General features: G+C 40.8%; 6 protein-coding genes across 14 annotated transcripts; 4 read left to right on the forward strand and 2 right to left on the reverse strand.

Annotated features, from left to right (window-relative positions):
• Positions 1–1,002: 1,002 nt before the first annotated feature.
• Positions 1,003–27,338, forward strand: IREB2 (iron responsive element binding protein 2). Of its 3 annotated transcripts, XR_010988018.1 has the most exons (23): positions 1,033–1,184; positions 2,485–2,574; positions 5,473–5,638; positions 6,800–6,937; positions 9,609–9,830; positions 11,382–11,451; positions 12,597–12,780; positions 13,264–13,403; positions 14,174–14,345; positions 15,493–15,593; positions 16,065–16,181; positions 17,311–17,470; positions 18,290–18,425; positions 19,126–19,210; positions 19,741–19,897; positions 20,183–20,307; positions 20,581–20,685; positions 20,956–21,098; positions 22,118–22,265; positions 22,354–22,476; positions 23,137–23,322; positions 23,918–24,269; positions 25,043–27,338. XR_010988018.1 is itself a non-coding variant. In XM_068144103.1 (22 exons), the coding sequence occupies exons 1-22, from the start codon at positions 1,166–1,168 to the stop codon at positions 24,026–24,028; spliced, it is 2,898 nt and encodes a 965-aa protein (XP_068000204.1). In that variant the 5' UTR covers positions 1,003–1,165; the 3' UTR covers positions 24,029–24,329. The 3 variants fall into 3 exon arrangements, 1 of the variants encoding a protein (XP_068000204.1); XM_068144103.1 differs by lacking the exon at positions 25,043–27,338 and having other exon boundaries at positions 1,003–1,184; positions 23,918–24,329; XR_010988019.1 differs by lacking the exons at positions 19,126–19,210; positions 19,741–19,897; positions 20,183–20,307; ... (5 more) ...; positions 23,918–24,269; positions 25,043–27,338 and adding an exon at positions 17,712–17,903 and having other exon boundaries at positions 1,003–1,184; positions 18,290–18,375.
• On the forward strand, positions 25,174–34,391 carry HYKK (hydroxylysine kinase). 4 transcript variants are annotated; one of them, XM_068144104.1, is made up of 6 exons: positions 25,174–25,257; positions 27,404–27,497; positions 29,479–29,827; positions 30,498–30,640; positions 33,047–33,230; positions 33,865–34,391. In XM_068144104.1, the coding sequence occupies exons 2-6, from the start codon at positions 27,495–27,497 to the stop codon at positions 34,326–34,328; spliced, it is 1,143 nt and encodes a 380-aa protein (XP_068000205.1). In that variant the 5' UTR covers positions 25,174–25,257; positions 27,404–27,494; the 3' UTR covers positions 34,329–34,391. The 4 variants fall into 4 exon arrangements, with proteins under 4 accessions (XP_068000205.1, XP_068000206.1, XP_068000207.1 ...); XM_068144105.1 differs by lacking the exons at positions 25,174–25,257; positions 27,404–27,497 and adding an exon at positions 28,828–28,993; XM_068144106.1 differs by lacking the exons at positions 25,174–25,257; positions 27,404–27,497 and adding an exon at positions 28,828–28,989.
• Positions 34,392–34,578: 187 nt separating this feature from the next.
• On the forward strand, positions 34,579–39,793 carry PSMA4 (proteasome 20S subunit alpha 4). 3 transcript variants are annotated; one of them, XM_068144109.1, is made up of 9 exons: positions 34,579–34,705; positions 34,935–34,968; positions 35,282–35,324; positions 36,076–36,238; positions 37,333–37,410; positions 37,624–37,712; positions 38,467–38,597; positions 38,804–38,927; positions 39,385–39,793. In XM_068144109.1, exons 2-9 carry the CDS (start codon positions 34,966–34,968, stop codon positions 39,537–39,539), a joined length of 786 nt encoding a protein of 261 aa, XP_068000210.1. In that variant the 5' UTR covers positions 34,579–34,705; positions 34,935–34,965; the 3' UTR covers positions 39,540–39,793. The 3 variants fall into 3 exon arrangements, with proteins under 3 accessions (XP_068000210.1, XP_068000212.1, XP_068000211.1); XM_068144111.1 differs by having other exon boundaries at positions 34,587–34,608; XM_068144110.1 differs by having other exon boundaries at positions 34,588–34,691.
• A 5,202-nt stretch (positions 39,794–44,995) lies between these two features.
• CHRNA5 (cholinergic receptor nicotinic alpha 5 subunit) lies at positions 44,996–59,814 on the forward strand. Of its 2 annotated transcripts, none has more exons than XM_068144113.1 (6): positions 44,996–45,177; positions 50,888–51,039; positions 51,871–51,915; positions 53,956–54,065; positions 55,016–55,847; positions 57,596–59,814. In XM_068144113.1, the coding sequence occupies exons 1-6, from the start codon at positions 45,057–45,059 to the stop codon at positions 57,755–57,757; spliced, it is 1,422 nt and encodes a 473-aa protein (XP_068000214.1). In that variant the 5' UTR covers positions 44,996–45,056; the 3' UTR covers positions 57,758–59,814. The 2 variants fall into 2 exon arrangements, with proteins under 2 accessions (XP_068000214.1, XP_068000215.1); XM_068144114.1 differs by lacking the exon at positions 44,996–45,177 and adding an exon at positions 49,649–50,280.
• A 1,033-nt stretch (positions 59,815–60,847) lies between these two features.
• Positions 60,848–68,590, reverse strand: CHRNA3 (cholinergic receptor nicotinic alpha 3 subunit). Its single transcript, XM_068144115.1, has 6 exons — positions 68,278–68,590; positions 66,168–66,307; positions 66,046–66,090; positions 64,629–64,738; positions 62,506–63,517; positions 60,848–60,976 (listed from the first exon to the last, which is right to left on the reverse strand). The coding sequence occupies exons 1-6, from the start codon at positions 68,330–68,332 to the stop codon at positions 60,848–60,850; spliced, it is 1,491 nt and encodes a 496-aa protein (XP_068000216.1). The 5' UTR covers positions 68,333–68,590.
• A 4,630-nt stretch (positions 68,591–73,220) lies between these two features.
• CHRNB4 (cholinergic receptor nicotinic beta 4 subunit) lies at positions 73,221–87,485 on the reverse strand. Its single transcript, XM_068144112.1, has 6 exons — positions 87,295–87,485; positions 81,708–81,853; positions 79,829–79,873; positions 79,593–79,702; positions 75,959–76,931; positions 73,221–73,955 (listed from the first exon to the last, which is right to left on the reverse strand). The coding sequence occupies exons 1-6, from the start codon at positions 87,347–87,349 to the stop codon at positions 73,815–73,817; spliced, it is 1,470 nt and encodes a 489-aa protein (XP_068000213.1). The 5' UTR covers positions 87,350–87,485; the 3' UTR covers positions 73,221–73,814.
• Between the last annotated feature and the right edge of the window lie 48,853 nt (positions 87,486–136,338).

The following is a 136,338-nucleotide window of genomic DNA, read 5'->3' on the forward strand; positions in this document are numbered from 1 at the left end:
TGAAAAATCAAGACAAAAATAAAATTCCATCACCCAGCTAAGAAAAATATCGTAATTTTAAAGCAATAAAATATTTAAATAGTGTTCCAAAGAAATCTAGCCTCAGAGACTAAGAGCAGAACAAGGGCAAGCCTAGCTATGTGACAAAAAGCCAGCTTTCCACCCTTTCCAGTGTGGGCTGTGGCACCATTAATGCTCTGCTTCAGGAATCAGTGCATGGGGGTGTTTAATGCTCTGTCACAGTAGAAGTTTGCTAATACTTATTTCTGTAAAGGCTGTTCTACACCTTCTTAGTGGAAGACAAAATCACGACACTGCCACAAGCATAATGTAAGTGGGTTCTGGAGTGCTGCTGCAGTGGCCCCAGGTGTCTGTAGACTCTGCTAATGCCGCTAATGGAAACACGCATCCTCAGTCCCATTTCGGCCTAACGGATAGGAACCTTTAAAGTGTTTTGCTTCCATCCACTGCAAGCCTTGAAAGCCTTCAGAAAGGCCCTTCAACCACAGCTACTGCCTGTTCCAAGCAGTATGGAACGGGTTTTGTGCCAGGGAACAGGACCCAGCCTGCAGAGCTTTGGCTGTTGGGAGATCCCTCGGCCACTGGTATGTGGTACCACAAGCCCCTGTGCCGCGCGGCTGAGCTCCGGAGTTGCGGACCCATGAAGCATCCCATCAGTACCAAGTCGGGCAGGATACAACGCAGCCGGCGGCTGGCAGACACCACCCACACCACGAGAAGGCTACCGAGCCCCGCCCCACCATGTGAACCACAGTCACGTCACGTGGGCCCGCACGTACTCGGGTCAGCGGCCAGTAGGTGGTGCCCGCGGCCACGCTCGCGTAGGGGCTGCAGACGGCCAAGGTAGGCAACACTTCCCTAGAGGGCAGCTCTGTGCCTGACGCTCCGTCCGCGGGCACACAAGTATCGCGAGAGCAAAAGGCCTCCCCGTTGGCTGCTTCCGCCCTTCTACAAAGCCTCGCGAGACCTTGTGCCCTTCTTCCGCGACTCCTCCGCGGGTCGAATTGGCCTCGGTTCTCGCGAGACTGAGCCCCGCCTCCCTGAGAGCTGGGCACGACATCGCGAGAGCTGGGACGGCCCCGCCCGGGCCAGCTCCCCCAGCCCCCCTGTTCCCCTTCCAGCAGAGCTAATATGGTCGCCAGCGATGGACCCTGTAAAGCCAGGTGAGTGGGAGTGGGTTTGTTGTCGCCCGCAGAGCTGTCCCCGGTGAGAGGCCCGTCGCTACCCCACCCGGCGGGACCTCCGCGGCTTGGGCTATCGTCTCGTTCTCTCCGCATCAGGCGGCAGAGAAGCGGGGCCCTCGGCGGTGCGCGTCTCCTGCCCCGCCGTTCCCTCTTTCCCAGCTCCGTTGCGTGGCTGCCCGAGGCCTTTTGTGCAAAAGCGTTGTCCTGGACGTGCGGCGGGCGGAAGCGGGTGTCACCCCTTTTCTCGGTTGCTTTGGAGCACCGGTCGCCCCCCGCCCGGACCCGTTATCACTCCCGGCGGAGGTTGCCCCCGCTGCCGGCGGAGCTTTGTTCTCGGCGGCTCTGGGGTCGGCTTCGAGGCCTGCTCGCTCTACGGCTGCTGTCCCCGGCTGAAGCCTGACCGGCTGAGGCTCCCGTTATTCTTTACGACCATTTTGCCCCTCTTTCCCTACTTACGCTGTAGCGGGCGGGGGATGTGATGCCCAGAAAAGTGTCTGCTCGAAGGCCTAAGGCCTAACTTCGCTTAATTACAGGGACATGGTAATGATCTCCATGTTCAAATGACGCAGTTTTCGTTAGCTGTTGATGATGTAGCATTTGTTTTGTAGAGAATGTGTAACTATAGTGTAGTAGGATCAAACCAAACAAAGGCCGAGTGTTTTGCTGCAGATCCAGCATCTGGGGTTTGTGCTCAGAGGAGCAGCTCGATGATGCCAGAACTAACACCGTTTCCCTTGCTTTCCTTATGAAGCTCTTTAGGCCTGAGGGAATGTATCATTGGTATTACCCTTTTAATTTGCTGCCACTGAGTTAAAACATTCTTTTTGTGAACCTCTGTTCTCCTTAAGCTGTTCATTCTCTCCACCTAATAACTGTTATGTGGCTTATAGTTCTTTTGTTTGCTTCTCATTAGCCTGGCACTTGGTGCTTTATGTTTTCTACTGTAATAAAACCTGTATCTCTTATCTGAGTTGGTGAGGTGCATTTATACTCCTTTGTAGATGGTAAACTGAGACAATAAAGGTCAAGTGTATTCAGGCGTGTGACTATGTGTAATTACTTGCATGACCTGTATGTACCTAACATTACAGACACTTCTAGAATTAATCGTAGTTGCACATCTACATCATTAGGTGTCTTAATCCATTTAGAAACCTTTCCATACTATGGTATCCTTACAGTCCTAGAAATAAAAAGCTGCCCCTGTGGGTCCCATATACATGCTCAAACCTTTCATTCTTCTATGTCTGTAACTTTTAATTTATTTTTTTTCCCTCAGGAAGCCCTTACCAGCCTGTAATTGAAACATTAGGAAACTATCCTCAAAAGAAGTTCTACAATGTCTCAAGACTTGGAGGCGCCAAGTATGGTAATGATGCTTTTGGATTGTTTGCCATTAGGATGGTGCCAGCCATAAACATGCATTGCTTACTGCTCTAAGATGTTAGGAGATGTAATCCTGAACAGGTGCATTTGAAAACTTGGGATTTCCTAGTGTGTTACTGCTTTAGGGAAGTTGGCGTCAGGGGCTAATATTTGATATAGCTTTTATTCAATAGAGAAGAAGGTATAGGTGTTACTGGAGTTTTCAGCAGTACTCTTAAATCAGAATAACTTATTTTCTGGGAAAAAAGGAGTGGATGCAAACTCCTATGTAGTACTTCAAAATAAATACAGTTTTTATTACAACTTTGTACTGCTTCTCGGGGTTCTAGTTTCCTCTTACCAGGAGCTTCAGGTGGTGAGTTCAGTGTATTTACCGGACCATCATTTCTATTGCAGTGGCTGCAGGAAGATGGGGCTTTGTGGTGTTCACAGTTACTTAATCTGGGCACATTGTTAGTGTGCAATACAGCACTAAGTGGTATGTGCCAGAAAGATTTTTTTTTTTTTTTTTGGCATCTCTGTGTTTGGCTGCCTTTACAAAGAAAAGCATATGGCCTTGTGATGGAGGAGGGAAATACATGCAGATGGACAGAGCCACAGATAAGTGTCAGGTGGAATAAGCTTTACTATGGCAAATAATCAAAACATACTTTCGTTATTCTTTCACTTTACTTTCTTGTTAAACTTGTAAAATGCTTACTTGAGGTGCATGTTAAAGGGGTAATTTTTCTTTTTATTTGCAAAGCCTGGATTACTTTCATGTATTCACAGAATTTGTGATATATTTCTGAACTTGAAAATTGAGAGTGGATATTTCACTTCAAACCCATATTTAACAGCAGTAATGACTCCACTCTTATTTGAAGGGAAGAGAGAGACGCTAGTGTACAGTGGCTGCTGAAACTCTTGTGCAACAGCTGTGTACTCTTGAACATTTCTGCTGTTTGTAATAAAGAAGTTAATCTTTCAGATAAGCACATAAGAAAGAGACAAAATGCTGCTGTTTGTGGCTTTGTCTAAGAAGTAGTAGTAGGATAGTAACAAATCCAGTCAGTTCTACAGCGGTTTTTTGAAACACTTGATGTCAGGGATACAAATGCAAAGAGAAGATGCTACCTCCTTCTGAGGTGTGCCACAAAGCTGGGAGCAGCAGATATTCCTGAAGGTGTTTGTAGGAGTCTTAATAGACTAGGTAAGATTGAGTGTCTTTGTCTTCTAATAGAAACTTCAGTGCAGAAGTTGGACGCCTCACACTAACTCCATTTTAGCAAGATACTAAAGAAAATGTAGGCATGGTATGGGACAGCACTGATAGCAAAGCCAGCACCTGGAATTGCGTATTGCATTTCCTGCTACAATATTAATTTTGGCTTTTGCTTGTCTACTCTCTGCCTTGGGACTTCTGACTGATCTGACACTAGGTGGCTGTTTAAATCGATCAGATGACTACTGTAAATTCAGTTCGTTTATTTAATTTTCTAGGGAGAATTGATTTTCTAGTGTTTAAAATGGTATTCAGTTATGGGGAAAATGGTAGCTAGAAGGAGCTCGGAATGGTTTGGGGTAGAAGGAGCATCCTGAGATTTAGGCTCATCAAGTAAATTCTAATTTGAGCAAGAGTCTGGACTTCCTTCATTGAGCTATGCAAGTGGTGACTACCTCTCTTGACGGTGTGGTTAACTACCCTCCCTGTGAACTTCTTTTTCCCTGTATCCAGTCACAGTGTCCCTTCCTGCACCTTGCAACTTTTTTTTGTCTTTTCGCTGTGCGTCTCTTGAAATCAGGCCTCACTTTTTCTGCAGTTCCTCTTAGGTTGTGTAGGACTACAGTTAGCTCATGTAGCTTTTCTTCTCTGGATGAGCAAACTTGGGTTTCCCAACTGCTCCTGTGTGTCAAGTACATCAGCCTCATAATCACCTTAGAAGGCTGTTGCTGGGTGCTCAATGTATAATATCTGAGACAATGAGAACAGTCAGCAGGTCATACACATGTGTGGACAAGGCTGAGAATGCCAAATGAACTTATGGTTCACTACTTCTTCCAACTAACACTTTTCTATGTCTTACTCTTCTCAATCATTTGCTTCCTTGCATGTGACGGAAATAAAGAGATTTGGGAAGAAATGTGACTGCATCTTGATTTTCATTTTTTTTGGGGGGTGTGTGTTTTGCTTTTGTTTGCAAAGTGACATCTGCTTTTTCCTTCTCCCACTTTTTTTCCATTCTCATTTCCTGTCCCCTATTTCTCTTGTGCCAGAAAGCTGCTTCTAGTCAATACTGTAATCTGGAGCAGCAACAAACTTAACTAAAGTTGTATTTAGTGAAATGTCATTCTTATTTGTATTTTATGAAATGTGTTTCATTTCAGGGCACATGGCAGAACAGTTTCTGGTTTTCATATGGCTGCTTATTAAAAACAAGATGATAATCTAGCATTGGATGCTTTTGGCTTGTTAAGTAATGAAAGGGTGAATTTATGTTTAAAAATATTTTTGAATATTTTAATTGTTGCAGCTTTTCATCCAGCCCTAGATTCCTTGCATCTCTCCTGCCAGCACAGCATATGTTCTTAAATGTCACTGTCTTAACACTGTGCAGTCAAAGCATTGGTATCTTTCATTCCAGTCCCATATGTTAACTCTTTTTTTGCAATATAGACATTATGCAACTCCCTGTTCCGTATTGTCATGAAGACAAACACCAAAGGCAACTGGAAAAGCAGGCTTCTGTAGCTCTTGTCCTTCCAGTCCCTAGCAAAGTGGAGTTCTTTAGGAATAGGAGATTGTAATTTGTAAGAAGTTTGTAAAAACAAAAAAACCCCAACAAAACCAACTCTGCTAGGTGAAGATGTTGCACTAAGTGTTAACTTTGCTCTGCCCTAGATACTCTGCCTTATTCCATACGAGTGCTGTTTGAATCCAGTGTCCGTAACTGCGATGGCTTCTTAGTGAAAGAAACAGATGCTATGAACATCTTAGACTGGAAAACAAAACAGAATAATGTTGAAGTGCCCTTCTGTCCTGCCAGAGTTGTTCTTCAAGACTTCACGTAAGTTTGTGTATGCCAAAACCACTGCAATAACGTGTGCATAACACTGAAATAACTGCACGGAGCTGTATGTACAATTTTTTGTCTCTGAAATAACACCCAACCTTTTGATACTGAGCTAGAAACCTGTGCACTGCTGCTGCTATCCAGTTAGATTTCTCGTGATGCAGGGATAGGAGTTGTTCTGTAGGGGTACCCTGGTTTTAATGGAGGCTGGCAAGGTTGAAGCTGTTGGCCTACACAAACACTTCACAGGGTAAGAGCCAAAACACAAATGGAAGTGATGAGATTTTGGCTGTAGCCAGAGACTGATGGTTCATTGAAATATATAGAATTCTTGCTTGAAATAATTGAAGGTTAACTATTGCTTACTCCTTACTTACTGCTTATGAATATGTATAATCCCATTGAATCTGTGAAGAGGACCTGTGTTTAAAAAGAAGTCTCTTAGGATATTGCAATTTGAGTGTGGCAGAGCTAAAAGGGCAGGCCCTCAGCAATTGCAAGTATTCAATTTTAGCTGTTTTGCTGACTCATTAGCTATATATTTATTGAGAAGTGAGATAATTAAAGGAATTGTGAAGCTAATAATAATAATGAGGCAACTTCTGCTTGGCAAGCAAAGTGAGGAAGGTTTATATAATACTGTGTTATGTAAACATTATCTTCCTCTCAATTCTGTGCTTCAGGTGTACTTCTGTGTGTGATAGCAATAAGAATACTTTTGTGAAATGATGTGAGCTTCAGAAATGTCTGGCTCTGCAAGAAGAGTAATAAGACATGGTAGGGTGTTCTAATGGATAGTGTGAGCCTTGCTCCCATAGCTAAATTCTGTAATAAAGGTAATAAGTATCTGAAAGTTAGTTTTGTAGTGAATTAGTGGCACATTTCAGAAGACAAGAGAGGAATGTAATTCTCTTCTTAGAGATGCTCCTATGTTTGGTATGTTATCCTGAAACTTGCTATTGCTCATTGTGAATGATTACCAACTCCATGAATGTGTAAAAATGTTTCATGTTCTACTGCAGTTCAGAGATCAGAATGCTAAGGTTTTATTTTCTGAGGTAGAACTTAAGCAGATCTAGACTTCAGTTAAAAAGCTGGTACGTTTTGTAACTTACTGTCTTGTGTTATTTACTACTTTGTTTTTCTGTATGTTAGTGGAATTCCAGCAATGGTGGATTTTGCTGCTATGAGGGAAGCTGTGAGAAATGCTGGAGGAGATCCTATGAAAGTCAATCCTGCCTGCCCAACTGATCTCATTGTTGACCATTCTCTGCAGATTGATTACATCAAATGGTAATGCATCTTGGTTTTTGATGACAGTTTTTGTCTGATACTGAAATATGAATTCACTCCGGTCTTCATTCTGTCCCATCAAATCATTTGTCGTGTGTGAGTCCCTGAAATAGTATCTGATACTGTCCAAAAGTCAGCTGGATACAAATGGATAGAACAGCACCCCTGAAAGACAGCAAGGGTGAATGTGAGGGGTTTTGGGTGAAGCTGACTGGCAACCAAATGCTGGGCAAGAGATTGCTCAAATAACTTGATCTGTCATGATTTGCAGAAGAGAATGGAGCAGAAGGAATTGTTACTGTTAAAACTTCTGGAGACTTGACTGCTTTGTCACAGCTCCAGAGAAACAGCTTGCGTATATTTGCAGAGAGAGAAGTGTATTTGTAGGAGCCTGGAAGAGCACTGAATCTGGAAACTTAACAGCATAGCTTTCTTTTTCTAGCTGGCAGTAATGCTTTGAAAACACCTTGCTAGAAACAATCCTGCAGAAGAGGAAAAACTCACATTTTTTTCAGTGTTTGTGAACACTAAGTAAATAACGCTTAAATAAAACACTTTAAAAGAATAAGTAAATCTCCTTCACTTTTTTTCCCTCTACCATTGAGCCTTTCAGACACATGCAGAATTGTCAACTGTTCAAGCTCTTTGTGAATTTTAAAAGTTGATAGGGAAAAAGCCTATGGCCAAATGGGCATGAGTGGATGAGTCATCTTTGTAGACCTTCTGCACACATACAGTATTTCAGTTCTGTTAGTATTGAAAGAGCTAAGAGTTAGAAGCTCAAACCAATTGTTGCATGTGTGTTATTTCAGTTGTATAGTGTGTCCCCTCTGGAGGCACAGCTGATTTGGTTGCAGTTAGGCTAGCCGCCTAAAATTATCAGAACAACCAAGTGTTAGTAATAGGTCTCAACATGCTGCTTTGTGATGATAAATCCAGTTTCTATCACTTTTGGAAAGCTGACAGGGTCTCAGCAGCTGCTGGCCTATGATAAGAAAGCCTTTGCTACAGGATGAGTTGTGCTGCTCTTACAGAGCTTCCATCTCCTGCTGATCAGAGGCTAGTGGGCTAAGTTGGGATTTAAGCAAGGTATCATCTGAGGCCATGCAATGTCCTGCGATTCAACAACCAAGTATCTTTTTGTATTACTAAAGCAGAAGAAAGAAGTGGTTTTAGTTAGGGATCCATTATTTGGTAAATACTAAGCAGCCAAAAGTTATTCATTTTGCACAGCAAGCTGTCTTTGCTCTCATGCAAAGACTGTACAAATGGAGGGTGTGTGCTGTAATGGACTTTAAAAAAAACACACTGACTTTTGTCTTCTGAATCATTGTGTGTAACACTGAGCTTTTGAGACTTTATATGAAAAGTCTCATGTAGAAAAGCTGCATTTCTGTTCTTGAGAAAGAATAGACAAAGTTTTCACTTCTCAGGAAACTAAGGAGAGGGGTTAGCAGAATGGCTGCCTTGGACTTCTGTAGGGCACATTCTGGCCTGTTCAGGAGATTGACTGACAATCTCTTGGGAAGTCATCCTGCAAGGCACAGAATTTGAGGAGGAGTGGGAACTTGAAATCTTGAAGGCACAAGAACAGGCCATACCCACATCCATGAAGATGGGCTAGTGAGGAGGGTGATCTGCATCACTGGAGCTCAGGAACAAGAGTGCATCGCCTTTGAAAGAGGGGACAGGCCATTCATGTGGACTATAAAATGTGGTCAGGAACTACAGGGAGAAAATTAGAAGGGCCAAATCCCAGCTTGAACTTAAATCTGTGAAAGGGAATAAAAAAATGTATCTGTAAATACATGAACAGTAGAAGAGCAAAGGAGAACCTCCAGCCTAATGGCCACGAGAGGGAACATAGTTACAAAGGCTGAGGAAAAGGCTGAGGCCTTCTTTGAGTCAGTCTTTAGTAGCAAGTGTAGTTGTTCCTGGGCACTCAGCCCCCTCAACTGGTAGGCAGGGAAGACAGGGCTCCAGTGCTCCAAAAAGAAATGGTTTGCAGCCTGCTATTCCACACAAGGCTATGAGACACCATCCCTGGAAGTATTTGAAGATGTGTGGATGTGGTGCAAGAGCTGTGGTGTAGTGGTTGCTTTAGCAGTAACGGTGGGATTGCAAACTCTGAGCCCTTGGACTTGATCTTAAAAGTCTCTTCCAACCTTGACAGTTACTGTGCGATTCTATGGCTTCATCTGTAATCATTCCTCTGTGGATGTACTCAGTGGAACACATACAGCAGTGTCTTTAAACAAGAAACATGTTCAGTAAATCCACTATGTGGATGAGGCTCTGCCCACACCTTTGAAGTTTAATACCCTGAGTTTGGCCTTTTTGCAGTATGGTTTGTAGAGATTCCTGGACTATTGTGAGCAAATTCAAGGAGTTCATCTGGTGTTAATTTTTCAGACACTGCAGTTCTGTTCACATATCACCACACTACATTATGGCACTAAGCTCATTCACTGGTAGTTTACGTAGTAACAGCTGTTGTAAAGTGACTTTTTTCAGGTAGTATTTTATAATCTGTTGGACATACTGCAAAACCTCCCACAACAGCCAAAAACCAATGTCAAATAACCCCAACAGCCACAAAAAAGTAGAAACAACAAATCCCCAAAAACTAGAGCAAACTTCCTGATGTGTAAATTATTGTTTGCTGTTGCAGTGCAATACAGAATGCTCCAAATCCTGGAGGTGGTGATTCCCAGAAGCCGACGGCAAAGCTGTCTCCACTGAGGGCACAGCCTCGGAAGCTGCCTTGCAGGGGCCAGACGGGCTGCAAGGGGCCATGTGGCACGGGAGATGCAAGTCGCGGCACAGGGCAGTTTCCAGCGCAGATCGAGAACACGCCCATCCTCTGTCCCTTTCACCTGCAGCCCCTGCCTGAGTATGAGAACTTCCTTTTCTGTAAAGGCTGTGACAGTTGATAGAGATGTGATTTTACTTCCCTGCTCCCCAAAACACCCTTCTGTACTGTATATCACGTGTGCCATGAACAGGTTTCAGCATCTGTAAGGTCTGGTGTAGCAGATGTGAATTAGTCTACAATGAATGAATATAGTTAGTTATATATTTACAAGAAGGGTTTTACTAAACAGTGCAGATGGCCAACTGTGTGACTTACAGCTTTGATTTTTAAATTAAATTTTGAGACTTCCTTTGGTTCTTTACAAGGCACCAAAGCATGGGAGCAATCTTCAGTCTATTATAAACTAAAGCTCAATAACTAAATCAGTGAAGCATTAATTTGTTTCTAAAAGGAAATCTTGGGGTTTCTATGAGAACTTTTCAAAAATTCTCTGGCTCTTAGGAGCTAAGAACTAACCTATTCATCATCCCCCAGCTTCTGTGGAATGAATCTTACAGTCCATCTGTCACTGAGTTGAAATTCATTGAATATCCTGCCTGTAGTAAAGGCCATGGGGAACCTCATTTCTCTGCCTTTTCTAGATTTTCAGTGTTACTAGCAGGTCACTGTGGACCATTTCACTTATAGCAGTTACATGTCACCATCCTCTTTCAGCCGCCATGGCTTTTGGAGGATAGACTTCAGATCCCTATCTTCCTGTACTGGACAGATGTAGGGTTTAAAAGCTGACCAAACCTCTATCCCATGGTGATGTGATGCTAATTGTTTCAGACATTTTATAGCTACAGAAATATTCCTGCTCAGTACAGGAGTCAGAATGCAGAATTAGGGATGTTTTCAGCTATGCTGGTGTTCCTGGCAGCAAAATAGCAGCAGTATTTATTAAGCTGATGAGTATCTTTGGGGGCCTTGAAGAGCAGAACAGCCACCAACCTTTTGATACTGCAGAGAAGGGTCAGGGTGTCAAATACACCTCTAGAAAAGTGAGGACTCCTTCCTTCCTTATCTGCCTTACCAGACCTGAGACTATATTTCTTAAATTGTGGATTATTCCTTTATAATGAGTATTAGTATCTTGATAAATACTAAGAAAAGATGGTTCGTTATGTAATACTGTACTGATGAGTCCTTGTGAACAAAGAACTGTGGCATAGAGGCAAAAAATACAGAAATGGGAGATAGTTACAATTGCCTTGATGTTCCACTCGGTACCTAGAGAGTTCTTTATTTAATGGAAAGGTGTGCAACTGGTAATACTACTTATGAAAGTGGAAAAGTCTGTGTGTTGTATTATGTTTTTGGAATACATTTCTTAAAATAACTGTTTGCTGAAAGCATTTATCTCAAAAATACCTAAAATGAATGTACTCAAGCACAGCACAGATCAAATCAGGGTTTTTTCCACTGTTAACAGAAAGCTTGCTGCAAGGAAAGAATTACCTTGGTTCTAATAAACCCCTTCAGATTGTGCTGCAGGCTGAAATGTGTCTTTCATCAAACAAAAATAATTTGTTCTTCTCTAATTGGAAACAAATTATGACAGTGCTTTTAAACTTGCTGTCTTCCTAGGCCTGAGACAGTACTGAAAAATCAAGAGATGGAATTTGGCAGAAATAGAGAGAGGCTTCAGTTTTTTAAGGTATGCGTGTACACCTGTGGGCTGTGTGTATTTGGCTATCTTAAGAGCTTGTACTATTTGTGTACCAGGGTTCAGGTTAGGCTGATAAATGTAGTAATTCAGAAATGACTCTCAATCTGAATTGATTATGGGAACAGAAAATTTGCTGATAACATGGTTTGTGACTTCAAAACTAAAAACTGTTAGGTGGCAGAGGTTCGAGTCTGAGCTGTCACTAAAAGGGAAGTTATTTTTTTTTGTAATGCTAACTTGAAAATGTTTGCACTGATGTGGTTCACCAGTTTGAAGATAGTGGCCAAAGTAAGTATTTATAAAGCATTAGTCTTTGTAATGAGCTCGGTGCCTGAGGTCACAGTGAGTTTCTGGATAACAGGTTCATTTATCCGTAATTCTGTTACAAACCTTACTGAAGTTAGATGTGTTGGAAAGATGTCAGAGTGGAGAAATTGCAGCTCCCAAACTAGCAGCAATACTAGTAAACTTGTTTTTAACGGAAGCCTTGTGTTGTCACTAGCCAGGGATCCCCACCATAGATACTCGATTCTCATCTGATTTAGTGTGGTTTAGGAATCTGGTGCAGCGAGCTAAAAATCTTCTCTCATAGGTAGATGAGGAGATTTCTTTCTGAAAGTTGCAAATTAGCTTTTACATTATTAAGGAGGGAAACTGCTGGGCTGAGTCTTGTTACAAGTTTCCACGTCAGCTTTTCCAGTTCTGTCATCCTGAGTTCACAAGTAGTAAGATACTTTTCTACATTGCATCTTCAGTCTCATCCAGGAGTGTAAAACCTAAACTTCATTTTGCTATAAATAGTAGTGCTTAGGTTCTGTGGTCTAAATGCTAGTCTTAGCTGTGCTTGGAATCAGTTGTGCAAACTGAAAGGTAGATCCATGTAGCCCTGCTTCTGAAAGGTAAATGTGAATTATTGACTGGGCCTTCAGCAGGAATGGAATGGTTTTGTTGACTGAGAATGTACAAAATCCTAGGGGATCACCTGCCTCTGAAATAAGCAAAAGCCACTTTTATAAATAGCAGGCACTGGTTTATTGCATATTAGTTTTGCCTTTTTAGTTATGTTCTAAGAAAGGATTACACTTTGAAAAAAATGCATCTCTCTTTTTTTTCTCGTTCTGGAAAAATGACAGTGGAGTTCAAAGGTTTTCAAGAATATATCCATAATTCCACCAGAGACTGGAATGGCACACCAAGTTAACTTGGAATATTTGTCAAGAGTTGTTTTTGAAGTTAAAGATTTCCTATATCCAGATAGTGTGGTTGGCACAGATTCTCATACAACCATGGTAAATGGCTTGGGTATCTTGGGCTGGGGTAAGTATGCCGAGAATAACTCGCTAACACTTTGCTCAAGCCCTACTGAGAAGTCTCTTCTTCCCACTGGGCAGTTCTGTCTCAAGCATAATAAACCCTATCACAAATTATCCTTCAGAATGATTTTTGTCTAAGAGTAATCTCAACTAACACTTACTGCCTTGAGAAACTGAAAAGAAAATAGCCAAAAATCAATTGATATTCGAATAAGTCCTTTTTGTACATGCAGTGTAAAATATGTAAAAATGTTTCTTTTCTGTTGGAAAGCTAATTTTAGATAGAAAATTATTTTCTGGTTGACTGAAGTCAATAACTTCAGCAGCATTCTTGCTTGATTTTATTTTTCTTGTGCAACTGTTTAAGAGAACTTCTGCATTTCTTATGGCAGCCTTTAACAGGAAGTGTTTCATTAGATTTTAGGACATCAGAATATTTATTGTAGATGACCTAAGCTGATAACAGGCAACCTCATTCTCCTTCCAGGTGTTGGGGGGATTGAAACGGAAGCAGTGATGCTAGGGATGCCAGTTACTCTCACTTTGCCTGAGGTTGTTGGGTGTGAACTGACAGGCACAGCCAGCTCCCTTGCTACATCCATAGATGTTGTTCTAAGCATCACAAAGGTAAGAGTTTGATGCCTCTGCAAAGGAAAGCACAGGAATGCTACATGTGGGGTTTAAACTCTGGGAGCATTATTGGTATTCCTTTAATTATGGCAGGGCAGAAAAGTACAAGTAATCCCTAACTATTGTTTTTTAATAGTCCTCCAAAGTAGTGTGGTGGTTTTTCTTTTCCCAATAGAGTGGTTTATTTACAGGCCCTCTGTCACTGAAAAATGGAGTTCAGGGCAGAAGAAGGCTTTTTTCTTGTCTTTATCCTGCTGACACCATGTAGTCTACATCTCTACCTCAGGAACTTTTTCTAGATACCCTCTTTAAGTCTTTGCCTCTCTTTTAAGACACAAGGACTGTCAAGGGCTGTAAGATGGTAGCACTCAGAAATGTATTTTCTGCAGACAGGGTTTTGCCAGGGTGGTACAAGCTGTCGCTGCTGCAGTAGGTGAAGTGACCATCAAAGCACTGAAGGGCTGTGATTGCTTTGAAAATAACTTACTGTTTCTGGTGTGTGCCTTAAGAAGCATCTCTGTGTTCTTGATTAGGAAAGCCAAAGAACTCAGCTCCACCTCAGGTGGAGGTATGGTTTACTCTGTCAACTTGCAGTGCAGATTTTTAGAATGCAGTTGTTGATGGAGCTTGGGGGTTTTGCAGATGTCAGCATTAGGGGTTCAGCTTTTCATTTCAAGTGTTCATGGCTTGCTTATTGTGCATTGTGGAAACAAACATTGCTTGTGCTCTACTTCTTCACGTTACAAATGTCGTCTTCTTTTTAACAGCAACTTAGGCAAGCTGATGTCGTTGGAAAATTTGTGGAGTTTTTTGGGAGTGGAGTTTCCCAGCTGTCTGTAGCAGACCGAACCACAATAGCAAATATGTGTCCTGAATATGGTGCTATTCTGAGCTTTTTCCCTGTTGATAATGTGACACTGAAGCACTTAAGGCATACAGGTAAGGATGATATTAAAATAGTGATTCATTGTCATAGTGGTTTAGGTACATGTGGGCTTCCTGCTTAAAACTTTGTCATTCTTAAACAATGACTTCCTGCAGAGTTCTGATAATGCATTTAATGTCTACAATTCTGCTGTACCCCTACCACAAAAATTGTATCATGCAGATTTACTGCTGCCTGTTTTCAGGGGGCATGTGGCATGTAGCATATGGGTACAGGTTGCTTGCCTGCTCTATTGACATGAGTTTCCTTGTGGCCTATTTGTCTCCATGTGTCCTGTGTACCAAGTGGGGCTGTAGTTGTCTGCCCGATACTGATGTGTGGATAGCTGACTTACATGTGAGGTTTGTGTGCAGTTTGGCTGGTTTGTCTAATACTGGATATACTAATAACTTGTTGTTTTTCAACATTTGGAGTCCTTGTTTTTGAAAGCATATGTCAAGTGTTAAAGAAAAATACTAAGAAATTCTTGCTTTTGGAAAATGTAAGGAATTACGTCTTCTCCATTTCTTAACGTCTGCAGATTCCCCACAAAATCAAATTTTAAAAGGATTACTAGAAATAAGTGATACTGCAAACCAAATCACAACACATTTGTGATATATTTTCTTTCTTTTCCACAGAGAGGGTTTTTTTATTTTGAAGAAAGCCACAGGGGAAATAGGAAACCCAAAACCAACCAACCAAAAACCACAAAACCATGAGCATAGTAAGCCTTTGTGCAGTTGAAATCTGTCACTTAAATACAAGTTAAAAGTGTTGAAGGGAATAGCAAACAAATTTTGTTTGGTCAGTGCATAGCAAATGGAACATTTTGTCACAGTAGGCAGCAATGCTGCCTATTATCAACCAATTATATGATCTGTGTTAAACAAGTAAGTCTTCATAGAGAAAAGCTCTATGAACAAATATGGGAATGCAATGAGAGTTGCAGCTGCTAGGGTTTTAAGAGCTTGTTCTGTTCCTTGACACAAGAAGGAAAGTGAATAAAAAAAATTCAAGTATTTTAATTCTGCATTACTTCTGAATAGCTCCTGGATGTTGTGTATGGAAGTGGTGTGCCTCCAAAAAAAAAAGAGAATTATGTGTTTTCGCCTTAATTTTTAATGTGACTTTTCTTGTCTTTGAAATGATCTTCCTAAGGTTTTGACAAGGCCAAGCTTGAGGTCATGGAAGCATATCTTAAAGCTGTGAAGTTATTTAGAAATTATGAGAGTTCTTCCAGAGATCCTGAGTATTCCCAGGTATGTTTTAAATGATGTGTTCTTGTCTGACTGATTCTTGTAAAAAAAATAACCACTGCTGAGTTAACAACTGTCTCCTGTTTCAATTTTTATTGCTTTAATAAGCCTTGCATTTATTAACTCACACTTTTGAGAAGCAGAATGTGTTTCCAGAATACTGAGTGGAAGGGAGAAAGAGAGGAAGTACAATAATATTTGTCAGCTTATAGATACTGAATTCCTGCCACTCCTGAGAGAGTGGGGAAGTCTTAGGGAAGATAGAAAGTCAGGGATGGCGTTAAAGCGCGTTGAATTAGATGATCAGCCTTATAGAGTGGGCAGTCTTGAAAGTGGGAGCCCACAGCTTTAATGTCTCAGAATGTTGATGCTTTAAACAAAAGAGGTCATGTCTGTCGTGAATGTATTTGACGTAATGTTGGGCTGGGATTGAGAAGCCTTGCTTTTCCTCTGGTTTTGTTTGTTCATTTTTAGGTAGTACAAATTAATTTAAGTTCCATAATTCCATACGTCAGTGGCCCCAAGAGGTCCCAAGATAGAGTGGCTGTTACTAACATGAAGAGTGACTTCCAAGCCTGCTTAAATGAAAAGGTTTGTACAACTGACCTACTCTTCAAAAGGTACTTACTAAAATCTAGATGAAAAAAATGGTTACGATTCCTCCTTATTCCTATGTAAACAGCTTATTCAAGGACACTGTTTTGCTGGACAGGTGTCCTGAGAACAGCAGCTGGTCAGTCATAGGTGTGTTGTCAGGAGCGTGAACTTCCAAAAATCATTGATTTCCCAGTTTAGGTTGCAGGGAGGACAAGCTTAATAGCGTAAGTTTGGGGAATGTTTTCTCATTTACAGGGGTTATTGACTGTATTTTCCTTCATTTCCAGACCAGAATTACCATAAGAAAAGAAAACTCACCTCTTAATGGAGATACTGAGGGACTTCCAAGATTTATATATAACCGATGTTCTGAGTTCTTAACTTAGTATTATTTTTGCTTGCAGCTTAATTTGACTTCACAGAAGAAATGTTTTTACTCTAAAGGTGACAGTTTTGGTTAGAAAGTGCATAAGTATCTAAGAATGTAAGAACACATCTTCATCTTTAGTATCTGTCCTGAAAGTTGGAGACTGGGAGCTGTATTATGACCACATACACTAGGAGACTCTGTAAAAATAATTTCTGTTGGTTTTAGCATTTCTGGCTTGTAATGAGGTGACCTATACAGAATGATCAGTTGTGCTGGAGGGAGAAGTCATAACTCATCTCTATCACAGAGTACCTGAGGTTGAAAGGCAGCTTTAGGGGATGACCAAGTACTTCAGAGCTGGAGAGTGTGAAATGTCAAGTGACCCAGTCTGGTTTTAGCTGCCATCCTCTTCTTGTTAAAGTCTTGGAAATGTTTGTAATTCAGAAACAATTATTGTGTAGAAAAGTAGATGTGTACTGTGAAGATGTGTACTTTCATGTATAGCAGGAAATGAGAGTGGGATCAACTGTACTTTGACTGGCAATTGTTCACCATTGTTGCTAAGTTAAAACAATTAGGACCAAAGAAGGATGAGACCACTGTATATGTGAAGAGAGAGCTGCTCTTAAAATCTGTTTCAGGTTTCCTAATGGGACAGCTGAGTATTTTAGAGTGAGGGTTCACTTGGTCTTGCTGTAATGTCATACCTTCTATACTAAAGTAACTGTTAATGTGTGTTTTTGTTATGTACAGTTTGGAGTTAAAGGGTTTCAGATTGCAGCTGAGAAACAGAATGACTTTGTACCTGTTCAGTATGAAGGAAATGAATACAAGCTGTCTCATGGGTGTGTTGTCATTGCTGCAGTAATCAGCTGCACAAACAATTGTAACCCGTCCGTCATGCTTGCTGCAGGTATGGTCTGACTTGTGACACCCGAGTCTTGATAGTGCTCCCATATTTACACACCCTTTACTTTCAATTTGTAGCTCTCTCTAGTAACTTGACCTAGGCTTTGAAACTGTAAATTTTTAGCCCAGAACTTGAATATTATGGAGGTTATATAATTAAAGTGATTTTTCAGTAATCCAATCTCAGAATTTGTGTTCTAAAGCAATACTAATGATAATAATTACCAATTATTTACATTTGCTAGTATTTCAACAGGTAACCTGTTCAGGGCTCTGTTCAGATGGATGCACATAGTGATGCAGGGGGTGTGCTTTAGCTTTCCCTCCATCCTGCATGGTGGTCACTTGAGCTATAGTTAGCTGCAGTCTGGAAGGAAAATCTATACTGCTGACCAAGTGTTCTGTGCTTTAGTTCCTGTGTGCCCTACCTTCACAAGGTGCGTGCAACTTAGAGGAGCTAATCCTCTGTCAGACGTTGCTTTCTTCTTTTGAGGTCATCTGTGGCCAAGTTTATCTTTGAAATGGCATGGCCTTTATTAGGAGAGAGTAAATGTATTTACACTGTCAGCTAGAACATGAGAAAGATACTGTTCTTATAGAAAAGAATAATGGCCATCTGTGTTATAGGAAGGGGAGCAAAAAACCTGAATGGTACTGTTACGAGTTAAACTTCACAAAAGCTACTTGCTTGAATAATAATTTGAGAAACTAAAGGTCTATTTATGCTCTGGGGTTTTTATGCTTAATTAAGGTATCATCATATAGATGTTCTCTTAAGGACATGCAAAACATAAGTTGTCTCTTGGTTTCTTTTTTTTTATAGGACTTCTCGCCAAAAAAGCTGTTGAAGCTGGCCTAGTGGTTAAGTCCTATATAAGAACAAGTTTATCACCAGGCAGTGGAATGGTTACACATTACCTCAGTTCCAGTGGAGTATTGCCATACCTCAGCAAGCTTGGGTGAGTTGTGGTGACCTCTTCATTCCTCATCTTAGGAAAATAGTACACAAGGCTTTAATGCAGGTTGGTAAATAGGGTTGCAGTTCATTTTGCTTGGCTGATTCTTAACTTACTAGATTGTAAGGTGGGAATTAAACAGAGTAAACTAACTTTAAGTCAACAAGTAGTTAAAATGACAATTTCCAGTGTGTAGAACTCTACCTCATCTGAGCTCAGTTTTTTTCAGTAACAGTGCACTTAACTTGTTTCTTAAAGAAAAAGATATTTGTTTATACATTTTAAAAGAGGAAACTGAATGTGAATTACTGAGGAGCGTCTCTATTAGTTTTGTCTTAACATTGCTGCTGTTGTGCGGCTTGTTTGAGATGGTTTTGGTTACTCTGTAGCAATAACTATTAGATTGTCTGTTATTTTGTGAATGCCCAGCTGTGCTCTCTGAGAAATGTTAGTATCTTTGCTTTGTCATTATCTATGGTAAAATCCTGAGGTATTTTGATTTTATTTTAATCAGTTACAAACATACTACCTTGTATCTTCCTGGTTGCGTCAGCAAAATGTACTATGTGCTTCCTAAAAAATCTGGTTCTCAAAGGAGAGGAAAAAATATTTTCAGTGATGGCTAATAAAAGAAGTTTGTTTGCTAAAAAATTGCATGTAATCACTTAGTGTGTTCCTTGGTGGGCTTTTTCCCCCAATGTAGGTTTGGAGTTGTTGGCTATGGGTGTTCAACCTGTGTTGGAAACACTGCCCCCTTGCCAGAAGCCATCAGGAATGCAATAAAGCAGGTAAAGCTCTAAGGCTTGTTGAACACAGAAATACAGTTCTCACTTCATTGTTGGTTTGGACTTTGTGTGATATTTTTGCACGTGGAAGACTGTGGTCAGGCCAGGCTATGGTCATTCATTGCTGTGTGAAATCAGTGTAATGGTATTCGTAGCATAGAGATACAAATAGCAAGATGAATGTGTAGAATTAAATCTTTCTGGAGGATGCAATGTATAGATTTTGTGTTTTAAACTTGAGAGGAGGGTTTTAAAGAACTGTGTGCTTGAGTGAAGTACCAATGTTGCAACAGCTGCAGAACAAAAATACAAGAAACAAGAGGCAGGAGTCAACTGAAGTGCCTAGAGAACATGTCACAGGGTCAGAAGTGAGAAAGGAGGAAGGGGAGTGGGGAGAGAGCAAAATGCATTTAAATTGAAGCATTAGGATAAATATTTGAAGTAGAATGCATCTGATTCAGTCAACAAAAAATAGCACAAGCTGATGAAGTAGCACAAAGCGCTAGTAAAATACGTATGGGTCTGCCTTTCAGGGTGATATAATTGCCTGCGGAGTGTTGTCTGGAACAAAGAACTTTGAAGGACGCCTCTGTGACTGTGTCCGCGCCAACTACCTTGCTTCTCCACCACTAGTGGTGGCTTATGCCATTGCTGGCACTGTTAGAATAGACTTTGAAACAGAGCCTTTGGGTAAGTGCTTCCTTACATCTTCTATTTCTGCCTCTAATGCACATGTAGAAGTGGTTTGTTCACATACATTTCAGCATCCAGAAACAGTGTATTTGTAGAGAAAGTTCAGCTATATTGGGAGTTGCTCACAGTTAAAGCAAAGCAGCCCTTTAACTGATTCAATTCTTTGCCTATTGATACCATCTCTGGAGATCTGAACATGCAAATATTCATCTTCTAACACAAGTACATGAAGTGTAATATTTCATTCTTCAAAATAACTATTCTCTTTAAAACCTTACTCAGGCACTGGCTTTAATGGCAAAAGTATTTACCTGCGAGATATTTGGCCCACCCGAAGTGAGCTCCATGAAGTGGAGGAAGGGTGTGTGATATCATCTATGTTTAAGGAATTGAAGGAAAAAATGGAGGTAAGAATAAACTTTTGCTCTACATAATTTCAAGATCACATTTTATTGTAGCTTTATAATATCTTCTAGTTGGATATATAATAGGTTTGTCAGTTACTTCCATTACTGTATAGGAGGACTTAGCCTGTATTAAACTGACTTTTAAGCAATAGCCAGCAAGATAATTTGTAGTACATAATAGAAAATAAAAGGAAAATCACCATTAAGTCTTAGAATTTGGTTTACAATCTTTCTACATTCTAAAATCATTCTGGTTTATTTTCTTTTGTGTAGAAAGGAAACAAACGATGGAATTTACTGGAAGCACCTGAGTCAACTTTATTTCCCTGGGATTTAAAATCTACTTATATCAGATGTCCTTCCTTTTTTGATAAACTTGTAAGTATGTGGGTCCATCCACTGGATGATATGCATTACCTTTAAGTAAAGGAATGGCTAATCCAATAGAGCTTTGATGTTCAAATAACACATTTGATCAGGAAAAATACTTCTCAGTCTTTCAAATACTGTTAGTTGCCTGTGGAATGAGTGGAGCCTGTACATCAACATGTCTTCACATACTGCAGATATGTTTTATGTTTCTAAGAATGTAGGAACAAAGATACATTTCTTTTTGTTGTTGTTCCCTGCCTTTCCCTTCCCTTATAGGCCAAAGAAGCAGTTGCACCACAGCAGATTCAAAATGCCCATGTCCTGCTCTATTTGGGCGATTCTGTAACTACAGATCACATATCCCCTGCTGGGAGCATTGCAAGGAGTAGTGCTGCTGCTAAGTATCTGACCAGCAAAGGGTAAGGACTTCTCATGGTTGACAGCTGTAATTGTATCAGAGTGCTGCTTCACCTGCCAAATCATTGATCAGTGCTGACGCTTTCTTTATAAATGCCTGTCTGCATGAAGTGGAGATGATAAGTGTTAGGTAGTAACTGCTGCTAGGGTTTATAAGTAAGCACTTGTCTTGCAGTCCCAGTAATCTATGTTCTTGCAGTCTCTAAGGTTACAACAAACAGCTGATACAGTCTTAAATACCTCATGTCTGATCTGTTCAGTTGAGGTTAGTCACTGTACTGTCACAGGCCTCAGGTTCAGGCAGGTGCACTGAATAGCTTGGGAGCTCTGGAAACAAACAGCTTAAAAAATGAGGGCCAGTGTTACAAATGGATGTGCTAGGTGCTGTAACATACCTTTGCAACAGTGAGCATCCTGCAGCAGTTGTGAGGGCCTAAATTTAACTTCTGACATTCTGAACAGTCACAGAACACAACACAGTGCTGGGCTGTTCAATGCCACATCTCATGTAGGTGTTTTGGAAATGACGTTGTGCTGTATTACTATTGTTACCGTATCAGCAAGGCATGGCAGAAGAATAGCCTCTGCTGTGACCTCATTTTCATAACAATTGACTTCAGTTTGAATGAGTATTGTTAAGAGGAAAAAAGAATTCATGGTCCTTTAATCCCAGGATGATAATTTGTTTTATGAGCAAAGGTGTTATTTTGATAGAAAGCCTAATAAATATGCTGATAGAGGCAAAAGGATTAGTAGACAGGCTTGTTTCCTACAAAAGTCTCCCTGTAATTTTTTAAGTACCATACTGCTTGCAGCACTTGATAGTGAGGTCACAGGAAGTTTTTCTTCATGAATAATCTAGCAGTGATTTAGACATTTTGGTCACGATGGATAATGGTTATTTTTGTTGGATAAGTAGTTCTTTACACTTTGCACTGAAAACTTAAAAGCTGTTGTCATTATAAAAATAATTTTATAGTTTTAAACCAGGTATCCCTTTAAAATGTTTCTTTTATTCTAGACTCACACCTCGTGAATTCAACTCTTACGGAGCTCGAAGAGGTAATGATGCTGTGATGACAAGGGGTACCTTTGCAAATATCAAGCTTCTGAATAAATTCATAGGAAAACCAGCTCCTAAAACAATTCACTTTCCATCAGGACAAACGGTAAAAATATATTTGCTTGCATAGCTACACTGAAATGTTGCTGTAGATTTAAACCTCACTCAGACTGTTTCACTTCATTATTCCACAGCTAGATGTGTTTGAAGCAGCAGAGTTGTACCAGAAAGAAGGCATCCCTGTCATTATTTTAGCAGGAAAGAAGTATGGACTGGGTGGCTCAAGAGACTGGACTGCAAAAGGGCCTTATTTACTGGTATTGCTGGTTTGCTTGTTTTTGGGGTGTGCCCAATTAAAGTTTTCTGGAGGTACCTAAAATCACATTGTTTAGTTTTGGGCATGAATGTGTTTAGGAATTTTCTTCTGTCTTGAACATGGTACCATGTTTTGTTTCTAAAGACTTCTCAGTAATTTTTTTGCTGGAATCTTCCTAGAACAGAATTGTTAGTCAGTATAAATATGAATTCCCTAATTATGTAATTTACCATCTTAGACTCTGGACTTTGAGATAAATTTGACATTTATTTAGTGCTGATCTCTTTCTGGTCTCTGAGGGACATTGAGTATCTAGCCATTGAAAACTAGTTTGCACTTAGTCAGAATGTATGGGTCAATCATTCACTCATGAGGAGTAATGGAAGCAACTGTGTCTGGTTTGAGCATTTCTACCTGCTAACTACACCATGATCACTGGTATAAAGCTCAATTTAATGCTTTATGGGCCTGCTCAGGCTTACTTGCTTTCATCTAGCTATAAAGCTCAAAGATGTTACCTGTTTACAAGACTCATACAAAGTACTGCCTTTACTCTTTAGTTTGATTTCCAAGATTTTGGACATAACCTCTATTTGAAGCTGCTTTCTGCATTTCACTCTGACCTCTATACTGAAATACAGCATCACTTGTATTTTTGCAGGGTGTTAAAGCTGTCCTAGCAGAAAGCTATGAAAAGGTTCATAAAAGTCAATTGGTTGGAATTGGCATAGCTCCACTTCAGTTTCTTCCTGGGGAAAATCCAAGTACTTTGGGCCTCACTGGCAGAGAGCAGTTTTCTATATCGTTCCCTCCAGACCTGACGCCAGGAACGACTTTGGATATTAAGGTATCTTTGCAATATTTTTTTCATTTCTCTGTTGAATGTACTGACAATGGAAAGCAAAGAAATAGTGGTTGCTCTTGCTGATGGGAAGCAGGAAAAAAGCAGACCTTAATTTTGTAGTGTGTCATGGCTGTTGAAGTTTCTCCAAGTACATACAAATGTGTTCTTTCTACACAACTTTTTATGCAATCTGAAATTCTTTATTTTCTTTTTGATATCGTTTTCCCCCTTATGTGCACTGTTAGAGTCAACTTGAGTTTTCTCTTATTCAGGCACTTTTAAAGTCAGTGTCACTCTTGGATAGCTGAAGTCTCTCTCAAATTAGTATATGCTCGTAATAACACTTCTTGTGCTGTCTCAGGGAAATTACTTTTACTTTATCCCTGGGTATGTAGCATGCTCCCAGCTGCATCTAAACTGTGCAGTAAAATAAGCCCTCATTCTACTCCCAGGAGTGCCTCAGATCTGCAGTGGCAGATAAGTGAGTTGAATTTGATCATCTTCAACACAGTTTGGAATTAGAGCGTTAACTGAGAATGATCAAGGGGGAGTGAAAGCAGAAGTCTTAATTTTTCTCTTTTTTGCTTTTGTTTTGAAGACAAGCACTGGAAAAGTATTCAGCGTGATTGCCTTGTTTGAAAACGATGTGGAGATAACATTATTCAAACATGGTGGAAGTCTAAACTTTGTGGCTCGAAGATTCTTATAGTAGCTACTGACTCTATGGGTACCCTGCATTAACTGGTAACGCTGAAAATGCCTTGTGTGAACCCAGGAATCTGTACTGTGGAACTGCAAACAGTCCTAGTGTGCTCCAAGTTACTTCGTCCATGGATGTAAAAGATTGTGAATTATTGTAACTGCAACAAGATCCTTCCTGATTTTAAATAATACTCTAATGGTGCTATTAAACATTGCTAAAACCAACACGTGTATTGTGGCAGAGAGCTGTAAGTATGGAGGGGATGTTTATCAGACCATTTTGTAAATAAACTATGCGAAATCTGAAACTGATTGTGCTGAAGGTTATTATGTAAGAAGATTTTCTGCAGTTGTTTTCACTCAGTTTTTGCACCTGTCAGTCTGTGTACTACTGTTTGTTGGTTTAAGGGTAGCAGATGGTATGGAATTTTAAAGGCCAAGCTATTTTTTTTTTTCTGTCTTTTTATATGCATCCAGATCTTAAAACAGATACTCATTACAAGTGTCTTGCTCTTTAGATTATGGGCAGGAGAAAAAGCAGTCTACATGAGGCCCATGGCATCCTGTATCGCAGATCACGACTTTCTTACCGTTATTATGGGATAATAGCTCATCTGGATCCAGATTTAAAACCACTCACCCTATGAAATAGTGTGCTTAGAAGCGTGGGAAACATGTCTGCGTTTCAAAGCGACGCTCACCCTTATCGTTCATGCACTTTAAGGGTAGCACCTCAGCTTTTTGGCAAGCTGCAGTGTCCTTCAGTTGAAGTTTGTCATACCTGCTTCCAAGGAAGCAGTATGTCACAACATCAGTTTTTACTGTCTGCAATATCATTAGACCAAGTACCTCTCCTTAGTATTGTAACATTTAAAAATCTGTAAAAATATTTATATGCTAGGATTGTTTGAATTTCTTTGCTTTAAATGTGACCTATGGCTAATAAGTTATACCCACTTGTCAGATGTTAAGTATCTGAGGTGGCCTTATTGCCTTTTAATGCTGTCTGCTGCACTGTTAGTTCACAGCTCTTCCAAACAAGCATCACCCTCCCCTGCTGAAGATCTATGGGTACTGAATAAACCTGGCTCTGAGAACATTGCAGCTTCTGTACATATGTCAGTGCATTGATGGTAACAGCCCTGGTCTGTATTGAACGTTGACAGAAGAGGCAATTTCTGCAGAAGTGTTGGTTTTACCACTTAACTACTCAGTGACAGCTGCTAACCTCTGCAAGTGAGTCTTGGAGATGCTGTTTCTGTGCTCCTCTATCTTGAAAAGCTTGATAAAGCCACTTAAGGTTTATGTGGAGATGGATTTCTTTTGGAGAAATAAATGGCCAGGGTTTTGCATGAAGATTTTTTTCAACTCTTTTTTTCCATTGATAACCATTATCTTAAACATCAAAATTTCCCAGAGGACTATACTAGCTTTTATAGATGTGCTTTCAGTTTATAACCAGGCACTAAGCTGGCTGACTTGCAAACGAAAAGATACTACTGCTCTACTCTTTAAATAGTGTTTCTGACATTCCTTTAAAAAAAACAAGCTGATATAATCATGTCATTGCAGTCTATTTTTATTTTCATCAAGTTTTGATTTCACCAGTGTGAGTTTGATAAATCTTTTAAACTTTATCAGACAAAGCTTCCTGAAGTTTGAAATTCTGTATAATCTTTTGTCACATTTCACTGGTTTTGCTGTGGTTTGCTTCTTAAGATAAAAACCATTCTGGTGACTCCTGCTGCTGCTAGGGGTGATAAATGAAAGCAGTTTTGAATACTCAACTGAATGCTGAATGAGTGTCTGTTCTGTGGTACACCTTTGCTAACTTCATTCAGAGTTGCTGAGCAGATCTTACTTCTTGTATAATGTCTATTTTTACCCCCAGCTCAGTTATTTCTTGATTTTAATTCAAGAAAATGAATGTTCACTATTGGAAAGCAACTATGAACTTACTGCTGGCACATAATGATGCCTTGTACAGATGATAAACCCACAGCTCTCAGCCTATTTATAGCTTGTGTAACTGCTGATGGTTGGACAGAACACAGCCTCCCACTCCCTCATGTGGTAATACTCGTTGCTTCAGGAGATAGTGACCCAAGCCATGTCAAGGCAAACCAACCAGTAGTGTGAAGTGCAATTTCAAGAGATGACTTACCTGCAGGTTGTCATGGATAAAGCTGGTCATCTCTTGTGAGATAAAAATGGGTTTCATTACCATAGCAGCTACTTCAGTTCTGATGCAGTCTGATTTCTTCAAAGCCATGAAAGACAGTGTTGGAGCTGTGCTTTGGCTGTAGGCTTCTGCTGTTGCTGCAGTGAGTCCAGCCTTGAAATATGCTGAAGTCAGCAGCGTTCCCGCAAGCAATGCAGACCCTGAACATCTGTGTGCCTGCAGCACAGTGGGTGCTGTGAGGAGCAGCACTGCTTACCTACCCTGCTCTTGCTTCATAGAATCATAGAATGGTCTGGGTTGGAAGGGACCTTCAAAGGTCATCTAGTCATGTGCCTGTCCCCTCCCTCATGCTGCAGTGATGTCATAAAGTCCAAGTCCATAGCCCAGCAGCTAAGGAAGATGTGTAACTTTGGACACTCCTAGGAGACTTTGAGCTTTAGTGGGGGCAAAAGTAACATCTGCTGTCTGGCAATGGCAGGATACAGTATGGCCAGAGGATTGCTGTGATCATACACAACATTGCTCAGTTAGACCTCCTTACAGTATCTTAAAGCATTGGAGGAAATGGACCTTTCTGAAGAAGTTACTCAGTGTTAGATTTATTTAACCTGTACCTCCCTCTCCCCTTCAATTTGGGGGAAAAATATGTTCCAATTTTTCTGAATGTTTTCTCTCCTTGCACCCTCCTCCCAAACTACAGAGCTTTGGGATAGTGTTGATGTTTATACATTTTACACTTAAGTATAAGGACATGAAACTATGTATATTAATCATATTTAAGCAACTGCACATCAATGTCTGCTGTTTAAAGCCAACAGAACAGTGTAAGTTTTAAGTTCACTAAGTATTGTATAGATATAGATATACTTGAAGTTCAATTGATGACAATTGTGCATAAAATGTTACCAATGCTGTAAATTATTTTTAATAAAGAAAATTGTATCATGGTTTTTGAATGGTACTATCTGTTTTGCATAGGTAATATGAAATACACTTAAAATGGTACTGGTGTGTATGAAAGGGTGGGGTGAGTAAGGACAAGAGTCTAATTGAGCATGTTTAACTTTCTCATTAGAAGTGTTTCATGTATAGGCTTCCAAAGGTGTTTGTGTTAGCTGAGCTCCAGGTACTAATCTGGGTGTTATAACTATATGAAGTGCTTTTTGATAAGCCTGTTGTGTATGTTTGTTTTTTCTTTAGGAAAATGTCTAATTTAGATTATAGACCTGAATCCTGTATTAAAGCAAGCTGTTGACCAACGTTATGATTATGGCACATAGAGCTTACAGCTATGGTAAGATCTTCAAAAGTGGTTTGAAGGTGTCTAACACTGACCCACCCCTGAAAACTCACTTTCAAAAGAGGCACTAGACTTACATCCACCACAGATATGTTAAATTATTCAAGTCTTATCTTTCTTACAGATAATGATAAGAAAAGCTGAAGTACAACTTTAGTCTCATGCATTGCCTCACACCCACAATGTTCTCCCTACCAGAACACCAGGCAGGCGGGAGAAGCACAGTGGTCTGTAGGTCCTAACTCTTGGCACTGCTGTCTGGAAACTTAAGGCAAGACTAACAAAGTACAAATCTGCAACATGTGTTGCAGTTTTGTTCAGGGAGGGAATAAGTATATTCTGATTTTGCTGTAGCCTGATGGTGTCTCTTGAGTCACAAGCATATCAGGAATGCTTTCCTGTATCTCACTTCATTTGGTGAGCTAAACATGTAGTCAGCCTTAGAATCTGGGAGAGGGAAATAAGTAAAAATATTAGTTGGTTCAGTTGGTTTGTTTAGTAAGATCTATTCTGAAATGGGGGGGGAGGGGGAGGGAATCCAAAGGACTTACTACTTTCTTGGGGAAATAGATTCCTAAATTTCCTGTTCAATTACAGTAATGTTTTCAGGTCAATATCCTTCATATTACGAACAACACCAAAGTATTAGGACAGAGGGTTCTTAGTAACTGCCGTAAAACTATTAATGGTTGCTTTGGTGGTGTGTTTTTTTGTTTGGTTGGGTTTTTTTGTTAGATATTTTAAACTACAGTAAGCCTTTCCTACATTTGTTTTTCCCTCAAACATTGCAGAAATTACTATTTTTTGTTTTTTAATTATTATTAGTAATTTCAGAAGCTCTATATATATTGAAAGTTAGTGTATGTGGGAAACAGGTTTGTAATTAAATCTCTTGACTGGAGAAGCGTTTCAGTCTGGTGCATAGTCTAAAGTACATCCTGAGGAAGATGCTTCAGGTCCAACTACGCGGTAAGGTTTGATCTTTTATGCTGATAAAAGGTTTCAGACCAAACTTTCAGCTGGGGCTATCTATTTTCCTGAGAGCATTGGGAGCACTCCTGTCAGGAAGGGGAAACGCTCTAGTAAGAACTGCGTTTCCTTGGAGCAAGCTGTTTGAAAACAAGAGCTGGACGGCGGCGAACTGCTCAGTATGCAGCCGCCATGCAAATCTGCCTTGTGCGGCCGGCGCGCTGTTCACAGAGGCCCGGGGCAGGCTAGCTGCTGCAGGCTAGCAGCTGCCGCGAACCGCAGGGGAGGCCCGGGCCACGCCCCGGAGCTGCCGCGGAGGCTCCTGCGCTGTACGGGGCAGCGCGGAGCTGCTGGCGGTGGGCCGGGCCGGGCCCGGTTCGGCGGGCTGTGGCCGCTGGGAGAGGGGCACTGGCGGGACAAAGGTTGGCACGGCTCCAGCAGGGTCCAAGGGTCGCTTGTTTGCGCAGCGGCGAGACCGAGCTGCGGGCTTCCAGCAGCCTGGAGCAGGCGAGCAGCAGTAGGTTTGTGCTGATTTCCGAACGTAGGAACCCTGCAGGCCGTGAGCAGACACAGATTGCATCTGCTTTAACGTTAAGATCTGCCATGATGTTTCTTGTCTGTTGCTGGTGTGATTTAGAATCTTCTGGATACGGACTCAGCAGCAATGTTTCTTAGAAAATCGTTCCTAGTTAATAATATTTGTGGTTAGGTGGCTGCAAGAAATTAGCTAATAAACCTGCGCTTAGTCCATAAGCATTTCGCGTCTACTTTCACTAAACAGAATGAGTGTACTCTCTAGAGATGCCTTTTTTGTGGGGGTGCTACGGACTATGCAGTTAATGAGAAGCCATGATGTAAGAAACCTGGGCTGGCTAAGTGGGTGTTGTTTGCTTGCTTAATAAAGATTTGAAGTTCCTTCCCAGTATGTGAATGTGTTTTGTGCAGTTATTACTGCTTCTCATGTTAGAATGCAGGTAAGATCATCCAGTTTCTCTTTTTCTCCTAGACAATGTCTTCTGGAAATGACTGTCAATCCCCAGCCTTAACCAAACCTGCACTTGGTGAAAAAGAAGTGACTGAATTGATTGACAGGGTGTTTGGATTAAAAGTGTCTTGGATCAGGCCGCTTCCCAGCTATGATGATCAGAATTTCCATGTGGGTGTCTCAGGAAACCAAGGTGTGTCTGAAAGTGCTGATGAGTATGTCCTCAAAATTACCAATTCAGAAGACAGCCAGGAGCCTGACCTCATTGAAGTGCAGACCCAGGCCATGATGTTTCTCAGCAATGAAGGCTTTCCTTCAGCTACTCCTTATCTTACAAAAGATGGGAACATAATGTCTCTGGAATCTGGAGGTGAGTACCCTCAGTGCCCTACTATCAGCCTTTGCTTGTCAGTGGCTTGCTATATGGCATGCCGTATATCTTAAGTACAACTCTAGGCTTAATGTTTATACTGAAGACTATGTAATAGATGACCTCTGTATCCAGCTGTAATAGCTCAAACTTAAATAACGGAAGCAAAGCAAGTAAAAAAGCATTTTTAATTGTGACTCTTGAAGTACAGTGTAATGAATTGGAGAAAACATTGATCTGACCTGTCCATGCCCAAGAAAAGGAAAAGGTCTCATTTACTACATGATGCTAGAAATTACTTGCCTACCAAATGGTGTAAAATACAGTTCTAACCTATCTGTGATGATAGAAAAAAACTTGGCTTTTGTTTCCCTCTAACTTCATACAAAAGGTGGAATTTCTGAGACCCGCCTCAGAACTGTGTAAGTGGGTGATGAAGGAAAGCTGCTGTAGCAGGGGCAGTGCCAAGCACAAGGACTAGAAGTCCAGCATAGGTTGTGAGTGTGTTAGGATTTGATGTATAATTGCTGTCCAACATTCTGGCAAATCACATTTTTGAATGAAATCTGTTGGTGACTTGGTGACTTTCTGCCTGTGGAGAAAACTTTTCTGCCCTGTATTACCTAATAATATTAGGTATTGCCTGGCTGCATCTCTCCTTGCTCACTAGGTACTGGACCTGGGAACAAAAAGTACATGGTCCGACTGCTAACTTACCTGCCAGGTATACCTGTAGCAAAAATTGCCACAAATGCTCAGATCTTCTATGAGATTGGTCAGCTGGCTGCCAGGTTGGATAAAACACTCTCAGAGGTGAGTTTTCATAACTCTAGCCTACAAACTGGTTCTCGCTTGATTTATCTCTGTTTCTTCTTGTTTGCTTCCTGCTGTGCAAAATGTGGTTTGATCACAGAATCACAGTATCACTAAGGTTGGAAGAGAGTCCATCGAGTCCAACCTGTCACCACAGACTTCATGACTAGACCATGGCACCAAGTGCCACGTCCAGTCCCCTCTTGAACACCTCCAGGGACGGCGACTCAACCACCTCCCTGGTCAGCCCATTCCAATGACGAATGACTCTTAGTGAAGAGCTTTCTCCTCACCTTGAGCCTAAACTTCCCCTGGTGCAGCTTGAGACTGATGCCAAGCTTCAATCTGGTTGTTACTGAAGCATTTCCTTGTGTAACATGGCCAGTAGGTGCTGGTGATATCATATTGGTGATCTTTTTTTGGTGTATTTTTATATCGTTAACTAGGAGATAAGGGTTTCTTTTTACTCATACAAAACTCAGGAGCCCTAGGGTGTTCAAATTAGAAGCATGTAAAGCTTGTTTTAAAGTGGTGTTGTATAGTGCCCATCAGACACAGCTGGCTTATCTCATAGAATAGAATAAACCAGGTTGGAAGAGACCTTCAAGATCATCGTGTCCAACCTATCATCCAACACCACCCAACCAACCAAACTATGTAACCAAGCACCCTGTCAAGTCGTCTCCTGAACACATGAATTTTTAATTCATTCTGACCTGCTGCCTTACCTCCTGGTCATTCAAACTATGACCCTTGAACACTGGTGGCAGTTGATTCTTTCTGTAGAATGCCAGCTGTGCCAATGAGCAGAGATTTGTGGCTTCTCTTGTTTGTTCCACTTCCAGTCAAATGATCTTAATGCAAAGTAAGTTTTTTTCTCTCTTCTGTAATTATACAGAGTGAGGCTGATAAATTAGCCAGTAATTAAGTTTGATGCATAAAAGAATTCGTGCATTATTTATTGCCTTTCATTAACCTTTCCTTCTCATGTTCTGGCTATCATCTTTGTACAGTTATTTGTTGTGAATTGCCAGCTTTACTAACGCTCTAAATGACAGGAGTATTTTTCACTGGGGTAAGATAATTTGCTGTTGCCTTCTAACATTCTGGTCATGCCCTTGTACTGCAATTAAAACGGTTTATGTGGACAAGCTGGTTTCAAAGTATGCCTGTGACTTGTTCTGCCAAGGAGGAGATAGCTGATGAGAAAGCAGATGTTGATGTAAACGGCTCTTTATGCCCTTAGCATATCACAGTATCGCTTAGGTTGGAAAGGACCTCGAGGATCATCGAGTCCAACCTATATCTATAGATATCATCTGCCAAGGCTAGTCATTTAAAAAGAAGAAAATTACAGTTATCACTGTCAAACCTTCAGAATATTATTGACACTAGAAATTAATACTGAAGGTAGTAAGTTTCCTGCTGACAGATCAGAAAATACAAGCTTGTCAGTTCTACCGAGGTCAACTTGACAGCAATGTGCTGTGCTCAATTTTGTGCACAAAATAGTATCCCACCACTGTTTCGATTGGTGTGTCCTTCAGCTTGGATGTGCCTCATACACTCTCAGTAGAAATAAGTTCATGGCTATAAGGTGACTGTGGCTTTACAGGGCTCTTGACTTTTTATTACCTTTTTTTCTGAGGAAACCATCTCGTCTTGTGGGGAGATTTTGTTGGTTTGTTTTTCTTTTGCTTTATATGCTGGTAGAATGTGGCCCACAAGCCACAGAAATAAGCATTAAAGAATTTATGCATGATATGCAGTGAGAGAGATGTTTTTCTTCCTTGAATATCACTTTTCAAATTACCTTTTTCATTTGCTAGTGAGAGAGGTAAGGACCTTACTTGTTTAAAATGTTTAGGCTACTTAGTTTTACAAAGGAAAAAATTCATATGAATGAAGCACTAATGGTCCAGTATCTCCACAAAGTACTTGTGCCATAAGTATCAGCTGATCCAAAGGTTTGCCCCAGAAGCTGCCCCCTTTAAGAGCACAGAGTGTGCTAGTTCACCTCATGCTGGCAGGTTTTGTGTCTCTTCTGCTCCCGGAGCTTTCTGTAGCACCAGCCATGAAATCCATGCTCTGTCAGTGTGTGGGACCCTGGCCTTGGCAAGGCATCAGAGTTGCTACATAATGTCACAAAGTCAGTACCAATGCTAATCTCGAGTCTGCAAAAGACTGTGGAAAAACTCCATTTGGGTTACATGTAGATACTAAGACTCTTGCCTTAGTCGTTCTTGTTTTGCTGGTTTGATATAAAGCAATAGTCAAAGTTGTGGTGCTTTTCAGTGAGTCTCATTAAGAACCTGTTAAAGTTAATAGGGGCTTTGAATCAAGCATATTAATCTTCAAATGGGAATTTTTACTTACAGCCTATTTTATCTCATGCTTTTTCCACAGAAATTCTGTCATCCATCAGTAAAAAGTCTTCATCGGGGTCAGTTTATTTGGAATCTGGCAAATGTTCCTCTTTTAGATCAGTATATTTATGCCCTGGGCCAGAACAAATACCGTGAAGTTGTCGAACAAATTATTGAGCAGTTTAAAGGAACAATAATACCCAAGCTAAGCAGTTTTCGACCCTGTGAGTATTGTATCCTCACTCTAATGTTTTGAACCGAGACACTGAATTTTCTTATAGGAGTTGGGATCTGTGGAGAAGGGAAGAAGACCTCCCTAGCTAGACATATGCAAATACTGTGCTGAAAGACCACAGTGCAAGATAAGTCAGGACTGCGCTGTCTAGTCAGCTTCAGCTCTTCATCTCTCTAATGAGTTTGCTTCAAGTTGAGGTGATTATTTTTTTCATGCTGTTTAATAACAATATATGGAGTACTCCTTCTCATGAAGGCCCAAATAACTATTTAATCCTGTCTTTATAACTCAGCTCACATTGATGTTGGTGATAAATCGACAGTTTGATTTGAAAACTGCCATTCAGTGTTTGGAAAACATGTGGCATATCCCAGGTAGTTGCAGACCAAGTTAAGGTCTCATAACACTCCCTTATCAGTTGCTGTCTGGTCACCTGCCAGTGTACTGGAGCCCATGGAAGGCCACACCTGATGTTGTGGGACACTACTATGGTTTTGTCCTTGTGTTAGTTCGAGCATCTGTGCATCTTTTCAAAGGTGTTCCACTGAGAAATAGCAGAATATGTTTGTTTCCCCCCCCCCATTTAAAAATTACTAAATACTGTTTATTTCTTACGTGTTTAGGTATCAATCATGGAGATCTTAATGACCACAACATTTTAGTAGATTCAAATTCTGCTTCTCTGGAGAATCTTCAGTACAAAGTGTCGGGCATTCTGGATTTTAGCGACATGAGTTATGGCTATTATGTATTTGAAGTTGCAATAGCTATCATGTACATGATGATTGAGAGCCCAGACCCTCTGGGTGTTGGGGGACATGTTCTGGCAGGGTTTGAAAGCATCCTGCCACTCACAGAGGAGGAGAGAGGTGCCCTTTTCCTCCTGGTGTGTGGGAGGTTCTCTCAATCCCTGGTCATTGCAGCTCATACGGCTCTGCTGTACCCAGAGAATAAGGAATACCTCACGATCACAGCCAGAACCGGATGGAAACACCTAATGAGAATGTTTGAGGTGGGCCAAGAAGTGGTGGAGCAGACATGGTTTGAGACTGCCAGAGCATATGTGAATCACGCATCGGCTGAGTAGGCGATGGCCACAGTGACACTTGACTACTGCAATAAAGGCAGCGCTGGCTGTGCTGGAGCGCTTCCCTCTGTGTTGGCGGGGCGGGGCGAGCGCCTATCGCCTCAGCGGGGCCAGCTCGCGCAGCGAGGAGGGCGAGCCGGGCCGCTGCTGCGGAGGCGGGAGCTAGAGCACGCGCTGCAGCGCCGCCTGGTGGCGGCGTGAAGGGTAGGAGAGGTGGTTCTGCGCCGGTTTGACACGGCAGCGCGCAAGCGCGGCGGCCATTTGCGACGCTGTAGTAAAGGTCTGTGCGCGGCTGTAACCCCGGTTCTTTACCGGTCGGGACTTGCACTCGTTCCCCGGCCCCTCGGTCTGTTCCGGCCTGCCGTGAGTGAGGACGGGTAGGCGGACGGGCAGAATGGGGGCAGTGGGCCGGGCCGGTGCGGGGGGCTCTTGCTGTCCGCCGCGGTGAGGATGACTCTGCAGGGCGGCAGTCCTGCGGGGTATTTGGGCCGGCGCGGTTGCAGCGCCCTCTGTGGCTCTGCCCGGGCCCGGGGTCTGTGAGCGCCGGGCCGAGCGGGTTCGGCGTAGTGCTCGGTGCCGGTTAACGCGCCTTGTGGTGTCTTGCAGGCCCTTCTGACCCCGGTGCGGCCCCGGCACGATGGTGAGTGGCAGCGGTGGGTCGGGATCGCCTTCTCCGGGGCTTCGCTTCGAGTCGTGGCCCAGTCGGACGAGACGGCGGGGGTCACATTGCGGAGGGGCCGGGGATGTGCGGACAGGGGGGACTGTGGGCACGGCGGGGTCCATGGGCGAGGCCTGCGCCGGTAACGATAGCGGCATTACTGTGTTACCGTGGGTACCAAAGGGAGGTCACCAAGCGTTTGGGGTTTTATATGGAGCGCAGAGCGTTGCTGTTTTTAGAGTGTTGCTCTCTGGTAAGAGAACGATGATGCTTACTGAGCTGTTGTTTTTTGCAGTCTCGAAGATATGATTCCAGAACTACCATATTTTCTCCAGAAGGTATTTTTTTAACCCTACACTTGAAAGTAAACTCTTAAATGTTCTATCCAGATTCTCAAAACTAAGTGACAAGCTGCTTGTACAAAGATTCGTTGTTTATAGTGTGTTTCACATGAGTTGTGTGTATCATATTTCACTGCTATGAGCAGCGCCTACTTCTGTAAGGACACCAGGAGTACGAAGTGGAGACTCACAAATTTGTTGTAATTGAAAGAATAATGAGACCATTAGTGAGTTATGCCACCTGCTGTGTTTTTCAAGTAACTTGAGCAAATCTCCATCCTTCCTCTGTTGTTTGAATTTAGATGGATTTTGTTACTGTTCCACCACCTGTGAACATGCAGTATCCTGCTACTGCAATCATGCTTCTCCTTGCTATTGTACATGCTGAAACATGTACAAACCATATTTTCCTGTTTCTTAAATAAGATGAAGGTTTGTTTAGGTTCATTTTGTTGCAGCAGAGAGTACTGCTGATTTTTTTAATTAGTTTTTATTTTCTTAAAAAAGAAAGAAGTCACTTTCCACATTTATAGTGGCCTGCATTACCTTACCAGATTTGTGGATTTCCTTTCTCTGGCTCCTTCCTTTCCAACTAATTTATTTGCTGCTAACTGGGAACAAATTGCAGAAGTGAGACTGGGTTGTACAATGGGCATCTGTCAGATTTTCACAAATTTAAGTCACCTTATGTACTTGGTCTTGTGCAGTGTTACTTGCTTGATGTTACTAATGCCAAATCTTTTCCTAGGTCGCTTGTACCAGGTTGAGTATGCAATGGAAGCAATTGGACATGCGGGTACTTGCTTGGGAATCCTAGCAAACGATGGTGTTCTGCTAGCGGCAGAGAGACGCAACATTCACAAGCTTCTGGATGAAGTGTTTTTCTCAGAGAAAATATACAAACTGAATGAGTAAGTTGAAATGATGATCAGATGTCCAGTAATGTTATCCATAACAGTTGCTGTTACTCAGACATTCTGGTACTGGACCTGCTTTTATTTTATCTGAAGCTTTAGTATTCTTGTTGTTCAGTGTTTTAGTCAAATGTGACTATTTTGTCATTGTTTGTTTTAGTAGTTCTCCTTCTAAAATGGATTGCAACTCAGTGTCTTATAAGTTTCTGGAGTTTTTGTGGTACCAAATTACCTTGTTTTCTTAAAATGGCATAACTTAAGTTTCTTTGCCAGAGCTGTACCAGAGATGATACATTTCCCTATTATGACTTCCTTTTTAGCACTCTGGAAGTTAAATTTGTGATGTCGACAATTGTGTTCCAGATTATGCTCTCTTGCCCATAAGGGAGGTGGAGTTCTATCCTTGCCAGCAAATGTGCAAATGAAGCACAAATAACTTTTCATCCTGTCAAGCTTCTCATTCTGTGTTGACTTGAAAGCATCTAGAGCTGCAGAAGGTATTGGGTTTTCAAGGAGGTAGTGCAACCTAGGCAAGCCCTTCCCTCTTCTGAACAATTTCTAAATCCACTGGGTTATTTTTCATTTAATTGTTTCTGTGTAGTGAAAGCTTTGTAGCAATATCAGAATAGGCAAAACAGACTCTAAATCAAGAGCTAACAAAACGATCAAGGGGGTGAAGTGCTTGTTTTCCTGTGATCAAATCAAGGTCACTAGGTTTCAGTCACACAAATGCAATGTGTCAACCAGCAACTTTCACTGAAGATCTGTCACGTCATTGTGGTGGCCTCCAGATTGGCACTCATATGTTGCTATTGGCTCTTGTGATGACACCTGGGATTTTATAATCTTCAACGTGATCCTTTTTCTCAGAATTGTACCTGTAACCCATGCACTGACCTGCTTCTTGCTGCCCACCTCTGCTCTTATAAAATGGTTATGTAGTAGTTTTGGTGTATTCCAAAGATGGAAGCTGATGGACCTGTTTCATCATGAAGCTAGGTAGTTTTGATCTTTGAAAAGCTCAGCAGTTAATGTTCTGCTTGAACTGCTGTATGAAGATATGACTGCTTGTGTGTATGCTCTTATTGCAGGGATATGGCTTGCAGCGTGGCAGGAATAACCTCAGATGCCAATGTTCTTACAAATGAACTGCGACTGATCGCGCAGAGGTGAGTCTGCTAAGAGTTAATGCAGTTTTACTTGCCTGTGCTGTCAGGTTCAGTTTGGCTTATGTATTAAAACAAATGTGCATTTAGAGCAGAAGGAGAGGTTGTGAAATAAAACAGATAGGTCAAAGAGGCTCTTGGGAATATCTTCCTTTTTAACTGTGGTACAGAATACCATCAACAAAACAAGTGTTGAATTTTTTTTTCCCCTCTTAGGTATTTGTTACAATATCAAGAGCCCATTCCCTGTGAACAACTGGTGACAGCACTCTGTGATATCAAGCAGGCTTATACACAGTTTGGAGGTAACAAAGTGTGATGAATGTCTGTGCTTTGAAATGTCTATGGAATTATTCTGCTATATAATTTGAGACATCTGAGGCTCTGGACAGTTCTACCCAACTCTTCTGTAACACTAGGAAAACTTTCAGAGGGGAATGGGTTACTGCTTTGCTACCTCAAGTGCCGCTTTTTAGTGATTGAGCAATTAATGGCTGAGATTCCAGCCCCCTTGAATAGAATGGTTTGAGGGCCCATCCAGCAAAATGGCACAATAAATCACAAATAGGACCATATGGAGGAGTATTGTGAATGTAGCACTTCAAAAAACATTATTTCTGTAGATCAAGCACCATGTTAGACAGCAGTGTTTTAAGTAATGTTCCTTAAAGCTTGAACTGAAAATTTTGCTATTTTACATATATAGTGTGAAAAAGCAGCCTTTTATGTGCCTGGCTTTTGACACTGATACTTTAACAGCTAAGCTACGTACTTCAAATACTGAGTTTTGATTTAAAATCCTGAGATGATGGAGTATGATTTATGGAGGCAGAAATTAGGTGTTTTTAGGGTTAAATGAAATAAATCTCTGCTGCCCCTCACCTCGCCCATGACTTAGAAGGACACGCTGGCATGCTTATCTCAAGCAACAGAAGCATAGAGCAGTCTGTTAAATCCTAGTTCACAGAAACAGATTTGAAGAAAGGAATCAAAGAAAACTGTCACTTGTGACCAATTTTGTTACTAAATTTAGATTTTTAATAATCTTCTTTTCAATAGGAAAACGTCCTTTTGGTGTTTCGTTGCTGTATATTGGCTGGGATAAGCATTATGGATTTCAGCTGTATCAAAGTGATCCTAGTGGAAATTATGGAGGGTGGAAAGCTACATGCATTGGGAATAATAGTGCTGTAAGTTCTGGTTATTTTCTTCTTGTAACATCTGGCAAAACCAAAATGTAAATTGCACTGTACTAATTAAACTGGATCGGTGATTACTAATGCAGAACAGAAAGAGATAACTGAAGAAATGCTGCTGTTATGTATTGCTGTCTTCTGATAAGAAGTGACTGGTTGATTTGCCAAAGATACCATTTTAATTTTTGTAACATTTATAGGCAGCTGTGTCAATGCTAAAGCAAGACTACAAAGAAGGAGAAATGACCTTAAAGACTGCACTTGCATTAGCCATTAAAGTTCTAAACAAAACCATGGACGTTAGCAAGCTCTCTGCAGAGAAAGGTGAGCAGTTTGCTAACATGGGAGAATGCTCTTTGCTTAAAGAAAATGTAGTGATGTGTTCTTGATATGGGGTTTGTTGGGTTTTTAGTTGTCATGTGCAAAATGTTCTTAGATGATGCAGCATCTCTCTCAGCCTTGACCTTCTAAGACGCATACAGGTAGCTTAGTTAGGGATGATCAGCTTGAGGGGCTAGGCCACAGCTTGGGGACTGCCAGCCACTTCCGTGCAGTAGCAGAAATGGTTGCATCTGGTGGAAGAATCACTGGAGGGGTGCTGACAGGCCTGTGCAGGCTGCTGCCGGTGAGTGCTGCTGCCTGGCCTGCCAGTCAAGCTGCTTTGTAGAGGCAGGACAAGAGTATTCTGCTTTATTCTGAGTTGTAATCTGAAATCTTGCCCTTCTAATGATTGTTCTGTCTGAAGCGCAAAATGTAACACTGTCTGTTCCTTGTGTTTCAGTTGAAATTGCAACACTGACAAGAGAGAATGGAAAGACAGTAATAAGGGTTCTGAAGCAAAAGGAGGTGGAACAGTTGATAAAACAACATGAGGAGGAGGAAGCAAAAGCTGAACGTGAAAAGAAGGAAAAAGAACAAAAAGAGAAGGATAAATAAAATATGAAATCAAGTGTTCTGTAGATAACATAGGACCTGCTTCAGTAAAAGATCATCTGGATTTCTGTTTTGTAGAGGCCTGCAAATATGCCACGGAGGACCCAGAATTACTTTTGATGAACCAGGTCCTTAATCATCATTCAGATAATTAGTTTACTGCTCCTTACATTGACCAATAATTGCTTTAATTATTGAACACTCTGTTTCTTTCATCTTCTATTTTTTATTATGGAATAAAATTTAAGAAGAATGGTTATGGGTGTCTTTATTTTCTCAGTAATGCCTGGGTATGCATGGTCTTGAGGGATTTCATTGGTTTAAACTATTAAAACAAGGTGTATGCTAGGCGGTAAAGGACAAATGAGGGTGTTAGAATTGCTAGACTTTGTGTATATGTGAGTTTTAAAGTAGTGAAAAGGGCTCCTGAGTTCAAAAAATAATTGCACAAACATCAAATTAAAGTGTGCTGGCATTGCAAGTTTTATTTTTGGCCTGTTTTGTTCCACAACAGGTGTGGTCTTGCAAGCAGTAGTGCTTTAAACGTGCCCTGTAGTAAATGTGTTCCTTTTATCACTAGTGCTTCTGTTTTCTAGGAAATCACTCGTAGAACACTACCTACATTCACACAATCTAGAGGGAGATATTTCACAAAGGCTACATGAAAATCTGAAGCCATCTTGTCAATAAGTAAATAATGTAGTGCATGATTTTAAGCCATGTTACTGTACTTTTTATCTTAAAAGGGATCTCATCTCACATGTTTTATGTTTAATGTTACTGATGATATCTTACCAGAGGATTTGGGTCCCTCCCTGATGGGCACCAATCTAGAAAAGTACACAGTTAACCACTTGAGAAATCACAGGATTTGTGTGTGAATTAGAAATGACAGCAGTGTTCTGATGGGGGTCTACTGAATGCAAAACTATGGCTTTCAGATTGCCGAAAACAACTTCTAGTTTTGAAGAAAAAGAATTATCTGGAGTTTATAACAGAGGAGATGGAGTCAAGCTATTGAAAATTATTTTACATCTTTTCAGTGATCAAAATCAAATTGATCATTTGAGTGACATGCTTAAATGAGAACTGTGACATGGATGACCAGCCCCTTTGTGCCAGCCCTGGGTGGTAGCTACCTTTCTACCTTGTAGTTAGCTGGGTTTGTGTTTGGGTTTTTTTTGGATGGGTTTGGGTTGTGTTGTGTCTTGGTGTTTTGTTCCTGCCCCCTCCCCCCCCAAAAGGTATCTGGCTCTTGCAGGATTTCATATGAGCACTTAAAGAAATGGGGTGAATCCATGCAGTGATAAATTATTTTTAATCTATCCCAGACATTTCTGACTGATAAAATGTGCTTTGTCAGCATGGCCAGAAATTAGTGTCCATAAATCCCATTTTGGAGATCATTGTTGCAGGACTTGCTGTTGAGCACTGAGGGAAGGAATCTGCCTGGAGTTATGTGCACAACATGCAGCACACGTATTTCATTTACTCTCTCAGCCTCTGTCCAGAGCACAGCATGGATAGCTTCAGTCTTGTGCAGAATGCAGGACCTGCTTGTTTATCTTCTAAGTCTCAGTGTAAGGTTTAGTGTGTTGTACTGAACTTAGCACTTAGGTAGTATTCAAATTTTATAACTGATAAAAAGCAGACTGGGTTTATTTGCACCTTGTGGAACAGTAGATCTCCCAAAGGCTAACAGGAATGATATCTCATGGAACAAATCCTGAAGCATCACCGAGAACATGCAATGTATAAGACTTAATTTCCATTACAAACAGTTGTGCTCCATTTTTATGCAGAAAATTTAGTGCTCACCCTTATTTCTTGATACTGTGAATGTAATCTATCAGCATCTTTTGCAGATCTCTAGGTTACTGATGATGGTTGCACAAGCACTTGGAATATGCCCTAAAGCCAAAATGATTTGATTTTTTCCTACTTTCTCAAAGATCACTTGACACAAAACATGGTAGACTCTAGTAATGCATTGTAGGAAACCATTAGAGCATCTGAGACTGGGTTCATCAATATATGTAAACCATGCAAGGCAATTTTAGTGTGCTAGTACAGAAGTATTAGTAGAGAACTTTTTTTTTTCATAAATGCTGTGGTGGTAGAAGAGAACTTTTCAGATACTGTAATAATCAAGTTGGAATGATTTACATAACTTTCTGATCTGTACTCCATTTTATCTCTCACTTGAGTGCATGATAGAACTTGTTGAGGCAAGTATTCACAAAAAGATAGTCCTAATTAATTATGGTGTGCTTTAAGTAATTTAAGCCTCTCCAGTAATACCTGTGCTGTCTCTTGCATCTGTCAGTGGTTAAAAAGGAAAAAAGAAGCTAGCTTGTTATCTGGAGGACTGTAATTCTATCCAAATGAAGTCAAATTAACTTCTGAGACTGCTTTGTATGTGACTTGCTTGTGCACCAGAACACAGAAGATTCCTTTAGGTATTCATGTAAATATTTTTGCTTGTCAGAGTTATAAAAGCACCTAAATGAAGATGATGGGCAAAGGACTTCTAAAGTTGGATTTGACTTCTGCTTTGTTATGGATTCCCCAGGTAATTATTTATTCTTTCTCTTCATAATCTTTAGGGGCAATACTTCTCCACTGTGTTGTGAGAAAAAATATACTAATGATTTCAAGGTGTTCAAATCAATGGTTTTAGAGGCTACAGGACTTGATGTAATACATAAGTAACAGCATAGCTAACTCATCCATCCTAAGACATCCAAGTCCAGGAAGTTAATGCACTCTTGTACTTCACACATGACAGAAATGATGTAGCTTCAGACTAGATAAGATTTTAGGTCTTTCTTACATGTCTTTCATTTTCTTTAAGAATATTTTCCATTACAGTTTTTCTGTAGAAGTTGTCTTCAAGTTTTAATTGCAGATAATTCTACTGCAAAATGAAAACCCATTGAAATATTTTGATGTAAGAGTATCCTTGGCTGGTTATATAGATCATGGCTTTAATCTGGAGAAAATTCAGCTTCACAAAAAAAGTTATTTTAAATGTTTGTGATTTTTTTCAAAGAGAACTTGAGCAGCTTGCTATTTTTATCTGTGATTAATTTGGCATTAGGCTTTTCCAGTTAAAGTATCCTTCAGATCACAGTAAAAGCTGCTATCAGCCAATTAATTCAAGATTCTCAGAATATACTTTAGTGGGGACCTGCAGCTATCAACCTCTGCTGAGAAGGACTCCTTGAAAGATAGCAGACAATGTGTAATTGCTTAGGTTTTCCCTTAATGATGAATATTAAACTTAGTATGCTGCTGTTGTTGTTAATGTTTTGCTCCAGGTCCAACGTGGCAGGAAGAAATAGGGTGTTATTTATAACTACTATTTTCTAAGCAGTGATAATGAAACATAATTAACGTGTGCCAGATGATGCTACATCAAGTATTTAGCAAAACGTTGGACATGTAACCTAGGCAGTTCAATCCTTTTATATCTTACAAGCATCTGTTTTGCCTAGCTAGGACCCAGCTGCAAATAAATTCATAGTTATGTAATGAAACCAGTTTGCTACGTCCTCTAGATTCAAGTGATCTATGACTGTTAACTAGACATCGGTGCTCTAAAATGCTCTTACTGCAATGCACATGTGCAGCTAACAGACACAGATTTTGTGTGATAGCCTGATGTGGGGAACACCAGGTGCAGTGCAGCGGTGGACCAGCTGTCAGCAAAAAAAGGAGAGATTTACAATTTCAGTAGGAACATTGCCTGGTAATTTTTGGAGCACTCAGAAACCATCAGTACTCCAATGTCTCACAAAAGAATAAAAAAAAAGAGGAGGTTGTGTCACATATTTGGGTGAAACGTATTTTTATTTACTTTAAAATCTTGGATTGGCACTGCATGCACACCGAGCATTTCAAAATAAGAGTCACAATGCATCCTTTAGCTCATATACATGATGACTGTGGAGGACATGCAGTATACAAATGGATTCTCTGTGTATAACATGCCCATATTTACTGCAGAGCATTCAGATCAATATAGCATGTCACTAGAAGAGTGCTAGGAGAAACTACTGTGTAAGCAGCCTTTTGTCAGATGGCTTTTGCAGGCTGCATTATACCTTGCACAGACATGCACAACATAAACATGGCTGCAGGATAAGATAGTAGAAAAAAACATTGGTTTAAAAATTAAGAAATAAATAGGGTGCTTAAGTAATCTCGTTTGGTTGTGGAAGAGATTCATGATTTAAGCCAATAGATGAACTATATCCCTGTAAAATGACCTCTTGATAGAAAAAATGCCTACTGAAATCAACTACTTTGGGTGGTTCTTGTTTTAGGAAGGTACAAAGTTGCTAAAATTATATCTGCTGTCTATCTCTTTCCAAACAGCACCTGCTAAATGCCCTGTAAAACCATTTAGCCCTTCTTTCCAAACCTGCTCTCTCTGAAAAGAATGAAATCTTAAACAGTAGCTTACACATAAAAAATGCATTAATGCCAGCTGCTTGTTTTCTGTGGCAATGTGCCTGCTGTAGAGTTCCATTAAGATCTAGGGAAAATCGCTGTATTTGTTGTTGCTTTAAAAGCTGTCTTTTGTAACAGCTTTTTCTGTATCTGGTACAGGAAAAAAGCAGTGACAATTTTGTTGTTGTTGTTCAGAGGATTCATGACATGTTATCTATCTATTGTAATAATGGAAAGATTCTGGTTCTTACTAACTGCTGTCAATTTATTTTTCATTGAAATATCCCAAACATTCTCATTTAGAAAGTTAAAAAACCACAGCCCCCCACCACACTCCTGAATGTTTCAAATGGAAGTTTAAAAATCACTTTGAATATTTTTCTTTTTGCTAGACAACACACTTCTTCCCTCCCCCGACCGGGCCTAAGGGAAGCAGCTGCTGCTCCAGGTGGAGTTACCGTTAGTACTATTTACGCTTTGGCGGCTACAGCCGCGCTTTAGGGAGGCGCGGCCGGTCGCTCGGAGGCAGGAGCCGCGGCTCAGCTCCCGCCTCCCTCAGCAGCACCTGCTGCGCCCAAGGGGGAGCATAGTTGCTGGCTGTGGAAGAGACGGGACGGTGCTTAAGGGGTCTACTACCGCTCTGTCGCCGAGGTACCTGCGAGCAGACTTCATCTCACGGCACTCGCCTCTCTCACGCCGTGCTTCCCCTCAGCCCGAGGGGCAGGCGCTGTTTGTCACCCTACCGATGCGGGGCCCGGAGGCGCACAGCCTAACCCCGCAGCCCCACGCGGACTCACTCACAGCGCGGGGCTACGAGCTGGTACTTCTGGGCCAGCTCCGGGAAGACGGCCCAGGACGATGTCTTGCTGCTGACGCTCGCGCCGCCGCCCCCCGCAACGCGCCAGCCGCTGTAACGGTCCCCACACGAGCTGCGCTCCCCCCACCCCGCACCCTTCCCGGGCTCCCGGCGGGGCGTGGCCAGCGCCGCCCGGCATCACCGGCGCCCCGCCGCTGCGCCCCGTCCGCGCCGCGGGGCTCTGAGGCAGAGGGGGCCGTACCCTGACCATGGCCGTGCTCGGATTGTGGCTGCGCTGCGGCGGCCGCCTTCTGCTCCTCCTCACCTGCTTCTTCGCGCCTTTTCTTGGCAAACCCGGAGCCGGCCCCGCCGTCCGCGCCCCTTACGCAGGTAAGGCTATTCGAGTGGCCCGGTGAGGGCCAGAAGGACGGGAGAGCTCGGTCAACGGCAAGCTACGAGTCCTTGGGAGCTTAGGCTTTCGTGTAGCCCGCCGTTGTGTGTGGGGAGAAGGGGAGGTTGTGCCGGAGTCTGGGCGTCTGCCGGGCCGCCGCTGACTCCCTGCCCTGCCTGCTCCGGCCCTCAGGCCGGCATCTGGGAGTGGCGGGAGCGCAAGCAGGAGGTGAGCCAGGGTCGTGTGGAAAAATGAGGCGGGTTTTGCGTGTGTGGCTGGGGCGGCCACGCACCGCACGGCGACTTCCACCCCGTCAACTTTTACCAAGAGGAGACCAAGACAAGGCTGGTTTGGAGGCAAAGAGAGGTTCTAATGGTGCTGAGGTAGGGACTGCGGGACTTCTGCTAGCCTATGAGAACGAGAACGTGACCTGTAGAGATCCTGGTCACTGACTTACCAGGGCTGTCCCTTGCACAGAAGAGGGGAAAACGCCTTCGCCAAACTACGGCTTTTATGGTGCATACCAGTCCTGACTACTGGGCATTTAATTACACTGGTTTTAGGTTATTTAAATTAACGTGTAACGCACGCTCTGAAGATCTGAAGCATCTTAATTCTCAGGTTTTGTGCTGTTTACTTAGATGAGCTACAGTTGTAGGTTTGTGGTACATGTTCTTTGCATATGGTATGGAGGTGAATTTACAGAATAGATTGTGATGGTTACACTGTCGCATGTGTAGAAACTCTTACGAACTTAGAGGAAAATTATTCTTAGATTGATCATGCTTTATTTCTTTGACTTCAAAAGAGTGGGTCTCAATTTCATCAGGGTGTAACTTTCAGAGTTGAAGACTGTAAAAAGCTGAAGCTAGTTAGTAATTCCACTTTGACTTACAGACAGTCTAGTAAAGATGACTGTGATGTTTTAAAAATGCTTAATGTTGACTGAATCCTTGAAGAAAAACATGGCAGTGTAAGCTGCTTTGTAAGATAGATGGACATTTTTTTTTCCTCTCTCAAGTGATGACTGAACAATTCGTGTGGCAAGTTTTGAACAGTTGCCATTGCACTTTCTAGACTTCAGTGAGCTTCCTTTGTTATAAATTATGTTAAATCGTTTGAAAAAGTAACCACAATATCATCTGAATAACTACACTAGTGTACCAAGACAAGTGCACTGGATGTATTTATTCACCTTCCTGGTTTGTAGGCAAACTGTTAGTTATTTATAGTAGTTAGGTTTGTGAATAAAAGTCTGTATGTTGCAATAACATGCTGTTAAGGAACTTAATGTTAACTACCAAGTATGGATATTTTACCATGATTACTTTTCTCAGTAATGTTTTTGCTTTATTATGGTAGTATATGATCGTGATTCCATGATAAGGCTGCATTAGTGCTAGATGTTGCTTCTGAATCTACATCTTAACATTAGGTTTCTTAAAAGTGACCCTTTCTATTCTTCTGTGGACCCCTTTTGAAAAAGAACCAAGGAGGGATCAAAAGAAAACCTGAAATCATTAACACTCAATTATATCAACTAGACAATGCTTTGAACTGCCCTGTTTGAAGTATAAGGACCAGTGTTACCTGCAATCCCGTGTTTCACTGGTAATCCTTATAAAAAGAATACTGCTGCAAAATCATATTAAGCTGCTGTTAAATGTTCAGGGAGGAAATGGTAGAACTGAATTTTGTGTCTGAGGTCAGGTGTTTAATTTACATGTCTGCTGTGGAAAGTGTACTCTGAGTACTTCAGAGTTTTGAAAAAATGAATCATTAGTCTGGTTTGTGCATAAGTATTTCTCCTTTTGGCAGGTCAAGTTTTGGCCATCCAGCATTTTTTCATGTGATTTGGGATTTTTTTTTTTTAATCCCCCCTGCCCCCAAACATGGAATCACACTGAGCTGGAGTGAGCAGAGTTTCAGATGTAAATTACAAAGTAAACATTGTCATGGGGATTTATCACTGAATAGTATAGAGAGCTGCCTTTGATTTAGACTACAGAAGTTGCCTGACCTCGACAAAAATAAAGCTCCATAAATGCAGGGATGCTTAAAATTGCCCTTCAAAGACTACAGGTCTTTTAATTTTTTTCTTAGAACAGTTAGCTAGTTGCAGGGGTGAGTGTTTCACCATCTAATTTAGTATGAGATTTGTACCTCAGGCTAGTTGTTTTCTAATCTTGGTAGCTATAGGTCTTACCCTCTTTCTCTTCTCCAGCAAGCATATCCACTCTGTTGCCTTAAGCCACATCTCTTTTCCTCTTATCATTTTTCTGCTTCCCACTAGTTCTTCCATTTTTTTATTAGCACTAATTGCAATAAGTAACTAAGGATTGCACCCTCTATTACAATCTTAAAAGCATACAGACACGTGGAAAAGAGTGTAGTCTGTGTCAAGTGGCCCTGTTAAATAAAATACAGAAAGATAGGGGTAGTTTGCTGACTCTTAAAATACTGTCCCCATCTCCATCTCTCTTTCATGCAAGCTGCCTTTTGAGGACCAGTATACCCTAGCTTATTAATAAATAGAATAAATGAGAAATGTGAAAAGCTGTAAGTATGGTCATCTTAAGAAACCAGTGAGTAGGTCCGTGTTTAGATGTTTGAAAACAATTCCCTAAGCATGTAAAAGTGATCAAGGAACACATTCCAGATTGGCATAGCAGAGGAGATGCTGTGTTTTAAGAGAAGCTTAGTCTGGAAACAGCGTGTACCCTGCAGATGCTGTATTGCTGTGCAGGAGGTCATCTTACAGGAACTCAGAAATGGTGAAAGTGCAACTTTGCCTCTGCATTGCTTCAAGGTCACTTAATGGAGAGAGAATACACAGCTGCACCGTCATTGTCAAATTGTATCCAAAATTCAGCTGAGAGTTGTAACTGCAAAAGGGAAATGTAATTAATGCTAATATGAAAATCAAGCATTTATGGAATATTAGGCTGAAATATACACAAACCATTCATAATTCAGGAAATAGGAACACAGAAACAGAAAAAATAAGTTGTCTTCAGGAAGCATTCTTCTGGATGTTTGTAAAAAGCAGTACTTGGCAAATCTGTGTAGAGTTATAAGTAAGAAAAATTCCTTGACTAATGAGGGTACACTGAACCTAAGGTGTCAGTAAAAATAAATACTAATAGCTGTATGTATGTAAGATATGTCACTGGATCCTTTTTGGCAGGAACTCTGTCCTGTATATTTTCAAGTACTCACCTGAAGGTACGTACAATAAGTTCACCCATTCGTTGCTGTTACACAAGCCACATGCCAACAATCTTGAAATGTAAAGATGTTAAATTATAGAGCATGTACGAATAATACATCTAGAACCACAATAGGTTTTCAAATGAGGGAAATACGCTGTAAATAGGTAGATTTGTATTTTGAAACAAACACTAGTGAAACAACACTAGTGTTGATTTAGAGGACCATTCAGCAGCAGCTTAACCGTAAGATCTGGGGTTAAAAGGAATCCTGACTTGGTTTTGAACCTATTCCTTAAGCCACACTCTGCTTTTACTCCTACTGTATAATTCCAGAGAAAATCCAGCCAGTGTTCCTAATAATAGTTCTACTGGACTGTCCCAGACCTGCAGTGCAGAAGGCAGGGAATTCTCTTGTGGCTGGGCTCTGCATTGCTCTGGGTGTTTTATCTAAAGGATCTATAAAGTGCAGCCTTTTGCAGCACAGCAGAAAGCTGTTGCTGTTGTGTCAACCCTTTGGTAAAGGAGAGGCAACTTAAAAACGTAACATTGCCTGTCTTGGTTGTCTAGGCTGCCATGGTTGCAGTCACACAGAACTAGCTTAGGTCCATCTAAATTAGCGGGTTAAATGGTGTTAGTCAAGTTTCTGCTACAAATGCAACCCACCAAACTGTTGATCAAATTCTGAGGCAGATTTTTGCAAGTTGTGGTGAAATGGGAACTGGTACTACCTGACATAACTGACAATTTAGCCATCCCAGGCAATTCTAAAATTCTGGTTCTGTTCAGTACCTAATAATTTGATTCTCTGAATGCTGATAGCAGTCAACTTCACACAGAAATTGTTTCTACTGCCTTTAACTAATGTTTTTATTTCCTTGACCTTCTTTTATGAGAAAGGTTAAATCCATCAGTGTGTTTTTCTGCATGTATTCTTCACTACTTTATCTACTTCTGTTATGCCCACTAAATTCACCTCCTCTCCAAACAAAATTATGTTAATCTTTTAAATCTCTCCTTGTACAGATGACTGTCTCTGGTTTTAATCTGTTTATGACATTCTCTAGTGCTTTTCTGTTTCTGAATTATCTTTTTTTAGATGGGTGCTGTTAGTGAGCACATCATTTCTAGAGAGGTCATGCCATGCTTTTATGTAATGGTATAATATTTTAAATCTGCATTAGAAAGAGATGGTTGTGAACATTTTTTTTTGGTTTATTCTGTCCCTTAAACTGACTATAATAGTTTTTTTTCTGACAGTAATTTCAGTCAGTTTAAACCTCCTCAGTGAGTATCTCTAGAGCATATGTCTGTCATCTCATGGTTGACTTTTCTCTAGGAATTGGAGACCCTTTTGGAGCTGTTCCTTTCAGGATATTTGACATGTGTAGCTTGTGCTGCCTTTTGAGGCTGTGGCCTTCTTCAAGTCTTTCACACTGCCTTTGGAAGATCTTCATACTCAAGTTACTTATCTAGATGCTAATCTTGCCTTTTTTCCTCCCTTCTCTCCATATCTTCCTCAAGTTTGTCCTTTTTTTCCATGGATTCTCATAATGGAGAAACTTCAAACTCTGGTGTTTTGGGTTTTTGGTTTTGTTTTTTTTTGATTACTGGAGTTTTTAACAATACATTCCCATGAGACTGCTTTAGTTAAAAATGTCAGGTTTTGTGGATTCCCAAATATAAAGGACAGTGGTTGCCTGATAAAGTGCTTTAGGACAATGTTTGGATATTTATTAGAATAAACCTTTATTAGAATAAACCAAACCAGGTTGGAAGAGACCTTCAAGATCATCGTGTCCAACCCATCAACCAATCCAACCCACCCAAACAGCTAACCCATGGCACCAGAACAAGAGGACACAGTCTCAGGCTGCGCCAGGGGAGGTTCAGGTTGGATGTTAGGAAGAAGTTCTATACAGAAAGAGTGATTGCGCTATGGAATGGGTTGCCCGGGGAGGTGGTGGAGTTGCTGTCATTGAAGGCGTTCAGAAGGAGACTTGATGGGGTGTATATATATATTTTTTTTAAACTCTGGGCTTCTCTCTGCACGATGTTTCTGCATCTGCAGTATGGTTTACTGGTTTTTTTTCTTTTTTTCCTCAATGGTCTGCCATGTATTCTGTTCTCTTGGGAGACAAAGATGTTTATTTCCACTTCTTTGTATGACAGACTAAGATTTTGGCTGTTCCAGGCCATCAGTCAGTTTTCAGGTATTGATATGACTCCTTGAGAACTATGAACAAGAAGTACTTTCCAGTCAACATAACATTAGAATAGGTAGAGGATAGAGTTGTAAGTAGAAAGAAATATTCTACAAGTACTGCAAAATTTATACATCATATGCTTTGCACTTCATAAAATTCTTCTTGTAAGACTTTGGCTGTGCTTGCAGAGAAAAGGGAATGAGAAACAAACATAGCTGTAGCTCTTTGGACAACAGAATGTGGATGTACAGTGCTCATTTAAATCAATGCTAATACATTGCTTTTTAATCTAGGTGTATCTGAACCTTCTTTTATTGCTAAAAGTGAAGATCGTTTGTTTAAACATTTATTTGAAGGCTATCAAAAATGGGTTCGTCCAGTGGAACGCTTGAATGACACGATAAAAATAAAGTTTGGCCTTGCAATCTCTCAACTAGTAGATGTGGTAGGTATAGTAAATGACTTTAATTTTATCCCCTAATTATTAAAATTGTGGACTGCAGTGTCATTTTAAATAATTGTGCATGTTTAACCTCAAATACATCAGATTATACCTGAAAATATTAATAGCTTAATAACAATTTAGGTGTGGGTATAAAGAGGAGATTGCAAAGAGGCAGAGAAGTCAGATAACCTCTGTGTTTAGTGATGTTTACAAGAAAAAGGAAAAAAAAGAAGAAAGGTGAGTGAAATTCTTAAACCCTTGAAATTGTGCTTAATTTATTTATTCAGTGAGAAACTCAGTTATTTTTAAACTGAATAAATATAATTTCTGTAAAATTCAGGAACATTTGCAAATACTGTTTTTTTTCCCTGTTAAGCAGCAAAATACTTTTTAAGTCTTCAAAGAATTCACTTCCATAGTAATGAAGATTATCTCTTGGAATTACCTGTGATGTAAAAGAGATCAGCCTGATAATTTTCAGAATATTCTTTTTCATGTTGAATTCACTGTTTATAGCTGTGAGGTGCTTTCCTTCCACATGTTGGCTCTTCGTTTCTGTAGAAAAACCATAGAACTGTATAAAATAGAGTCAAATAATAAAATGGAAAGGAGGAAAGAGATAGAGGGGAAGAATGTAACTTAACAGTTAAATGATCCCAGGATACCATCATGCATTTAAAAAGTTCTCATTTAAACATACCAGTGGCTGTGATGCTTGCAGAGTGTGTTTTGTATTTTAAACTACAGCTGTGAACTAAATCAGCTAATTACTGTGCATATACTGTGCAGGGTTTTTTGTTTGTTTTCATAAAACATGCTTTATTTTTATAGGATGAGAAAAACCAATTGATGACAACAAATGTCTGGTTGAAACAGGTATGTGTAAAATATTGATGAAAAATTATGAGGTTTCATAGGTGCAAGTTGGAAGAAATTGTGTATTCCACAAACCTTAGTTGTCGTATGACTGTTTATGTCACATAATATCTTTTAAAATTTCCCTCCAAATGCTTTAAAGGATCAATTGTTCTGAAGCTCTTAAAAACCCAAATCAGCCAAACAAGAAAGGTAAATTTAAAAAAAAAAGCCAACAACCTAATTAAAATAAATTGGATATGGAATTGCTTGGCCATTTGAGATGTATGTGTCCAGCCATACAGTTACTACTACTACTGCATAAGTTTTCTTTACAAAACTCTGTTAAGGAAAGTATGGGTTTGCGTAGTCTTCTGTATGACAATTGCAAGATCTTTCCTTTGTAAGGTGCTTCAGATTATCAGACAACTGAAGAATTTGTTTCAAAGCTGTATGTGCTTGGTGAAAAGAGCTACTTTTCCTATTTTAAGACTTAATGGGCAGGAAGAAGCCTCAAGCTTTATATTAATCAGAGTCCAGTGCTAAACATAATGGGCACCATTAACTTGGGAAATGCTGTTTGTGGATAATTCTTGATTTAACTTAGGAAACTGTTTGCAGACTCTGATTACACTGGGTGGCTAAGTAAGTTATTTTTCCTTGGGCTGCTGCCTCCCCAAGTAAATGTTATTTAAGGCAAAGTTTTTTCTGTTCAGGAACATTTTCATAGCATCATAGTATTGATTACTTGGCAAGTGTGAGAGACAATTTGTCCATGTGAACACTTTGTGCCCTCTTAATAGTTTCTGCAGAACTTGTTGCAATTGAACCAGTTCAAATAAACTAAGAACTGACCTGGACATGCATTTGAAATTCTACGTGAAGGTGAATTCTTAGAAACTGGGGGTACTGGTCGATGGCAAGCTGAACATGAGCCTGCAGTGTGCCCAGGCAGCCAAGAAGCCCAATGGCATCTTGGCCTGCATCAGGAACAGTGTGGCCAGCAGGAGCAGGGAGGTCATTCTGCCCCTGTATACTGCACTGGTTAGGCCACACCTCGAGTACTGTGTCCAGTTCTGGGCCCCTCAGTTTAGGAAGGAGGTTGACTTGCTGGAACGAGTCCAGAGAAGAGCAACAAAGTTGGTGAGGGGTTTGGAACACAAGCCCTATGAGGAAAGACTGAGGGAGCTGGGGTTGCTCAGCCTGGAGAAGAGGAGACTCAGGGGTGACCTTATTGCTCTCTCCAACTACCTGAAGGGAGGTTGTAGACAGGCGGACGATGGTCTCTTCTCCCAGGCACCCAGTACCAGAACAAGAGGACACAGTCTCAGGCTGCGCCAGGGGAGGTTCAGGTTGGATATTAGGAAGAAGTTCTACACAGAGAGAGTGATTGCCCATTGGAATGGGCTGCCCAGGGAGGTGGTGGAGTCACTGTCATTGGAGGTGTTCAGGAGGAGACTTGATGGGGTACTTGGTGCCATGGGTTAGCTGTTTGGGTGGGTTGGATTGGTTGATGGGTTGGACGCGATGATCTTGAAGGTCTCTTCCAACCTGCTTTATTCTAAAATAAAAAGTTTACTCTAAACTCGAGTTTTCTTTTTGAGCTTTTGTATACAGAAGTATAAAATTACCAAAGTGCTACTTTGCCTGCAATGGTGCTATTTTAGTGCTGCTGATAGAAACCGGAGCAACTGTCTTATGAGATTTGTACTTTTTAGGTGATGAAAATGTTTTACTTGTTTCTGATCAGATTCCAGAGTCATTGATAGTCATTCAGAGCAAGCTTTTATCAAATTTAGTTGTCTGTTCTTATTGATGTATACATGCTTTGATGAAGGATTTTAATACCTTAGTTTCTGTACAGAAATACTGTCAAGTGATGCTTATAACAGAAAACTAATACTGGATGAGGTAAATTCAGCATTGTATGAAAATTTTAGAGGCTGGCTTGATGATTGTAAATAGTTAAAAAAATTGTCTTTTAATTTATTTTCATTCAGTCTTGCCCTGCTTAAATCAGCTTCACGATAATAGTGATTTTTGCATCTCGGATATCCACAGGAATGGGTAGATGTGAAATTAAGGTGGAATCCTGAAGACTATGCTGGAATAACGTCTATTCGTGTCCCTTCAGATTCTATTTGGATTCCAGATATCGTGCTATATGACAAGTAAGATTTTAATCATTTAGTGTAAGTGTACTTAGTTTCTAACTTTAATATCCAAGCTGCCTCTAGAAGACTCCTTCTATAGATATGTGAGTACATTTAGTAGTGCTAAGAATGTATGGAAAACTTTGTCTGAGTTCAGATGGATTTTGTTGCTGTGTCAATTGCTTAGATGTTTTGCTTTGGCTCTGTATGGAATTTCTAGTTTGTTTAAAAAGTTTATTTCCCTTTCTCTATGTAAACCTTTTGCTTTGTTTTTACATTGGAAAATAGTGCTGGGTACCAAATAATAGTGTAGAGTGATGGGAAGGAAACAACTAATCCATGCCGTCGTAAGTGATATTCATCATGGATTTAAAATGAAGGGGAGTTTCACTGGTTTTGGGCTTGGTTTGGAATTGTTTTGGCTTTTTTATAGAATTAACAGATCTCAGAAGTAATGACTTTTGAATTAACTTTTCTGCTCAAGTCAGGTACATATACAATGCTTTTACATTTCCTGATTTAAGTCAGGGAAAAAAGACTGTTGCAATGATTATAAATAAAAGGTTGAAGATGGCACACAGGTATTATTTTACCTGTTTCATAATTTATTCTATTTTTTTTCTTCAGTAATTATGATTTGGCCACATTGCAAAGTATTTATGTTATATTACCAATAGAAAAAACAGAGCTTGTTCATGCTCTTACAATCATTTGAGAAGACACTGGGACCACAAAAAGTTGCACATATCTTTTAATGCCTTGGAAACATTCTTTACCCTTCCAAAGCTGTTTTTACCTGTGTAATTTTCAGATTTTAAAACAAAATTAGAAGATTGTCTATGAACGCCATACAGAATTTTGGTTGTGAAGGAGAAGTAAGGATAAAGAGCTGAGATGATGACACCAACAAAACTTGCTTTAAAACAACCTCCCCTTGTAACTGCATGCATATATCTCTTTTCATGCAGTGCAGATGGACGTTTTGAGGGAACGTCTACAAAAACTGTGGTAAAATATGATGGCACCATTGCTTGGACTCCACCAGCAAACTACAAAAGTTCTTGTACTATTGATGTAACCTTTTTCCCCTTTGACCTCCAAAACTGCTCTATGAAATTTGGTTCCTGGACTTATGATGGTTCACAGGTTGATTTAATTCTTGAAGACTATGATGTTGACAAAAGAGACTTTTTTGATAATGGCGAATGGGAGATAGTGACTGCAACAGGAAGCAAAGGAAACAGGACTGATGGCTGCTGCTGGTATCCTTTTGTTACATATTCATTTATAATTAGACGTTTGCCACTTTTTTACACCTTGTTTCTCATTATTCCTTGCATTGGGCTTTCATTTCTAACTGTCCTTGTCTTCTATCTTCCTTCAAATGAAGGTGAAAAAATATCACTTTGCACTTCAGTACTGGTGTCTTTGACTGTTTTTCTTCTTGTTATAGAAGAGATTATTCCATCCTCTTCTAAAGTTATCCCACTTATAGGAGAGTACTTGGTGTTCACTATGATATTTGTGACATTGTCCATTGTAATAACTGTCTTTGCTATCAATATCCATCATCGCTCTTCGTCTACACACAATGCTATGGCACCTTGGGTTCGCAAGATATTTCTTCACAAACTTCCCAAGCTGCTTTGCATGAGAAGTCATGTAGATAGATACTTTGCTCAGAAGGAGGAAACGGCAAATATGAATGGATCAGAATCATCTAGGAACACCTTGGAAGCAGCTCTGGATTCTATTCGATATATTACAAGACATGTTATGAAGGAGAATGAAGTTCGTGAGGTTGGTGTTTTTTATGTTACACTTTTTGTGAAGCTGAAAATAAGAAAAAGAAGTGATGGTTTACTTGGCAGTTGCAAATTAAATGCATGCTATGGAATTTCCATCTTCTCTGGAAGCCTCCAATTATTTCCACTGGAACAAATTTTGTGCATGGTACAATACTGAGAATTGTTACAGGTACTCAGCTGATCCAACGCAGTAGTTGGGTTCTTTAAGTTCATTTGGTTTCTTCTAGAAGTAATTTCATGTTATTAATGAGTCATTTTGCAGCTTTCAATTCCAAATAAAAACAGCTTCTAATGCCCTAACTTACATGAATCTAAATACAAGTTGTATAGTTGTATGCTGGTCATTTTGTGCTAAGACCGAAGACCAAATAGATGACTTCTTGAGTTTTCTTCTACCTTTATTATTACTTGTCTCTAAGTTTATATCAAATGCTTTTCTTCAGTCTGTGTATTCGCACTCTGAACTATCCTTAATGTATGTTTACACAATTTAGATAAGGGCATTCTGAATCTCTTTTCCTTTTGCGCTTTTTAAACTAGCAGCATTTGTACATCAGGGACTTAAATGCTATTTTCAGACTAGTGTAGAAATACAGACGCTTGTTATGTGGTCTCATGATACTGCTATCTTTTGTGACGGCAAGGCCTGAGATTCTTTCAATATATACAGAAATTACTGTCTTCAGAAGCTGCTGCTTATTAAGAGCATGTTCTTCTGTACTAGCCTGGGAGTAAGCTAATGTGCTTTCTCAGGACTCAGTTCTGATATTATCACAAAGAATCCAGCCTACATTTTAAATAAATGTAGCTACTGTGGTTTTAAAAGAGCATCCAATACCTCTACGTTGTATAAACAACAAAACCAGAATAGTTTTCTATTAAATACATAATTTCCTGTAAATTAAGGGTTGGCTCTTTCTCTTACTGATCTTACTCCATTTGAGTGACAAGAGATGTGGTAAGTATTTGGTTTTCAGATTTAATATTGGTGTGTCTCCAGACCTCAGAAATTAATATACAGCTGACTGGGGATTCACTTTATCTTCTTATTTGGGCTCCAGAGAATGTGAGCTTTAATTGCAGAAGCTGTTAATAAAAACACCACTAGTGCTGTTATACCCTTACCTCTTAGGAAGCAGTAGGCTTGGGAGTGATGGATAGCTCCAGCTGAAATCAAAGACAGTTATTTGGCAAGGTTTTAATTTGCTTCCACAATTATATCTGCTATATTTGCAAAACTATGTATAGATATTAATAATTCCATCAAGCCCAAAAATAGTCCTGAAAATACTGTGAGTTTGTCACATCGTGGCTGGTTTGTTTGTGTGTGTTTAATTTTGGATGGTGGTATTTTTTATTTTAAGTTTGGTTTGAGTGGTGTTTTGGTTTTGTTTCTTTGTCTTATGCTTTATGATGAGGCTGTGGCATGAATCCTAAATCCTGCAGTCTGTTAGAAAATTGCATACTGATTTAATCTTTCTGTTGCTGAGGATATTTAGTGCTTGTCAGGGTCTCTTTCTGCATTGCATTCTAGTATTTGTCTGTATAGCTTTCCAGTCTTCAAAGAGGGATGTTTGTTGCTCTTCCAGCTCATACTGTAGTTATAAAAAGGTACTGAAGGGGATAATCAATTATGCCTGATTTGGGAAGAAAGCTTACTGTAAAGTGATTAAGAATTGCAGGGTTTTGAAGTGTGTTCTGTTCTCACAGATACTAAGTCTTATGCTCTTTGTTTTCTAGGTGGTTGAAGACTGGAAATTTATTGCTCAGGTGCTTGATCGAATGTTCTTATGGGCTTTTCTTCTGGTTTCAGTAATTGGATCACTTCTGTTATTTATTCCTGTTATTCATAAATGGGCAAGTATAATAGTACCTACGCATATAGGCAGTACAAATGCATAAAGTAGTTTTGGGTCTGTCTTCCGCTAATATAGCTCTGGAGAGTTGTGCGGTAGCTCTGTTTCCATGCGCGTTCTTTGCAGGCATGTTTCTGATAAAGAACAAAAATATCCAAACCCAGAAATTTATATTAGAGCATGGCATCCCTAGGAGATGCAAAAGTCAGTTTGCTTATTGTCAGTCTACTAAGCTATTTCTACATTAGGTCAGAATTAAAAGGACCTTCTAAGCACTTGCATGTGTGATGTGTCAAAAAGCATGCAGTGACACCTACTGTGAAATAGGATAGAAAATTTTTTAGACAGTGATCACCATTGTCCGAATATGAATTACTATATAAGTTGTTAATTGAGCATTAAATATTGGCAGATATTTACACAGCAGAGCTGCTTGTTTCAATTTACTATAGTATGCAAAGGAGAATTTTTATCAGCTCTCCAAATGTGTTGTGAAAATGTAAAGTTTCTATGGAATAAATATAAAATAGTAAAATAGTAAAAAATAGTTTGGTTGCATTTTGTCTTCATAAATTTTCAGTGGAATTTGCTGCTAAATTTAAACTCTTTCTAATGTTATCATACTGATGTGAACATTTAATGCAGTAAGGCTTAAAATGCCACAGGCTGCACAAATATTGATCTCTCTCTCATCTAGGGAGAGAAAGGTAAAGACAAATTAAATGAGTTCCCAAGTTGCACAAATATTCTAATGGACCAACATTTAGATTTCTTTATTCTTGATGAAGGATTTGATACATACTGCTAGTGGCAAACACGTTAATCATTTCCTGCCTTTGCGTGTTTCTCAGAATTAAGTTTTTAAGCACAGGTAGAAACTACCTCTAAGAGATTCTCCTACTTATAGAACTATATGTAACTCTTAGGCTGTGAAGACTTACAGCTTTCCATACTTTTTTCCCCCTGAGAGTACTGAAAACTAACTTACAGTTTTTAAATTGTCGCATTAAAATACTCTAGAAATACTGGTTCTGAATTCTTTCACTTTCATTCCCATGCCACCTTTCCTAAATGTTTCTAGAAGACTCTAAACCAGAAGTTTTCTTAAACCAAAATTTAGTCAGTGTGTGTTGAAATACAGTTGCATCATACCAGGCTAATAAACCAATGCCAAGCTAGAACAAGCCTTGCTCAAATTACTGCTTTAATAATAACACGTTTGAGAAGTTTTACATAGATTGTAGTGACTTTGATAATGTAGTGATTATGAATTTGGAAAATAGATACATGTCCCTATCTCTCCTTCAGAATAGCAGTACCAATTATAATACTGATTGCTTAGGGCATAAATTAGATATCATTGAATATTTATTTAAAGTTATTTTCACTTGTAGGACATTCTTGGGTTTATGTAACTTTTTAAGGCTTGCAGGTGGGGCAATGACGCCAGGCAAGCCTCCCTTTGTTTTCTTTTTATTACTATCTGGCAGTAGATACCTGTATTTCTTCCAGTCCCATCATAATTAATTTTAAGGGTTAATTTGCAAACATGATCTGATTTAATCCATTAATATAATAATTTTTGCCTTTTCAGTATTACTATTGTTGACTTCGTGTGGAAATTGCAGAAATACTTTAGATATCTTATTTCCTCATCAAATGCAAAATTTAATTTTATATAGTCCTCCTTGGGGTTTGATCACTGAAGTTTATCTTGGTTATATATATTATTAAGTCCCCGCCTCATCTCTTTCTTATTATCACATGATGTCTGTAGACTGCCCAACTTTATCACAAGGTGATTGGCAGCACATTGGCCAATGGAACATCTGTCTTCACACTAGTAACTCACAAGTGTTGCAAATGCATGAGTTTCTTCTAGTCACTTCTACATCCTGATCCTGGTAAATACAGATAAGATAGCTGACACTAGAATCATTGATCTCTCTTCCTTATCTCATTTGTCTGAAACTTGGAAGCATGGGCCTCTACTTATGTAACTTGTTTCTGAATGCATTGAACTGTAGCCAATGCTACCTTATATAGGTTTATGTCACTTGGTCAAAATAATAATAAAAACAAAAAGATACTTTTCATCAGCTTGATTCTCTTTATTTTCATGTTATATCACTTGACACACTGTATTAAAAAAAACCAAACAACAAAACCAAAACACAGAACCAATTCCAGAGTCATACAGAGAGAACAGTTCATATTTTTACAAAATATTTTCTTATGACATTATTTTGTTGCGTTATTCATGCTCTTGCAAGCCCAAGCAGCAATTTTAGCATACTTTACAGGACTATTTTGTATCTACGTGCCTTCCTTTGTCATAAAACACTTTGCAATAGCAGAATGCTTCTGTATCCAAACTTTCCTATCAAAGTTTTTTGATCCTTCTCATAACGTGGAGACTGCATCTTAGTGTGTTTCACTTGAGGGCAGTTTTAAACATTGTTAGGTTTGAATAGCTTGTTTTTTCTGACACTCTTCTCATACATGGAAGTACAGGGATGCACAGAGTTTAAATTTTGACTGTTTCCTTAACATCATCTATTACTTTACCTGTTTGTTCTCCTCTTGTAATAAACTTGCCCGTAGTCCTTTCCTCCCATGATCTGAGTTAGTTTTCACGCCAGTGGCAATGTCTGCATTCTAACAATTTGGTATTTATGCTTCCTAAACAATTGGGTCCTTAAAAGGCATTCGTAGAACTCAGTATGAACTTCTTCCCTGCCTGTTGTGGTCTGAAGAGACCTGATGCTGGACTCATGGAAGCAAATCTAGTAGCCCAAAGTTAGTAGCCAACCTGTCTTGACTTTCTCAATATTCATATAATTCTCAGTTTCTTTATCAACCCCTTCTTAAACCATTCCTGTATAGTTCAATGTTACTGCAAAAAGTAGCTGTCAAGCATAGCTCATATTACTTTGAGATTAGCTGCCACAAAGGTTCAAAATGTTACTTTTTTTTCCACATTTTTGCACTTTAAAAAAAGCTTTTGGTCAGGCCAAGTTTAGGCCAAGAGAAATCCTTGTTCTACTAGACATAGAAGAGACACCAGGTGTTAGGGTAGGGGTGCAGATTTGGTTGGCAAAATTTTTATTTGATTTCACAACATACCATTTAGTTGTTACGTTTCATCTCCAGCCATCAAAGGCTGTAAGAACAATCCTGCAGTTCCTAGAATGCATACCAGGATGAAAACCCATAGGAAAATACGATCGATTACCATGGCAACATATTTCCAGTCATCCTGAATCTGAAAAAGAAATTGAATAGCATGTTTATTAGATAACTTGCATTAGCAGTTAGTACCATTTTCTATAGAAAGCACATATATTTTCCATCTGTAGATGTCTTTCATGTATGTACAATGTACATCTCTCTCTTTTCATTAATAAACAAATTCACCTTGAAGAAGCTTTATTTAATGTACTATTTGTGGCAAAGCCAAAAGCTACTTTTTCAATTACAAAAAGTTGATAACTGAGACCACGGACTTCATGAGATACAGCTTCTCTTCTTCTTGCAAAAAAATGCAAGTGAAAAGCTTTACACTCTTAGGTCATCAGGTTTGTCCAGAAACCTTCATTGAACCACAGTTCTCCTACAGGTCTTTAGGCAGTATGTAAAATGACAAGGGTTAATTAGTATATAATTATTGGTATGTTTCTTATGTGGTACTGAAATTTGATTGTTCTTATGCATAATATGAAATTCATCTGGTTACTTTCCATGTACAGAGGGAACCCTGTTACCAAAAAACCCCAGGTTTTACTAACGTTTTGGTATCGGGTTTTTTTTCTTCTTTTTACAGTGGGCATTATAACAAGAGTGATACTGAGGTATTCTATGCATTATATATTCATAGTAACTGCATTAGGTGATCATTGTATTTACTCTTGCAATCGCAGTTATTTATTTTGTTTTCCTCTTCAGGAAGGCTAGTACATGAATAATGCATTTGTTGGTTTTGAAATACTGCACTTAGAACTTGTTTGTTAAGGCAGACTGGAAAAAAATTCCTGAACAACCCTGAAGCTTCTATACCAACTAATTCTAAATACAATTCTGATTTCAGCATAAACACAATAACTTCATTCTAACTGTTAAGTGCCATACTGCAGAGGATTTAAATTCTGCAACAACTGTGGTCGTGTAGCTACTGCTGTTAGTATTTTCAAGGGACATGATAAAAAGAAAGCTTTTTAGTGCACTAAGATGCAGTATTATGAAAGATTATGGTCCCCATCTTGCAGGAGTTATCTTGTTTAGCTACAGTACTTCACTCTGCAGCAGAAGAACAAGCACCATCATTGCTGTGAAGGACATTCCTTCTTAATGTTCTTTGTTGTTGATGATAAACTGGGGGAGGGAGAATATAAGTCTAAAAGCTATAGCATCAGCAAATTCCAGTATTAAGATTACAACTTGGAAAATCCTCACTCTGAATGTTGTAGGATGGATACTCCACTACTTTTCCCTATCAGTGGTTACCTTAACATGCTTCACTTAGGGTATGTGTTATTAATAAAGAGACTGCCTTGCAACAGAGCTGCTCCTCAAAATCATCTAAAGTAAAAAATGCACATGTTTGTAATGTATCTTGGGTAATCTTGTTGTGTAAAATAATTTTGAATAATAATAAAATTATTTCTTTCTTGTCCTTTTTTCTTTACTCCTTTTATTATTATTTGTTGTGTGTTTGGGTTTTTTTTTTTTTGAGATCTCTTTGAGATCACCATAGTGGCAAATGTCTGCAGTTTGAGTAGTAAAATATATTCTTACCTCTTTTGCTTCATTCTGCATTTTCATATTTTCTGCGATGTATTTAACACTTTCAATAGCATCTCTCATTTCTGGTGACAGAACTGAAAAGGAAAACAGAGGATCTCCAGACTCAGAGCTTGAACTTCTTGTGAGATTGCCACTGACATTGTGGAACTTCATTCGCTGATACTGACAGCAGCTGCATGCCATATCTTGACACACAAAGCCTTCTTTGCAGCATTTGGTTTCAGAACTGTTGAGGCAATTTACATTTGAAAACTCAGAAGTGAAAATTGGTTTTGGCTTCTCGTTACTCTCGTCATCACTGGCAGGCCTTGTCATAAACATGATCCTAGGAAGTAAGTTCAAGAAAATGGTTCTCACCCACACAGGCATTGTGTGTGTCTTGGGTGTTCTGTAGTGCACATTAAGTACAAATACCGTAATGACAATAGAAAGAGTTACAAATATCATGGTGAAAAGCAGGTACTCCCCAATAAGTGGAATTACCAGGGAAGTAGAAGGTATAGTTTCTGTGATAACAAGCAGGAACACTGTTAACGATAGAAGGACTGATATGCAGAGTGTCACCTTCTCTCCACAGTCTGAAGGCAAATAGAAAACCAGCACAGTCAGAAAAGAAATCAGCAGACATGGAATAATCATATTGATAGTGTAAAATAAAGGTAAACGCCTAATGTAAAGAGAATATGTGATGTCTGGATAGATCTCTTCACAGCAGTTGTATTTGATGTCATGCTTGTATCCAGGAGCTTTAATAATAGCCCATTCTCCACTCTCCCAGTAATCTTTCAGATTCATTGTAGAGCCAATTAAAACTAAGTCAATTTTGGCTTTGTCATAAGACCAGGAACCAAACTTCATGGTGCAGTTCTGATAGTCAAATGGGAAGTAGGTTACATCTATTTTACATGAGCTCTTAAATATAGCTGGAGGTATCCAAGTTACATCACCCGTATATTTCAAGAGGGCCTTTGTCTTGTCATCAACCTGGAAATCCCCAACTGCACTGCAAAGCAAATAAACATAGTAAATATTAGAATGCAACTACTCCAGGTAGTTTCATACATTATGTCATATACATTAATGCTTTAGTCTGGTTTGGAAAAGTCAGCTATTACATGTTGGGATGGAGCTGAATTGCACATGCAGGACTGTGAGTTGCTGGCTGTCATAAATTTGCATAGTTAAAACTGAAATAAACAGCTGTATAAATTTACCATGGAGGATTCAAAGGAAGAGTCCTCCCTTATGACAGTATGGATCAGTGCAAGCAGCATTCAAAGCAGCAGATAGGAGATTTCAAATAGCAGTCCAACTGGGTGATTGTTGTAGGTTCCTTCCAACTATACTGTTTTGTTCTATTCTAGATCACATCAGAACTCAAGGGCTGATACAAGGATACTGGCACTACTGCTATTTCTACCTCTTTTTGGACAGTGCAGGTAGTAACTATGGAAAGAGGGATTAGGGTTGAGGTGCATCTTTGTATGAGTGAATTGGGTGAGGGTTTTCCTAAGTCTTACATGGCTATCTGGATCACATGGATCTAGTACGATAGGTGTGATAATTTCAGTTGGTAAAAAGTAAATTTAAAAAGGTAATTGAACGTTTTAAGGCTAAAGTTGGAAAAGGAGTTGTTCCATAGACCTAAGTCCTTGGATCTGTGTCACAATTTGTCTCCCTACAGTCTCAGAAACTAACATCAAAAGTAAACTTCTATCTGTGGCTTTTATGTCAACAGTTTGATGCATTTGCAGGAATAGTTTAACTGCTAAAAAGCTAGAATTTGCACAGTTTTTTTCAGTTAAAGGTCTGACTCTCAGACAAAAATTCTCCTGTCTTAATGGAATTTCTTGCCACCTATTTTGTAGACAGGGATATACTAACCAAAGTCAGAGCTCATGAAGAGGAAAAGTGAAGTTCACTTTGGTCTGCCCAGAGATGCTAATACAGATGGCACAGAGGTAGGTACAGCAATAGAGAGAAGTGGGACAGCTGTACTGAGAAGCAGGCTTTGACAGTTAGTTCAGTGACCCTGCTGCTGATTTATTTTTTTTAACTAGTAACGTCACTCCCCTTCTTCCTGAATTAAGAAGATAAATACACAAGAGTCTTACTTGTTATATAAAACAATATCTGGCTTCCAGATTTGGCCAGATGGTACTCGAATGAATTCAGCACCTCCATAGTCTGCTGGATTCCACCGAAGCTTGTAATCATTCCAGATCTAATTATGGAAGAAATGAGTCCATATTAGGTGTGTGAAGAAATTAAAATTCCATGGACTAGACTGAAATGCTAGTATATCACTTTTGGGGTTGTTCTATTTTGGATATTAAAACGGTGTTTATTTGTATGGGGTGTGAATGTTTACGTGTTGGCATAGGTAAGAGTTTGAAGTGTGTGACTTCTTCTCCCAGGAATAGGACAAGGAGAAAGGGGGAATAAGACACTCACTTGCCAGAGCGTGTAGGGCTTAAATAATTTAGATATCAAAAAGCCAGGTGTCTGTGAGTTGGTAAAAGCAATTCTTAGGCTTAGGCACTAGGTATAAATGGTGAGTGAAGGAGTTTGGGTGGAGGGGTACAGAGCTGCATGGTGTCATCATCATTGCTCAGTTAAGTGATTGTCTTGTTCAGTAAGGCTTGTTAAACCTCAGTTTGGCAAAGTTTAACACTAAGCTAAACTCGGGAATTATGTTGGTTATGAAACTGACTGCGTGGTGAGCAATCGCATTTTTAACCCATGAAGACCTTTTTCAGTCAAGTCAGCATTTTGCATTTGTTCTCAGGTTTGAGGCACTAATCAGTACTACATGATGCCTTGTGGGAGCTCCTGCCGAGGTGCTTCGACTTTGGTAGGTGTGGTTGGGGGGGGGGGGGGGGTGTGTTAGGGCAGCTGCTGGCGACTTGAGCCGGAGTTTAGGGGCTGCACCCCCAGCCGGGCCCGTATTCAAACATTGCAGCACCCCGAATCAGTGAGACAGTGTGGTAGAGAGGGGTTTCTGGTGGGTCAGTTAAGGACGATGCCCCTTAGGGAGTCGGCCTGGGGCAGGGCCTGAGGGTAAAGCAGGGTCGAGCTGCTCCCTGCTGGAGCCAGCCCCAGCGGTCAGTGAGAGCAAGCAGGTGGGCTCTGTCGCGCCGTGTCAGTGCGGGCGTCGGCTCCTGCGGCAGGAAGCGTTCCTCAGCGCGCCGCTGGGAGGCAGCAGCGCGCCGGGGAAGGCGCGACGGCGGCGTTCCCGCCGGAGAGGCACGCTGTGGGGCAGCTGTCGCGCTGTGGCCCCGGTGCGGGTTTGCCTGACCCTGTGGTGGCTCCCTGGGCTGCGGCTTTGCCTCGAGGGAGCGGGACCTGGCGCGGGTCGGACGAGCCCGGTGCTCCCGGGAGCCCACAAACGCTTTCGTCGGCGGACGGTTCTTCCCGCTGCTGGTGCGGCCCATGAGGGTAGAGGTCGGGCCGCCCGGGTTGCGGGCAACGCTTCCAGGTTGGGGAGGAGATGAGTTGCTGCCGGCTGGGCTACCAGTGAGTTCTACTTACGTGCTTCAGCCACAAGTTGGTTTCCATTATCTGGTTGACTTCATCCTGGAGAAGAGAGAGGTGTCAGGAGAGACGGCGGCCCTCCCACCGCCCGCGGGTGCCCCGGCGGGGCGGGTACTCACCACCTTCACCAGCTGGGACATGGACACTTCGAACTGGATGATGACGGGGTCCGAGACGTTCTTGACGGGACGGACAAACCGGTTGTAGCTCTGGAAGAGGGTCGCGTAGAGCCGGTGCTCGGCCTCGGAGCCGCCGCAGCCTGCAGGGGGCAGGGCGGGGTGAGCAGCGGCGGGTGCAGATGCAGCCTACCACAGCATCACTCTGTGTAGGGGGGCTTGGCAGGTCTGGGGGCACTGCTGTTATTGGTGCCTGTCTTGCTGTGCATTGAATGTTGGCGTCTGTGTGATGCCTGGGGAAAGGCCACTTAAGTGGTCTCATCTAAGTAGGTTGTCATGTGTCGTGACTGCATTAGACTGGGAGAAGGAAAGCAGCGAAAGGCAGTTTTTAAATGACAGTTTTTTCACGTACATACTTGCAAAGGGGTTCAAGAAATAGTTTTACGGAGTTAGTGGAAAACTGGAGGTGCAAAAGCAGTTTCACAGGCCTCAACCCCTAGACCTGCTGAAGCTGCAAGGGATGTAGAGCAGAGGAAGGGAGAGGTGTAACCCGCCAGGACAGTTGTAAGCTCTCAGGGTGCTTTGCAGTAGGAAGATTCGCAGGAAATAAGAACTCTGCTTTTTAGTCTGAGTCATGGTTGTGTGAGTACAGTGATGATAACAGCCTACTTATTAAAATATGAGGGGGAAAAAAAAGGATCAAAACTGAATTAACCATTGTTTTCAAAGACATTCAAAGAAATGTGCTAGTTACCCATTTATTAAACAAAGCAATTTTTTATTTATAATACATTCCTACTGTCCGTTTTGCAGTTGTTCCTGGTGCCATGTGGCCAAAAGAAAAGCTGCAAACTGAAATTCTTAAGTTTTTTCAGCTGTTTCAGGATGAGGTGTGAGAGCCTGTATTTCACACTAGCTTTTTAGTCTTGGAGGTAGGGATGGACATTATTTAAAAGCCAATAGCCATTTAGTTTTGGGGAACTCTTTTACATAATAAACTCTGTGGCAATACATCCTCAAGCACTAACTGGAAAACAGAAAAAGACTTGTTGTGTCATTTGTGGATGACCGTATGTGAGTTTGGCAAAAGCACAGAAGCGAAGTGTGTTGAATATATAGTTCCTTCAAAACACAAGTATGAATCTGGAGTTATTTGCTAGGAGATGCTTATTTTTTGCCAGACAGTTGTTTTTCAGTAGAGAAAGAGATGGAAGGCAGGAGTCTCTGCAGGTGACTGATCTGTAGTGTTTCATAAAGCAGGTGTTATTTTCTGATCTTTGGAAGAGCACTCCCTAAAAGAAGTGGGTCCCCCTCATGTGAAACTGTATTCAGATAAAAGCTTGCCTTTTTTTAAAGTATTTTTTTTCTTTTTCCCCTCCCCCTATCTTGTTCTCTTGGTTGGCAGTTTTGTTTTCATGTTAATGAAATCATTGAAGCCCACTTCCTAACTAAAAACCAAACACATTCTTTCACACTTTTTAATTGCTAACCTTGCCCTTATTATTTGTTGATATATGCCTCAGATCAAGATTTCCTGGAATAAATACTCCTAAGGCTTTTACATAAATGATTTTAAAGTGAGATTGCAACGAATTTCTCTTATCAGTCCTAAATTGCCAGCCTTTTTACATGTCAACAGTAGTTAAATCTAGCATCCAGTGTATCTAGAGAAGTGCATTAATGTTTTATATTATTATTTATTTACATTTTCTGTACTTTCTGTGTCTGCAGAGAGAAGGTGAACTGTTTTCAGCATGTATTTAAAGCTGTTTAATATTGTTACTTTCTTGTATTCCTCTCTACATGTAAAACTAGACCTTTACACATATGGTATTTTTTCTTCTTAATGGTACGATAGCTTAGTGTGTCCTGTCTGACATCTCGAATCAAGACTACTGAACTACTTTACAAGGAGAAATTAAAAAATAAATAAATAACCAAACCCCAACAAACTATGTAACAAACAGAGCTGTAGTGGGATTCTGGACATTTATCCATTAGTTTGGAGTGAGCTTCAACACCTCTTAAAAATAATTTGCACCAAAGCCATCTCCTGTTCTCCTTTTTAACCCCCCTTCACCAGCAAAGAACAAACAAATGAAAGATCACTCACCTTGACAGAGAAAGCAAACAGCAGCAGCCAGAAGGAGAGAGTGTGTGCTCTCCATGGTGTTATGAATTACTGCCTGTCGACAGAGAATGTTGGAGATGAGCTTAGCTGCCAGGATTGTGTGAGCATGGGAAGTACAGAGAGCTCTGCTCCTGTGATGCGTGAAGCGCCTGCAAGCAGCAGACGGCAGGACCCTGAACACAGTTCTGCGCAGTGAGCTCCCATTAGGTTTGCTGTGCTGCCCCCTTTCTAGCTGCCCAGGCTGTCGGAGCACAGGAAAGAGCAAATAAATTGCAGGGAAACCAGATGTTGTTGTAAGTAAAGAGCAGTCTTCTGGCAAGGATTATAGTCAAGAGTCCTTATGCTGGTGTGTAAACAAACCTGGTAATATGATGGTGCTAAAGATTTTTGTAGTCAGCTGCTATACAGGATCCTTCTCTATCAGAAGCTCATGCCAGTCTACTAGGAGATGTTTAATTAATAAACATCTTATAATTGAGTTGTGCTGAAATGGCTGTTGGCATTAAGGATGTCTGATTTTGCGCTGAACTGACATCATGGAACCTGAATTTCCAATTATGCTGTTAATGTTGGGGTTTTTTCCTGTCTCTGTTTCATCTTGCAAGTACATGTGCTCGGTGCTTGACTGTATAAAAAGGATGTGTTATCCCCAGGAGTAATTAAAGGCATATACAGCTGTTATCAGGATCTTAGCCCATAAGGATCCATATCCTAGCTGGAATCCATATCCTAGCTGGGATCCAGCAAGAGGCAGCTGGAGATCAAACTTGACAGAACATTTGACAGTCTTTGGACCTTTCCTGCTTTCATGTTTTAGAAAGGTGAACTTTGGGAAAGGGAGTAAGAGCACAGGATCCCGGCTTGATCCTGCAAAACCTTATTGTTTAAGGGAAAGGAGATAGAGAAGAAATGTGTAGCTGTGTTTGAAACTGCATCATAAAATCATTATTTGCAAAGTGACTCATTCCCTGGGTGCCCATCCAATTCCTTGTTAACTTCTATGTCACTTTTTGACTGTCTTTAATGACCATGATGTACAATTCAGGCAACCATTGGTAGTTGCATACATCTGGGCAGTCTGTGTAGAGGGAGAAGGGAGATGGAGAAAAAAGTGGGATTCCACCCTCGTTTTCAGAAATGATGAGAGGGGAGCCCTGTGGGATAGGAGATTGCACCTTGGGTGCTTCTCTCCACGTAGTTAGGGAAGGATAAACAACATGACCTCATGTGGCCTTTTGTTAAGAGGTAGCACTGGGAGGAAGAGCACCAGACTGGGTTCAGCTCAGCTGCTCTTGGCACAGAGCTTGTTTATCCTGTTTGCCTTGTCTCTCAGAGCATCATTCACTCTGTCCCCAGACACATGCTCTTATGATAATTTCTGCAATTTTATTAGCTTGGAGGAAATAGGCTTTACTGTCCATTTGATTTTATCTATCTTTTGGGTTTTTTTCCACCAGAGAACTCGGCTGCTTGGTCTTTTAGCTTAACCCTTTGTGGATACTTTTTTTCCTTTCCAGGGCCTTGAGACTAGATGCATCCTTCTGCTCCCCTTGGTTTGCGTATGTAAGTTGCATTGTAGCTGAAAATTTTGTTTGTTTCTTTTTAGTCCCAACTAGGAATGAGCAAAAGCTTCAAAGGTCATATTATAACACATGTTCACAAAAAGTCAGCGCTTAAGCCTGTATGATTTGGAAACATCTGATCTGCAGAGACAGCAAAGAGGCATTGCATCAAGAGATACAGATATTTTAGCTTAATCTGCCAGGTTACTGAATTTTTCAGTGGTGTTTGTATGCGTGGATAGTTTGTTTCTTAACGTCCATGCTGGAGCTCCTGCTGAAATCAGCCCAGGTTTGTGATAAGATTATTTTTATGGCTAGGGAGAGTGGTGTGCTAAGAACACGGCACCATGTCTTCATTGCAGAACTACGTGGAAGAGGAATTTGTATGGTGAGGGGCAAGCTGATCTACCCAAGATCTGCAGCAGCAAACATGTAGCCTTTGCTTTTTAAGGAATCTGCCATTTTTGGAGGCGTTTTGCTGTGTGGAGATCAAATCAATCAACTGAGGTGATGAGGAAAAGGTTATTTTCCTGTCTTTGTCTGGGTTAGAGATGCTCACTCTATAAAAAGCCAACATTACTGATCTTCCTAGTTTGCTGTGGCTGCAGGAGTGCAGAAACAGTCCCGAGTAAACTCACCTGGATACAGACGTTTATGGTGGTGCCACCTCTGCATGTGCCAATGGGAGACAGGATTGGTCGCGGTTAAAGAGTTCTGTAATGGTAGGAAATGCGGAGGGAGCCAAGAGAGGCTTTTCCTCACAAGCAGGGAAGCAAAGGGTGGTTGCACACTGCTATTGAAAAACAGTTTTAGTGAAAAATGCATTTTGAAAGACCATTTTTTCTTAATAAAAAGCATTGCAGTAAAACCCCTGGAAAGTGGAAATGTTGAAGTTTATTTTGTTCGATGAACTGGCATCTTCCTATATTTATATTAGCCAGCAAAGTGACATTTTTAGTGTTTCTTTCTCTCCAGAAATATTTTCTTTTTGAAGTTTTGCCCAGAAATGAAAGCAGAAACCCCTACAATTCTTTGACAATTTAAACTGGGAACAGTTCTATGTATTATGTGGGTGGAGCTGCTGAGGGATAGGCAAAAATAGCATTTCCCATTTTGAAAGCAGAGTTTTAGGAGGTCAGATTTTTTCAAAATTTTAGGACTTTGAACAAAATTTTCCATTCTGAAATTTGCTGTGGATTGGATTATTTCTGGAAATGCTGAAAAAAAATACAGTGATAGGTTCCATGAACATAACTAGAGCAGGTTGTATTGCTTCACTCATCATTAAAAAGAAATAAAGTGGCCAGAGTGTAAGGCAAGCACCAGAGCCTACCATTTCCTGGATGAGGAGGTCTAGTTCTGCGGGGATCTCCCTGGGGCCAGTGATGTGCCTTCTGAAAGCTTTTTCTGGGTTTGTCAAGTCTGAGGCCTCCATCTGCCTGTGCTCTATGTTAGATGCTAGTTGAGCTGCCAAATCCTTTCTAGAACTTTTGTCTGTGCTGGGGATAATTCAGATGAAGGCTGCAGTTATGGAGCCAAGCATTATCAGTCATTACTGCTCATAGAGATAAAGCCAGCTATGAGATGGGACTACTGGAAGCCTCATTTCAGCTGTATTCAGGCAGTGACGGGGAGGATAAGAAGTGATCAGGCGGATGAGAAAGTGAGAGAGAGCGAGAGCCAAGAGAGCTGTTAGTGCTGGGTGAAAAGAGGAGAGAGGGGTCCAGTGCCAGTCGAGCAAACTGACAGTCTGCCTGACCTGCTGTATCCTTGGGTGCTTGGCTGGGCGAGTCCCTCTCCCTTCTGCCCTGTGCTGAGGTCTGTGCTGCCTCTTTCAGATTCACTGTTCAGGGTTATTGTGAGATTTAAAGAGACTTCACCTTTACACTGTCTGTGTATTGCTGGCAGCTGCTCTGGCTTCCCTCAGGCTTCTCTGTAAGCAGAAAAGGCTGCTTAGCAGCTGGGACAGTGTGTGCAGTTGTGTGCTTGTGATGTTCTGCTCTACAGCGGCTCCCAGCACATAACATGGAGGAGCATCTCCCTGCATGGGTGAAGGCTCCTCTCTGCTCCCAAGAGGCTGTGTGCGCTCTATCTCATCTTCCAGCTGTCGTTTAGGTTGCCTGCAGGGACATAGCTCTGCTCTCTAGGTTTGAGGAAGAGAAGGCAGTGTTTGAGATAGGGAAAGAAGGTTTGACCCGTTTAAACTTTGCACTGCCTAGCAGTGACCATGGGAACTGTCCAGTATGGTTAATGTTTGGGGATTTGCCACCCTCTGCTAGTGGATGATGTGACAACTTCTATGGTCATAGGACACACCTGCATTAGGTGACTGTCCTGCAATCATCCTTTGCCTTGCCTTGTCTTCAGTGATGTTACTTCTGTTACAGTGCATAGTGGAAAGAGAATAGAAAGGAAGGTTGCAGTGTTACAACCATTCCTTCCTCAAGCATACCACCTAAAAGAGATGCTGCTGCTCATAGAGCCTCACCCACCCCACCTCTGATGCTTTGTCATTGTATCATTGCAGCCATGCTGTGATGCCCAGGTCCCTGGGACAGCCCTTCCAGGGGCCAGGGGTGGGGGGAGGGTGCTAGCAGTGCTGGAGAGTTCAGCATATTGCAGGGAGGGAGTGAAGATGGGAGTCTGCAAAGATCCCAGAGCTGCTCTGAACAGTTGGAAAGGTGATAATGTAGCTGGTTTGGCATGTCTAACTCTGTGTAGTTATGTGTAGCTGCCTGTAAATGCTGATCTAGGTTGAGATGTAGTTCAGTTTTGATGAGGGCAAATAGAGTTGTGTCTTGCTGAGGAACACAGAAACCTGTGTCTGCTAATCCTCCTTTGGGACAAGTGACCTTCAAGTCCCCTTTACAAGGAACAGTGGATTTTAACAATTTGTTCACCAGTCATTAGTTGTACCTATCAATGGTGGTAAAAATGTTATGTGTTCTGACAACACCTTAAGGAAACACTGAGACTGGTTTAGCTTGAAAAATGCCAGAAGCCCACTTTTCTCTTTGCAGGTCACAAGCTACCTGGAGGTGGTGGGATTGTCCTATGATGGGAGTCCGGGGCTTTTGATTTTTCTTTTGCCAAAGATCATACGTGAGTTATTTGCTTTCCTAACTAACTTGTTGAGAATTATACTTAAATCCACACTAAAGTCTCAGCAGCAAAGCATGTGGGTCCATTTGTTCTCAGGTAGCTGGTTTTCACAGTTGCTTTCTCTAGATGCTTTCCTGTGGACTTGGCATTCGTGGACTTGTATATGAACCCCAGTTACATGCACCGTTAAAGTTGTAGGACATTTGAAGACAAAATCTATGTAAAGGACAATTTTACATTTTATTTATATTTCATCACTGAACAGAGTATATACATGTTTGTTTGTCATATATTAATTTGGCCTGTGTTGATCAATCAGCTATCAGAGATGGCAAGGTCAGAAACCTTTTAGTGATTACCTCAGAAGTATGTCTCTGACTCAGTTCAGTTTTAAATGTCATACTCAAACAGCTAAACAGTGATTCCACCTGAAAAGTTCCTTGTAGATTAGACATATTTGAAGGAAATGAACATCATAGCAATTCCTTCTTTGTAACAGGAAATGTCAATATTCTGAGGAAAGAATATATCCTTCCTTAGAAAATGTATGTAAAATACTTGAAAAATAATAATCCTTGTGAGCCAGAATGGCATATTGTGCAGTAAATACCTTTCTCTGTAATGTTCAGGCTTCAAATAATTGAAAAAAGGGCCAAGATACCACCAAAGTTGAGAAAACTTTGTTTGTTGTGGGTTTTTTTCTCTATCACAGCAGGTCAAGTTCTACTTTCTGTTACCCTACCCTAAATCTGGTGTAACGGAACTCAGCTGGCATATCTGTGGATTTAACAGAGAGGAGCTGAGAGCAGAATGAGACCCAATATCTATGTAAGTATTGACAATTTTAAATGACAGCTAAGTGTTCAGGGCAGCAGTGTGATTTTGAAAAAGTGGCTGCAGAAATAATCCAACAGTTCCCAGGACACAAACAAGGACGAATATCCAGAGAAACAGCCTGTCCACTACCATGGCAACATACTTCCAATCTTCAATGACCTGGAAGAAAAAAGACAATTAAAGATATTAGCAATTTGTCATATTCTTTTGCTTTTTCTCTTGCTAATGCTAAGGTTTACTTTATAAAAATAAAAGGATATAAGTCTTAAGGTTCAAGGAATGAACTGACTAGGCTTGGGAAGGGATTTTTCTCCTACAACCATTCTGTGCTTTAGGGGAAAACGCTGTATTTCTTAGCTGACTTGGCTGCACCAGGTGCTGAATGTAGCTGCCTGGTGGAAGCCAGTCCAGAAGGGCCCACAGGATAATCCAATTAAGGAATTTTTTCTTTCATTTTAGTTTGCAGATGCTGTTAATCTCAGTGGACAAAATAGATGTTGTTTACTGATGTTAAACAAGGTTAGCTTCAGTGTCCTTATCAGCAGTCATCTTAATCAAGGGGTTTAATGCATATTAATACTGTTGCTTTTATTAAAATCCATTTTTGCCTTGCATGTGTTTCTGGGTTGCCTTAGACACTGTTCTTCATCTGAAGTGATTATCAGGCTGTTATTGTAGAGAAAGAATGTATCAATCTTAATTTGCATCTCAGGAGTGATTTTCTTTCCCCCCCCCGATTGATTTTTAGTTACACATTGGACATGCTCACCTCAATGACTTTACCATGCTTTTCAATTACCTCATACCTTTTAGTGGAACAGTACATCTTTTTCCTTCAGTACACACTGTTAATTTCTATTGCTGCTAATGGGAATTGTGTGCTTCTGAAATCAGACTATGGTAAATGCCCATGAGCAGTTGTTATCAGACCATGGTAATGAAGGAAGAAAGCAGAGATTAAAATTATCAATCTAGAAAAGTGATATGTCATATTAGAGGACCCAGTGTGAAAGGCATTCAATTAATGGAAAATTATTCTTAGTATCAAGTGGAAACTTGGTAGATCATTTGAGTGCAACACATTCTTGCAAGAACTTCTGAGCTATTAGAAAATGTTTTTTTCTGCTTCTGTTCAATTTCAGTGTTTACGAGCTCATGTCTAATGTTAATAGCTGATCTTCTTTATTTATATTGACAGTAATTTCAGTTAATAGAAAACATGAACTACTCAGCAGAAAAACATGAACTACTCCCCCTCAAGGGACTTCTGCAAGATCAGAAACCACACTTTCTTAATCTGCTCAGCTGAGAGAGGGAGAGCACAACAGGAAAAGAGAACCTAGAGTCTGAGTGGGATATGGGTCAGAGAGAAGACACTGGTAGGTATCAGGATGATTTTTTTTTCTGACCATGGGTGATTGTCTAAACAAAACTCTGACCCATCAGTTTTTCCAAGTGTTCACAGTGCATTTGTATCAGCTTTAGTGTGCTAGCTAGTAGGGCTAGTGGATAGGCAGCAGCAGCACTGCTCAGATTTGTTCTGAGTAGAGTACTTGCAGCCAATGATGAGTCTGATTTAACTCAATGGAAGTGTCATCTCTGCTGGCACTAGGATTTCGATTCTCCCCATTCTCTTTGCCATATAGAGACAGATATCTTAGCCCAGAGAGGGTGTTTGCAAAGGTATTTTACCAGTTTTACTAAATATTCCTTCTGTACCCAATTAAGTAAATAAGTGATTGAGCTGCAGAAGGACTGTTTCTGGTTAACATGACCTCGCTGAATCACAGTCTTACTGAATATAGTGGGGAAAAATATTCTTTTTCTGACCTGGAACTAGATATTACTTCTTTCCCTGCCAAACACTACTTGGATATGATAACACAGCTTTTTCAAAGGGTGTTTCATTATTTCCTGTGCAATCAATATTCTGCCTTTATAGAAATAGCCATGTTTCTTTCCAAAAGAGTATTGGCATTCACCAAATTGCTGTTCATTAAGTTCTTTTAGCTGTAGAAATGATATTCTTTTATAAACTATAGCTAGAATCTTGCTTAGAGTAGCTAGAGAGCTCAAATATGCTTGCTGAAGAGCCACATGTTGTGGAGGAGGACAGGATATGAAGTTTGGGAGGACTGAGATGATGTCTCATTTTTACTTACACTCTGGTCGTTGTCATCACTTTTCATGTGCTCTGCTATAAAACCGACTCCATCAATTGCTTCTTGGACTTCAGGAGAAAATTTCGTTCCTGTTCGTAACCTACAATCTCGATGACTGCTGATGTTGTCTAGAGTCTCAGTGGTTTTCATATCATATTTTTTGGCAGAGGCTGTATTCAGAAAATAGGTGGAGTTCTTGTAGAAGTCGGCTGGATCCATACAAGGGTGCTCTGCTTTAGTCTTTTTGCAGTTGCATGGCTTTTGCCGTGGAGAATTGTTTTCTGGACGCTTCATAAAGAGGTAGGCTGGGAGTCTTTCAAGGAAAACCAGCTTTACCCAAGGAGGCATAGTGTGAGTACTTGGAGATCTATGGTGGACATTGAGGACACAGACACTGGTAACTATTGAGAAGGTCACGAGTACCATTGTAAACATGAGATACTTCCCAATCAGTGGAACATCTAGAGATGTTGGAGGGACAATTTTGGAAATTAGCAGCAAGAACACAGTCAAAGCAAGCAACACAGATATGCATAAGGTCATTTTTTCTCCACAGTCTGAAGGCAAGTAGAACACCAGGATGGCTAAGGATGTAATTAGCACACAGGGAATTATAAGATTGATGGTATAAAAAAGAGGTTTCCTTTTAATGATGAAGTCATATGTCACATCAACATAACTGGGGTCCAAAGGGTTTACAGTCCTTCTTCCTGGGAGTGCTACAATGTCCCACTCACCACTTGGTGTAAAGTCGTCCATGCTTGCCATGGAAGTTTTAAGCACCATGTCAATTTCTGTGTGATCATATGTCCAAGACCGGAACTTTAATGTGCAGTTTTGTTGATCAAATGGGAAATGCTTCACTTCAATCTTGCAGGCACTCTTGTAAATGGCAGGGGGCAGCCAGCGAATGCTGCCGTTATTCTTGACGATTGCGTTTGTGTATAGTGACACTTCGTACGTGCCATCCGCACTGATGAAACCAGAGGAAAGAACAGGGAGAGAAGATAATAAAGCATTAAGAAAACAAACGTAGTTCAAACCAGAAAAGCCCTGACATTCTTGGTCTTGTAGACTTCAGTTGTTTCTATAATCAAAGTTGTGCAATCTATGTTGTAGGAAGTTAGAATTTGCTAGTGAGGTCAATATATGCATCTCTCCCAATCAGAGAATTGCTATTTGATCTGATACTTACAAAATTATTTTATTAAACTATCGTTAAATAATAAATATACATCTCTGTTTCATCTCAAACCCACGACATAAATGTTTGTTGAAGTAATTAAGGCTTACAACATCTCCGAAGGCTGTGTAAAAAAGCCCTCATCCCGCATGGAAATGGAGGTACTGCTGTGAGCACACAGCAACACTCTTAAAGGACTTGGATGAGGAAATAAGGATGAGCAGCGCTAGTTAGAATCGCAGGGAGATTGTAGGCAGAGGAAATGCAACTATATGGTTTAGAATTTGTTGCGTCACTCTAGTTGATGTTTACTTATTACAGAACCAGAAGAGAGAAGCCACAGTGTTCTTAGTGCCCACAAATCATCTTGGCTTTGTATTTCCTCTAACTGCTGAACTTCCACCAGGATAATCTTCTGTGTTACAATGGGCCCTTTAAGTCAGGGAGAAGATCATTATCAGTCAGTAGTCAGTATCTTCTGTCCTGTGTTTGTGGGCAGACCACTTAGGGCTGTTTAACCTAGGAAGTATCCTGAGGTAGAAATGTGAAATGGTCAATTGCTGACAAAATGTAGTATTTCTGAGTGTGTTCACTGCATCTTCTCATTTGTGTTATGCAGCACATTTCAAACACAGCCAGTCAAGCTACCAAAGGAAAGTATAACAGGAGGATGGAAAAACTGTTAGTGACAGTCTTTCCTGACACATTGGAAAGCTCAAAGATTTGTTCCTATGTTGATCAACTGCTTTCATTAAAAGCTGGGTAAGCCCCTTTGTTAGACTGCAAAGAAGAGTCTGGACTAGGCACATCTGACATGCACACAACATAAAGACAATTTGCTGTCTGCAAAAATGTGACCAAACTCACTGTAAGTGTAAACAAATGAAGATCAACTTATGTCCTGGGTTTGTGTGGGTTAAATTTTCTTCCTAGTAGCTGGTACAGTGCTGTGTTTTAGATTCAGCTTGAGAATAATGGTAACGTTTTTCTGAGCAGGGAAGTGCTACAAGTATCTAGGGTTGGCACGTGTATAGCTCTTCTCCAGATGAGTTACATTTGGATCTGATGCCTGGCACTGAGCTGAGATCCTTGTAGCTAATTCCTGTGGGGAGTGAAATGACCAGATGCAGAAATTATGCAGCATATGAGGGTCATAAACTGTTTTTTCAGTAAAGAAATTATTACCTTATTGCTCGTGTCTCTGTCTTCCTGAGTTAGATTTACCTATGCCATACATTGCACTATGATTTCCTTCACACCTCCTGGAACTGTCTGATGTCTATGAAACAATGCTTCAGCAGCAGAAAGTTAGAGAGGTTGTCCTTTCTCTACAGTTTTAATTTGAAATCCAGTATGGAGAGGCTAAAATCGTTTTCCTGTATGCTGATGAAACCTTTTGATATTGTTCCTTTCCACTCTTACAAGCCCTTAAATACTGTCATTTGGGGAGTAAGGAAGAAATAAGCAGATGGCAGGGGCACAATCTACCAGACAATTTGACCAGGCAGAGTACAGCTTAATCCACTGGCTGAATTATTTTGTGACTAATACAATAGTTTTAAGTATTTCTCAAATCTGATTTCCAGTAGGAGGATTCCGGGGACTTAATTCAGTTATATATAAACTTCCTAGGTTTCCCATCTGTATACATTCATAAACTATCATGTGTTCATGGATTCAAGTGGTTTTCAGTTTGATGAAAGTATCAGTTTTAATTTATTTCTTTTTTTCCCAGAAACTTGATAGCATCTGCCTCAAGGCTTTGCTAGACTTGAAAACAACAAAATGGAATTGGCAATTAGCTCTTTGTTTGGAAAAACTGAAATGTGGTCTAGCACTAAGCTTTTATTTTTCTCAGTACTGTAAAGCAGCAAGGTTGAATGTTGACAGATTTATTATCTATAATTGAGTTTTGAATAATTTATGAAAGTAGAATGTAATTTTTTTTTAATTGATGTTAGCTCATGAAGTTGTGGTACATGTGAAATTTTTAGCGGCTTTATGTCCTGGAGCCTGGGGTAGAAGGAATGGGGGAAAAAGAAGCAGGAAACAGAAAATGGAGCTCACAACCTAAGATGTTTGGTAGAATTCCAGATGTCCTGTCTTCTTGCAAACATGACCACTGTACAGCTGTGTTGGTAGTTCATGTTTCCATCTAGACTAGCAAGCTATAGATCCACATCTCAATGGATCCTCTTACGTCACAACAGCTCACACTGCAGATGTGCACAGCGTCTGCTGGAATTTCTTTAACCAGAGCCCTAATTTTACTGAAGTTATCTCTGAGGCCATTACCTCAGTCAGACACACTCTATGCTGGCTAAAAGTTACAAAACTAAGTTTTAGTTTTAGAATTTTATCAGCTCTGCTTCATTGGTTCTGATGCCTGTTTCTTGACACACGGTTAATATTTTGTTCACTGTCTGCATAAACTACAGAAATTTTACTTACTTATTGTAAAGCACAATGTCTGGTAACCAGATGTGTTTTGCAGGTATTCTCAGTTTATTTATTCCTTCATAGTCAGAGGGCTTCCAAGCCAAGCGATAATCAATCCACTCCTACGAGAAGAATTGTACAGTAGTGATTGGAGTATCCAGACCACCACTAGCAAAACAATCAGTGTGATGGAGTGAAAGCAGTTGCATTTGTGGTTTGCAAGAACATGACCCTGTGGGTTTGTTTACCTGATTCAGCCAGACGTTTGTAGTCATAATCTGCTCTCGCTCATTCTGCAGGGAAAAACAGAGAGAAAAGTTCTCTTCTAAAATGTTTCACTTTCTGACAGTAATACAATCTGTTCAGTGGGCTTTTGAGGGTATTTCCAACTGCGCAGCATGATTTCATCTAATGTATTTAAAGACAGGCATTTCTCTGATGGTAAGAGGGCCAGCACTGTGCACACTGGTAATAAGTAGTAACCCCGTGAGTTAGAGCTCCAAGTGGCTTTTAGCAAGGACAGCTGTGACAGAAGTGAGCGTGGCTATTTGGGAACAATTACCACCACTGTGCTGAGCTGATTCTGCAACCTCCCCTCCTCCTCCCCCCCCCCCCCCCCCCCCCTTCCATATGGATTTGATTTGAAACAGAAGGCATATTTGACCCCCACAAAGGCCTACATTAGCTTTTGTGAGGTCTATGTGAGGTTTGCCATATAAGCTCTCATCTGGCAGGCTCTGCTTTGTGGAACTGCAGTCTCTCTGGACAGCAATTCAGGAGAGACATCTTTCTGCAACGGAGCTGTGCGGTTGGGGCTCTACTGGAGAGACAAGGTAGGAGGTCAAATAAGCAGAAGGATTTTTGCAGGAAAGCAAGTTAATCCTCCAATTCTGAAGATCTTTGAGATTGTTAGAGCCCCTAGGATGCCTAATTTTGCTTTTTGCATGAAGTGTGAGGATACAGAGGGATAGTAACTGAGTTATTCCCCTCAACCCTTGCCCATTCATCCTTATTGTTTAGGGTATTGATCGTTGGGGCCTGAGGGGGTAAGACACCTCTTTTTATGCCCACAATTTGCATTCTGGAAGGAAACGCTGCTAGTGGTGACAGTGCACTGTGTGAGGAGGTATGTCTGTGGCAAGGTGGAATTCTTGAGGAGAGAGGGAACTCTTGTTTCAGAGTCTTCTGGTACACATGACACTATATCCTGTGTAAATAAGCCTGCAAGTGTTGCAACCACATCTGTTGGTACAGTTTCCTTTGTGTTTCACCAATGCCCCTCTCTTTTCCTCTTCAGTTTCGAAGTATAAACTATACAGGTCTCTGAAAGATTGCAGCAGGCTAGTTGCTGGCCCATACACAAATTCTGGCAGGGAGGCAGTCATCTGTATCCTCTCTTCCATCCAGGGAGAGAGAAGTGGAGTTGAAAGCCATGATTGAGGAGATTTTTCCCACTTATGTGCTGGACCTTGTTCCCACTGCATTTAATGCTACACCTGTCTTGGCACTATGGTGTGTGCTGCTTGTACCTTGGAAGAAAAACACATGCTAACCTTCTGAGTGAAAAGGTCTTTCAGACCCCTTAAAGTAATTTTAATCAAATATGAGGAGCTGCTTACGCAAAGATTGTTTTAACCATGCTAAGCTATTTCAGCTGGGACTAATGTGTCTTTTTCTTTACAACATTTCACTTCTCTTTTTGATGTGCCTGATATTCTATGAGATTTTGAGCTGGTTTCATAGCTTGTTTTTTGACCATTCAACCACATTTCTGTGATGGAAGCAACAGAAGATGATTTAGCATTGTATACACAGTCCAGGATAGATCTGGGATTGGTGTAGTTTACTCTAGCTGTACTGAAATCAGTGGAATGGTTACATTTTTTTGATCAATGAAATCTTAAAATAATTGGCCACTGTCTTTTATGGCTTGGGCATAGATTCATCTTCTTGTTGTAGCTATATTCTGGAGTATAAATCCAGTAAATCATATATATGGGCCCTGCATACAAAGCATTACTACATAAACTAAGAAATAGCAGAGACATAGCAATACCAGTGTGACCTTTACTTAAGAGTACGTGCAAGTAGTAAGGAATTAGAAGGCATAGCCTAATATGAACTTACCACACTGATGAGCTGTGCCAGGGACACCTGCAGCTCTATAGATACCAACTGGGATGAGTTGACAGCTGGTCGAATTAACTTATTGTACCTGGCAGGACTCAGTAGGTGGTTCATTAGCTTTTCTTCGACGTCTGCTGCAGTGCTTCCTGTAAAACATCATGTAACAGGATTAGAGAAGAGACACCAAGTGACATGATGTAGGGATCACAGATTTTCTGTGCATCAGATCATCTCCACGAAATAATGAGGGCTTTTGATTTTCTGAAGACTGTAGGCTTGTGTGAACAGAAGGATATGGTACTTGCACCAATATCTGTTCTGCTGAAACTGACTGTTTTCACAGAACATAGATCAAAGCAGATAAATGAGAACCCCTTGGGGTTTTTTCACAGTAAAATGAGAAGCTCAAATTGAGAGATTGTTTTGGGAGTACATTCAGAGATAAGAGGGTGGTTGTTCCCAGTCTCTAATAATAGAGGAAGAACGTTTCAATGATCCAAAAGCAAGGAGTCTAGCCATGACTTTTCTTTCAGTGTCGTAGGCACTGTTGCAGGCACATGAACAAATTGAAACACTCTGATCTGTATAGGGAAAGCCAGGAAATGAGCTGCAGGAGTTAAAGGGGTTTAGTAGTGATTGGAAGCTCTTTGGTAGCTTGTGATGCAGAATGTTTTTATTTGAAACTTGAGGCCTTATTTTATGTGGAAACAAAACCTGATTTATGAACTATCACAAATGCTGTAAATCTTAGATGGCCAAAGCTGGAGTTCAGTGACTACGAAATATAATATCTGCAAGGTACTATCAAAGAAGCCTAAATATGCTCCATGGAGCAGAATACCAGAGGTAACTGCATCTATTCTCATTATCTTGTGTGTGATTTTTAAAGCCGTTCTAGTGGACTTTTCAAACCAGTATTGATGGTTAAGATTGTGGTAACATTCTGCCAAAGAACTGACCCAGAGAGATTCTGATGCATGTCAAGTAATTCTTTGTTGTGTTGTACAGCTGACAGCAAGGGATGCAGGCATTAATGCAAACAGATTCTAATCCGGTTGATAGAATAGTCCTTGCATAGGAAAGGGCACCTAACTCACCCCTAGATGTTGCAGATATGAGGATAGTGGCCCTACAGCGTACTTGCTTCATTACTGGCCAGAGCAGTTCCGCACAATAAAAATGACTGACATGCAGGTATTTTTAATTTGTGGTACAAACTGACATTTGTTCTGGCTTTTCTATCTGTGAGATCCAGAGGAAGGCAGACATTGAAAGACCGGGGTCACATAAGCAGCCAAAACTTTTGTGCATTTCTAGAAGGTGCCCAGTTCCCATGTGACCTGGGCTGTAAGGTGCCAGGCGGAACAAGTCTGTCCTGAAACTTGGTACTTAAGATTTTCACTCAGATTAAAAAACCGCTGTAAGAACTTCTTGTTTCTGATCCAGTAAGAAAGTGGACATATGTAGAAAGAAACATCATCAAATTGTTTTGTTCACATCTAGGAACAGTTTTTACTCAAGCTCTGGGGAAAGGTTGTTTTAATTCTGTTAGGGCTAGCATATGTTGTGGCATTGATAGAGGAAACTGTGTCACATACACTTAACATAATGTTATTCTCCACAGTAGGCTTCTCAAATACTTCCTAAGCTGTTTGGAAAACCAAATTTGGGTGAATCCATCAGTGTTCTTGGAGGCCTGTATCTAGTCAGGTTTCTCCAGGTTTGCTGCTGGGATCAGTACTATTCAATATATTCATCAACAATCTGGATGAGGGAACAGAGTGCACTGTCAGCAAGTTTGCTGATGACACCAAACTGGAAGGAGTGGCTGACACACCTGAAAGCTGTGCTGCCAGTCAGTGAGTCTTAGACAGGCTGGAGAGTTGAGCTGGGAGAAATTCAATGAAATACAGCAAAGAAAGTGTAGAGTCTTGCATCTGGGAAAGAACAACCCCATGGATGTTTTGGAGAGCAGTGCAGAGGAGAGGGACCTAGGGCTCCGGGTGGATAGAAGGATGACCATGACCCAGCAATGTGCCCTTGTGGCCAAGAAGGTTGATGACATCCTGGGGTGTAGGGTGTGGTTAGTAGGTCAAGAGAGGTTCTCCTTCCCCTCTACTCTGCCCTGGTGAGGCTGTATCTGGAATATTGTGTCCAGTTCTGTGTCTCTCAGTTCAAGAAGGACCTCAAGGAACTGCTTTAAAGAGTCCAGAGCAGAGCTACAAAGATGATTAAGGAGGTGGAACATCTCCCTTGTGAGGAAGGGCTGAGGGAGCTGGATCTTCTTAGCTTAGAGGGGTGACCTCATTGATGTTTATAAATATGTGAAGGGTGAGTATCAGGAGGATGGAGCCAGGCTCTTCTCAGTGATGTGACAGGACAAGGGACAGTGGGTGCAAGTTGGAGCATAAGAGGTTCTGCCTAAACATAAGGAAAAACTTTTTCATCGAGAGTGTGGCAGAACACTGAAACAGGCTGCCCAGAGAGGTTGTGGAGTTGTCTTCTCTGGAGACATTCATAACCCAGCTGAATGCATGTGACCTACTGCAGGTGACCCTGCTCTGGCAGCGGGGTTGAACTAGATGATCTTTTAAGGTCCTTTCCAACCCCTAATGATCTGTGATTCTTTGGGTCAGGGTGTTTTTGTGGGGTTTTAGTGTGGTTTTTTTTTTATGTATACTTGCTTTGTACCCCCCTGCAAGTCATTATAAAAGCCATAATACTGTGTGTCACTTTAATATTAGTTACGTTTGTTCTCAGTGTAAGCCTGCCTAATCAAAGGCATATCAAGCTAGAGCTGTGCTGATCCTTGCTAAGCTCCAGGTCCTGTTTTTCCTTGTGTATTGTAATTGAGATAGTGTGAAGAAAATGGGGCTGTGCTCTAGGAATGAATCATTTGGTTTGTAAGGATAGCTGAGAAGGTACCTGGTAACTAAAGAGAGAATCTAAGTTAAAGTTATTTTATTGGTTTGGTTTATTTCAACAAACATTCCTGCATAACAGGAGCAGGTGGCTGTAATTCCAATATAAATCAGTTGCCATTTCGTTCATTTTATACAGTGGTTGCTGAATGCTGCTAGCAAAGACAGTAAATTCTTGTTTGGGTTGTTAAATAGGTTTTCACCGTTGCCATCTTTTTTCTGTAAATATTGTAGCACATATTTGCTAAATAGCAAGTAAGAAGTAGAAACTGCAGAATATTTGCAGAAAACTAATTCTGAGTTTGTAATAATCCTCTTCTCTAAGACCTAGTTCTAGCAGCCATAGTTGTCTGGTTTCCAAATCCCAACACACTGTGGAGTCTGCATGTCTGAGGAGAACAGCTGAGACCTGAAGTACTGATGCTGTCAATAAATTTTATGCAGGTGGCCACAATGTAATTATAAAAAATATTTGTTAAATAACGAATCCCTTTAGGAAATCATTATCTGTTCTTAGGAAAGGGGTTCCTCTAATGAATAATTCTTTGTAGTATTGTTCATCCCAACCTTTAAAAAACCGAATCGTCAGAAATGAAGATGGAAGGGGTCGCTCTACCACTAGATGTCAGCAGTACACCACCTTAAAGCTTGCAAAAGCCTCTGTAAATAAGGTGTTAAAATGAGTGATTCTTGCACGATTTTTATAATCCATTTTCCGTTACCAACCTACATATTAATTAGCACCTAATGAGAACAAAATTACCAGGCATTCCAGTTCACCTTTACGTGCACTTTATGATGTTAGTAGCCATGCACTTGAAACTCCTCCTTTGCCTCTCAGAGTTGAAAGAAATGGAAGTACATAGTATCTCTCACAAACTGCCTTTTCCCGCCCCCCCCCCCCCAATAGCAATTATCACCTGAAATGTTGCAAAGGGCAGAGTGATGCTTTTAGACAAATGATTTGAACAGGAATGGTGAAGCAGTTCTAATTTGGGGGTGGAGTATTTTTGTGTGCTGAAAGCAGTGATAAAGAAAACTCATTGGGGTGGATCCTGAGCAAAGGAAATTGTTCTAGCTTCACTGAGCACGCTACACATCTGCTCCATGACAAGGAGAGCAAATTACCACTTAACTTGCTGTACACATTCTGCAGTAAGTTTGTTTTCTCTGTGGGAGTATGACCATTAAAAAATAATTGCATAGGGATGCTTCCAATTTCACAGCAGGAGAAACAAACGCAGTCCACTCCCCAGTGCAAGCTTTCCCTTTTGCATGCTCTAATTTAAATATATACAATGAAGTAACTGGTCATCCTGCGTTCTGCTGTTTATTTGCAGGGTAATGACAAAATGTTGGAGTGGTTTCCACAGAATAGAATGAGGAGCAGTGTTGACAAGATACAGGCAAGTGCGCTCTTGTCACTGTCTTAATTACAGCATTTAACATAAGGCATTTTCCCTCCATTTCCCTGACTGCAGTTATTTTAATAAATGTTGAAATAGCATTTGTTTAGAAAGACTACATTGTCAAATTTTGTCATTTTTGTTGGTTTTTTTTTTTTCCCCTCTCACAAATAACTTGTGGACAGTGGTGACATACCAAATTCTCATCTGTAATTAATAAAGAGCAAGCTAGGATCACCAATGAGCTGGTTCCATTATCTTGGAAGTTACTTCATGGTGGTGTTACTTCTCAGCATACTCTTGAGTAAAAAGGTTTCTACAAACTCCTAGAATACCACACACCAGATTGGAATGTTTATTGTACCACTAGGAGTTGTAGCGAATTCAATGTATTTTGAAGACTATTTCAAGACTATTTCTATACTGCAATTAATGGAAATGAAAAGACTATACTAATGGGTTTTAAAAAGTTGTAATCTAAGAATCTGAAGTAGGCCCTTGCCCTTTGTTACAAAGCAGATGTTTTCTAAAGTTGCCCTTCAGTGTTTGCAGAAACAAAACAACTCCTGGATGAAGAGGTAACTATGGGGAAGCTGTGATTTTTGTTTAGATTAGATTTCAGCCAGTTTCACTCTGAAGACTTCAGCAGACACTCTCCATAGGAAGGTTGTCCCATGGTAAATGCACTATTTCAGGCTGCTGTCAAGCTGTGTGTGTTGGTTAAAACACATGCAGGAGATCCTGGCAGACTAAAGTAGATGTTCTCAATATGTTTGCTTTTTCTAGCATATTTTTACATACTTCAACTTAAACTATTTACATACTAATCAAACAATTAGGACTTTGCCAAATATATCAACTTGAGCCAGACATTGTAGAGGGATGAGATCTGTCTTGTTTATGGTTCATGTCATGATTCAATTTTTGCTTCACTCTCAGCACAATAACTGCTTTTCCCATGACAGATAATCCTGGGAGCATCTAAATGCATATGATTTAGTGATTAGCATTGTCATCTCTTACTGTTCTGTCAATTTATGTTCAACTTACTGCCTGTTCTTATCCACTGACATGAATTTGCTGATACCAAAAAAGCCAGAAACAAAACTAAAATGATCAGTTTCGTGCATCCTTTTGAAGTCTGATATCTACTGCAGTAATAGTTAGAAACTGTCTGAGAGCTTGTATAACAGTCCTGCCTTCCAGCCCTGAGAGCTATCGCTGTTCTGCAAACTGTATCTGAAAGAAAAGATCACTTACCGTTAAAATAAAAGGAGCCCACTACAAAGAGAAGGAGGGTGTACGTATTCCTCATGGCAATCACAGGAAGAGGTGGATTTCTGTTCTTGAATTAAGACAGCTGGTAATAGGCTCTGTTGTCAGGGATGCATAAGGAAGAGATGTAAAAGCAAACCTGAATCTTGGAGGTACTAAATGCCTGGAAAGAGACAGGCAGTAGGACCTGGCAGAAGCATTCTGGAAACTGGAGTTTTCGTGAGCATCATGGTCCCTCCCCCTTTGCAGCTGTTTAAAGAGCTTTGTGAAGAGGAAAAACACATAAGAAGAGGGAGCATAATGTGATAATGTTGAGGAAGAGAAAGTGAAAGAGCAAGCTAAGGAGCATGATCTGCAAAACAAGTGCTTAATACTTGCTATTAGATGACATTTAGAAGGCTTTCTGGTTAATAAGTGCAATGAGTGGGAATAGCTGTGTGGGAAGAGCTGGATGTAACTTTATGCCATGAGACCTGTTAGACAAAGAGGTGTCAATAAATTATAACCCTAGTAGAGGGTAATTTTCTGTGTCAAGAGAAAAAGTTGATTGCCTGCTACCAACCTTTTTCCATTCCAAGGCCCATGATCTCTCTTAACTAGAACTCCAAAAGGCTTTTTGGGAGCAGCAGGAGAACAGAGAATTTGTTGCTGTTAGCATTTGACAGGCTTTTCAAAAGAAAGCTTAAAGCAGCTTGTTGAGAAACAGCGGTAGCTATAAAGATGCTCCAGAGGAGCAGCAGAGAAGTTCTGTGGAAGTCACCTTTTGCAGCTGAATGGTTCAGCACAGTATACACTTGCCATGGGGAGATTTGTGTAGAAGGCCATTTTACATGGCTTTTGCAAGCACAGTCTGTGGCCAGGAAAAAAAACAAATGCTAATCTTCTAGATACTCTTTTATCTTCATATTGAGGTTCCACCCTGATTCGGCTGGCCACAGGATGCGCTTCTGCTCTTGTCTCATCTCCCAGCAGTCAAACACCATTGACTATGGTGGAAGCATTCCTTATTTACCAGCACAACATACCAGACTTCCACATCTAGCACAGTTGATACTTGTCTGGAGTACCTGCTGCTGGTTTTAGGCAGACTGACAGTGTAGTGCGTGGAACAACTCACTGCTTTCTCTCTAGATGTTTTAGCCACCTCCTTTTTTTCACTAATTAGGCCAGTATGTTGTAACTTGGTTGTTTGTAAAGGAGCTGCCATCAGAGGTGGCCCAATATGTAAAGAGAATACTAATTTTTTTTTGTAATTGTACTGTCTGCAGTCTATGTCACTCCTCTAAGCAGACTATTTATTATTTTTGGCTCATTTCCTTAGGCTAAGAGAATGGATTCAGTGAGACAAATGGAAAAGCACTCTCTGCACTGTCGTCTGGGTAAAACAAGCTAATACAAGTCATCTCTGATGAAGTGGCTTGTGCAGTTGCCTTCTCCTACTCTGAACACTCAAGGTATGTCAGCTATACCCTATCCTTCCCTGAGGATCCCCATTTCTTTAAAAAGCTCCTAGCCTTATACCGTGGGAAAGGTGGCTTGTATGTTTTCACCTTTCTTCACCTGCAGTCTGAAACAGTTTCCTTTAATACTCCTTTAATATAACACCCTTGGTTATAATCTCTCAGGCTTTATAGTGTTTTTAACTTTAACAAATAGAAAACTTTGATCTCTTGTAACTATTAAGCTTTTATATATATGCAAGTGATCATGTTGTTTAGGGGTAGATTTATTGCATCTTAATGCTATGCAAACATCTCAGGTGATAAGAAGTCCTGTGGAATGTATAGGAGTTGGTGGCTGATGATCTCTGTATAAACCAAGTTTTTTTACAGCACACTGTTTCCTTATTGTTATCTATACCAATATGCATATGCTGGTTTTATTGTTTATCTCAATGATCCATCCAGCAGCAACTGAAACAGGAAACTTCTCATGTTACAATCTGAACTTCAAGCCCCATAATACTTTGCTCCAACTGGCACTTTCATTTTGAAGCTGGCATGAGGCAGGGTTGTTTTGAGTAACAGCGGGAAATACTCGACTCATGACAGAACTAGATGACTTTAAAGGTCCCTCCCAACTCAACCCAATCTATAAATCTAAATGGGCATTAGAATTACCCAAAGATAGTGTAGGAACTGAGGGGGAGAACAGTATTTTCAGTCAGATGAACAGGAGAACAGTCATTGTGGAGACATCACTTGGATGAAAAAAACAAGTGCCATCCTAGTGAATACATGCAAACAGACTAACCACATTACAATGTAGCACCATTTCTCTGCTTTCCTCCAGCATTTAGTTAACATCATGTAGAAAGAGAGAATTCCTACAGTAATTTGCACTCTTGTAATGGTCACAGACCCTAGGAGGAATGTCCTGAGAAAAGTGTTTATGCTGAACCATCCTCTTGCTTTTTAGTACAGTGTGCTTGCTTGTACCTTGCCAGAGGCTGGTCTGGTCAGTGATCTTGCTACACTCTTAGGCCTGCTGGGCAGTGTTGTCTTTCATGATGTATGGGGAAGTGCTTTGAAGGAGCTGTGCCTTCAGTTACTAAGGGTGGGTTTGAGGAAAGCACCAGTCTGCTGGGAAAGGAGGACTGCATTTGTTTATCTTTTTACTTTTTGATATCTGACCTATTTTTCCTCAAAGGCAAATCTTCCATCTGCCAACCTAGCTTCTGTGCTTCTGCAGCAGTTACAGGAGATGTGTGGACCCCAAAGTCAGTGTGCTTGTACCATCTACACTGCTTGATTCTTGAGTTGAGTAGCATCTCAATGTATAATGGGGATTGCTTCACCAAAGCAGCGGGCCATCACAGAGCCAAAAGGTCACAGAGCATTCACTGACTGCACCATTTTTGCTGCTGAGTCTCAGTTGGACAGAGAGAATTACTACAGCTGTTTTTCTTCTCTCTGGTCATATTCCTCTCTTTGCCATTTGCCTGTGTTCATTGATTCTGACAACACTGAGAGTCTTCCTTGATCACTTGTGCTATGCAATGATTTTCCTCACAGTGATGCTGTGGGATTCCATTTGTTCGTGAAGTTGAGCTCCTGTAATGAAAAGTCTTTTTAGAAGACATTAGTGTCTGTGATATTCTGAATGTGAATGTTAATGCTCAGTGCAGGCATGGAAATAGCGTGGTAGAAGGCCATCACTGAACTGGGTGGGAGTTTGTTCCTGGTACTGTAATGCTTTGCATGCCTTAGGGTGTTAGAGCTCTTAGATGCATGAGGAATGCAAGATGTCCAAGTGTCCTGAAAAACTGTCAGTCCCCTTTTGCAGATTTATCATGGTGATTTCAGGCTGCCACTTGCATTAGGACAGAAGCAGTCAGAAATGCTGGAGCCCTCGAACTGGAAGCAAGTTAGGGTACAGCTGGCCTCCCTAATGAGACAGGAACAGGTATGGTGAGATAGCTGCAAAAATAAATGCTTCCAGGTGCAAAGCCACAGTTGGTTTCCAATAGCTGTGGCACCGAAATGTAGTTCAGGGCTGAGCTTGTGGCTAAGCTGAATTGATAAGGGATTTCAGATAAGCTTGTTAAATACTGGCCTTACAGAACACAAAGAACTGACTCACTGTTGCACTAGCAGGACAGCTCTCACTTTCTGGTTGAAAACAGCTACAGGAAATGCAAACTAATGACAAATTTTTGTTTTCTAGCACCTTACGTCTGTTTAATGGTATGTGCCAAGGTCCTGCCTCATCTCAGCAGCAGCAAAGGCATGCTTCACTCTCTGATAGGTTGAAAAATGGAACTTCTTACAAATAACTTCTGCAGATATCCAACATGCCCCACTGGAGGTAAAATCAGTTTTCCCTACTCACCACTGTAAATGAGCTCATTAGAACAGCTGTGCAGGAGCTAACATTCTGCATTCCTGGAATTTTTTTTTCTTACAAATGCACTTACAGTCCATTAGAAGTGTGTGATACCTCAACCATTCTGGTGCATTTGGGGTTAATACTGTTGCAGCTTCATTTAACAACGCTGTGGTGTTAAAGTCTGCAAGCCAAACTGAAACTGTGGCGCTGTAGTTCGAGTAGCTGTCGGCTGGACGAGCCTAACTGGGTCCTCATACAAAACAGCTGCTGGCAGAAATCAGTGGGAAGGGCAGGGATATATGGAATATTTGCTTGTTGTAATCTAAAGCTTTGCAATTTAGTAAGATTTTTTAATTAGTAGTAGTAGTAGTAGGTACTAACAACTAATAACTATTTTTAATAGCGGGATAGGTTGTCTTCTGGACAACTGGCCTCCTGAGCTGGCAGATGGATTCAGGGAGCAGTATAGTTCCCCTGTGATCCAGGAGGAAGTAGTTAGAGACCTGCTTAGCTGCTTGGATCCCCACAGGTCCATAGGACTGGATGGGATCCATCCTAGGGTGCTGAGAGAGCTGGCAGGTGAGCTTACCAAGCTGCCCTCCATCATTTTTCAACAGTCCTGGCTCACTGGAGAGGTCCAAGATGACTGGAAGCTGGCCAATGTGATGCCCCTCCACAAGAAGGGCTGGCTGGATGAACCAGGGAATTACAGGCCTGTCAGCCTGACTTCAATGCCAGGCAAGATTATGGAACAGGTCATCTTGAGTGCAATCACACAGCACTTACAGGATGGCCAAGGGATCAGGCCCAAGCCAGCATGGATTTAGGAAGGGCAGGTCCTGCCTGACCAACCTGATCTCCTTCTGTGATCAGGTGACCTGCCTGGTGGATGTGGGGAAGGCTGTGGATGTAGTCTACCTGGACTTCAGCAAGGCCTTTGATACCATCCCCCACAGCAAACTCCTGGCCAAGCTGTCAGCTCGTGGCTTGGACAGCAGCACTCTGCACCGGGTTAGGAACTGGCTGGAGGGCTGAGCCCAAAGAGTGGTGGTGAATGGTGCCACATCCAGCTGGCAGCCAGTCAGTAGTGGTGTCCCCCAGGGATTAGTGCTGGGCCCCATCCTGTTCAATATCTTTATTGATGATCTGGATGAGGGGGTTGAGTCCATCATCAGTGAATTTGCAGATGACACCATGCTGGGGGCAGGTGTTGATCTCTTAGAGGGTAGAAGGGCTCTGCAGAAAGCACCTTGACAGGCTGGACAGATGGGCAGAGTCCAACGGCATGAGATTTAACACATCCAAGTGCCGGGTTCTGCACATTGGCCACAACAACCCCATGCAGTGCTACAGGCTGGGGTCAGAGTGGCTGGAGAGCAGCCAGGCAGAAAGGGACCTGGGGGTACTGGTTGCTAGTATGCTGAACATGAGGCAGCAGTGTGCCCAGGCAGCCAAGAAGGCCAATGGCATCCTGGCCTGCATCAAGAACAGTGTGGCCAGCAGGAGCAGGGAGGTCATTCTGCCCCTGTACACTGCCCTGGTTAGGCCACACCTCAAGTACTATGTCCAATTCTGGGCCCCTCAGTTTAGGAAAGATGTTGACTTGCTGGAATGTGTCCAGAGAAGGCAACAAAGTTGGTGAGGGGTTTGGAACACAAGCCCTATGAGGAGAAGCTGAGGGAGCTGGGGTTGCTTAGCCTGGAGAAGAGGAGGCTCAGGGGAGACTTTATTGCTCTCTCCAGCTACCTGAAGGGAGGTTGTAGACAGGCAGGGGCTGGTGTCTTTTTCCCAGGCAACCAGCACTGGAACAAGAGGACACAGCCTCTATCTGTGCCAGGGGAGGTTTAGGCTGGATATCAGGAAGAAGTTCTATACAGAGAGAGTGATTGCCCATTGTAATGGGCTGCCTGGGGAGGTGGTGGAGTCACCATCACTGGAGCTGTTTAAGAAGAGACTGGATGAGGCACTTGGTGCCATGGTTAGTTGATTAGATGGTGTTGGATGATATGTTTGACTCAATGATCTTGAAGGTCTTTTCCAACTTGGTCTGGTCTGGTCTGGTATGTTATGTTATGTTATGTTATGTTATGTTATGTTATGTTATGTTATGTTATGTTATGTTATGTTATGTTATGTTCTGCTCTGTTATGTTCTGTTCTGTTCTACTTTATGCTGGAGAACTAGCTTTCATCCAGAGGCTTACTCTAAAGTGACGAACCATGTCTGTGTGGCTAATTATGTCAAAAAGCCCATTTCCTACACCACCTCTGTAATTACATTTGCCTTGCCAAATGGATTCTATTCAGTATGTACAAGTATTTGTAATAAGCTCTCTTCAGGCAAGGTATAATAACATTACGCTGCTGCAAATGACAGTGGGATATGCAGCGTTGGATTCTACCAAATGATCAGGTAAATAACACTCCTTTATGGTTTCAAATGGTGATACTCTGTGTTGGTGCCTGATATGTCATCACATTAGAATCTGCTCCAAATCCACCAAATGTTCCAAAGAATTGCTTCTAACAGGCTTGTGCCAATATTAATAACACAAATGATGCATACAAATGATGTGGTAGGAATGGACGTGATTCCAGTTTTCATTGTAAAAATAGGAATGATTCCGGATCAATGAAAAGCCACCTTTCTGCTCTGAAGTATGTCTGATGGCAAACAAAGTCCCTCCTGGAAACACAATGCTTGCCTTTTCTGATTAACTTTTGAAAGTTGTCACCATATGCTTTGTGAGCTAGCAGGTGGGTTGTGTTTGTAGAGTGCTTAAAGCAGTAGTATTAAAGCCTCTGACAGTCATTGATTATCATTAACATCCTTAAATCCCAAAGTGCACAAGTGTAACAAGTCCAGAGAGCTCTCCAAAGCACTGCAGAAGCAGCAGCTGGGGGTGGTTATGCAATTTTGGAGCTGATGCATGTATTGTGATCAGCCTCTTTTGCTTCCTCTTACATGATGTGACATTTGTTGCAGGGCAACCTGTTGACTGCCTGAAAAATGACTGGCAAACAGCCAGGTGTTCTTTGACAACCTTCTGACTGAAGCTGTAGCCATTCTCACAGTGCCTGCATTTTGTATGGAATTAATGCAAAGAGACTAAATATGTGCATGTTTAAGAATACATCTTTGCCAATACCAGTGTGATCCTAAATCCAGTGTGTTCTTGCTTAGAATAATAATCATAGAATTGTTTTGGTTGGAAAAGATCTTTAAAATCATTGAGTCCAACAGTTAGCCCAGCACTGCTAGGTCACCACTAAACCACAGCCCTCAGCACCACCTCTATGTGTATTTTAAATCCCTCCAGGAATGGGGACTCCACCACTTCCCTGAGCTGCCTGCTCTGGAGTGTTACACCACATCAGGGAAAATATTTCCCTAATGTCCAACCTAAATCTCCTATGGTGCAGCTTGAGACCATGTCCTCTCATTCTATCATTTATTGCTCCAGAGAAGAAGCCACCCCCACATTGCTCTGCTTTTAGAAGTAATGTAAATTCTAGGAGTAGGAAGCTCTATTTCTTATGTTTATCTGCCTTGCTACATTATTTTGACTGAGCAATTGTGCTTTATTACCCGTCAACTGTTGCCTAGTTTCCAGTTTTGGTGTAATGTCAGAATGTGTTACATTAGAATAGAATACAATAGACCAGGTTGGAAGAGACCTTCAAGATCATTGCATCCAACCCATCATCCAACACCATCTAATCAACTAACCCATGGCACCAAGCACCCTATCAAGTCTCCTCTTAAAAACCTCCAATGATGGCGACTCCACCACCTCCCCGGGCAGCCTATTCCAATGGGCAATCACTCTCTCTATGAAGAATTTCTTCCTAACATCCAACCTGAACCTCCCCTGGCGCAGCTAGAGGCTGTGTCCTCTTGTTCCAGTGCTGGTTGCCTGGGGAGAAGAGAACAGCCCCCGCCTGTCTACAATCTCCCTTCAGGTAGTTGGAGAGAGCAATAAGGTCTCCCCTGAGCCTCCTCTTCTCCAGGCTAAGCAACCCCAGCTCCCTCAGCTTCTCCTCATAGGGCTTGTGTTCCAAACCCTTCACCAACTTTGTTGCCTTCTCTGGACTCATTCCAGCAAGTCAACCTCCTTCCTAAACTGAGGGGCCCAGAACTGGACACAGTACTCAAGGTGTGGCCTAACCAGGGCAGTGTACAGGGGCAGAATGACCTTCCTGCTCCTGCTGGCCACACTGTTCTTGATGCAGGCCAGGATGTCATTGGCCTTCTTGGCTGCCTGGGCACACTGCTGCCTCATGTTCAGCATACTATCAACCAGTACCCCCAGGTCCCTCTCTGCCTGGCTGCTCTCCAGCCACTCTGACCCCAGCCTGTAGCACTGCATGGGGTTGTTGTGGCCAATGTGCAGAACCCAGCACTTGGATGTGTTAAATCTCATGCCGTTGGACTCTGCCCATCTGTCCAGCCTGTCAAGGTGCCTCTGCAGAGCCCTTCTACCCTCTAAGAGATCAACTCCTGCCCCCAGCTTGGCATCATCTGCAAATTCACTGATGATGGACTCAATCCCCTCATCCAGATCATCCAGATCATTGCCTGGTAAAGGTCCAGTTGTAGGTTTTTAGTATTTACAAACTGTTTTTTAGGTTCAGTAGAATTGCCCCTTTTAATCCTAATCACTTTGCTCTATCAAACTAAAGGGTCAGTCAGCAAGGATTTATTTCCAGCCTTTTCAGTATTTATACCTTTCAGCTGAAACAGCTGGAGTGTCCTGTATCAAAATCTGACAGCAAACGACAGTTGATTAGAAGTGCCAAAAATTACAAAGTGTATAGTGTTCCTGTGAAATAAACTGCAACTATCCCAGGAGTAAAGACAGCAAAGAGTGAGCAGGCTGTGCCAAGGCAAGTACATATTCAGCTATGCAGACTGAAAGTTTAGTACCTTTTACTGCTGCTGTGTTTTCTGCAGTACTTGGTGAGCTACTGGGAAAAGCTCCACCATCTACTAAATACAGATGCTGTGAATAAGTCACACAGGATATTTTCAAGCCGTGTTTGAAATTTAATGTTACAGGGCCAGACCTGAGATCTTTCTCAGTCTGTAGTGTGATGTGAGGCTGGCAAATTTAGTACCAGATAGAGTTGTATCTCAAGATGCATCTATATACTGCAGGATGCTAGCATCAATAGATAAGTCCCTGGTGCATACATGGGCATCTGGAAAACCCGTAAGTGCTGTTGGTGCAGAGCACATCTCACTGCAAAATAGCCTAGAGTTTTGCTTGATTTTTAACCATTGCCCTTCTTCACTGAGGCAGACCTGCTACCACCTTCTTGCTTTCACTGTGTTGGGCCCATAGCAGGGTAGTAATGGCCATTTTGTACACTGGGGCTTTTAGGATGGGGCATTGGCATGTGTGGGTTATTATTCTGTTATTAAGATCACTTGCATGCCAGGAAGAAACAAACCAAAAAACTCCCCAAACCCAACAACAACAAACTCCCAGCTGTTTGTAGCAGATTCCAAAGGTTTGTCTATCCTCTCTGTATTGGAGGGAATCAGAACATCGGTATCTACATATCCCTTCAAATGGAGAAACAGGAGAAGACTGAATGATAATTGTGCCATTTGAAATGGATCTTCTTATTTGGAACTACTACCTTTCAAAACTAGCAAATTTGAAGAGTGCAGAAAAAAGGAGGGCTGTAGGATACAAGACTGAGAGCCAAAAGGTGTGGGCTTTGTTCTCAGCTCTACCATGAGTCTCCAAGGCTACCATCCCTGCTCAGTGCTGCAGTTTCCCCAGGTGTAAAGCAAAGATAAGGATTTGCAAAGAATGAATTAATGTTTGTGAAGGGCTTGGCTGGCAAGAAATGAAAAAGAATCATGAAAACATCAGGAAGCACTGTAGTATTGTGACTTTCACACTGTTTCTACTACCAGAGACTCTTTTGCTTATTCTTGAACAAGCAAATGTGATGGATACTGGACTTATCTGTCATGAAACTAATGTGGCAATTCTGCTTCATCAGGACTAAATCATCAACCTCCTTTTAACTTTATAATCTCTTTTTAAACACTTCTTCTGAAAGAGAAAGATCCATGTGTGGCTAAAGTGATAAATGCATCTTGAGCAATAACCTACATCTTCACTGCCTCAAAGAGAGAGGATCATTACAATTACATTAAGGGCTGGCAGAAGCCAAAATTTAAACATGTTGAATATAAAGAAATGTGGCCAGGACAGATAGATGTGCATGGCATGTGGCTCTTTAAATATGAGAGTGCAATAAGCATAAAATCTTCAGTATGAGTGATTTCCCTCCAGGTCACTTAAAAGGTGTTTGAGAACAAGTCAGATCTGTTCTTGCTGAGGTGCAGAGTGGAAAACACTGTAGAAAAAGGTCTCACAGGTGGAGACAAGGAAACCGCCTTAAATTTTGCCCAGAGAGAGATTCCAGAGTTAATAGTTTTAGTGTGGGGCTCTTATAGCTGCTTACCTTGGGAAGTAGCAGGCACTGGGACACTTGGAGCCCAGGGGTCTGATACCAGAGCAGATATCTGAGAGATGGGAAGCCTGTCATGAGTGGGGAAGATAGTGGGGCCAGAGCTGAACTGGAAGTCTAAGCAGGATCTTTTTCTAATCATGCCAACGCCAAGGAGTGACAGTGGGGAGTGTTGCCAGTCACCATGATGTCAGCACAGAGCTATCAACAAGCAAATAAGACTTAGAAAGGTGTTTATACCTATGCTGTAGTCACAAAATAGTCTGTGGTGAATCTAGTGAATCAATCTACCACTACTAAACCTAGGCCTCCTACTCCTGATCTGCATTTGGGTTCAATAGGGCATCAGGTACTCTTCATATGAATAGCTGGACAAAATTTTGCTAAGGAAGCCTTCCAGAATATTTCTAGTCACCTACCTCTGGGAGGTTGTGTGTGAAAGGAGCACTTGTGCCCATTCATAACACTTCCTTAAGACTCCATGTCATGACCTGGCCTTGCTAATAAAAATGGTGAAATGTAAACAAAGAAACAGCAGATGGCAACCAAGAGCTTGACTTCCAGAGCACACAGTGCAGGAATAAAGTGAGAAGAAAATTTTGCAGGATAGTGAAGTAATTCCTGAATTTGCAAATGAGGTATTTGTATATCAAGCAATACAAATTTTGTAAAGCCATATGCCTGGAAAAATGGTGGGTTTTTTCTGATTATGTCACTTGATCTAGTAAAAGATACTACCATCTCCTGCAAAGCCAGCCTCATACAGCACTTGAGAACCTTTCTCAAACATGTAGCAACCAGAATTTCCCCTGCCCTTTCTTTAACTTTATTCTAAACTAAAAGAATAGAACCCATTTAGAAAACTAAATTACCTTGTACATTCATTCTTTTCCAAGCTGAAAATAGAGCTTAATTCTCAAAATTTCAGTCGTGTATCTGTGTTGCTTCCTCAGAGAATGAGAGGAATTTATGTCAAATCCAAACCTTCTCATTATTTGAGCGATGAGCCTCTTTGACTTGTTCTTCAATTCTAGCAGAGGGCTGTGTCTAATTTCAGAGTAGTTTTCCAGTAAGTAGATGAGAGGTCCACTCTGAAAATATGTGGACTCTAAAACCAAAGCACATCATCCTAATGTCCTCCTTACTACAGGCCACAGGATTCTTAGCTCTCACATGTAATTTAAGGTTTATCTAGAACACAATTTTTAAACTTCCATGTTTTTTAACTTCAGATAAAGAAGAATAACTTAAAGATTAAAGTATCAGGCTTCTGATGATTAAAAACTGTGTACCTCTATTCTAAGTTTCAACCATTGTGTATCTTTATGTCCTTGTTAAAGTTCCATTCACACTCCGTCTCTTCTCTTGGATATGTTTTAGATTCAGCTTTCTTTTGGATAAGCAGTTTCTTGGTATTCCATTAATAAAGCAGGTTCTTTTTCTGGACCATAAATCATTCTTGAAGCTCTTTGTGTTATTTGTCAAAGAGCTCACAACTCTTGTGTCTCCCATGTACTGGTGGTGATCTCACTCCATGTTCAGTGGATTACTTCCTTCTGAATTTTATTTGATCTTTGCTTATTTATTAAAGCATCACCACTGTTCTTTCAGTTACTGGCTCCTAGTATAGCCTTTGTGTCCTGGGTTGTTGTCTTAGTAGGTAAAATATTTGAGTCAGCAAGTAATATATCTGACTTACTAGTCATTTGTTTGCTTGGTGAGTAGTACCTACAAGGTAATTAACCAAGTATCTGGCTTGGTATGTGGTTTGGATTTTTTTATCCTGAATAATTAATTTGTGTATGTGCATGAGATTCCTCTCTAGCTGTCTATAAAATCCCTGTCAAATTGGTTTTCTGACATGTCTGTCCCAGTGGATGAAAAAAAACAATATTTATTTCCCTGTTGTCACCTAAAATACAGCAGCAGTCCTTATGAATGTGAACATGAGCTAAATATAAACATATAATACATTTGCTTGTCAGTAAAAATGATGTGTTTTTGGAATTCAACTGGAACTTTGTGATTTCTGATATGTAATTGAGAGTCTCCAGAGACTACTTGCTTTGGATAGCCAAAAATCTGTTTTGAGTTCCACCCAGTGCAATCTGCATTTCCATCTGATCCTTATTTGTGGCAGACTGGAGCCTGCCAGCATGCAAGAGAACAAAGGCAATCCCATTTTCACTATGCTAGAACCATGCCTGCGATTTTCTTAGTATAGTGCCATTTGAGGCAGTAGAAGTCATTGATTTAGTGGGATTGGTGTAAAATGAGACAAATAAGTCACATCAGCATTGAAATAATTACCTGAGGATTTTTATTGCTGAAAATTGAAAAAAAAAATTGTCATAATTACAAACAAAATGCTTTACCCAAGCCTTTAAAATATTAATATTTCTGTCTTTCTAATTCCTGTACTTAAAACAGCTACTCTCCTAGGAGCTTGGCTAGATTAGTTTCTTTGCTTCCCATGTCAGGGAAGCCTTTGCAGGCACCACTTCTGTTAGACCCTTTTCTGTTTCTCTTGCCAACTGGTATAAGCATTGTAAAGTCATCACCATGTTATGCTTTGGGCAGAATTATCCCTGATATAATCTTACTGAGGTCAATGGAAAGATGAGTCTGAATTTCTGGAAATATATTTTCTGTTCAGCCTGCTTCTGCTAATTTCTTCTGCTTGCCTTTGCCCGTGACCTCACTCAAACGCTGTGTGGTTAAGCCAGGTGTATTCTGGGACACTGCATTTGTGCAGCAGATAACAATCCACTCAGCATTATGTCCTTTCCATGGTCTCTCTAAGCAGTATCTACATTAAGTACTAGGCTAAATCCTTTTTGGATTAGACAAGTGAGAGGAACAGAGGCTATTTCTACAGGGTATTTTCTTCCTTCCTTTTTTCTTTTTCTCTCCCCCCCCCCCCCCCCCCCCCACGTGTGTATATATTTGTGATTTTGTTCTGACCTGGAATGAGCCTGTTTGGCACATTTGATCTTTTCAATCTATTCCAATTATGAAGATTTGAAGTAGCATCCAAAAAAAGTGCTGATTCCTTCAGGATGGCACTCAGCAGTCAGCACAGCACTTTGTCACCACTCTGCTTGCCAGCATCCTACGTGCTATTTATGGCTCTTCTTATCTTTTCCAAGTTCTGGCTGGAGGAGAAGCCCAGCATTCTAGGGTCTGCAGACAGACCTCACATGCACCCTGGTGCTCACATTCACCAGTCATGTGTCATTGTAATATCAATGTTTTTCACACAGATGCTCAGACATCCCTAAAACCAGCCATCTGGAACCATTTAATGATGGTCTAAGTATCTTTGTGATCCAAATATCGATTTTCTTTTATTTTTTTTTTTTTGTGCTTTGTGTTATATGCAATCTCTTGTGTGTTTCAGTAATACTTTAATCTGAGAATAACCATGGAAGCCAAACAGGTTGTCCCTACCCTAGTGCTAAGCAAGGGAGCAAGGCCCAGAAAATTCAAAAATGTCTTCCTTTTGGACCTGTGGTTTCGAGTATACATTGTCTTTGAAAATGCAGTGGATGGAGAGTATGTGCTAACAATTTTGAGGCTTTTTGTGGGGAACAGAACTGTCTTGAATTAGCTAGGAGATGAGGCAAGTGGATTCTCAGCAAGAGAGCTGTGAAGCTGGGGGAGGTGGAAATTTGGGCTGAAGGCAGAAATTAGAAATCTGCCTGGGAGGGCTGCACAAAGGCACTCTTGTGAAGTAACTGTGAGAAGGCAGCACTGTGAGTGCAGGATCAGACAACAGACTATACAGACTGAGAAAGACGAGGCCAGGAAGGCAGTTGTGAGACAACAGATGTGCCTGAGAATTGAATAAGCTGAGCACAGATGAGGGGAAGAAGGATCTCTGCAAGAAAATGTGGTCATTGGTATCTGGAGATAAAAAGACTGAAGACAATGTTGTGACTGTGCAGAGTTGGGTTGTCCCACAGATGTGGCTTAGAACCTGGATGTTTGGAAATAGACTTAATTCTACCTCTAAGAGTCACCAAACTGAGAAAATTGAAAAAGAGAAAAGATAGGATCAGCAACATATGGCCTGAGACTCTGAAGCTGAGAGAGTTGGGCTTGGGAGGCACATGTTCTGTGATACTGGGAAGAGAGCAGGGACTGTAAAAGGTAGGGTCTGTTACTGACTCTAAGAGGGAGGAGAGAGTGTTGAGGTGAGGTCCTTCTGTTACTTTTTTGACACATCAATAAAATACCAGGAGAACTACAACTATTGCTAACACCCTCTTTTTGTAACAGAGTTACTATTAGAGAATAGTAAATTATGCAGACTTCTGAATTTGCTTTGTTAGGATGTTTAGCTCTCCTCTCTGTTTCTCGTCCCTTTACTGACAGTTCTGGCAAGGCTGGGTTTGTTTGCAGAGACTTCAGCTAAGGTTTGACCTGTACATCATCCTGCATTAGCTGCAGGATCAGGAATGAGTCTCTCCTCTCAAGCTAAGTTCAGCTGAGGCTGGAAGCACTGTAAAAGGAACATATTTGCCCTCAGAGAGGATGGAAGGTCCAGTTTCTATCATGCTTCACTGCTTGCTGAGGCATGGCATTGGTGGACTGTGACTGTTTCATTTCACAGCTTCAGGGTGAGTGTAGAAACAACAGCACCTGCTTGAAAGAATAGATGAACATAAAAGGGTAGGGGAAAAGCTGTTTCATCCAAAGACATGGACCAAAGTCACCAAAGATCATTCATTTCTAGTCTTTACCCCACATGCATGCATGCACAGAGTGGGAGCCTTGAGCACAAATAAAAGGAACAAAAATCAATATGTTGCTGACATTAGGAAGATAATGGTGAGTTGTACCTTTAGTGCTGGGATCAGCTCTCTAGTGTGTAGTGAGCAGAGCTGTTTCTAATGCTTTGGAGCAGTAAAAAAGTATTAATATTTAACTGTATATGCCTTTTCTGTTCCACTTTTCCTGAAAGGCATTCCATTTTAGATCATGCTATCCCAGAGGCTGTTAAGAACATGGAAATACTGAGTCTTATGTTAACTTCTGCCTTGGTGTGTGGTGTGGGTTGTTGGGTTTGGGGTTTTTTGGGTGGGTTTTTTTTGTGGGGATTTTTTTTTTTAAGAGGGCATTTTCCTTTACTCTTTCCTATCCAAGTATTGCTGGTAAAACTGTCAAGCTGTCCTTGGAAAAAGTCTGAGGTGGAAGAACTGACACCAGGAACAGCAACTGCTAGTGGATAATATCATCTGTCAGACTTTGTCTGTTTGCCAGAGCTCCCTGTTGTCTAAATGGGAAAGTTTATTTCTGTGTAGCAAATGCAAAATCAGAGCAGAGGGGGTTTGAAAGCATATTCTCATGTCTTTGGGTTCCTGGCTTGCTCTGAATTATCAAAGAAGTCACTGCTGCTTTCAGGATACTTTGGGTTTCCATGACATTGAATGAAAAGTCAAAGAGTAATGGGAATAGTGACATTTACTCACACTGTAAATCCACTTAGGTAGTGAGACACAGACCTCTTTCAAGGTAATGGAAAGTGTTGCAAAACCAGAAAATGTCTGGCCCCTGCAGTGGTATGTACACTGGGCTCCAGACACATTGGTGTAGCCCATTTATGACCATACCAAAAAGTCCCCTCATGACCAATGTAACTTTTTGCTTACAGTGGTATGCACCAGGTACTCTCTCACAATGAAAAGGACTGCCTGTACAATATAGATCTTATTACCCTTTGTAAATACAGAAACTGATACAGAAACCCAAATGACTTGCCCCAAACTACCTGACATGTGCTCATTCCAATAGTTGAATCATATACAAATAACCAATACCCAGTCCTTAGGAGTAAGCACCTTAGTTTTGTGTGGTATGAGATGGAAGAGCACAAAGCTGGTTAAGGAACTGGAAGAGTTTTTCTGTCAGCTCTTAAGGCAGAGCAGGAAAAGTACAGTGGAAGCAGAGGATGAGTCATTTTGCAGGGGGAGACTTGCTAGGGACTTTTTGCATATGGAAGTTGGGAAGAGTTGTAGTGTCTCCAAAGACAGTGGTTGCGGAGAATATGTTTAAAAAATTTTCTAAAGCAATAGAAAAATTACTTGTCTTCAGTTGTTTTCTCTTGGGCGGAGGGCGATTTGTCCCAAGTACTGCATTCTTGTGCGGACGGACCTCCAACTGCAGTGTCTGAAATCCTTTTCAATACAATGTTTCCACCTGGTGCTAGGCAACAGGGACAAGGGGTGCAGCCTTGTGTTCTTCTTGACCACCTATGAGCTCTCGGGGATGTTGTCTGCTTTGCTGCTTCCCCAGGTCAGCTCAGTCCTGCCACTTCCATGCAGCCACACAGGGACTGTGTTGTGTGGGTGCAGCAGTTGCCAAGGGGTGTTTAGCAACTGCTCCTTACTCTGCTGCTGTCCCCATGCAGGGAAATGAATTTGCTTAAACCTGAATTGAATTAATTACTCTTTAGACAATAATTGATTGCTCTCATTGAAATTAAGAAACCTTCAGGTTTCTTAAACTTTGGGATCAGAGACAACTTTTGAAATGCCAGATGTGCAGATACTGAAAAGTAAAGTTGGATTTAATTATTTTTTAAATTCTTCTGACATCTCTTTTCTGTTATGACAGTTGTGAAAGTGTTCTTTCTGAGCCAGCATTAATCCCACTTCAGCACATCTTTGACTTCCAGACACATCTGGCAAGCAGAGCATTTGATGTGCCCTCAAGACATGCAGTGGTAAAAGAGCAGTTGGCAGGGCAGATAGAGGTCAGCAGTGCTGTGGGGTATTTGGGCAAAGCTGGCCACGGATTCCACATGACAGTCAAGTGTGATGGCAAGTGCTGGCTGACCAGCCAAATGTGTTTTGTGAGGAACAGTGAGAACTGCTGAGTGGTTTCTGCTATGAGAGCTCAGCTATATGCAGGGATTAAAAAAGAAATAAATATTCATTTTATCTTTGTTAGTTATATCTGCCCCAAGGCAGGAAAAGGTGACTTGTAAGTCAGTCATGGGTAAGAACAATTTTGCTGGAGTAAGCAAAGGTCCTTACATTCATATACCTGATCTCTGAGGATGGTTGGTTATATACATATGATACTTAGGGAGGAAAGAGAAGTACTCGAAGTGCAGGTGTATTGGAGCTTTCTGCACAGAATAACTCATGCAAACTGTTTTGCTTCATTTTATTTTTAATAATTCCCAACCTACCTGCCTTTTTATTGCCACTGAATATCAAACCAATGCTTCACACGCCCATTCATGATAGAATAGAATAGAATAGAATAGAATAGAATAGAATAGAATAGAATAGAATAGAATAGAATAGGACAAGGTTGGAAGTGACCTTCGAGATCATCGTGTCCAACCTATCATCCAACCCACCTGATCATCTAAACCATGCAACCAATATTACTGTTGCCTCCCATATTACTGTCTTTAGGGATAGTAAGCAATCTATTGATAAATGTGTTGTTTTTCTGTTGTGTGCATTTTAAGAATGTAGAATTTGAATACTCAGTCATCATTGTGAAACCTTTCTGAGACTCCTTGCAGTCACATTTAGATATAATTACCTGAAATAACTTTGTGTCTTTACCAAACCAATCAAGCAAGTGTCCCATTCAAGTCACTTAATTGTGTGACTGCAAGGCAATTTTGCTTTGAGAGAGACACTTCAAATGTAAGTGCATTTTGAATATAAATACAGATTTTCAAACTGATATTATTTTGCTAATGATGGCATAGCTTTGCTAACTGTTGTGGGGTTTTTTTTTTCAGATTTAAATGTTGAAATAAAAGGAAGAAAGTTAAAGTCCAGGGTTTTTAGGAACACAATTACACCTGTGGATCACGGGTAAGGTAAACTCGTGGGTCTAGTGTTGTATTGCACATGTGTGCCCAAGGACAATACAATCTACTTACTCTCCATTTCTTGTTGGTGAATGCTATTCTTGCATTTGGAGAAGAATGCCTGTTTCCCATGAGGGCTAGGAAGCAATACTGAAAGAATACTTCTTTTAAATATTTAAGGGCAGACATTATAGTCTTAATTTTTATGTCTATATCTTTAGATGACTATAGTTCAATATGCTGAAGTAATCTAAATATTGTATCTGATGGTGGCAGTAAGGAATTGGTAATAGTTAATAATATAGTTGCTCTGTAATTATCTGCACTGCTAAAACTGATCCCAAAAAACCTATGCTGGGAGAGCAACCACAAATCAATCTCACAGCCAAGCTTGGTATCTGGAAGTGGTTTTTAGTTCTGTATGAATTTTAAAGAACAGAAAGGCTTGATTAAATCATAAAGAAAATGAAGTCTTCTTTCCATAAAGACACAATAAAATAAGAGAGTAATAAAGCATTAATAATACAAATTTCCTTACAGACTATTGGTTCAAAATGGTTTCAGTAAGTAGAGGAATTAGATGAAAATTCCTCTGTGGAGGATGAATTTCTTTAAAGGTAACTAGAGATTCTTACAGGAGAAAATAACAGATTTAAAGGAAATAAAATTGAAGAGAAAGGTGTCCCTTGTGGTCTGTAGGCAACTGTAGGTGCACTGGGATGCAAAACTGCTTATCATGGGAACACCTATCCTTCAAGCCATCTTTGACATGTGAAAGAATTCAGTCAAAACATCATGTCTTTTACCCCAAATGCTCTAGAGTTTGTTGGATACAGAGTAGTTAGCCTTGCCATGAATGAAGCCTACTGAATGTTTGATAGCTCATATTGATAAAAACCTGAGGTGTTCTTCCCTGGTGTCAGCTGCCTCTGAGGGCTGTATACCTGCTGTGGGGCTGCCCATGGCTGAGCTGGCTGAGCAGGACTGGTTGGTAGTTGTATGAGATGTTTGTGCCAGCATGTGAATTCTTTGAAATGTGCATGTAATAGCTGTGGGGTTTCTTTTTGCACTGTAAGAGAGAGATGATTTGGAATGAATTGCAAAATATACCTTTCCATAAGCAGGGCTTAGTTCTTTTGCACATCTAACTGGGATGATCACAAGTACAACTTTACCAAACAGACTTCCTGTTTCTTCTAGAAGATCTGGAAACATCTCAAAACCAGACCTGGCTAAGCTGATAAATTCATCTGCTGACCCTGGGCCTCTTCTACCTATATCTTGGTATTTGAAAAGCAAGGTGGCTTATATTTATAGGCCTATGCAGTATGCTGGATCTCACCTGCTAGGATCTCTCAACACAGTGCCTCATGTCTCAGATGAGCAGCTCAAGGGCAGAAAATACAATGAGGTTGTGGCCTGAGCAAAACCAGACAGGATTCCTTGAGACCATCTAGTTCTTACTTGATGTGAGAACAAATCAATTTCCTAGGATACGAAGTTAGTTCTGAGTATGTCTCTGCTATGTCCTTTCCAATTACTTCATTTGAAAGTTTGTCACTATTTAATGGGAGTTTTCAAAATCTCATTTCCAGTGCATCCCCAGGGAAAATTATATCAGGGAAATAGAGAGAAGACAACTTGGCAGTACTAATCCACCATTAGCATGTGTAGATATTGAATATCATACACAGAAATATTGCAGAATGACTAAATTCTTTGCTTCATAATGCTGACCTACTTTCCCTTTCTGACTAGCCCTCTAAAAGCACTTAAAAGTAGAGAAGAGAGGAAGATACTAGCCACCTCATATTATGGTGGTTTTTTTATCCTTTGAATGCTTTACCTTACAAAGTAGGAGTTGATTTTGCCTCCTGGGTCTGGCACAAATCACAGTCATGGCCTGTCCAAAGGCCTTTTGACCCATCTGAGACATGTGTGTTTTTCATAGGGTGGTTGGTGCCTTTATCAGTGAGGGTAGAGGAAAACAGTGAGCCAAATAGACCTCATTAGTGTTTTCCCACAGGTACGTCCCCTGAAATGTGTGTTGTTCCTTTATGAGCATGGTTGCAAGCAGTTAAGCTTGCTTGACCAGAGAAAGCCATGATTTAGTAGTCAGTGTAAATAAGAACAGGATTAAATTGTCACTGTGACAAGAAACTGGGCAGAGTTCATTTTGGGGCCAAGTCACAGTCGGCTTCATGTCAGCTGACTCGCAGGACTGACATGCACTTGGAAGTCCTATGAGTTGCAAAGGATAAAACAATTAATGGCACTTTGCTCTGCTTCTCTACGTGCCAGCAAGCTCAATGGGCCACAAAGCAGCACAGAGCAGACTATAATCTTCAGCCTGGAATATCAGTGTGAGTCGAAACTGAATGTGGTTTACCTTAAAGTGCAAAACTGAAGAAAACAATGGTTTGGGAGTGGAACTGTGTGCTGGCCTCTGGGCAGTGCAGTCCCCTTGAGCAGAGCAGGCAGCAAGGAAATAAAATACATCAGGAGTGGCAGTTTAATCCACTGCCAATTGTATATTATTTTATATTGCAAGCAAGAGAGTTTCAAGAGGAAAAGAAGTTGTTTCTTGCATATAGACTTCCATTTGGTTTCATAATTGAGAATAAATAAGAGTTTCTTATCTTCAACAGAAGATTTGAGGGTTTTCAGCTGGCTGTATTTCAAGGACATTTAATTCACATAGTCTATTGTAAAAATTGGTACATGAGTGCTCACTCTGGTATCCAGAGCTGTGCTGTACAGAGCTGTTGCACACAGGATTAAAACAAGTTTTCTACTGTTTGTAATTTTGCCCATAGATATGAAAGAGCTGTCCTATTTGATTATTAAACTCGTAGTACAATGACTCTCTTGGTTTTTTCACTTTCTCAGATGTGAAAATAGGAAATGACAATGTCAGAAAAGAGCAGACCCCCCCGTATGATAAAGCAGCAGTGAGAAATGCAGTAATGTTCCTTTTTGCATTATTGGCCTGAATATTGGTCATTTGCTTAGTAGCTACTCATGCAATTTGATTCGGTTGCAGTTTCTTTGTATGTACCATAGAGAGAGGCTAGTTACTTGAGATGTGCAGAACAGAGAACGTAATTCAGCTGTTCCATAATCCTGGGAACTTTATCCTTTCACAGTTAAATAGTTTTACCTTTTACTACTTTTGTTTGTTTGCTTGTTTGTCTTTTAAAAAAGTCATAGAAATATTAGAGAAAATAAATAGATATAATCCTCCCTAAAACTTAGTGAGGACAGAAAGATGCATAACATAAACAATGGTGAATAATTGGAAGAGCAAATACAAATTTTCCCAGTGTGTTTGGAAGACAATGGTTATGTGAGTAAGGACTGATTTTAATTCAGGAATTGTGTGTAAGGAAGATGGCCCAGTTGGAAGGAAGTCTCAGATTCCAAGTCAGGACACCTGTTGTAGAACTGACTTGGGTCTGCAGCATAGTTTTGTGCCCACTGCTCCAACCCCATCCTCTTTCATTTCCCCTCTGACTTTGGTTATATCTTGTCTATGTAGCATGCAGATGTGTTAGAAGTCAGAATGTCATTGATGAAGTGTTTGTGCTATGCAGTCATGATCTCTGCTTTTGAAGTAAGCTTTCATATCTGCCTGGGTGAGGGCCCTCTCTCAGACTTCTTCTAATTTAGGAGCCATTTAAGGCAAGCAGATCCCTATTTTCCCAGTCTCAATAATTTTCAATTGGAGCTGAATTTTCAATGCAATCAGAGAAATACTTTACTTTGTACTATCATCTCCTCTTTATGCTGCATTAGTATTCCTGGAGTAACTAAACTTCAAACAAGTTTCCAGCCAGGAACTCTGAACACTTCCCTATCCCACACGATGAGAATGTTAGAACCACAAAATGCCTATGGATCTGAGCTACTAGGGTTGTCTAGTGCTGAGCTACCCAAACTTCACTCTTAAGTCAGGCAGTAGCTCTGTGGGTGGCTTTTTGTGTTTGGTTTGGGGTTTTGTTGTTTGTTTTCTCCCTGGGAATTTTAGAGTTACTGTTACCCAATGAAATCCTAAAGGGATAGTGCAAAAGATGACTTTATCAGCCATGATAGAAAGACATGTGCTGTTTGATTGGGGGCTGTCAGAGAGGCAGAGGACTTGCTAATGAACAGTGAAGCAAACAGAGGGTTCACTCTCTGTTCTTGAAATTGGGTCAGTCCTCATTTGGCAGCATTTTCCAGAGTGGAATACTTCCTTTCTGAATATAAATGTTAGTGTTAGTTCTGTGGATGTGAGACTCCGCACTGGACTGTATTCTTATCCTAGCACTGATTTTTGCCTGGCTCTTGCAAGCTGCTGGGTGTTAACTCTTCAGTGGAGCTTATGACTTGCCTTCAATTTACTGTCTCAAGCACTGCAATCCTGATTAGGTTCTACAACAAGCATGTGCAAATTATGCTACCAGTGTTTCAAATGGCATTTTTATGCTTACAGCTCTTGGCTGTTAATCAACATGCAGAAATGCTCTAACATTTAAATAGCTTCAGCAAACTTCACCAGAATTACTTGCTAAGAGCAAATTGCGACATTAAAGCTTCACTTCACTGAAGCTACAGGCTCAAATGCCCATTCAGTTTTGACATGAACTCTTCAGATCTGAAGTTGCACCTGCTCCTAAGATGTAGAGTTTTCATCATGTGCTAATGGATGTAGGCTACTTGAGAGCAACTCCCTCAAGCAATCCTGAGGAGTGAAATGTCAGTTCCTTATGCTTTTAAGCCAGAAGCAGTAGGGTTAGCATCTAATGTGTTTATCTTCCTGTATACCTGTTTGTTGTGGGAGTTTTGGGTTTGTTTTGGTTTTAAGCAGTGAAACCTAACTTGCAAAAAGTTCTGCCACTTGTCTATGCAGATCTCAGTTTGTGTTTTACTGGCTTTTGAACATTGGACCCGTGACTCTCTAGGTTTACCAAACGTAAAATGGGGAGGGTTGATTCACATAGAAGAGCTTTTAGATCCTAGTGGTTCTACTACGTTTTAAAGTGGCCAGTTGGAAAGAGCTTTATCAAAACCCACAGGTTTCCCTTTCATTGGATCAGCTTTGTCTTTAGGTGATAGCAGGAGTATATGTAGGAACTTGTTCTTTGACCTCTTCAATTTTCGATTTATTTGCATGTTATATTTTTCCATGCATATCTGTGAAGGCATTTAATAACTCTGTCATCCCATTCCATGTGTAGATTAGCCTTGTCAGTAAAGCTTTAGCAAATATTCTGGAACTTGGCAGTGCTAAGATTGTGGAATATGAAGGGAGATGATGAGCATCAGAGTTCTGCCTGGTCCATTACCCTCTGGCTTTTGAAGAACAGTGTAGTGCTGGAGTGAGCACAGAGAAATACCTTTCTTCCTCTCTTTGCAAAGTGGAATGGTTACTTAAAATCACAGTGCTCACCAAACAGATCCATAGACTGGAAGTTAATTTGTTTTTTCTGTTCTCCAGGGTCTATTATATAACATTGTGGCAGGTGTTCCTCTGTATTTTTCTGTAACCAATGTAGAAATTTTGTATTCTTTGTGCCATACTGTGCCTTTTTGCATGTGTACCTAATGATCCTTCTCCCTGACTCAAATTAGATCCCTGTGGTTTGCATGCAGATCTTGAGTTAATGTCACCGAGTTTTTGAGTGTGACCTGTGCTATGTGTGGCTTCTTTTGTGCTCACTTCACATGTGAAGTGGAATTAACCTTTGCTGCTATTGCTTTTTGCCTCAGTCACCAAAGGTCTTGGAGAGGCAGTAGTGATTCACTCAAGTAAGAGGGTGAGTAGAAGGGTATCTACAAAAATATTGTGGAGTGGGTAAGATGTATCCTGAGAAGCCACAGCCCCTTAGTTCCATTCCTGGGAGATTTGGTGAAGCCTCCCTACCCATGGAAGAGAAATCTGGTCCAGAAAGAGGTTTTAGGAAGAGGAGTTGTCTTTATTTCCTGGGACATTTGCAAACACAGCAAGACACTAGTAAAACATGGACAGTATTTTCACAGTTTCTTTCCTGCCGAAGTTTCAGAGTATTTTGCAGACTGCCTTCAGTGGGCTTTGAATCAGCATGATGAGGTGGTTTTATCTAATGATCTAGATTATGCTCCAGGAGATTCTGCATCTTATCTCCTGGCCCATTTGATCACATGTTTTTCACTTATTAAAGACAGAGTATGCCTTTCAAGAAATGAAAATCCTACTTGGAGCTTCAAATGTTTCCTTAATATCAAAATACCAATAAAAAAAAACTAAGAAACCAAATGTATAGGTTTAATAACATTTCCGGTTCCACAATGGACTGCAGCTCTGCATCAGCTTCTTTCAGACTCGTACAGAAAAGACTGCAAATAATTAAGTAATAAATATATCTGGATTGGCTACTAGCATGAATAATGTGTCCATAGTTAAAAGCTAATTCCAATATATAGTTATCTAGTGATAGTTTGACAGCATGAATTACAGTGCCATGACTCATGCTAGCTTTTCTGGTGGGGCCATAGTTGAGAAGTAACTGTCACAAATTACTGTACTGCATTTATTCCTTGCAGTGTCTCAGCAAAATATTCCATATTGTTGTATTTACCATGACCCAATGTCTCAAAACAACCACCTGAAAATAAGTAATTTATTAAATATGGGAACTCAGAAGGAGAAAGGAGTCTTCTTTCAGTAGCCAAAGGCTGAAAACATTTGAGCCCATGAAGGGCTGTTCTTCTCTGTTTGTAACTCCATCAGCACTTGGACTGCCCCAGCTAAGAACTGGACACCGCTGTGCTGGGACTGTACTCTTTCCACTAACTCTTCCTTCAGCTTTATCCTTAGAACTGTCAGCTAAGACTCCAGGGAGACCAAATAGTGACCTTCCAGTACAGGAAGGCTGGTAAGGGACTACTGACAAAGGCCTGTATTTACAGGACTAGGGGCAATGGTTTTAAGTTAGAGAAATAGAGATTTAGGTTGGAAGGAACTCTTTACTATGAGGGTAGTGGAACACTGGAACAGGTTGCCCAGGAAGATAGTTGAGGCCCCATCCTTGGAGATATTCGAGGACATGCTCGACAGGGCTCTGGGCAACCTGATCTAATGGAGGGATGTCCCTGTTCACTGCAGGGGCATTGGACTATATGACTTTTGAATGTCCCTTCCAACCCAAACCATTCTATGATTCTACAACGAGGTGGATGTTTACTGTTGTCTTCAGTTTAAAATTAAAATGCCACCTCGGTGAGCTGTGTCACACTAAGAGCAAATCCCTTTGCAGAGTCTGATCCTTGCTAAGTGACTGGATACTGATGCACTGGAAGATTCTGAGGAAAAGTCAATTTATGGTCATGATATTAGATTACTTTTTTATTCAGGGCTGATCTGAAAGTATTTTCCTATAACAAATGACCTCTAGGCTGGTTTACAAAATAAAGCAAAGTATGGAAAGTTTAGAGTTGCTAGTGGAGGGAGCTGAGCCTTTATGCTTCTCGGTGCCTTTGAAAAATATCTCAGCGAATACTGGGTTCCCTTCAGAAAGAACAATTCTGTTGCCACCCAAAAGCCTTATCTGTGTCCTCAGTCTGCATTTACTCTGATGCCATGGGAAGCCATGGCTAATCCTCCTGCTTGGCTCTTCACTGTGTCTCCAAAAGACAAGCTTTGCAGTAGCAGCATTAGTCTTCCTTTTGGCTCTGGGGCATTCCCAACAGCATTATAAATAATGTATCAGGACTGCACATCCTCATCACAGCAGACGCAGCGCAAAAATATTTGAGGAAACTGTAAATTTGCCTTTCCTTCCCTGTCTTGATCTTCCCAAATTCTTCTGAGACACTCTGCTGTATGAACATGTGTGTAGTCATTAAAGCAGGATTACACATTCACCAGTGTTTTTGAAGATGGAGTTGCTTATGTTTCAGTCTTCTTAGGAAAGGTTTAACCCAATTCCACCCACCTACTTTTACTGTGATGATTGCTGTGCGGTTCTGTAAGGTGAAAGTAAAGTAAGCAAAAGACAGATTTAAATCACAGAGCTGTAAGGGTCTCTCCTGGATTTCTAAGAGCTTGCAAAGATATTTTTTTCAGAGTAATTCAAATGAATTTTATGTATGATGTTAGCACGTAATTTACTCCTCCTTGATTCTAGTACTTGGAAATGATGTCCTAGGGTCTTGCTCTAGTGCATACAGATCTCCAGTTATGCCAGTGAGAACACTTCATGCATGCAGAAAGCTTATCTAGATTAAAGTGACTTGAATTGCTCCAGGACATTTTTTACTTCCTGAGTTTGCTGCAAAATTTTAACTTTTTGAGTATGAAGCTCTGTCTCTTCATAACAGGATTTTAGGAGCCATTTTAAATCCTCTAGAACACAATGTGCTTTCTTCATCTGACCTTTCAATTTATACAGCAGTAGAATATATTAATATTAGCAACACCATTAATTCCTGGTGAAGTTCTCAATTTCTCTTTAACTGGGAATTTCTTAGGGGGAAGCTTCATACTGGTGCTATGAGACAGGGAAAATTGCTAAAGAGAACATACACATAGCCTGCCTATTTTTTATATAAACATGCATACCTGGAGACACTGAGCCATGCAAATGATTCTTCTAGGGAGCATCCCATGTATAGTCAGTACCTTCTGGAATATATGCATGCTGCAAATAGATGTCTGTTAAAAATATATATATATATAGGGAAGCATCAGCTAGTTTTGATAGAGTTGATAACTATTAAATATGATAAATGTTTTAGGGGGAAAAAAGTTAATTAAAATTATTTTTATTAAAGAGCAACTGTTTTCCACTGCAAATAATACTTATAATACTTGAGTGCAGTGATCTTGTTGCTTCCTGATTAAGTCCCTGGGAATTTAGAACTAGTATTTTGTAGTCTCTCTTGCCTGGCTTTTAGTCTGAGTTTAGGAGATGAAAAATAGCTTTCCAGATTTTTCAGTTCCTACTGGATTTTAAACTTTTAATTAATTATAAAATAAAATTAGAAGAAACAGCATTTCTCACATCCTTCCTTTGAATTCTATTTAAATATGCTTTATTGGATGAATAATACACCCCAAGGTGCAGTATATGATATTAATTATATGTGTAGCGAGAACATGAGGGGCTCTGCCCTGTTACACCACCAGGTCTGTTTAGCTATGACTAAGCCAGAAGCTCTTGATCCAATTTGGAGTATAATCCTTGTTGTGCAGTGACCTCTACAGCTAGAGGGATGATAAAGGATGCTTTTAAGCTATCTGCTTGTCTGTGACTGGCATCTGCAAGTGCAACCCAGATGTCAAAAGCAATCTGCATGACTAGTTTGGAAAGACCCAAGGGGGTTCAAATGGAGTTAAACTTGTAACAACCTGTCCCCATTTTGTTACTGAATTACAACCATGAGATACCTTACATGTGCAAATGACATCAGTGTTGTACAAATATCAGAGATACGTTCTTGATGAAACCTGACAGAGGAAACCTAACAATTTATAATGATGGCAAACTTCTGTATTTGCAATGTAGAATTCAATATATGCCAAATTATTGCAGAAGTTATTTCACTTGAAATTATTTGTAGTTATTTTTGAATTTTCTCTGTTATGACTTCTTTAATTTCCTGTGCAAAAATTCTAGGTTATGTCTTCTGGTGGGGTTAGTGCAGATGATAGCAGAGATTTGTCAGATAGATTATTTATTGTGGCATGGTGTCCCCATGGGGTTGTTATTATAAATACTTGTTTTGTTAGGTATGGCACAGACTCAGGAATGGGTTAAAATCAGAACCTCTGTTGTGCTGAGTGCTGTGGTGTGCACTGGGACATCATCCCTGTTCCAAAGATCCTCCACTTGTCCTATATGGGTCACTTCCAGATGGTGAAGGGCAGAGTATCCTTCTGTCTCTGCAAGACAGTTGGGGAGCAGCATGGCCAGCTAATGCGGGAAGTCTGGTGCAAGTACAGTTTTGAATCCAGAGCTGGTTGGTAATCTCAGCATTGTCCTCTCTCCCAAACATCAGGCTTGAAATTCCCCAGCATTACAAGGTTGTTGTAAATGAAGCCAGTGAAGACTAATGAGATATTCAGAGGTTTTAATAGAATTTCCAGTATCTCTGATTAAGGCATGATTGTATTATGCTTGTCAAATAAACTTCCCTCTTCCAGGCTAACATGATCACACAGTTCCTGGTTGCAGCAAAAAGACTTTAAGGAGTATTACAAGCAACCACTGCACTAATGCTGTGGCTTTTTTGTATCATCACTTCAAGCTGTTCTGTATTCTCTGGGTTCGTGTACAAACCCCTCTGTCAATAGGTCTGGTGATGCTTGGCTGTGAATACATGTGTCCAAATAGGTAAAGCCTGGCTAAAACCTGATTTTTGCTTTCTCCTTTCTTGTTAGTTCAGCATGCCTAGAAAGGCAGGTAAGCTTCTCAGAGTTCAGATACAGTAACATACTGGAATACAACAAAATGCAAAATCCTAGCAGCATAGCCTTAGGGACATAGCATGGAGTGTGGTGTAGGGCTTTATGCTGTGGCTGCTTACACCTGGCTTAGGCTGATGTTCTTAGACATTTGTGCCCGCCAGGCAACCTCAGCTGTGAGCAGCTGCTTCCTAATATCTTCCAAATCCCTTTGGGACAAAGCCTGTAAGTTCAGTACAGAGAGCCAAATGGCACTTTGAATGGCACTCCTGCTGTTTTGTGTTTCCCTTTTAATGATTAAAAACCAATCTTGATATACTGCTAGTTAGCACTGCCAGAGAAAAAAAGGAAATTTGCCTCCCCATGAGACATTTACTCATCGATTAAAAATGAGATCTCTCATTTTACAGATTGAGTATCTGGAGTGCATGGGTATACAAGCAATTGACAGAACACAATGCTGGGTGGACTCTGCCAAAAGGCTCCATGCTCTGGGTTGCCTCTCCAAGACCAGGCTCATAAGTCTACTGACACACATGATTTATAGGATAATAGGAGGTGAGCCTTGTTTTTTGTCTTTCAAAAACCAGAAGCAGTTACTGTTTCAACACAAACACTAATTATTTTCCACTTCCAACAAATTTTGTTTAAAAATATTTTGTGAAAAATGGAAGAAGTAGCAAAAGAGTGGAAATCAAAGGTGTTACTTAATGTGTATCATGTTACCTACTTCTGCAGGGCTCTAAGGATGTTCAGCATCTCTTAGCTTCAGGTCTCTCAATTTTTCATTCTTTCCCCAGAATGAAAAACATATTTTTCACAGAGCAAATATAGCAGCTAAGCAAGAAGAGGGCCTGGTGAAGCAAATACTTGATATAGTCAAGAGCTCAATTATGCATCAGTGGATTCAATTTATAGAGCAGAGAGCATCAGTCTTGGGCAAAGTCAGTCTCCCACACAGAGCACTAAAGCATGTGCTGACAGAATGAATTAAATAGAGTGCTAGCCAGAAGCCATCTTCCAAAAGGTAATTTGATTCAGTCCTACAGAAATTAGACTCCAGAAGTGGAATATTTACATCTCCTGTTTGAAATAACTCAGAATATATAGGGGGGGGGGAAAGCTTGTTTATTACTCTCTGGCATGTTTTGGGGTGAAAACTTTACTTTTGACACAGACATGACACTCCAGAAGTAATCAAGTGAGAAGACACCCCTGCACAACTGGTTGGCAGACACTAAGCATCCTGGACTACATTAGTGATAAATTTTCCCAGCTGTGTTTGTGTGACATCTGAATAATGCAGGTGGTATAAAATGCATATAGGTCTAAAGAACATCAAAAGGCATCTTTATCTGCTTAGTTACAGGGCCAAGAAAATCTTGTTTGTGAGAAAGGGATATGAGTTCATCCTTGTGGTCTTGGTTCTGTATGTACTGCTTTAATGGAGTGTCACAAGACATACAAAAGAAGAGTGTTGAGGATCCTGAATGAGGCCAGTTGCATTCCTGTTTACTTTTGTGTGCCACTAAAAGCTTTTATATGACTGTGGTTTGCCTGCATATGACCCTAAGAAATCAGTAGACCTTATCCTCTCTTGTTGCAGAGAACTCTCAGATACTCCTGTACAGCCTTGTGCATGGGAATTGGTTAGGTTTGCTCCCATTACTCATGTTTGAAGGAGAATGGTCTTTCAGAGCTACCTGACAGATTTGAAGGCTTTTTCTTTCCTGCTGTGAAAGCTTTTATAGAAGCACAATGCGTCAAGCAACCAAATTTAGAAGAATTTGATTTCAAATGCTGGGGAGCTGAGGGTTGCAATCAAAGTGTCTTGAGCCCTGAAATTCGACTGAGGTTGTGAAGTGCCGTCTCAAGCCCTAGATGATGACATGCTGATTTACTGCCAGAAGAAGGGAAACAATATGATTTTATCTCTGATGTGTTCTGCTAGGAAAGCTGCTATCAGTTCCTATTAGCTAATGTAGAGGTGAGCAGGCACAGAGTGAGTTGTGGTGAAGGACTCTGTGTTCTGTGGCCTTTCACAAACCTCACCCACCATATACAAAAGCTTGGAAATGGTTCGTGTCTTCTCCAAAACAGTCACCTCATCTTCTTTCTCCTCCTTCATTCCACTACTGACTTAGCAGCTCTGCCTGAGCTTGGTGGACACTGCAAAAAATGCGTTGACATCTTTTCTGTGGCCTGAGCAGATGATCCAAGGGCCAGGTGCATGGCAGTGAGATCTACAGTGTGTTTTGCAGGTATTTTTCACTCAGTTGTTGGCAGGGCCCCAGGCTGCTGCAGCTCTTTCTCCTGACTCTCTCACTTGCATCTTCAATTTTCTTTGCTTGAAAGCTAGATCTGTCACAGGCAGCCTTTCTACTGGCCATTAGCTCTCCCTGACATGCTCATTGACTGGACCTCCATGCTGCATCACTTGGAAAATTAATAGGGTTACTAAAAATGCAAGAAATGGTGACTTCTTTTTTTTTTTTTTTTTTAAAGAAAAAGGCAAAAAGGAGGTGGTAGCCAATTTGTCAGGTGAGTGAGTTCCCCTCCTTTTAGTTACCCAAAACTGCATTTGACTGGTGGCAGCCTTAATGGGCCAACTGTCATTTTGATTGACAACTCTACAGCAGAGTATATTGAAGCTGGTGTAAATTAAATGAGGATGCAATGACAGGGGTGGCTCAGGGCTGTCATCAGGGTACATTCAGACTGTATAGCAAGTGTAGGCCCAAGGCCATGCTAAGTCCAACCCTGCCAGCAATTCCTCATCTTTGCACACAAGGCTTTTTGCTGTCACAGACTCAAGGTCACACTAGGAGGCACCGTGGGCTAAAATGCCTGCCTGCAGTGGTGAACCATGCCAAATGCACTGAGCGCTGTGTATTGAGTCTGCTCTGCAAGCACCAGAGTTCTGTGGAGTCCTGAGACAATAACACCCAGTACTGGAAGGCAAACTAAGTGTGTCTGCTCTTGTGATATAGTCCAAGTCATAGACTTTACACTGAAAACAGAAGCACAATGAGAGGGTAAGGATTTCATAGGACATAAGGCACTTCCGTCTAGATGGCAATTTATAACAGTCTTTTGTGCCATCTTCTTGTTGCCTTTAGACTAACGAACATAAAATCTGTGTAAAGGGCAGGTATGTTTTCTGTTGCCTTTTTTTTTCTGATTGACATTTGCAGAATTGTAGGGTTTTTTTTCAATGCTGAGGAAGCCTGGGAAGCAGAGAAGGCTTACATATGTTCTACCTTGGGTTGAAATGAAACTTAATTTATGTTCATCCCTGCACTTCTCTCTAACTCCTCTTTCTCGCAGTGTCCCAGTTCTTATTTTCCAACCCTGGAAAGAGCAGGGTAGGGTACTGTCAGCACATCTGGTTACTGGTTCTCTCTGACTAGAGCATCATGGAGAATGAAGCATCTGAGATGTGTTGGGTTTGGCAGTACATGTCTTGTCAAGGTGCCAAGACATACTCCACTCCTTGTACCATGAGTAAACTTGGGAACATAACCAAAAGTAGGTTGAATAAGGAAGCAAAAGATTGTGTTGCTAGAACACTTGGGAATGGCTGGAAATCACAGAATCACACAGGAAGAGCTATGAAATGTTTTACAGAGAATTCTGATTCCTTGAGTCAGAGCAAAACTCAATAATAAAATCTTTTTCTTGCTCTTAGCAAGTTCTCACAACAATGTCTTCATGTTTGTGGCCCAGAGCAGAAGCCACTCCTGTCAGTGCCTGCATGAGACAAGAAAAAAGTGTGTAGAGATATGAACTATGATGTTCATTCTGCTATGAAGCTAGAGAAGGCTAGGTTGAAGTGAAGGTGCTACAAAATAATAATTCCTGACATTTTGAGGAGAGTGATAGTGTTTAAATATCCCCTGCTATATTTAACTTCTTCAGGATTCTTCCCAATAGTTCAGATAATCAGAATATCCAAACATTTCTGCTTTCTTTTCCTATCTCTGCACTGTAGTTCTCTATCAATGCAAGAATTTCTTCAGCATCTGCTCTTCAGCTGCTGAATTAGTATTGGCTTTTTTTTCTTCACTTGGGTTATAATTTTCTTTGAAGTGATTGCAGGGCTCAGTGTTCCCTGAAAGTAATTTGGGTGTGGTACACAGTCCACATCAAACACCTTCCTGGTGCAAACACAGGGGTGATGGTGTCCCTTTGGTAACATCTGCACTAAGGTCAGAGAATAAATCTGAATGCCAGGACTGCTCACACTCCAAGAGACATGTGTCTGCATTGTCTGTGAAGTTCAAAGAGAGCTCTTTGGGCATTGGATGCAGCTTCTTGTTGCCCTTTGTTGGGAATAAAGAGAGGAAAGGTTTCCGCTGGCTTCTTTTCCTCATGAAAATGCTCAGCACTTTAATTTTTGATGGAGAGGAAGATTGATTATCTCCTTCTCAGCCTTTACTGTTGAGTGAAGTGTTCTCTTGGAGTTTGCATTACTTCCCTTTTTGCACCTTGAGGACATGTCGCCATCAGCTTTTATATCAGTAAGGCTGCTCTAATTCTTTCCTTCTGCTGATTTTGTGTAAACAGTTATGCCTGATCCCTATGCTGTAACTTGCTGCAACTTCAAGGGCAGCAGTCCGTGTGAGATCTCTGTAGCTATGTGAACAGAACTGTCTCCAGATCATGTTTTCACATGCCAATCCCAGAGTGACTTCTGAGTAAGCTTCTGAAATTGTGTATCCTCACATGTAGCAAGAAAAGTGTTCATCAGGGTGACAAGTGTAGTTTTAAAATGAGGATAAGTATAACTTCCAAAACTGAAGAATAGATACTTCCTTTCAAAACAGCACTTCTAGACCTCTCTGCATGCACAGATCAGCGTATCAGTGGAAAAAAGCATTGGCTTATATTTTTACATATACCTTTGTCTGATAAACTGATAGTTGTGTAACTCAGAATTAATCTGATTAAATTGATTCAGGTTGCATTCTATCAAATTAGCTTCCTGTGCAGGAATAAGCCTTTCTGTGTAATGCTGAATGTACACACCAATACTTGGGACAGGTGCCTTTATCTTAACACTAACAGAATAGCTAACATGCCAAAGTTTCCGAACATGAAAGGGGCTCAGGCTCCATGATGAAGGTTCTTCTCCTCTCTATGACAATATTGTAAGTAATCAGGTAGGTTTTGCTTAGATCCTGACAGCCCCTTGTTTTTCACTCAGATTTAGAAGCTAAAGACACTGAAGTAAACTCAAGCAAGCTCATCTGCTGGACTAGTAATAAATCAGTAAACAGCCAGCTTTTCCAATGCACAGCTCTCATAGGAACCCTATTTTCATTTACAAATAGACAGAAAAGGATGGATTTAGAAAAGAAGATGCCAGATGTGACAAGCAAACCCAGGTGCTGAAACTGAACTTTGCAGGAGACTGTCTGCAAAATATAATGTTGTTTCAGGGGAAAATGAGGTTTATGTGCTTACTTTTTACATGGCAAAAAAAAAGAGTAAGCTTTTAGTCTCACTGAGAGAACAATAAAGACAAAAGAAAAGCTGAATCTCCAGAGAGACAGATGGTGTGCCTTTGCTGTCTGCAGGTGTATGGGCTGAGCTGAGAGGTTTGAAAGGCGCCATTCCGAGAAAAAGGATTACCTCAGCTCTGCAGGTTGGTTTGGGTTATACATTCCCTTTATTTTTCCCTTCCCCCTTCCCCATTTCCCCTTTCGCCTTTCCCCTTCCCACTTTCCTCTTTCCCTTTCTCTTTCCCTTTCCTTAGCTGCCTTTACAGGGTGGAAAATTCATGTGGGGAAACTTAACTTTGGAAGGGGGAAAAAAAAAGAGTGATCCTTCCAAACCCAAGTTAGTTATATACTAGTCTAAACCAAGCATGGAAAGCCATGTGTGAGGTTCAGAGAGAGTCTAAAATTTGCATCTATACAGTGGAGCAGACCTAAATGATGTAGCATGCATCTCTTGCAATCACAGCTGTGTCTGCACTGCAGCAAAGATGGTAGCAGTGCTGGTAATGCCAGCACCTTGGCACAGCCAAGTATCTTTACTCTCAGCTATAAGCAGAGCTGTAATTGCCGTTTAGATACTCTGAATCAGCAGCTCCAACCTGCACTCTGCAAACCAAATTGCTGGTTGGACATAATTTCTTTCCACTGCTCTATATTTAATTTAGCATCACATTTCTGCTGTCTTGAAGGACTACTTTCATTGCCAGACAGTCTGTGTGAGGAACCTTCCTTCAGGGCAGTCAGAAAGGCATACTAAGAAAAATGCCATGTATGCAACCAATATGTCTAACCACTGCACTGTTACAGAAATAGATCACATTTTGATTTCTGAACCATTTCTGTGTCCAGAAAACAGTTGGAGTTTTATTTGGTGTCTTGGATTTCTGTTTGCTTGAGCCCTTATTATCCAGAAACACTATGAGTCTGAATTTTCTTTCAAACAGAAGGAAGGAAGTGACAGCTCCGTCTTTGCCTTCTACTGAGCTATGTCCTGCAGCACCACATCCACACCGCTTTTCAATCCCTCCACGGATGGAGACTCCGCCATTCCCCTGGGCAGTCTGTTCCAGGGCTTGACAGCCCCTTCAGTGAAGACATATTTTCCTGTGTCCAAACTAAGCCTCCTGTGTTTGGTAATGCAGAGATTCACATATTCACCCTTTGGATACAGGAGAGGCACTGAGTGCTGATTACGGTCACCTTGAGGCTAGAAATTACTTAGTTAATCCCACCCGTCCAATGATTTCTCTGCTAAATAAGTTATCCCATGCATACATACTTCCCTATGGAGGGCAAAGCACCAGGTTAGCTGAGTACAGAACTCTGCATGCAGCATATTGCAGAGCTGATGGTAGTATACTTGGATATGTAGGGCTTGCAAATTTTGTATCTGCAGAGTTTCTGGTAATACTCTAATCACATTTTAATTTTCTTTTTGTCTTGCTGGTCTTATAAAATCTATCTTAAGGGTGGAAGAGGATTTCAAAAGGGCTTTTCCATACTGTTTATAAAGTATCTCCAAAGAGCTAGAGTAGCAAGAAAACAGCTTGCCTTGCCAGTGAAGGTTGCATCTACCAAGATAAAGTTTAAGTGCTTTTAGGGCTGTCAGAGTGATTTCTCAGTGTCTGATTTATACTGATAATTGTACTTTAAGTTACTCTTTGCCTGTGTGGATTTTTATAACAGCCTCAAAACTTTTCTGAAATGGGAGGAAATACTGAGGAGTGAATGTGTGTTTTAACTATTTTTGTGGGTAAAAAATATCCTGGACAAATATGTTTCCTGTGAATACTGAGATTTCCCACAATCACTCAATAAGTCTCTGCTCTCTTGAAAACAGAGGAACTGTGAAGAATTGGAAAGTTAAAAAAATGGCACAGTGAAAGGAGGTTTCCAGCTGTGACACATGCTACTAATATCTTGCATGGTTTTGAGCAGTTCTTGTGAGATCCTGAGTCGTGTTATAAAATTATCCACTGGGAAGAATAGTACACAGATTTATACCATTCATGAGCCATCTAAAAATCTCTGTCCAGTTCTGTACCCAGTTTAATAGACCCTCAAGGGGTGCTGGAAGATTTTACTTCAGCAGATGACAGGTTCTAGGAATCTTTCCTAGTGCATCTGGAAAAGAAATTGAGGCCAAAAAGCACTGAATGCCCCAGATGGGCCAGGAGTGACTGGAATGATTCCTTTTGGTTTGTCTAGTGGAAATAGTTGTTCTCAGGCCTGGTCTCCCTGCCACTGGTTTAAATCCAGAACTTCACTTGGATGGGAAGAGAACCATTGAGATCAAAATGTGGTCTCATGGGTTTACCTTGCAACAAATATCCTGTCTTTTTCTGGTGACATTTTAAAGCCAAAGACATGGCAACTGCCTGCAGATGACAGCTCCCACAGCTGGTGCGTTAGCAGTGGGAGCTCTTGTTCTCATTATGGCCCTGCTGGGTGTTGCCCTGTCTGCCTCAGCAACTTTTCTGGACCGTGTTTCTGATCTTGGTTCCCACCATGCAATCCTGGCAGTTAATTCAATGGAACTGTGCTGCATGTCTGTGAGCAAGATCTGGACACTGTCTGTAGTTTCTTTTATTTCAGCAAGCCTTGGATAGCTGCTACTAACAGTTAACTGGCAGCCAGCTGCTCATGGAAGAGCAGAAAGAGTAGCAGAGCAGTTCTAGACATTAAAAAGTAAAATTGTCCCAGGAGATACTGCTTTTTAAATGCTTCAGAATAGGGAGTACCTGGATACCTGCCTCAGAGGAAATGCTGTTTCTCCTGCCCTTTTGTCATTGGGGAAGGAAAGGACTCTACCACTTCTTTGTGTTCATTCCTTTAATTGTCATTGTTTCCATGTCCATTATTTCTAAATGAGAGTGCAACATTTGTGTCTTTTCTCTCAGCAGTTCAGTTTAGCAGTGTCTTGCTTTAGGCAGATGTTCACTGTGAAAGTCATTTCCTGTTGTGCTATTTTCACTATAGACATTGTGTAAGCAGAACACAATGGTTATTGCATATCTGGAGTGAGGCTTCACTTTAAATATTTTATTCAGTTATATAGAGAAGAAAATCCTGAATTCAGTTTTTGCCTGCCATCCTAGGGAAGTGCTTTTGTTAATTCTGGTAATTACTGCATAATTCATTACAGTATGTTAGTGGCATCTAATGTACTCTTTCCTATTTTATTCCGTAAGCTCCATGCTAGGTAGGAAAAGGGACAGGCAATTCTTGCTAGTCTTGTGCTTGAGTGGAAATTTTTTAGTGTGCACATGTTCTCCCTCCCACCTGATTCTCTACTTTGTCTGAACTGCAATGATGACAGCCTCACTCCTATCAAAAATACCACTCTTGGCCTCACTGTGCATACAGGATAGGCATGGTCTATGTCAGCCCTTTCTTCCATAGTTTAATTCCATCATATCCAGCTCTCCCTTTGGCCATAACCATTGGGGAAAATAGCATTGGCATAATTTTTATATGGGTAATCTGTGGCCACATCAGCTGAATGTGTCCTAATATGCTTCTCCATGGCAACTCCTTTCATCTTGTCTCTCTGTCCCTTTCTCACTTCAAAATGTGCAGCATTGTAGCGCTTGAACTGTACCTAGGTCTTCTTAAATGGTTGAGAAAATGTCCTTGTCCCCATTATGCTCTTTCCATTATTCTTCTATTTCCTGTTCTTTGTTCATTTGTGTTGCTGTCCTCTTCTTTAGTTCTGTTCTGGATGCTCTGACAGAAGTTAAAAAACCCCTTGGTTTTCATTCCTACATTTTATTTAGTTGTTCCAGCTAGTCTACAATAGAGTGCTCATGTATCAAAAATAGACATGCAGGAGTATGAGCAATAAATAGCAACGCTCATTAATACTATGTATTTTTATACCATGTGAATTCTTTCTCCCAACTATTTTCCCCTCTTCAAAGTCAGTTAGTTTAATCTGGTAACAGGAATTTACAACGAGGCTGCCAAACCATATGTATCCAAATCCTCATGGATTCCCACTATGACTTTTTGTTATGCACTGACCAGTGACAGCTGTGTGACACTGAAAGCATAATTCAAACCTGGTCTGTTTTTCTGTAGCTTTGGGCCAGTTTAAGAAAACATGGGTTACCCCTAACAGTACATATTTTGGGAGTGTGGGAACATGCTTTCTTTTCCCTTAATCCTGCAAAGATTCCTGTGTGTTCTGGGTTTCAGATGCAAACAGGTCTGTTGAACTTGCCTGCACTGTTCATAGAGATAAGGATGAGCACAGGTCTAAGTCATGCAGGACTGGGACCTTGAACCTGAGTGGAGCATGAGGATATAGCAAGTGTAGTAGAGTCTAATCTGGGCAATGTCCTTGAGTACAACATGCCCTATAGAGAATTAAAAAACATCCATGCTGCTCCTTGTAGCTCCATACTTATAAGGAGGTGTTTCTACATCTGAAAGATATTTTTCCTAGCTTTCTCCATGCCTGGGTTCCAGTAATCAGAATCTGATTCTGAGTATGAAGATTTGCAAAGCAATACCCTGCCCTCTGTAGATAGCTAGACCTGCAATGCTGAGAGATGTTATTATTTTGTCTGTCCTGCACTGTCAGCACTTTCCATACCATAGATTTTTGTGTGCATTGTGTTCAAGATGTGCAGTGCCAGCTGAAAACGTTGGCAGCTGAATGGGGTGCATTTGTGATCTTTGGCGCTTGTACATGATGATTTGGAATTGGGTTTGAGCGTTACAGATGAACACCTGAGTAAAACATTGAGCTATGACATGATTTGCAATTTTAAACATCCCATTGTGGGGTTTAATTGTGTGGGTTTTGACTATTCAGGAAGCTCTGAGCTTGTGCCTGAAACTATATGGGATGTCTAGAAGATAGCACTGGGTGTGATGACTTGCAGTCCTTATGAGAAATCCTATGTTTGAGCAACCTTGACAGCCAGGCAGTGTGCTATTTATCAACCCATGTTAACTCAACAGACACCTGTGCACAAAGCCTGGCACCTTCTGGGTATCGGGCAAGAGATCCATGAAGTTCAAAAAGCAGCTGTGGCCTGCATGGTGATCTACTGCTGCACACTGTGCCATAGGTGCCTTCTACAAAGACACTTTGCTTTGTGTGGTACGCAACGAAATTCTCTCATACAGAAGGCTACAAGTCTCGTTCTGACTCCAGTGGTTTCATTCTTACCACAGCTCCATCAGAGGTAGCACACTGCCCTTTTTGTGTGTCACAGGTATATAAATACCTGTTTCCTTACAAAGAATTTTGGCGAGCCCTGATGAAGTTGTTGAAGTCTCTGATCTGTTTGGAGCACCCTTCTGTGTGACGCTGAATTAATCCTTATATACCTTATTATATTATGATGTAACTATCTATATTATATTCATATAGCAGTTCCTTCTAGAAATAGATTGGAGGAGCAAATAATAATTCTGGAATAATCACTCGAACTTCAGTTGTGTTTTTCATTAATATACCTGCTGTAGATGTTTTATCTGAAAATGCACGAAGCATTTTCTTGGCAACATTCACGATGCTGTCTTTTCAGACCTTTGCTAATGTTCTTTATTTATGGCACTGTATCTGGGCATAAGTTGGTTTTTATGGTTGGATGAAAGATGATTATCTGGAAATTTGTCATTTCAAACAAATCTCTCCCTCTGTAATCAGTGAAGTCAATGTAGCTTTTACAGGCACTCTTTTGTGCTTGCCACCTCTGCCCTTTTAAAGCATTTCAGATAGCAGCTGGCCCAGCTCTGCTATATTTGAGGCCAGTGGAAGGTCCTGTTGTAGCAACTGCAAGCTGAACTGAGACCAAAAAGACGGCAAAAAACAACTTGTTTTGTTTTGAGCTGTGTACATCTGAGCCTGCCCTCAGCAGTGTCAGTATCTAGGTAGACCTTACCATGGATTTCTTTTCTTTTCTTTTTTTTTTTTTTTTTTTTTTTTTTTTTTTTTGGTAAAAGATGCAATCTACAACATATAAAGAGCAGGTACAGAGTGTGCTTAGTCAGGTAATCATTTTAGAGGATACTCGCACTGAAGAGGAGAGTAGATTACTTCAAGGATTAGTCAAAGAATGAAGGTTAAGAAAATGGACAACTAGGATGAGTATCAGGGAAAAAAATCTGTCTGTTGCAGTCCACTGAAACAGAGGAAATGGAAAGACTACTGATTGGGTTATTTCAAAAGGGATAAGAAAAACATTTCATCAACAACAATCTTTCCTTGGTTAAATCATCCAAATGTTATTTGCCTTCTCAGACTGATGTAATTTTAAATATAGCATTTGTTCCACCTGTCTCAGGGCCTGCTCCAAATGTCCACCCACTTTTGGAAGAGCACTGAAGTTTGGATACATGCTTAGAACAAAACGTCTGTTTAGAAAGGGTGTTGAACTGAAGTCTGAACCTTTAGGTGATCCATGGGGAACTGTAGATGTATTGCAGAGCATCCTTTCATACTGGTGCTTTATACTGCTGACTGCAAGCTCTGCTTGTTGGTGCTTTGTGGTATTTTTATGGTGCACTCCTTTCCATTTGGACTGGTATGTCGTGACATAGGCTGTTCATAACCAGGCACATGTTCACCTCTCACAAGCGAGATGGGCTTTGTTCAGGTGTTATAATCTATTGCAGAAGAGACACTTGAACGGTAACATGTGGGCAGGCCAAAAATAATGAACTGCAAAAGTCCTTGACTCACTTGGTGGTAGGCTTTATCGTCTGTGATACAGTGTCAGTTTAAATTGCAGTCTTTAATTCCTCATGTGTTAAAACTGTCCCATTTTCCTTGTGACTCCATCTTCAGAAGAAACTGCCACATCTGTTCTTGTTATAATTTTATACCAAAAGACCATCAGTGGGTCTCCACTGTGTTGCACTCAAGGTTTTTTTCCATTGTAATCTCATGTAGTAATGTGATCCTAATGACTTTGCCAATAGACATCCAAGATGAAACTGACTGTGTTTGAACTTTATAATAGTTTTCTTAGAAGGAGCAACATAATGGAGTCATCAAGGAAGCTTCAGAATGTTCTGTCCCTGTTATTTTTCTCTGGCAATGTAGTCTCTGTGTTCTTGCACTTATGGCACAAGATCCCTGAGACAGTATTAGGAAGCAAAATTTAGTGCCACTTTAAAGAATCTGTAATTTGTAGTGTAATTTGTGGAACAGTGGTCTAATCCTAAATGGAAATCCAAATGGAATTATGGTCACTCATGAACTTTCAAGATTCTGCATTTAGTGATGATGGAGTTTCATTTTATCTTCATTATTTTGTGGTTGAAGCTGCAGAGTTGCAAGCAAGCATTAAAATTTGATGAGATTTTCCCATGGGGAAGATATATATCTGATGTTCATCAACTATTCAGAATTGACCCTAGATGTGGGGTTTTAGTGCAAGTATAAGGGCGACAGGTTGGAGGTAAGTATACTATCATAGTATCATAGTGTCATTCAGGGTTGGAAGGGACCACAAGGATCATCTAGTTCCAACCCCCCTGCCATGGCCAGGGACACCCCACACTAGATCAGGCTGGCCAGAGCCTCATCCAGCCTGCTCTTAAACACCTCCAGGGACGGGGCCTCGACCACCTCCCTGGACAACCCATTCCAGGGTTTCACCACTCTCATGGTGAAGAACCTCCTCCTCACATCTAGCCTGAATCTCCCCACCTCCAGCTTCATTCCATTCCCCCTAGTCCTATCACTACCTGAGATCCTGAGAAGTATAGGCAAAAGAGTTGTTAGAAAAACAGCAATGGTTAGGGCCCACTAGAGTGACTAGGGCAGGTGTGGTAGCCTACAGGTTTTAGAATATCAATGCTGAATATGCCTATTGTAAGTGTAGATAAAGAAGATATTTTTCTGGCATGTGTAGGGGCCTACTGCTGTATTTACTGTGAAGTTGATTAAGTCTCTAGTTCAGTTAATACATTCTCAGACTCATCATTTCTGTAAGAAACTCTCACAGACATGAAGCAATTCTTTACTTAAAATGCCAACAGAAATTCCCTATAGCCATTTCTGTATGAAAAATGTGCATTCTTTCTCCTTGAGAGTCCAGTGCTTACAGCTGTAAAGTCTTCATTTTTTTGTCTCTTACACTTCTATCTATTCAGCTTTGGCTCCTGGTGCTGAGAGTAGCAACTGCCAATGCTCTCTGGTCTTTGGAAGGCTATTCAGGTGGAAAAGAAATTGTGCTTTCTTTAGTTCCAGTGTAATTTGCCTTTCCCACAGTTATAAGGATTTCCAGAGGAATTGTTTCTTCTCTCTGTGCCAAGGACTTCAGAGGTGATGTTTTTATCTTGTCTTGAATCTTTCTTTTTTTTTTGTGCTTAAAACTTGTAAGGGAATTTCCAGTTCTTACTTCTGAGTCCTGTGATACTGGCCCAAGGCCTGAAGCATGCTGAAGTCCAGCTAGTAAATATCCTAAACTTTGCTCACTAAATGCATATCTCTCAGGCCGTCATATCTTCAGGTTCTAGAGTTACAATTTCCATTTTCTTGGCAAGATATCATAGAGCATTTTTTATGCTTTGTTTATCTATTTTCTATACTGTTGCACAGAGGTTTGCCTTTGCATTTTCACCATCTCTTCTATCTTCGTACCCTTGCCCTGATCCCAAATGCTGCTATGTTCTGAGTCTCATGATCAAACTCCAGTTTCTTAGCTTTTACTCAGACTCCAGTTTGGGACCTGGTTAGAAGATAGAGATTTGACGTTAGACTTAATATATCACCATCATTCCTGGCCAATTCTATGAGTGGCCAAAAAACCTGATATTGCTTTGGCTGTACCTGTCCATCTTCTGCAAGCTTCCCTGCTTTATAGTCTGCATTCCTATGGTCCTTCTGTCTTTCCTTTCCATCTTAGTACTCTGCCAGGGTCATTACAGCACTAATGAAAGCGCCTTTAACTTGGTGAGCATAAGAGCATGACATCTGCAAATGTCCACCCTTATGTGCTTGCTTATGTTGCCAAGAAGGTCCACAGCTGAGCAGGCACCTAGGTATGCAAACTCGGGTGAGCAGTTACCGTGGTTAATTCTGCCTTATTGCTGGGCAGAAGCTACACGCCACTGCTGTGAGCAGGAGTACTTCTCACTCCTTTTCCTCCAGGACCTTTTAACACATGGTTCTCAGCGACTGTAAACAGTTTTGTGTACTAATAACGATGTTGGACCTTCCTACAGTAAGGATATCATTCTTCGCTCAGTGTTGCTGTTGTGATGTTCCTTCTGTGTCTGCTACCAGTTGAATGAAGATTGCTGAAGGTTGGCAAAGAGAATACGTGTTCATTTTTTAGTTTCTTTAAGGTAGCACCTCAAAGAGAAATAAGAGGCCTTTTGCTCTTTTGAGTGAGCCTGTGACATGGCCATTGCATTTTTGCTTTTTTGTATCAAGACCAGCACTAGGAGAGAAACCGGAGGCGCAGTTGGCCATTTCCCTTGAGCCTAAATATCTGTAAAGTCAGGATGCTTCTGCTCAGTCCCTTGAAGAAGGCTTATCTGCAGGACCTGCCTTGGGCCTGAGATTTTCTTGACCCCATCTTTGGATACAGCTGCAAAACAGGCTGCAGCTGGAAAGAAATAACAGCAGCACAGTCTGAATGTGGCTGTGCCTTTCAACCGGTCTTTGTGCTACAGTTACAAGAAAAGCTTGATTGTTAACCGAACAAAAAATATTAAAGGGAACAAGTGGCTGTTTAAGTGGTGTTTATAGCCCAGTTATGCATTTCAGAACTGATTAAAGGGGACTGGTTGATCAGTAGCAGTTTGGGGAACTCTTAGAATCCATCTTAGTGAAAGGATTCATAAAAAAAGGATACAGTATCAAAGAATTCAGAAATAAAGGATTCCAAATCAAAGGTCCAAGTTTCTCAGATCTCACCTTGCTTTTCTTCTGCTCCTTTCCTGCAGAATCACAACCAGTAGAATCAATTGGGACAGAGCATCTTTACCTCCATGTGGTGTTAATTACATGCATAATATATGTAACATTTATTAAAATAAATGCTTTTTATTTACATTTCTGAGTGGAAATGTAAAGAAAGAGTGAGAATTAGGAACATGTATGTACCTGGGGATTGCAATGAGATTTCTTCCAATTTTTTGAGAGGAGTAAAAGAAAATATTTTTCTTTCTCTTGGCTATCTTGAGATTCTCTTCCATGTATAGCAAAGAAACATTGTCCTCAATACTTCAGATGGGCAAATGCTTGACTAATTCTCACAGCTGAGGTGCATTTTAGAAAAAACAAAACTAAAAGCATACCCCTGTGCACTATGTGTATGCTTGTCTGCCTGCATTCCATTATTGGTTTAAGCCTGGCTTATGAAAGAACAAATTTAGAATGTTCATCAAGAACTCATCAAGAACTATTTTACTCACCTGTGACCCCTGATTCCACTTGTAAAGGTGCAACAATAGTAATTGCCATTGCTGCTAAATGGCAGTGACACTGGCAATGAACGAGGTCTATGGTATGTTGATACTTGTGGCTGGGACCTTTCAGCAAAGGACTGACCCTGAAAACCCTTGTCATCGCAATGCATCCTGTGATAACCTCCCAAGAAACTTTTGTCCATCTGAGTTTATGCCAGCAGCACTAGATACTGAATCATTTAACTACTTGCAAATGTCAGCAGTTCTACCTTATCTCTTGCAATGCTTCAATGAATTTCAGACTACTGTCATGAAGTACGAAAGTTCTAATTTCATTCTTATATAAATTAGACCATCTGTGCATTGTTCAACGCAATGCTATCTTCCTGCTCTTTAGAATGCCTAAATAGTGTCATAAAGCGAGTTGGGCATGCACTGATTATATAAATGTATTAGTATTCATGGTTTTAACAGGCCTGCAGCCTGAAAAATGGAGATGTGTGAATTTCAGTTCAGCTATCAGTCAAGCAAATACCCTCATGCTGATGTAATGATAAACTCACATAAGGTATCAAAATGTGGAATGTAATTTAAAAAGCCTGCTGAGTCCACTTCTTGCACAGTGCTAGAGGAGCTGAGTGACAGTATATGTGCATTAGATCACTTAGAGACTGTGGATACAGATGTGTTTATACTGCAGGAGAGTGTAGACATGCCTGAGCAAGACAGGGAAATAGAGGGGTTCCCTCAGGGAAACATCAAACCAAATGTAAATATTGAATGGCAGGTGACAATATGGGGAGCCAACAGGAACAGCGCTGAATGAGGCAGCTTTTGAAGAGCAACTTCTAAGGAACCAAAGGGGCAGCAAAAAATGACTAAGAAGCAAAGATTCACTTGGGTACAGCCCAAACTTCATGGTCCAGTTCACTTCTCTCCCAGCTTTGGGGACAGTGTGTAGGCCAAACCCAAGGCAGGCTTTCAGTATGCTCCTGTGGGTTGTAGTAGGACTGTAGTCTGACAGGACAGAGCTCCTTAGGTAGTTTGCAGCTTACACAGGCTTCTGTACTGCTGTGGGCACCAAAGCTAGTAGGAAGCTAGTGGAGAAAACTGCACTGCATCATGGTCTGTAAGATAAATGTACCCCATGAAACCAATACTGACACAGCAAGACAGGTTGCTGTGCCCAGTTCAGAAACTTTTACATGTTTCTCTATCTGTAAAAATTAACAGTGTGCTGATTCAGGCAGCCCTGTGAGAGTAGGCAGATGCATGCAAAGAGCTGTGAATAAGTATGATGATGCTAATGAGTATTGTCACTCTGCTGTTGCCCTGAAGAAATGATGTGGCATAAAAGTGCAGTGTGAATTTTCCTGGAGATAATACAAAGCTCAGTCACCAAACTGCAGATGTGGCTCAGTGGCAGGGTGTTTTCTTCTGCATTCACCACAGGTACTCAGTGCAGTGACATTCATTCCTCTATTTCAGTTAATATAGTATATTGCTCCTGTTCATTCTGCTTAATCTCCCTCCTTTTTTGTTCTGCAAAATATATCTATGTATTTTATGTATAATAGAAGAACATAGATTATAATTGATATTTCTGCCTGTGGAGCAAGGTGATCTTAAAAAAACTCAAACAAAAAAAAACCCAGTTATCCTTAAGCAAATTTTTATACCTCACTTCAGCTGTAGCATGCCTTTGACACCACCTCCTTCATCTCTCTCCTTTGTGTAAACTTGAATTTAAGTACTCAGATTTAGCTAGAGGTGACAGTCTAAATTCAAAGTTCCAGAGACTTCTTAAACTGTATTCCTGTGTTTTCTTCATGCAAGGATACTCAAGAAGTTCATCTGTATAAGAAAAGAGCCTAGCTAACAGCATTGAAGAATATATGGTATGTTGGCTTTTACTGCTAGGAGCAGAAGTGTTTTGCTAGGGGGGAAGGAAAAGGAGTAAAATTGAGGTTTTATTGCCTCCTCTGGACTGCAGAGTCAGAATCCAGACCAGGATGATCTGGCCCTCAGTGGCAATTTTTCTTATTTTTGCATGGAACACTTTTTTTTTGCATGTACCTTTCCTCTACAGCTGAAGCATGACTTAGGCGCTCCTAGAAAGTGCCTGCATGCAGAAAGTAATTCTGGTACTAGCAAGCTACTGTCACGTGAAGCAGTTTGACAGCTGACTTAAATGTGAGTATATTCTGCATTCCTTGAATTACTAGTTGCATGAATGCTGTATTAAAGATATCATCTGAATACTCTGGGTATTTATAACATAAAGCTGGGTAAAATCATGGGAGATTTAATTTACTGGACTCTCTTGGCTAGGTAGATGTTATTCCCAGCTCACCCAAAGGAAAGTAGAGCCACACAGAGTTTTGTATACTACAAATGCTCATAGACCTTGTGTTCTTTTTGCCTGAGGACAGTTCAGCTTTAATCTCTTACTGTGTAAGATCAAAATAAAAATAAAATTCACAGGTCTAAATACTAAGGCTTCTATTGCAGATTTGCTGAGTGAAGAGCTGTCATGTTACGTTGAGAGCACAGTTACTGCGACTGATTACTTCATGTAGTATATTTGCCAGTCTGTCTCCTGTGTAATCAGGAAGAATGCAATGGTTTAAGAATAGCTGCACCTAAATAAGTTGCAAAAGTTGTCTGTTAGGCTATAATCATCATCCACTTCTGAGCAACAATATTGCAGAGCTCTTCATTCAGAGACGGTTTTTATTCACGTCCTGTAGCAGGCAAAGCAGAGGTGCTGTACTTTGTCACATGGTCAATGGCAGATGAGGTGACAAGAATCAGTAACTCCTTTGGACTAATAGCATGTGGGAGCTTCAGAACAGGGAAAAGAATATGAGAATTAATGCATCATGTGGAATTAATGCAACAATCTGTGGAATTACTGACATAGGATTGCAGATGCCAAAGATTTCCATGAACAGATTTGTGGAAGAAATATTCATATTATGTAGGCACCGCTACGTCCCTTGAGACCCAGAAATCTTCCAGCTGTAGTCTGTAGACTTGGGGCTGGCACTTTCCTTCTTGCTTTCTCCCCTGCACATCTGGTGCAGGGGAGAAAGCAAGTATCCTGCTGAGAGGCAGGATACTAGGGCCAGACTAACTGTTTATTCTCAGCTAGAAGGTGAGAAATTAACTAGTTGGTAAAAGTAAATGATCTCTAAGGGCTGCCCCTCATGAAAAAGGGCTGAGCCACATCATCAGGTCAGTGTCACACCACATCTTCTCTTGTTGCTTGGGCAGCACCTGCTCTGTGGGCAAACATCAGGCTGCAGTTTTGAGTGCTGGTAGTCTGGCACCTTTCATGAACACTTAATTAATTTTTAAAATGAAAAATTTGCTCAACCAATGCCAAGAAGTTGTGAGACTGGGGAAGGTAAATGAGACTTGGGAGGAGGCTGCACAAAAAGAGCACTACATGAAAGACTCTTCTGGATTACATCTGTACTGCACTACATGAGAGACTCTTCTGGACAACATCTGTGCTGTGAGCCGTATGGAACTGCACTGACCTGGAATGTGCTAAATGATTGATAGGAGGTGTAGGCTGCCTTCAGGCAGAGACTGGTAAATAATTAATATAGTTCTTCTGCTGTTAGTGGTATGACTCATTGCTTGCTGTCTGTTTTAAACACCTGCTGTTGGGGCCAGGGGAGGACTGGGAGAGAAGAAAACAACTAGGTTTTGAGCTCTCACTTCTGCCTGGTCATTCCATATCCACCTGGATATAAAAGGTACCAGTAGCAACTAGGGGTAGAGGTAGTCTGGACAAGGAGGAGAAATTCTGTCCTTCTATGTTGTTTGGCATATGAGTTATTTGTCTTCCTTAGTTCTCCTGAAAACCAGGGAAACAGGAAGCTGACAGTTAACACGAATGGATTCCCCGTGCACAAAAGCCCAAGAGAGGCTGAGACAGAGCCCTTCTGTCAAGGGCAGTATTTGCCCCTTGAATCACTGATTAAGATACCTAGCTACATGTGTGAGATTTGGGATGTATTTGTCTATCAGTTTTAGGATCAGCCTCTTGCTCATTTTTCCCGGTACTGGCCTCTGCAGCCTGTGAGAAGGGGTCTTTTCAGTGGAGTGTTTGTTGTTTTGGTTTTTTTTCCCAAAATGCTGTTCTCTCTTGTCCTTTTTTTTTTTTTTTTAAATCCAGAAACTATTGAGTTGTGCTTGCTTTTAGGAGTGCCACCACTTCACAACAACATCCTGCCTCTATTTTCTCATCCCAAACTGCTCCAGATTTATAACCACCCTCCAACACAATACGTATTTTTCTCTGACGTGTATCTACTTAACCAAAGGCATTGATAAATTGTCTCCTGTTTAATCCTCCTTTCTTCAGAAAGAAGTTTGCCTTCATTCCTTTTTTAAGAAGTTGAAAACAAAAATCCTGTGAGGTCATTGGGAAACTGGATTGTTCCCATGGTCAGCCACCAGTATTTATTAGTTAGATTGTTTCAGTGATTGCACTGTCTGTCCTTTATCCACAGCATGTGTTGGTTGTCTGCCTCTTAAGTGAATTTAATG

The sequence above is a fragment of the Melanerpes formicivorus genome, unplaced genomic scaffold (assembly GCF_026170545.1).
Source record: "Melanerpes formicivorus ecotype bairdi unplaced genomic scaffold, bMelFor1.0.p_v2 SCAF_10, whole genome shotgun sequence".
Classification (NCBI taxonomy): domain Eukaryota; kingdom Metazoa; phylum Chordata; class Aves; order Piciformes; family Picidae; genus Melanerpes; species Melanerpes formicivorus.

Coding starts and splice junctions, on each gene's coding strand:
- IREB2 (XM_068144103.1), top strand. Junction 11,452..12,596: donor AGAGGCTTCAGTTTTTTAAG/GTATGCGTGTAC, acceptor GAAAAATGACAG/TGGAGTTCAAAGGTTTTCAA. Junction 22,477..23,136: donor CAAAAGGGCCTTATTTACTG/GTATTGCTGGTT, acceptor GTATTTTTGCAG/GGTGTTAAAGCTGTCCTAGC.
- CHRNA3 (XM_068144115.1), bottom strand. CDS start 68,332: ATGGAGAGCACACACTCTCTCCTTCTGGCTGCTGCTGTTTGCTTTCTC. Junction 64,739..66,045: donor CCAACTTGTGGCTGAAGCAC/GTAAGTAGAACT, acceptor TTCCATAATTAG/ATCTGGAATGATTACAAGCT. Junction 63,518..64,628: donor GATATTGTTTTATATAACAA/GTAAGACTCTTG, acceptor TTTGCTTTGCAG/TGCAGTTGGGGATTTCCAGG.
- PSMA4 (XM_068144109.1), top strand. Junction 35,325..36,075: donor TACCATATTTTCTCCAGAAG/GTATTTTTTTAA, acceptor ATCTTTTCCTAG/GTCGCTTGTACCAGGTTGAG. Junction 37,411..37,623: donor CTGCGACTGATCGCGCAGAG/GTGAGTCTGCTA, acceptor TTCCCCTCTTAG/GTATTTGTTACAATATCAAG.
- CHRNA5 (XM_068144113.1), top strand. CDS start 45,057: ATGGCCGTGCTCGGATTGTGGCTGCGCTGCGGCGGCCGCCTTCTGCTC. Junction 51,040..51,870: donor TCTCTCAACTAGTAGATGTG/GTAGGTATAGTA, acceptor TTATTTTTATAG/GATGAGAAAAACCAATTGAT. Junction 51,916..53,955: donor CAAATGTCTGGTTGAAACAG/GTATGTGTAAAA, acceptor GGATATCCACAG/GAATGGGTAGATGTGAAATT.
- HYKK (XM_068144104.1), top strand. Junction 30,641..33,046: donor TGGATAAAACACTCTCAGAG/GTGAGTTTTCAT, acceptor CTTTTTCCACAG/AAATTCTGTCATCCATCAGT. Junction 33,231..33,864: donor GCTAAGCAGTTTTCGACCCT/GTGAGTATTGTA, acceptor TTACGTGTTTAG/GTATCAATCATGGAGATCTT.
- CHRNB4 (XM_068144112.1), bottom strand. CDS start 87,349: ATGAGGAATACGTACACCCTCCTTCTCTTTGTAGTGGGCTCCTTTTAT. Junction 81,854..87,294: donor GGGCTCCTTTTATTTTAACG/GTAAGTGATCTT, acceptor GATGTTTTACAG/GAAGCACTGCAGCAGACGTC. Junction 73,956..75,958: donor GTGATGACAACGACCAGAGT/GTAAGTAAAAAT, acceptor TTTTTCTTCCAG/GTCATTGAAGATTGGAAGTA.